The 140,829-nt window shown below is 34.8% G+C and overlaps 15 protein-coding genes across 18 annotated transcripts in view; 7 read left to right on the top strand and 8 right to left on the bottom strand.

The window, feature by feature from the left end:
- The window catches only part of LOC125824289 (protein ENHANCED DISEASE RESISTANCE 2), a 21,305-nt gene extending 3,542 nt beyond the window's left edge, over positions 1 to 17,763 (top strand). For both annotated transcript variants that reach the window (XM_049503636.1, XM_049503635.1), the window contains 18 exons: positions 750 to 808; positions 1,273 to 1,349; positions 3,246 to 3,362; positions 4,480 to 4,514; positions 5,503 to 5,603; positions 5,674 to 5,769; positions 7,043 to 7,107; positions 7,683 to 7,754; positions 9,960 to 10,130; positions 10,967 to 11,163; positions 11,287 to 11,353; positions 12,410 to 12,585; positions 12,916 to 13,017; positions 15,201 to 15,248; positions 15,591 to 15,734; positions 15,804 to 15,899; positions 16,511 to 16,612; positions 17,442 to 17,763. In XM_049503636.1, the coding sequence (XP_049359593.1) occupies positions 750 to 808; positions 1,273 to 1,349; positions 3,246 to 3,362; positions 4,480 to 4,514; positions 5,503 to 5,603; positions 5,674 to 5,769; positions 7,043 to 7,107; positions 7,683 to 7,754; positions 9,960 to 10,130; positions 10,967 to 11,163; positions 11,287 to 11,353; positions 12,410 to 12,585; positions 12,916 to 13,017; positions 15,201 to 15,248; positions 15,591 to 15,734; positions 15,804 to 15,899; positions 16,511 to 16,612; positions 17,442 to 17,534 (1,818 nt within the window). In that variant the 3' untranslated portion in view covers positions 17,535 to 17,763. The remainder of the gene's footprint in view (positions 1 to 749; positions 809 to 1,272; positions 1,350 to 3,245; positions 3,363 to 4,479; positions 4,515 to 5,502; positions 5,604 to 5,673; positions 5,770 to 7,042; positions 7,108 to 7,682; positions 7,755 to 9,959; positions 10,131 to 10,966; positions 11,164 to 11,286; positions 11,354 to 12,409; positions 12,586 to 12,915; positions 13,018 to 15,200; positions 15,249 to 15,590; positions 15,735 to 15,803; positions 15,900 to 16,510; positions 16,613 to 17,441) is intronic.
- Positions 17,764 to 25,104: 7,341 nt separating this feature from the next.
- On the top strand, positions 25,105 to 28,913 carry LOC125824339 (leucine-rich repeat receptor-like protein kinase TDR). Its single transcript, XM_049503702.1, has 3 exons — positions 25,105 to 25,681; positions 26,127 to 28,164; positions 28,396 to 28,913. The coding sequence occupies exons 1-3, from the start codon at positions 25,133 to 25,135 to the stop codon at positions 28,683 to 28,685; spliced, it is 2,877 nt and encodes a 958-aa protein (XP_049359659.1). The 5' UTR covers positions 25,105 to 25,132; the 3' UTR covers positions 28,686 to 28,913.
- Positions 28,914 to 29,808: 895 nt separating this feature from the next.
- LOC125824423 (DNA replication licensing factor MCM5) lies at positions 29,809 to 35,803 on the bottom strand. Its single transcript, XM_049503797.1, has 18 exons — positions 35,446 to 35,803; positions 34,147 to 34,290; positions 33,870 to 34,049; positions 33,695 to 33,793; positions 33,448 to 33,584; positions 33,227 to 33,332; positions 32,828 to 32,962; positions 32,680 to 32,757; positions 32,386 to 32,490; positions 32,169 to 32,260; positions 31,954 to 32,086; positions 31,763 to 31,858; positions 31,418 to 31,509; positions 31,236 to 31,326; positions 30,990 to 31,099; positions 30,645 to 30,774; positions 30,444 to 30,545; positions 29,809 to 30,219 (listed from the first exon to the last, which is right to left on the bottom strand). The coding sequence occupies exons 1-18, from the start codon at positions 35,743 to 35,745 to the stop codon at positions 30,136 to 30,138; spliced, it is 2,214 nt and encodes a 737-aa protein (XP_049359754.1). The 5' UTR covers positions 35,746 to 35,803; the 3' UTR covers positions 29,809 to 30,135.
- A 1,017-nt stretch (positions 35,804 to 36,820) lies between these two features.
- LOC125824287 (dicer-like protein 4) lies at positions 36,821 to 75,415 on the bottom strand. Of its 2 annotated transcripts, none has more exons than XM_049503632.1 (25): positions 75,114 to 75,415; positions 67,912 to 68,089; positions 67,131 to 67,241; positions 65,838 to 65,978; positions 65,675 to 65,747; positions 64,557 to 64,597; positions 63,879 to 64,013; positions 63,672 to 63,797; positions 62,830 to 62,968; positions 61,395 to 61,491; positions 58,367 to 58,559; positions 58,059 to 58,219; positions 57,770 to 57,976; positions 57,351 to 57,613; positions 56,989 to 57,263; positions 56,482 to 56,906; positions 55,535 to 55,629; positions 54,345 to 54,550; positions 53,998 to 54,207; positions 48,719 to 49,177; positions 48,323 to 48,595; positions 46,816 to 47,142; positions 39,298 to 39,610; positions 39,111 to 39,225; positions 36,821 to 36,975 (listed from the first exon to the last, which is right to left on the bottom strand). In XM_049503632.1, exons 1-25 carry the CDS (start codon positions 75,260 to 75,262, stop codon positions 36,822 to 36,824), a joined length of 4,866 nt encoding a protein of 1,621 aa, XP_049359589.1. In that variant the 5' UTR covers positions 75,263 to 75,415; the 3' UTR covers position 36,821. The 2 variants fall into 2 exon arrangements, with proteins under 2 accessions (XP_049359589.1, XP_049359588.1); XM_049503631.1 differs by having other exon boundaries at positions 56,482 to 56,909; positions 75,114 to 75,264.
- A 762-nt stretch (positions 75,416 to 76,177) lies between these two features.
- LOC125824455 (uncharacterized) lies at positions 76,178 to 81,882 on the top strand. Its single transcript, XM_049503835.1, has 9 exons — positions 76,178 to 76,445; positions 76,547 to 76,604; positions 77,595 to 77,703; positions 77,908 to 78,052; positions 78,778 to 78,829; positions 78,915 to 79,061; positions 79,156 to 79,267; positions 80,132 to 80,258; positions 81,124 to 81,882. The coding sequence occupies exons 1-9, from the start codon at positions 76,297 to 76,299 to the stop codon at positions 81,581 to 81,583; spliced, it is 1,359 nt and encodes a 452-aa protein (XP_049359792.1). The 5' UTR covers positions 76,178 to 76,296; the 3' UTR covers positions 81,584 to 81,882.
- Positions 81,883 to 82,837: 955 nt separating this feature from the next.
- On the bottom strand, positions 82,838 to 87,824 carry LOC125824692 (ATPase 8, plasma membrane-type-like). The gene is made up of 13 exons (XM_049504083.1): positions 87,638 to 87,824; positions 87,035 to 87,154; positions 86,845 to 86,943; positions 86,205 to 86,342; positions 85,783 to 86,097; positions 85,361 to 85,687; positions 85,151 to 85,270; positions 84,936 to 85,058; positions 84,751 to 84,855; positions 83,844 to 84,668; positions 83,595 to 83,768; positions 83,321 to 83,503; positions 82,838 to 83,225 (listed from the first exon to the last, which is right to left on the bottom strand). The coding sequence occupies exons 1-13, from the start codon at positions 87,686 to 87,688 to the stop codon at positions 82,950 to 82,952; spliced, it is 2,856 nt and encodes a 951-aa protein (XP_049360040.1). The 5' UTR covers positions 87,689 to 87,824; the 3' UTR covers positions 82,838 to 82,949.
- A 2,148-nt stretch (positions 87,825 to 89,972) lies between these two features.
- Positions 89,973 to 94,862, bottom strand: LOC125824691 (ATPase 8, plasma membrane-type-like). The gene is made up of 13 exons (XM_049504082.1): positions 94,648 to 94,862; positions 94,233 to 94,352; positions 94,045 to 94,143; positions 93,422 to 93,559; positions 93,000 to 93,314; positions 92,572 to 92,898; positions 92,344 to 92,463; positions 92,128 to 92,250; positions 91,948 to 92,052; positions 91,041 to 91,865; positions 90,792 to 90,965; positions 90,519 to 90,701; positions 89,973 to 90,425 (listed from the first exon to the last, which is right to left on the bottom strand). The coding sequence occupies exons 1-13, from the start codon at positions 94,696 to 94,698 to the stop codon at positions 90,150 to 90,152; spliced, it is 2,856 nt and encodes a 951-aa protein (XP_049360039.1). The 5' UTR covers positions 94,699 to 94,862; the 3' UTR covers positions 89,973 to 90,149.
- Positions 94,863 to 96,493: 1,631 nt separating this feature from the next.
- On the bottom strand, positions 96,494 to 98,814 carry LOC125824328 (60S ribosomal protein L39-3). The gene is made up of 3 exons (XM_049503678.1): positions 98,699 to 98,814; positions 98,508 to 98,611; positions 96,494 to 96,735 (listed from the first exon to the last, which is right to left on the bottom strand). The coding sequence occupies exons 1-3, from the start codon at positions 98,699 to 98,701 to the stop codon at positions 96,687 to 96,689; spliced, it is 156 nt and encodes a 51-aa protein (XP_049359635.1). The 5' UTR covers positions 98,702 to 98,814; the 3' UTR covers positions 96,494 to 96,686.
- A 2,637-nt stretch (positions 98,815 to 101,451) lies between these two features.
- LOC125824326 (uncharacterized) lies at positions 101,452 to 107,293 on the top strand. Of its 2 annotated transcripts, none has more exons than XM_049503677.1 (9): positions 101,452 to 101,582; positions 103,275 to 103,356; positions 104,517 to 104,591; positions 104,695 to 104,731; positions 105,387 to 105,470; positions 105,566 to 105,626; positions 105,748 to 105,854; positions 106,058 to 106,117; positions 106,804 to 107,293. In XM_049503677.1, exons 1-9 carry the CDS (start codon positions 101,501 to 101,503, stop codon positions 106,897 to 106,899), a joined length of 684 nt encoding a protein of 227 aa, XP_049359634.1. In that variant the 5' UTR covers positions 101,452 to 101,500; the 3' UTR covers positions 106,900 to 107,293. The 2 variants fall into 2 exon arrangements, with proteins under 2 accessions (XP_049359634.1, XP_049359633.1); XM_049503676.1 differs by having other exon boundaries at positions 106,052 to 106,117.
- Positions 107,294 to 110,487: 3,194 nt separating this feature from the next.
- LOC125824684 (uncharacterized) lies at positions 110,488 to 111,453 on the bottom strand. The gene has a single exon (XM_049504076.1). It carries the CDS (start codon positions 111,451 to 111,453, stop codon positions 110,488 to 110,490), a length of 966 nt encoding a protein of 321 aa, XP_049360033.1.
- A 13-nt stretch (positions 111,454 to 111,466) lies between these two features.
- LOC125824683 (class V chitinase CHIT5-like) lies at positions 111,467 to 112,750 on the top strand. The gene has a single exon (XM_049504075.1). The coding sequence runs from the start codon at positions 111,467 to 111,469 to the stop codon at positions 112,748 to 112,750; it is 1,284 nt and encodes a 427-aa protein (XP_049360032.1).
- A 631-nt stretch (positions 112,751 to 113,381) lies between these two features.
- Positions 113,382 to 114,744, bottom strand: LOC125824570 (nod factor hydrolase protein 1-like). Its single transcript, XM_049503969.1, has 2 exons — positions 113,635 to 114,744; positions 113,382 to 113,419 (listed from the first exon to the last, which is right to left on the bottom strand). The coding sequence occupies exons 1-2, from the start codon at positions 114,731 to 114,733 to the stop codon at positions 113,394 to 113,396; spliced, it is 1,125 nt and encodes a 374-aa protein (XP_049359926.1). The 5' UTR covers positions 114,734 to 114,744; the 3' UTR covers positions 113,382 to 113,393.
- Positions 114,745 to 121,300: 6,556 nt separating this feature from the next.
- Positions 121,301 to 124,747, bottom strand: LOC125824430 (wall-associated receptor kinase 5-like). Its single transcript, XM_049503805.1, has 7 exons — positions 123,676 to 124,747; positions 123,161 to 123,310; positions 122,936 to 123,069; positions 122,476 to 122,686; positions 122,057 to 122,294; positions 121,821 to 121,971; positions 121,301 to 121,629 (listed from the first exon to the last, which is right to left on the bottom strand). The coding sequence occupies exons 1-7, from the start codon at positions 124,745 to 124,747 to the stop codon at positions 121,321 to 121,323; spliced, it is 2,265 nt and encodes a 754-aa protein (XP_049359762.1). The 3' UTR covers positions 121,301 to 121,320.
- Positions 124,748 to 129,164: 4,417 nt separating this feature from the next.
- LOC125824458 (class V chitinase-like) lies at positions 129,165 to 131,494 on the top strand. Its single transcript, XM_049503838.1, has 3 exons — positions 129,165 to 129,626; positions 130,156 to 130,794; positions 131,230 to 131,494. The coding sequence occupies exons 1-3, from the start codon at positions 129,176 to 129,178 to the stop codon at positions 131,268 to 131,270; spliced, it is 1,131 nt and encodes a 376-aa protein (XP_049359795.1). The 5' UTR covers positions 129,165 to 129,175; the 3' UTR covers positions 131,271 to 131,494.
- Positions 131,495 to 134,982: 3,488 nt separating this feature from the next.
- Positions 134,983 to 139,648, top strand: LOC125824384 (putative cysteine-rich receptor-like protein kinase 16). The gene is made up of 7 exons (XM_049503755.1): positions 134,983 to 136,159; positions 136,704 to 136,877; positions 137,163 to 137,320; positions 138,010 to 138,220; positions 138,536 to 138,773; positions 139,009 to 139,159; positions 139,247 to 139,648. Exons 1-7 carry the CDS (start codon positions 134,983 to 134,985, stop codon positions 139,553 to 139,555), a joined length of 2,418 nt encoding a protein of 805 aa, XP_049359712.1. The 3' UTR covers positions 139,556 to 139,648.
- The last annotated feature ends 1,181 nt before the right edge of the window (positions 139,649 to 140,829 follow it).

Below are 140,829 nucleotides of genomic sequence, written 5' to 3'. Positions count from 1 at the left end.
TGGCTGATTTGATTTTGAACTTGTTGGACTTGGCGATTTGATCCAATCTTAGACAGAACCAGCTGATATTAACATCTTTGTTGACTTTCACACGCCATATCCCTTGCAAACGGCACATCACTTGAGTTGTTACTTAGCAAAGGCATTAATTTGTTCCACATGAGATTAGGTCAGAGTTTCCAAGTCCTATTAATTGAGGTTATACGTACAAGATAAGAAAATAAAAAGAAGGGGAGTGCAAACAAAAATTATAAGGCACCACAATTTCTTTTTCTAATTTTTGTTCTAGTCAAATTTCATGAGGTAGGTGTCGGTGTCCGAGCTAGCTTGCGCGGACTTCGATTAATTTCACGGGATATATGCTACCTCCCACCAACAGGTACCGGTAACTCTAACCACCAATGCTTAGACATATGAGAAGAAATCACCTAGGAGGGAGGTGTACTTAAGTTCATCTATATATGTGAAATACTGTAATCGACTTTTACTATTGTGGTTTCTGTGATTAAAGGAAAGATGTGATAATGAAGTACGAAAATAGAATGAGGAAAAGTAGTTATTTGTTTCCTGCTTAGGAGTGAATTAGGTTAGAAGACTCTAAATGGATGCTTCTTCTGGCAATTTTCCCAGAAGCATCTGATGCATGAATAGGTTTGATCCCAAATCACCATAAAATCATGCTCATGAAAGAATTTGGCCATGTTACTTTGATTAACTGTTGTTTCTCATACTGGACTATTTTATTGCAGGCAGATTATGATCTTTCAAGAGGTCAAAGTGCAAGAGATAAACTGAAGTTAGAGAGCGAGTATGGTCCAGACTTCTTGATTGAAAAAAAAAAATGCTTCTTCTGAAATTTAATAGGCTGATATCATATTTATTTGGAGTGCCTCGCACATCCCTTCCCCCCCTTCTATTTTCTTCCTTCAGTAAAAGAGGCAACAATCTGGAAACTAGAGAGTGATTAATAGAAGCCTTACTAATTTATGATTTGGCTTACATTGCTCGGATCTTGCAAAAATGCCCATGCATCTGCATCGATTACTTCAAAAAGATACTATTTTGGAGGATCCAACACGGCTGCGGCAACATTTTTGGAGGATCTAAGTAACATAGGATTTGGATAGTGTTTATATCTATGTTACAGTTTTCATCAACTCTTTGACTTGTTGTTTGAGCCCATTGTGATGTTAATTCTTATACAGTTGGTCTTTCCCCTTGCTATCTCTTTAAATAGTTCTGTATCTCATTAAATTAATCTCTCTATCAAAGGATTAACCTTGCTGGACATCGACCTAGAGTACGGCGGTATGCACATGGCTTGAAGCAGCTGATAAGAATAGGACAAGGTGAGGAGGGGGGAAACTATTGATGATACTCTGTGAAAATTATGATTTTGCCTGCACCGATCAATTTTTTATTTTTAAAAAAAAAATGATTTTGCCTCTTCCAGCATAGAATAGCTTCTTCATTCCTTTAACTAGTATTTTTAATTTTGATTTCCTTCCTGTAACAGAAATAGATTCCAAGCAGTATGGATGACGCAAGTGATGTCAAAACAGATAAAAACTTTTATTTCCCTGGATACCGTGTGTGTAACATGCATATTCACACCTCTATGGGTGCATGTGCTGCTTTTCTTTTTGAGAATTGGTAAACATTGTCTTCTTCAGCATACTTAATGCTGGGGACCTTTAGAAAATCAGAAAAGAACAAAAATCATAATACTTACAAGGATCCTAAGAATTCTAAAAGTTGATCAAAAAGTTGATCTAAATCCTCTAATCCTATCTCTTTACACCAAAAATATAGAGATACAATGCAATTCCAATTAACCTTGTGAATGGAATTGGATATATCTTCAAAATTCCTACTATTCCTCTCCTTCCACACTGTCCACCAGATGCAATGTGGAATCAAATTCCACCAGGTCTTCTGTCTCTTGCTACCTCCTCTCCTAATCCAACAACTAAGTAAATCAACTGTATGTTCGGGCATAGTCCATTTCACTTCTAAAAAGTTGAGAAACATGGACCATATTTGTGCTGTGAAAGTACAATGTAAGAATAGGTGACTGTTAGTTTCCCCTGTCTTCCCACATAAAGAGCACCACGGAAGTATGATCTTTCTTTTCTTCCTCAAGATTTCATGTGTCAAGCATGCCTTTCTGATGACCAGCCAAGTAAAGCATTTAACTTTTGTTGGTGCTGCAGTCCTCCAGATATTTTTCCATGAACTCTGGTATCTGCTACTTTGCGAGTTGCACTCCTTTTTATATGCCCTGCCAACTGTGAAGATCCCATCCTTACTGTGTGACCATCTAACAACATTGTCATTATTGGTGCCTGCAAAATCCCCCACTTCCTCCAACAATTTGGCTACTCTCTCTATTTCCCAATCATTTAGAAGTCTTCTGAAATAGAGATTCCAACCTTGTACTGTCCAGCAATCACTGATCATTGCCTCAGAATTGGTGCACAAAATAAATAGATCAGGAAACAGGTCTTTTAGGGGGGTTTGTTTGATCCATACATCCCACCAGAATCTAGTTCTCCTTCCATCCCCCACCTTGATATGTAAATTTGCTTCTAACTTGGGCCATAAGTTTCTAATAGCTCTCCGAACCCCCGCTCCATAAGCATCCGTGCTCATGTTACTACACCTGAATCCATCCTCCCCATATTTACATTTAATCAAATCTTTCCACAAAGCTTGCCTCTCCTCAGTGTATCTCCACAACCATTTCATCAAAAGACTGTTGTTATGCTTCCTCAAATCTCTGATGCCCAAGCCACCTTTATCTTTTCTATGCAAAACTGTCGCCCACTTGACCAAATTGTATCCTTTGTTCTCTTTGCAACCATGCCAAAGGAAATCTCTCCTAAGTTTGTCCAATTTCTTAACCACTATTGCTGGTATAGTGAAAAGAGACATAACATATGTTGGTAGAGAATCTAGAATAGAGTTGTTAAGAATGTGTCTACCACCAAAAGAAATGTATTGATCCTTCCATCTGGCTAGTCTTTATGCTTTTCAATTGTAGATGATTTTTCTTTCCATCCAAATTAAGTATCCTATTGTATTATTTATCTCTTATTTTTGTTGCTTTACAAAATCTTTTATCTTTGACTATTTGTCAAATGTTGATATTGCCATCCACAACACAATTAACCATGTGTCCTTGATGTGTGAATACAAATATTCAAATAACAATAAATTTTCAAAAAATGTCCTTTAATGCATAGGTCCCGAGAAGCTCTTGCGGAAATCCTCAAAATTGGGTGCCAAAAGTGAATCAGATGTGTACTTTGAAGCAGATGTGGTTGAAGCACATGAGTGGAAATGTGTTCGTACCCTTGATGGTATGTCTTTTCATCTTCTTCAATAACAATTATTCACTCCGTTTCAATTTGTTTGTTTGGTTTTGACTCGGCACAGAGTTTAAGAAAGTAAGGAAAAATATTTGAATGAGAATCTTGGGGTCATAAACTAAAAGATATGTAGATTGAACCAAAATGTCATTTGATCTTGTGGTCTTAAACATGTTACGTGAAAAGTTTAAATTAATGAGTTGCCAAAAAAAGGAAAGAGACATTCTTTTTTAAACAGGCTAAAAAGGAGAGTAAGACAAGCTAATCGAAATGGAGGGGAGTAATATTTTTAAAAAGCTATTGGATTAGACAAGGAGAAAAAACAGAATAATGCCAATCAACAACATACCTTGTGAAATCTCACAAGTGGGGTTTGAGGAGGGCTGAATATATGCAGACCTTACCAGTCACCACTACCTCGTGGAGGTAGAGAGTTGTTTCCGAAAGACTAAAATGATGACCATAAAAAAAAGAAAAAGAAAACAAATTTAATGGAGCTTGATATCTGTAATGAAGTAGGTCAGCAAGTTGTTTCTTCTTGTAGCTCTGTAAGTTAATGAATTATAAACAAACAAAGCAGGTGAAAGGAATATTTGCAGATTGATGATACAATTTGGTCCAAATAACTGTTTACACCTGAAGGACAAATAGCCTGAAAGGAAAAGAAAATCAGCTTTGAATGAAATAACATCCTGACCAGAAATCAAACAGGGTATCAACAACCTGCTTAGCAGATAATTGTTTGAGAACCTGGTATAGTTTTCTGTTATTAAGACTACGTACTGCAATGAATCCCCAAATATATTATAATGCAGCAGTCAAATAGAGGAAAGAAAAATGTACAATATATGACCATGCCAAAGAAAGAGATTACTTCTTCTCAGCACAATATATGCTTTAGATTTTCTTCTTCTTGGTTAGTAATATAAAAAGGGAAAGATAAAATGGTTTTAGGATTTCAGTTTGATCTTTTCCTGTTAGATCTTTAATTGAATTTTCGAGTTGGAATAATTTTGTTTAAACTTATCTGCTATGCCTCTAAAATGTGCCTTCTTCAAATGTTGTAACTCATTTTCTGATGTTGTTTCCCACCTTCTTTGTAGTGTAGGTGTTCGGATATTTGAAGATATGGCAAACAAAAAGGTATCTGCCATGTCACTGGATTTACTGTCGTGATTGGAGATTGCAAGTTTATATTGTGTTGGGATGTCTAGACTGCTGTTTATTGGTGCATATTAAGAGATATGATAAATCTTTAAGAGCTTTAACCAAGCTTATGAAAGTCACTCTTTAATTCTTGTCTGATATATGTAATTTTTTGTTTAAGCCATCAAATATGTACATACAAATATATATAACCATGGTGTCCAGGCGAACTTGCGTCCACCTCGACTAATTTCATGGATTACCTACTATGTCCCACCAACACATGTACCGGGTAACTCTAACCACAAAGCTTGAACAAATAGAAGAAATCACGAGTTTTTGCCTCCACTGAGATTTGATCTTTAGACCTCATGGTTCTCCGCCCACTTCATTGACCACTAGGCCATGCCCTTTTGTGCTAAACTAAGAAAAGTATATACCTACATTAAAATAGTCTTAATCTATGCATGACCTTCAGGATTGAAGAAACTGAACCATTAGTATATTTTTTTATGACTTCTCTTTTCTAATTCCTTCGTCACTGATTCTGATTTCTGATTTATATGACATCTTGCTGAGTAGCGAGATTGAGAAAGGGCAGAACTCAGTTTGATAGGATACTTGCTGTATCCCAAGCAAATTTCTTTCTAAAATATAACAACATTAAAGATAGTAGGTAAAAGGAGACTAAGATGAATTTCCAGAAGCTATTGATTTGATATTTTATTTATAAGGTAGCTGCTGATCTAATATCTATGAAATAGAAGGTAGATATAAGCATTCTGTTCTTTTCTTTTGTCATCTATCTCTTCATATTTTTTTTATATTTGGCAAATCTTCAAGGATTCCACGTTGTCTGGGTTTTATTTTATTTATACAGTCAAAAACTTGTCTGACATGCTCCTTTTAAGGTCTTTCATATTATCCTAGGTTTTATTTGTACAATCAAGAACTTGTCTGCCATTTCTTTTCTTCTTTCCTGTAGACTGGTAAAGGAGTTCTTGTCAAGGCTGTTGCTGTTGTCGAAGCTAGTGCAGATACTGTCTTTGACGTGCTTTTGAGTCTTGATCGACATCAAAGATATGAGTATGTTCCTTGAACTATGTGAAAGTTGTGGAATTTTATTGTTCAATTTTGCCTAATAGTTATCTTGCAGGTGGGATACGTTAACAGGGGACGTGGAATTGATAGAATCTTTGGACGGTCACTGTGATGTTGTTTATGGGACACTTGATCTCCGAAAACTTTCTTGGTAAGTTCCAACCATTCATATTCTGCTTCTTAATGGTGCTCTGCGGGGGTATATTTTTTGAGAATTGTGAAAGACCATTTAAAATCTGATTGAAGAGCCTATCACTAACCGATATGAGACAAACTATCAACCAGTCTTCAGAAATATAAGAGTATTCCTCAATCTCATAAAATCAAGTTGGATGAAGTGGCTGACTAGTATTTCCCCTCTATACATGTTGGATATGACTGCTTCTAAGAAGCTAGCTCTGCTGCTAATAGCATCTTTGGCGCACGACTAGTACTAAAGCTAGTTGAGTCAATGAATCAGGTATGGTGCTGTACAATTATTCTTTGGCTATACAAATTTTTAAAGCTTAATGTTAAAGAATGTAACAGTGAGTGGCATATAAAAAGAAGAAAAAGAAAGAAGCAAAGGAATTGGAACAAGTAGATTTAAGAGTCCTTGATAGGAATGGAAGACTGAATGTGTTTCCCATATCAACTTGCCTTAAATTTATTCTAGTGCTCATAACCACCAAGTTACAGTTAAAATCCTCAGTGAAAGAAAAATTGGATAAGATAATGAAAAAAATTTATAAAATTACAGAGGGGGCAGATAAGGATACATCAAGAAATGTTGAGGCTGTATCCAAGATTGAGGAGTTTAGGGATTTGGGGTGGTGAGCAAAATCAACTTAGTGATAGTAGTTTCTTTTTCCATATTTTCTTTCTCTGATAGCGGCCATAAGGGTGGTAAGATTCAAAACATACACCAGGAATTAGGAAACAATCTCTCTATATTCACAAAGGCTGCGTGCACACCACCCTCCGCAGACCCCACTTGTGTGTATGTTGTTGTTAGGAAGAAGAATGGAAAGGGACGCTGAGAAGCAGAAGATAGGATTTGGATATCTAAGTACTGTAGAAACAGAATAAAAGAAATACTAGCATCTATGAGCAGTTGAATTCCAAAGCTAGGTGGTACGGTATGAGGTGAGATTAAGGAGAACACGAATGAGTGATGTGAACGAAAGAAACACTGTTGGTTATGAATCTTCCTTGATATTGTGAAATGTATTGTTTAAGGTGTTTGTACACGCAACATCAAACCTTGTTGTCTTGTCCTGTTTTATGTATCACTTGCCATCTTGATAGGCCTGTAGTGAAATGTTATCATTTTTTCGACCCTTTGATGTGGGTGATCCTTCTCTTTATGTCTGGAGGTCTTTCAAATTTGGTCTCCTCGAGTCTTCTTCTTCTTCTTTTAATACATCAGAGGTTCTCTTTTGCAGGTGGCAGTCTAAAAGAGATTTTGTCTTTTCTCGGAGGTGGTTTCATGGTCAAGACGGAACATATAGTGAGGATCCTGAGCTTTCTCTCTATTAACTTCATCTGTATTATATCCAAAAATCATTCTTCTTTGAGACAGCTTTCTAATAATCTCTGCTTCTTCTTTTGTTTTGTTAATAAGTAAGATCAATATGCCTGAATCAGTTCATTTGCTTACATTTGCTGTCCCTATTATTTTAGAACCTTACACCTCAAAATATTGCAAGTATGGTGTACTTATGCAAATTTTGTAGAAATTATAAGCAGAGAATTTGTGAAGGATTAGAGCTTGCATTGTCCGAGAATCAGACCTTGCCCTTTATACAGTTTGAGTACATTGGCAATACCTGCATATATATAGATCTGATGAGTGTCCTGGCAGGGAGTTCCTCAGGCACTGGATAGTATATATTTGTACTTGTGGTTCTTCCCTTTTGGAAATATTATCTAAAGAAATAGAGTTTTAATAATTGTTAGTAGGATAGAATCTATGTTTTCTCAATACCAGGCATGCATATCATATGCTGTTCAGCTTGTTTGTTTACTTTTTCATTTTAAATTGTTATGCTTTCACTGATAGATACTTTTCAACATTTAATGCAGCAATTTTGCATTTCCCAACGGAATACAAAAAGCGGCCTCCAAAAAGTGGATATCGACGTATAAAAATGATTGGTAAGTAACTCCACTTCATAAAAGATTCAGTACTGGAAGGTTTATCAAAATAAAATATAGTATCTGAAGAGCTCGCTTGTTACTAGTATGGTTAGGATGTAGGCTTGATTCAGGGATTGCTATCACCTCGTCCATGCTATTTTCCTACTCATGTGTTTCTACCTTGAGACGATGGGTAGAATACGAGTTAGTGTCATGGAGTTGATAAATATTTTAGAGATTTCAGTTACCTTACAAACATTAGTTTGATGCCCGAAGTTCTCAAGCACTGGTTCAAGAGACTGAACTTGATCCCTCAGCTTGATAAACTAAAAAAAATTCTTACTTTATATGTCCCAAAACCACATGTCGCTCGAAAGTGAGGGTAGGAGATGAAGTAGGATTTTGATAAAGACCTTAAAGGCTTAAACGAGGTATTTGACATGGCTCAGACTGAAGTTTATTGTGGAAGATAACTGGTCCAGATGCATAAGCCTTTGGAATATGTTTTTGTATATCTGGAAATATTTATAATCTGGGTATTTATCCTAAACATCCCGCCAATCCCAATTCAGTGCAGCTCAGCTAGATTTTTGTCGTCTGGAAATTCATCTCCTTTGAGTAATTAATGATTTCTTTAATCCAGATGGATATGAGATAATTGAGCTTCAAAATGTGTGTTGGATTTCATATAAAAGGTCAAGGATAATCATGGTAACCTAAGAGATCATACTTGTAACACGTGGAAGACAGCAATACTTGTGCCAGGGGGAAACAGGAAACAGCTGACTTTACTTGGATCAGGCATCTCGGGGGTTACTGCAGCAACAGGGTTTATAACCTGTTCTTATACATGTTTTTTAGGTGACTAACATTGCATTAATCACCAGTCAATTAAAAAAAAGCCAACAACCACTGCCAGCTTAATCTGAGAAAATAAACAGACATCCATCTAACCTCCATGAAATAACTAACAGCCTATTGAGGTTTCCACCTAGGTGCTAGAATGGTTACAGCAGCCAAGACTGAATTGAAGTTCTCACACCAAGTGGTGCTCTAACATTTTACAAGAGAAGGCAATATTCCTAGTGATCCTATCCACATCAACATATTTTTGCTAAAAAAAATTCTCTGATTTTTCTCTATCCATATGGCATAGACTGTCTCAGCATAGACCATTTTAAATATTTGAGCTCTATGAGTCTTCCCTTTTGCACTCTTGGTGATCTACTGTTAGATGATGATCCCATATTCTACCAATACCAAACTGTAGATGCATCCATCACAGAATGTTAGCCCATAGCTGCCTGGTGAATTGTTACCAGCCTCAAAAAAAATAGCTGCCTGGTGAATTGACTTTGCACAAACAGATGGTCCCTTGTTTCTTCTTCCATTGACCTGCAGCACACACTGAGGATCTACACTGTAGCCCCATTTGAGCAATCTGTCCTTGGTTAACATTTTTGCTTGTACCTGTAACCACGTTGTAACATGTTACATACCCATTCTTCTGCTTCTCAATATGTGCAACACTACTAACCTCAAGTACAGTCCACTTTTTAATTTTAGATTCATGAGCTGTACCTTTTTCAAATGTTTACCTTGCATGAAGTGCTTCAAAATTTATGTTGGGCCATAATGACACAATTTCGTCTCTTTGTTTGGCTTTCTCAATGTGTCCTAATGTTTGTTTATACAGATCTTCAGCTAGCTATACATCTTCTGTTTATAACTTATCCATATTACTTTGCATTCCTTCCTCCTTGGTTATGTTTTTCTTAAGAAATTATGCTAAATTCTTTCTCAAAAGAAATTATGCTATATTACCTATCAAAATTATTTGTGGTATAGTGAAGCTCTATTGACACTGTTTTACTTATACTTAAAGTTTTCCTTAGTGGTAGATCTGTGAGAATGGTGTCTGCCAAACTTTACTTTCTTATGTAGTATGCTGTCAAAGTGATGATCATGAACCTTAGTTTCTGTAATTGGTTTGTGCATTTATATAGCCGTATATGCTTCTACTTCAAGCTGCTAATTAGATCCTGATGCATGCTGCATGAGTAGCATTGTTCTTGCTACAATTCTTAAGACATTGTTGATATCATGGAAATTTTATGAGTTTGATGTTAGCTTTTCTAGATTTATTGCAACTTATTTAAGATAAGAGATTATTCATTCTTAAGCATTGCTGATTGGTCCTGACTAAACTATGTTGAATTGTAGCTTGTTCTTGGGAGATCAGCAATATAGGCACTTCCTCCTCATTAAAGCCTGCCAGATGCCTTGTGACACTGATTCTGGAGATACGTTCTAAGGCCTGGTTTAAGTGGAAGAATAATGAGTTCTGTAAATTTGAGAGAACACTTCCTTTTGGAATGTTGAGTCAAGTGGCAGGTTGGTCAATTTGATTACCTATGTTTTCTGGAAGCTCATGCCTTGTGTTAGAAAGCCTAAATTCACAATACATTGTATCCTTTTAGTTTCCGGAATTATCCTCCCCTCTACCCATCCCCAGAAAATGGACAAAAGAACCATAACCTTCATCTGTAGGTCGAACATATTCTTTTTGGCATTGATGATGCGGCGTTGTTTTCTTCTGTTCTCTGTTTCTACTTTGCGTGTTGTGTGAAAGTTGAGAGTAATGCCTCTGATTTTGCTCTTACATTATGTAATCGGAGCTTATGTGGTCTGCTGAACTCTGCCTCTTTATTTTCCTTTCTTAAGCAGTGAAAGATTAATTCTCTCTTTCTACCTCACTTTCCGGTTAAGATTTTTTTTCACTAATCAATGTATAGTTTCTTCTTTCCTATACCTGTGAGTTGTTATGTTCTTCCTTGCTTCCTTTATCATTGGCCAGAAATTGTGGACCACTTAAATCACTTGCATTTCCTTTGAATCTGACGGTAGTAGTGAACCAAAAGTTCCTTTGACTCTTGTTCCCTTTAACACTGTATTCTGATTTTCTTCCAACTTTCTCGAAGGTTGTGAGGGGCAGTTATTTACCCTCCCCTTCCTCCATGAACTAACAGTTCCTTTGTGTTTGGCTCCTTCAAATTTACACCTTAACCTGTGTTGATCATCTTCGTGTATTTCCAGAAAGATTTTTCTTCCATTAAAGTCACCATACAATAATTCTGAAGTCAGAATGGCAAGACCATGCAACCTTCTTTATATCACAGCTCATTGCAGTGGTGATTTTTGCCCGTCTTTATGTTTTATTATTTGTGTAGGTTTGAAGGAATATATTGGAGCAAATCCAGCACTTACATTTGAATCATCCACTGTAGTTCAGTCAAAAACATCTGGTGTTTCTATATCAAGCAATGAGCTTGAGGATGCAATGGGGTCAGATGAATTCTATGATGCAATAGGTACCGATTCGTCATCATCAGATGAAGATAGTGGTGATGAAGTATCTAGTAAGCAGGTTTGTTGTTTCTCGTGTTCCTTCATCAAAACCACTGCAATAGTTCCGGAAACTGTCTTGTTCAATTACCTTGCCTTTGAACCCTTTATATGTTTTTTTTAACTCTTTATTTACCTCTGACAGGACAAAAAGGTTAAGCTAAAAAATGTTTCATGGGCCATAGCAAGCTTGGCCTTAAAGAAGACATTGGGTAACTAAATTCATTGCCACCTTGCTTGCTTTGGTATATGTGGAAGCATCTCTGTAGCAGTTCAATTTGTAATCATGTATCTCCATCATCAGTTACTCTAAATACTAAGCAGATCATGAATGATTTACTTGAGATGGTATTTATGAAGAACATTAGTCCTCTTCAAGACCAATTAAAATTAAACACAAGAATTGCTTACTCAAAACAATCTCCAAAATAGGGGACTAACATTGGCAACAGTGCTCTCTGTGAAAAAGAAAGGAAAGATGTGAGCCATCTCTTCTTCCGTTGCAGTTTCACCACCCAACTTTGGAGTGTAATGTTCAGTGTTTTGTTACTTAGTTGAGGAATGCCTAGAACAGCCAAGCACTCCTCCTATGCCAGTATAGGAAAGGTTAAGTAAAGACTTCAACCTTGGTTTGGATCACCATCCCTATGACAATATGGTGGTCCATCTGGAAGGAAAGAGATGGAAGAAACAAACATGGAGCCGTGACAACTGGATAGTTTAGATGTATCTCTTCTATCTGGATCTGTGATTAATGTAAAGTTTAGATGTATCTCTCTATTATCCTTTGGTGCAAAGTAACTGATGTAACTCATAGATGCCAATTGATTTTTTGAGCTCTTTCTTTAAAAAAAAAGAAATTTATTTTTGAGCTCAGTACATAATATGTGATTTGAGGCATAGTTGTTATTGTGGTACTGCACAATATTGGATGTAGCTAATCTCTTGGTGTAATAACATGCACTTATTGCTGAATATCAATAAAACTACCTTTACCTATCAAAAGAACACAAAAGTATTGTTTTATTAACCTAGAAGGTTTGAATGTTTAATGTAGAGGTCTGCAAAGAAAGTAGACACCTTGCATAAATCCCTCTCGCCACTATGTACCATTTTTCTGGAGTAGGGAGTGGGTGGTATGAGGTCACTTTTATGTACATTCAGGTGTAGGGAAATTGTTTACAGTTTTTAGATGATACTGCGTTTTATCCTTTTCCACTTTAAAGTCTCTTAAACAACTTCATTAAAAAATATTGTCTTGCATGCAGCACCAGACACTAGTAAGGAACTAAATCCCGATGTTCCTTCATTAACTCTTGATCCAAGTCAGTTTCATGGTACCATGCGGCATGCGAAGGGTGAGGGTGACTCTGATTGCTGGTCTTCGCCAAGTGGTTCTGGTTTCATGATCAGAGGGAAGACATACTTGAAAGACAGTACGAAGGTAGCTTTTAATTCTTGAATCCAAATATTTGGATCAAGTTTTCACATGTTCCTGAATATTTTTTTCCAGCTTTCTAATTCCTGCTTCTCTTTCGTTAGCTAATTAATCACAAGAGTCACCTATTTAGCAGTTTTGAGTGTAAAGAAAAGAAAAAAGACCTAGGGTATTATTGACTCATAAAAAATTGTGCCTATGGACAATTTGTTTGTTTTTATTTATTGCTGATAACCAAGGCCGTGACATCTTTTAAACTCCTTGCTTACCTCGTAGTTTAGGTCATGCAATTAAGCTGGATAGAAATTAGAATCATAGTAATTGCATCTTTTGTAGGTTACTGGTGGAGATCCTCTGCTCAAGCTTATTGCTGTTGACTGGTTCAAGGTGGATGAATGCATCACAAATATTGCTCTTCATCCTAAGTGTCTTGTTCAGGTAATGAAGAATCACTTAGTACCTGACTGCACTTTGTTTATCCTCTAGAAAAAGATGAAAAGTCGTTTTGTTAGTCAAACTAATAAAGTGAACAAAAGATAATATACTTCACGTCAATGCACTATCTAAATTTTTCTGAATCTTTCTGAGAGGATAATGGATATATTGTTTCTAATTATCTCCTAAACGAAAGATGCAATCAGATAGCTCCTATATGGAGCTAACGCTGAGATAGGTCAGGTCAGATACCTGACCTTTTGAAGCAAACCATTTACGTGATTATTGAAATTATATTTATAGAAAACACTGCCTGTAGACGTGCTTGTCGTCGCTTTTTGTCTCTTGAAAGTCATTGCAAACTTTGTTGTATGATATAGAACTTTGTAAAGTTTTACATATCAATTTAAAGGAAAAGAAACAGAAAAAACATGAAAGTGATAATGCAAGAACTTCACTTTTCTAGCTTTTTATATTTAGTCATGAACTCGTGATTATAAGCATTGCCGTATGCATCCTAAGATTGTTATTACGAGAATAGTCTCTTTCACCACACAAAGTGCCACAATGAAGGGGGGAATGGATCTTAGCTTTTAACTAGTTATGGTGGCTTCTTTTCTGCCGATATTTTACCTCCGAGTTACCCGAGGTATTTTCTACCCTTTCACCAGTTTCTCTCCTTCCAAACTTCTTTCTAATATCATGATCAATGTCAAACTTCTGGAGACCTTTATGGTACGGGAGGAGTTGTCCATAACTGTGTCTCACGGTAATTTTTGTTCAATCAACTTTATGTCTCTGGAATGAGGTGTGGATTGGAGAAGACAGTCTTAGAAACTCCTTTTCACATCTTTACACTTTGAGTACGCAAAGGAATGTCTCTGTATCCCAAGCTTGGAGTCAGCAGGGATGGGACCTTGTTTTTAGAAGAACACTAAATGACTGGGAAATTGGGGAAGTTGCTAACCTATTGGGAGTACTAAACTCACACCCTGCTTTATCTATAAGGCCTGACAAACCTAGATGGAAATTACATAACAAGGGTGTGTTCACAGTGAAATCATGTTACTGGAATCTTAACACAAGGCAGTCAATGGTAGACATTTGGCCTTGGAAGTTAATCTGGAAGACCAAATGTCCCCCAAAGGTAGCTTGTTTTTGTTGGTTGGTTTGTAGAAAGGCTTGTTTAACACATGAGGCCTTACAGAAAAGGGGATGGCAATTTTGTTCAAGATGTGTCATGTGTGAACAGGAAGCAGAAGTCAATGACCATCTATGACCATCTGTTCCTTCATTGTAAGGCAGAGTTGAGCCTATGGAACATGTTTTTGGCTCTGTTGGGAGTTAAATTGGTGATGCCTAGCACAACAAAGGAACTACTAAATAGCTGGAAAGGTATTGGGAATAGAGGAAGAAATGAACACTGATGACTATCCCTGCTTGCATATGGTGGACCCTCTGGAAAGAAAGAAATTTAAGAAGTTTTGAGGGACAAAAGACTAACTTACAAAAGATTAGAATGAATTGTATAAGCCTTTTGTTTTTTTGGTGTAAACAGAATCTTGTAGGGGATATAGTAGATTTAGTTGACTTTATAGGAAACTTGTAAAGTATACCCATGGGTGGGATGTAAGTTTCCAATTCATCATTTTTTGGATGATGAATTTTTTGGTGTGAATACAAAGTTACCCTTCTCTCAAAAAGATTTTAAGTGGTAATGTTAGACATTTCCATTCATCAAGGCAGTGTCAACCCCTATATGAAACATTGAAAATAGTTGCAAGGTCTTAGAAGTTAGAAGACAAAGTGGGGACAATTAGCACATGAAATCACCAAGTACCACTGCAAATAGAACTATATAAATTTCACAGGCAAGAGCAGTTCTCTTTCCACTTGTCAAGTAAAAGCAGAATATATTCATATATATCAGTTTGTCCCCTGAGTGTCGTAGAATCTGGAAATGCTTTTTTTCTGCTAGTGGAATTTGTTCCTCATTATAAGGTAAACAAGATATGATTTAAAGAGCTTCCTTGAATTCAACCCAAAAAACAATGTTTCTAACTGAGCAATGTTCAAGAATTGGTTGCCAGTTTTCTTCAATGAAGCATATTTCTCTATCCAATCTTATTTCCTGATTCTATTAGCTGCTAAGCATATTTGTTGCTAACAATGTTTCCTAACTGCAGTCTGAAGCAGGGAAGAAAACTCCATTCGTCCTAATAATTAACCTTCAGGTACGTCCTTTTGGCTTTTCCCTTGTTATTTTTAAATAGATCAGACTGTTTCACAAAAGACTTGACATGAACACATCGTTAATAACCACTGTGGATCCAAAAGTATGAAGAGAATTTAAGGCTGAAGAGTTAAGAGTTTAAACTGTGTATTATAGCGAAAAGATTCGTCCTAAAACATTCACGTTGATCATTATCTTTGAGATTATCTAGTTGAAAAATACAAATACAGTTTTAAAAGGGAAGGACATCACAAATTTGGGTCTTTAACCTGAAAATGCAATCTTGTTGAATAAAAGTTCATTGTAAGAAATGTCACCGATTCTGTTCTGGCTTGGTTTTCAGGTTCCAGCTAAACCAAATTATAGCCTGGTTCTTTATTATGCCGCTGACAGACCTGTAAATAAGGATTCATTGTTGGGTAAATTCATTGATGGAACTGACTCTTTCCGTGATTCAAGATTCAAATTGATTCCAAGCATTAGAGAGGTATCAATTACTCTGTCAGGAGCAGACTTCTTTCTTTATACACTCTTTGCTAATAGCTTCTGATAACAGGGATACTGGATGGTTAAGCGTGCCGTTGGAACTAAAGCTTGCCTTCTGGGGAAGGCAGTAACGTGCAAGTACCTTCGACAAGATAACTTTCTGGAGGTTGGGTTCCAAATTTGACTTTCTTAGTTTGCATTCTGCATGCTATCACCATGCTACTTTTACTGCCTTTAATGTTGGAATGGTGTGGATTAAGTTGCTGGGTGTCTTTGATATAGAGTTTTCAATTTTTCCATGTTTGGTTGGTCAAATTTTTTTAAATTATTCTCTTGGAAATTAAGGTCCTTTAAAATGAGGAAAATAGGAAACAAGTTTCATCAGTGACATTCCACATTGATTGCCTTCTCCCCACCTTCCAACACATCCCCACACTTCATAGGCCCCCACCCCGATCATCCTCACACCCCTACCCCCATAGTGTTTGCCTAGATTATATATAAATGCTTTTGGAACAATATTTTCTGCTTATTTACCGAACACCAGAAAAGAAATAAGAAAATACTTATTTTCCAGGAAAATTCAGTGGAAAACATACCAAACACACCCTAAGTTGCTAGAGTTCTCTCTGAAAAAGCAAGAAAATATTTCTCTTGTGCTCAGGCATTTATGCTTGCATGGATTTGTCTGAACTCTCAAGTGGCTTTCCTTCAATGCATATGCTTTCTTCACTGACTTTTAATTTTTAATCCTGAAATGGAACTTCATGCATGCAGATTGATGTGGACATCGGCTCTTCATCTGTGGCAAGAGGTGTTATTGGTCTTGTACTGGGCTATGTGACAAGCCTTGTCGTTGATCTTGCTATTCTAGTCGAGGTATGTTGTTCTTCATCTTGTGATCGTGGTCCATCTCAATAGGAGTAAAACTATTCTGGTAGTTTAGAGTGATAACCTTATGAAATGCTAGACCATTTAATTGCTGTTTCTGGCACTTATGAGAAGTTTCTTTCACAAACAAAGAAGAATGGATGCAGATCTATTTTAGCGTCATTTTGCTTGATTAATGTTTTCTGTCTCTCTCAACTATGCACATGACATAGTGATGTTGTTGTTTCCCTCTTTGAGCATTGAAGTTTAAGATACTTAAAACCAGACGTAAAACACAACTATCTAGATATCTATGTTAGGATCTTTGTAATTAGCCTTCCTAGCCCCTCTATGTACGAATTTTTGGAGGTCACCAGCATATCCTTAATGCTGAGGAATACAACATTACTAATTTAAAAAAAAAAAAAACACACACAACTATCTAGATTACCTAATAGAACTAGAGACAAGTTGTGCCTAAACGCAATCATGCTCTATCAAATAAAGAGCAAATGGTAAAAGGAGAAGTTCAAATATTCTGAACTAGCCTCCTACTGACCTCGCCCCCTTTACTTGTACTTTTTCTTGAGTACTAATAAACAAAGTAGGGGTCAACACTGAACCCTCCACTACTAGGGAAGCTGAAAGACTGGGTGGTCAGATTTCTTTAAAATAAATAAAGTGAGTGGTCATGTTCAAAAACGATACATCTCCATGTCAACAAGACAAAAAGTTGTTGACGTCCTGGTTTTAATTCCTTAACAGTTCAGTTGCATTTGCCATTCTGTAATGATTCATGTCACTTGCACATGACCATCGTTGGATACACATTTTGCAGGCAAAAGAAGAGGCTGAACTCCCTGAATACATTCTTGGAACTGTTAGATTAAATCGCGTAAAGGTCGATTCTGCTGTACCATTGGAGGGTTGATGAGTCTTTCGTTAGTAAGTGCCATTAATCGCCTTTGAAATCGAATATAGTTGAGTCATTACTATTATTTTGTATACATTATATCCCCACTTGTCTGGGAATGAGTTATAGTAGTTGTATCATAATGATATACCTAAAACAGCACAGAATCAAAACTTGTAACAAAAGTTGTAACTTGTAACTGAGATGGATGTTGTGTGAATAATAAAAATCTATATATATTTGTGACAGATATAGTGATTGTCCACTCTTCTATATAAATTGAACTTCAATTAAAAATTTCCTCAACATATGTTCACTCAAGATAGTTGGCAAGCATAACATGTTTTGAAGTAGAGGAACAGCTAGCATAATAAAACTAGGGGTGGAGCCATAATGATGGTTAAGGATTCAGCAAAACTTAGTAACTTTGACCAAGTCTTGTATTTGTGTTAAAATATTTATTTAATATGTGAAAATTATCTATCCAGAATCCAGTAAGTAGAAAGAATTGTGTTCCAGAATCTATAAACAAAAAATCCCGACTTTGTCACTGTTTATTATGATTTGTTTGAATGTTGATCAATATAGAGGTTTCGTATAATCGACTTCAATTAGCTTAGTATTGAGACAAAGTTGATGAACACTAGTACATATCAAGCATTTTATAAGTGACTTGATCGAGTCTACAAAACTTTATTTTTTCGGTGGTCGGTCAGAATCTAAGCTAAACAAGTAGCTCACACAAATCCAGGTTGGTTTCTAGTAAAACCCAATCAAGAACAATATTTTAAATGCAAAGTTAGATTTAAGATTAACCAAAAGAGTCATGTTTTAAAGGTGTTTTAATTTTCATACATTCTTTATTATTATTTTCTTTTAAAAGGATGTCACATATTATTATGTGATTGAGTGATCCAAAGGATTTGATACATGTTCCCTTTAATTTTTATCATTCCCCACTTGAAATTGTATGGTCAAAAGAGTAGGTGAAAAGAGGAGAAAAATAATTGGAATAATTTCCCTTTTTGCCTTTGCTGACATCCCTTTATTCACTATCACCTAATGTTTTATATAATCCATTATTTTTATTTGCTTAAATAACCTTTTTATTTATTTAGTTTGATAAGCTAGAAACTGCAAAATATAAATACATTTACTAAATAGATATCACACACCAAAAAAAATAGGGAAAATAAAAAAAATATACCTAGCCTACAAATCAGGGGATGCACTCTCACAATTGAGCCAAACTCCATGCAAACAACAATATATCTAGTGTAATTTTATAAGTAGGCTGTGAGGAGATTAGAGAGTAACATGTACATTGATCTAACCCGTACCTAAAAGAGATAAAGGATATTTTCAATGAACTTTCAGCTTAAATAAAACATACAAAACAATTGAAAATGGGATACAGATGGGAGCAATAACAACACTAAAAAAATACAAAATAACGTGAAATGGAGAGTACTACCCAACAAAAGAAAAGAGAATAATAACAATGCTCAATCACCAACTAATTTTCTACCCTAATCCGCAATCTCCAGACTCTTATATTAGATAATATCTAGGTGTGCAACCCTTTATCTTTTTTACTTAAATAACCATTTAATTTCTTATATTTTTTGTCTGATTGATTGTTTTCTTACTGTTTGGATAGTGGGTTTTTGTTTGTCACTTTGTCCACACATAACATACGTTTATTTTTGCACCCACTAATTTGACAAAATCACAGATTTTAGTGCCCATTTTTACCCCCACCATTTAAATTGAAGGGTCACTCTCAATGCTAGCTAGCTAAAAGCTTCTTTAAATTTGATCTAATTTCCTCAAACTATTAAAAAAAGAAAAAGAAAAGGTGAATGACAACGCCTATTATTATATTTTATATATATAGATTTAAAATATAATCTAATTTTGTACATATGATATACTTTTCAATGAAGAGGGTGAAACCCCAACTTCGCTCATGATTGAGCAAACCTGAAATTTCAGGTTTAGGATAAAAGAATACCATAATTCTTAACTATTATATTTTATTATTTATTTATGTGTTTCTTGGGTCGAGGGTATATCCACTATTAAAATATCACTATATTCTTCGAAAAAATGTTCAGCGATCATTCTCATACAGAATTGATCAGTGGGAAAAGTAAAAAACAGCAATGTTTTCATATAGAAATATTAGGAAATTTTTCACTATTTTAGTTAGAATCTATTTTTCGCTATGTATTTATTTCATTAATTTAGTGATAGAAAGTGAGTGAAAAAATCATATTTTATAGCATAAATTTTCACTGATTCACAATATTAAAAAAACCTTTATTTTCAATAATGATCAAATTTGTTTTTCTATAAATATAATAGTATATATGCATCATTCTTATTAGATCTCTCACTCTGAATATATATTATTTTTGGTATATTTATGGGAATGAATTCAATTTAATTTAATTTCCCTTTTTAGTGTTCCTAAAAAAAAGTGTACTTGCCCAACATCAGCAAAGCCACACGAAGGACTAGGTGAAATTGCATTATCTTTTTTCTATTCCTAGGGAAACTCATTTTGTAGAATTCTTGTCCCCCTTTTTTACCTTATAATATAATAATTCACTGTATGTTTTTTTTGGTTTTGGTTAATGTTAAAGGGATTTTTATAGCATTTCTAGTTTTTTTTAAAAAAACAAGTCTTCTTAGCATGAATCATTTCGAAATCTATGCTTACATTTTACACTTTTGGTAGTTTATTATTTGACCATGAAAATTTAAAAAATTACAAATTTTAAAATTGGAGTTGACAAGTTGTGTTTTGCCATAGTTTTTTCAGTTAATTTAGAATTTAAATATTTTTTTTTATAAAATATAAAATATAAAATATTATTTGAACATGAATTATAATTTAAATGAAGTTATTCTTTGATTAAAAAAAATAAAAAATAAAAACAGTGAAAGAGAAAATAAGGTTTTGGCTGGTTTTCAAATACAAACTTAAAATTGTATTTGGACTTATCAAGGGCAAACAGAAATAATTTTTCAGAAAAAAAGAGAAAATATTCAATTTATTATGAGTGGTAAAATTAGTGTCATATACTATTTCTCTTCAATTTTACTCATCACTTTTGATATATCAAGAAAATATAATGATTATTTTTTATTTTGATTTCAATATTAATTATTTATTTTTTAAATTATTTCTTGAAACGTAAAATTATATATCAATTAAAGTATTATGATAAATATTCATAATAATCATTAGTTTTTAAAAGAGTATGAAATTTAAAATTGATAAGTAAAATATAAATGTTACAGTTCAACTCCTTCATAAAGCAGAGTGCCTTTTTGTTATGCTTTAGCCATCTTTACTTAAAATTTAGATATAATGATTAAAAATATATTTGAATTAATATTTTTTTCAAGTTTTACATATTAACTATTAGCTGTTTCTTTTTGTATCTAAATAATTAATCATTTGGTTATAATATGTGTGATATATTTTGTATTTTTAGAGTTAAATAATTTAAATTTATTCGAAAATTTGTTTATGAAATCTTTAAAAAATTTAAAATGAAATTTATCTATTTGTAAATTACATAAAAATGTACTATTAGTCACAATAATTGACAATCGAAAATATTTAAAAAATATAAGAAAAACTTACGATCAAAGATAAATTTGTTTGAATCTCGAAATTTAAAAATGTGTAACAAAAATTAAGATAAAGAGAATAACATTTATATACCAAAATTATATATCGAATATGTCAATAATGCAATAATAACATATCCCACAAATACAAATAAAATAAGAGCAAGGGAAACCCCGTGAAAAATAATACTTACAAATTCAATAAATACACTGCAGACCAGGTTTAAATTGCATGAATAATAATGACAAATATTTTCACAAATATCGAGTATAAAATGCATGCAATTCAAAAATACAAAAAAATAAATAATATAATTAGAGATTTAAAAAAACTAATGTTGCTTTTGGCTTGTCCTATTATACTATACGTAAATAATTTTGGATTTACTTAAAACCAACTTATGACTAGTATTTTGTCACTCCCAGAAAGTAATTTTGTTTTCTTCTTCTCTTTTTTTTTTCTAGGGAAATGAGAAAAATAATTTAAATTCAAATATTTTCTTGACTTTTACTACTGTATATCAAAACAAAATAACAAATCATTACTTAAATAGCATTGGAATTTGCAAGTTGCGTAATTTCTGGTGGATCACATTTTCTAGAAGGTAAAAAATATTTAAAAATAAAGATATTGTATTCCATCTGTCATAGATTAATTTTTTTGCTTAACTTTATATTAAAATATTTATTAAATTAAAATCCCGCCTGTACTTAAAGAAATTTGGGAAAATATGAAAAATAGCATAGATTCAACTTCAATCTCCCTTGCATGGAAATATAAATTCGATAATAATTATTTATATCGTAACAAACGGTTTTCTTGATTCATTTAAAATTGGACAAAATAATATCGTATTTTCTTCAAAACAACGATGAATAAAGAAAAGTCGATGATGAAGTTAATGATTTTGTTATTAAGTCGGAACAAGTTGATAGTGGTAAAGTCTATGTGTATTTCACCTTTTTCAAACATCACTTATGAAATTTCACTAAATATGTTATTGTTGTTACATGTTCGCTTCGTGTATTATAATTTTTCGACGAATAATGTTCAACCCGTCGGCTACACCATTGATAGTAGGTTATTTATGTAGGGGGTAGGATCAAATGCAAGAGTGATTTAATGTACAAGATCATGAAGGAAGCATGCAATGGTCAACATTAATGCACGTATTATATGGCTAGAGCCAAAGTACAATCTCGAGGCTTTTTTTTTTATTTAACTTATTTACACTCAAATTATAAAATTACTTTTAGTATATTAAATTAATTAATATTTATCAAGAATTTTTCTTATAATTATCCGATAAGTGTAAGAAATCTTAATTAATAGCTTAGTTAGTTGTCTACCGGGTTTAATTGTTCACATTATGATTTTCTACTCCTACACTCAAGTTTTTAGGGTCGGAGCAAATTAGAGGGGAGAAAGGGGGTTCAAATGAACCTCTTCATCAATTTTTTTTTAATGATGAACTGGTTAAAAAATATTATAGAGTATTTTGCATGATGAATTTTATTGATGAAAATAAATTTTATCTCAGCACTAGTTATAAAATATAATGGTCTATTTATGTAATTATCCCTTTTTATGCTATCATTTAAATATTAGATTGATGTCTAACATTAATAATAACTAATAAAATTTTATATTGTAATCCAATCTTTTCTTTCTCGATTTTTTATTTACTCAAAAAAATAATGTATAATTGAAGTATAGTTTTGTATCTATAGTATTACTTCCAATATTGGCTTCAATGACACAAAAGTGGGGAAAAGACGGTTGCTTTTTGGGATAATGGTGTCCTTTTTAACCCACTCTTTTGACCTCCCTCCTTGCTCTCCCTCGTGTTCCATTTTAGTTTCTTTATTTTATCAAAATAACTTATTTACTTTACTTAAAGATAGGAATATTTTGAGCGGAATATCTTATCAAAAATAACGTATTTACTTTACTCAAGATCATAAAAATAAGATTTATGTAACATTTTTAACTTTCTCACAGTTCATTTATGAAATCAGACTTGATATGTTATTGTTTGTTGTAATCAAATCACAAAGAAAAACACTTAACCTAATAAAAATTTATTTTGATGTAAGATTTTGCTTTGAATTTTAGAAATGATACAAAAATTGATATACATATTTTTTTTTTATGTCAAATTATATGATTATCATTATGAACATTCAATTTGCCTAAAACCTAGTATAATATCACAAGTTCAATTGCATGATTTTTTCAACACTCATATAAATTTTTTATTTTTATTTTTAGTATTAAAAATTACGACATTTAATTAATTAAAAGTGAAAAGATACCATCAATCTCATCATATTCTTTGATAATCACCATTTATAGGCTAGTTTTGCATCTTCTAAAAAAAGTGTCATTTTAGCATATGTCCTAGTGGTAATCATTGCATATATTCCTAAATAGTGCTTAATTGTTCTCTTTAATACTACTACTAATAATAATTATTACTAAGTTGCTAAGTCCTACTACCAAATAATGCACAACAATCATGACAACAACAGCTATATCTACTTAAATTAATTATGTAAAAAAGAATGATTTTCTAATTAATTCACACTCTTTTTCTCATATATATATATACTTCCTAGTACTATGTCACTCCCCTCTTGTGGCCCTCTCCAATTGCTTTGTTTTTATTAAAGTAATAAGATACTTAATTATAATACTAGTAATTGATTGTTTACCCATCTAACCCCTAGACTAGAGTATATCTTTGTGGGGTAATTATACATTATGTCTTACCCTACCTTTTTTATATTTTTATATTTTTTTTTTTTTATGTATATGTATTAGTTATAGTATTATTTAATCCTTCATTTAATAGGATTTTCAGTCATTATACACCTACAATCTTGAATATTTAATACTTTTTAAATAAAAATTTTGTTTTTGTCATTGACTCTAGTATTATACATAATATAAATCCATCTAAGAAGCCTTGCCTTGAAAATTGGACTTTATCATTCCAAAATTACCCTTTCTTGCATTGACCATTTTTATGAAATGGTTTAGTTCATAGACAACTTGTAACTAATGAAGTACAAATGAAGGTTTACTACTAATACTTCACTTAAAAATCCAAGAAACTTTAGAAACATTTTTTCTTTTGAGTGTCACATCATTAATTACCTCAAATAAAGTGTTTCACTATTTTTCCCAATTTAATTTACTAGAATAATTGTACTAAGCAAAATTCCAAGAAAGGTAGGATTTCATAACCGTTTGTGTATGGATTTGGATTGAATTGACGAAAAAGGAAGATAATAAAGAAATATGCTCAATTGTCCCCATTTGCCTTACTTTTCTCACCTCACCAAAAAATAATTGCAAAAAAAGTTCTTTTATTAAACAAATAATTTCTTAAAATGGACCCTTATTTGTTCCTCATATAAAGCAAACTCAAAAATTATACTCCCCTTCCCGTTTACTTATCACATTTTACTTCGAATCAAATTAAATTAAGTTAATTTAATTATTTTAAATTTAGCTCTTCAAAAATATTTGAAATACACTATAAGTTGCAATTCTTCTCATATTAATGTAATAAAAAAGATATATCTTAAAACATTAATCAAAGTTTATGTTATTTTATTCTAGAAAGGTGAAACATGTCAAGTAAAAATAAATAAAAAGAATATTTTTCATTCGTTCATATAATTATAATGTCTGAATTAGCTTGGTCAACAATTACCATTAACTCCATGTTTTTTTTTGTGTTTGCTCCTCAAAAATTATACTCTCATTACAACTAATCAAGATTTTTTTTGTTTTTGTTGTTTGATTCCTCAAGGTTTTTATCAATCTTTCTGTAGTCCCAATGCAAGAAAAGAACTTGTAGAAATATTACATAAGGGGGTGACACAATATTATTTATTTTTGCATATTTTCTTGAGTTTTCTCTTCTTGTTTCCCTTACTCTTCACTACTACTACTACTACTGATGCAAGTCCCAATGGGGATAAAACTTTTTCAGCCTTTGTACATCACTACTACTTTCTTGATTTTTCTATCTTTGATTCTTGTTTTCCCTGTTTTAGCTGTTGATCCTTTTACACAAGGACTCTTGAGCTTAAAAACTGAAATTCTTGATAATTCCAACAGTTTGAAAGATTGGATTTTGCCTTCTGGTTCAACTGATAAAATTCATGCATGTTCTTGGTCTGGTGTGAAATGCAATGAAAATTCTTCTTTGATTATTGGATTGGATCTTTCTGTGAAAAATCTTGGTGGGGTTTTGTCAGAGAATCAATTTAGTGTTTTTTCAGACCTTGTTGAGCTGAATTTGAGTCATAACTCATTTTCTGAGAAACTCCCTGTTGGGATTTTCAAGTTGAAAAATTTGAGAAGCTTGGATATTAGCAGGAACAATTTTTCTGGTCATTTCCCAAGTGGGATTTCAAATCTTGATTCTCTTGTCATTCTTGATGCCTTTAGTAACAGCTTTTCTGGTCCTTTGCCTAAAGATGCTTCAGAAATTGAGTCACTCAAGGTACTGTTAGGGTTTGCTTTGTTTTTTTGAGAATTATGGACAACTTTTCTTCCACATCTGATCACATAACAACACACTAGCATTCACAAGTGTAGTCGTTAAAAGAATCTTGTTTATAGAGGAGAGATAGTTCTCTCCATAGTTTCTATACTTTCTTTTAGAGTTTTTAATGGTCAAAAACAAGTTTGAACTATGTTTTTTCACGAGTTTCACACTCTAACTATCAATTTTAATACATAGATGGTAATAGTTCAGGTAAAAAAAAGTGAACAACTAATAGTTGGATTGTGAAATTTCCAAAAATAGATAGTTTAGGCGTATCTTTCTTTTATACTATTAGTTTTATGCCTGTTTTAATATAGTTCTGTTTGTCTATTCAATTATCGTCGTTCAAGATTTGCTTTGTTGGATTCTGCATGACGCTTTGTTATTTCAATCCCAACAGGTACTGAATTTTGCAGGGAGTTATTTCAGTGGTCCAATTCCTTCCGAGTATGGCTCATTCAAGAATCTTGATTTCATTCACTTAGCTGGAAATTCTTTGAGTGGTAAAATACCACCAGAATTAGGGATGCTGAAAACAGTAATTCATATGGAGATTGGTTATAATTTGTATGAAGGAACCATACCTTGGGAACTTGGGAATATGAGTAAGCTTCAGTATCTTGATATTGCTAGTGCAAATTTATCTGGTTCAATACCAAAAGAGCTGACTAATTTGACCAATCTTGAGTCACTTTTTTTGTTTAGAAATCAGCTTAGTGGTAAAATCCCATGGGAGTTTGGAAAAATCATATCTTTATCAAGTTTGGATCTTTCTGATAATTATCTTTCAGGCCCAATCCCCGAGAGTTTCTCGGAGTTGAAAAATCTAAACTTGCTTAGTGTTATGTACAATGACTTAAGTGGAACTGTTCCTGAAGGAATTGCAAAGCTTCCACAGCTTGATACACTTCTTTTATGGGACAATTGGTTTAAAGGTTCACTCCCAGAAGACTTGGGCAAATATTCAAAGCTGAAATATGTTGATGTTTCAACAAACTATTTAGTTGGTAGCATTCCACCAAGTATATGTTCAGGTGGGATGTTACAAAGGTTGATCCTTTTTTCGAATAATTTCACTGGTGGACTCTCTCCATCACTTTCCAATTGTTCCTCTCTTGTTCGGATCCGTATCGAAGACAATTTATTCTCAGGTGATATCTCTTTGAACTTTGGCAAGTTTCCTGATTTGTCATATGTTGATATGTCTAGAAATAGATTCACTGGAGGGATTCCTACTGATATTGCCTTAGCTTCCAACCTTGAATACTTCAATGTGTCTAATAATCCAAATCTTGGGGGCGTAATCTCGGAGAAGACATTGTCTTTGTATGCACTACAGAATTTCTCAGCTACAAATTGTAGCATTTCAGGAGATTTTCCTCCTTTTGGACCTTGCAAATCCTTACTGGTTCTTGAATTGAGTATGAACAATGTTTCCGGGATTCTCCCTCAAAGCATAAGCAACTGCCAAAATCTTGTGAGCTTAGACTTGGCCAACAACAATTTAAGTGGTCAGATACCTGTTGGACTTGCTAGCCTTCCTGATATTAGTGTTGTAGACCTGTCACACAATAGTTTTAGCGGTTCTATTCCGGCCAAGTTCGGAAGTTCTTCCAGCTTACAACTTCTTAATGTGTCATTCAACGATCTCTCAGGTTTGATTCCTTTTGATAAGAGTTTTAAGGTGATGGATAGTAGTGCCTTCTGGGGTAATCCTAAGCTTTGTGGGACACAGTTGAGGCCTTGTCGTGGACCGAATGGACTGGAGTTAGGAAGCAGAAAGACACAGAAGCTGGCATGGGTTCTCATAACCTGTGGAATCATAGTGTTGGCTATTACAGCTGCATTTTTCGGAGTATTTTACTTCAGAAGAAGAGGTCAAGGGCAGTGGAAAATGGTTTCTTTTAGTGGATTTCCTCGGTTTACAGCAAATGATGTTTTGAGGAGCTTCAATTCTATTGAAGAAGCCACAGATATGGTGCCACCCTTGGCAGGTTCTGATTGCAAAGCTGTTCTGCCAACAGGAATTACTGTCTTGGTGAAGAAGATCGAATGGAGACCGGAGAGAATGAATGCTATGATGGACTTGATATCAAGGATGGGCAATGCAAGGCACAAGAATTTGACCAGATTGTTGGGATTTTGCTACGACAAGTGTATGGCTTACCTGTTGTGCGACTACTTGCCTAATGGAAATCTGGCTGAAAGGATCAGGACGAAGAGAGATTGGGCGACCAAGCATAAAATCATTGTGGCAGTTGCTAAGGGACTGTGTTACCTGCATCATGATTGCTACCCCGCGATACCTCATGGGGATTTGAAGACAAATAACATTGTGTTTGATGAAAACATGGAACCTCATTTGACTGAATTCGGTGTTAAATTCTTGATTCAATTAAATAATGGTCCGTCGGTAGCAAGAGTTGGAAATGAAGCAGGTATGCACCTATACTTTGATATAGTCTGCATTAATATTTGTTAATTAGTTAGCAATCTTAATAGAAGATTAGTTATTAGACAGGATTCGGTTGCTCCAAGGAGACGCGACTTGACCGTTGCTCCAAGGCTCCCCTTCAATTCTAATTGAAGTGTTTAATGATCTTAATTTGAATGACATAGCCAGAATTCCCTATTACTGGTTGTGAATCTTGTTTAATTGTGTCAAACAGGTGAAATCGAACGAGCTATACAGGAAGAACTTTACAGGGACATATACAACTTTGGTGAGCTCATTCTGGAAATCTTAACCAACGGGAAGCTGTCAAATGCAGTGACGAGCATTCAGAACACCTCCAAGGAGGTTCTTTTGAGAGAGGTTTTGGATGAGAATGATGTTGCTCCATCGAGCTCGGTCCAAGAGGAAATAAAACTGGTTCTTGAAGTTGCTTCACTTTGTACCAGAGTTAGACCCTCAGATAGGCCATCAATGGAAGTTGCACTAAGCTTGTTACTGGTTTGAAGAAACAAAGCTAATGATGTTCTTGAACTAGGATACCAATATTTAGACATGATTAGAAATTCTGAAGCACAAAATATGTTGTAAAAGTCTTTTATTTCAGTTGTTTTTTGTTACTTCATCTGGTCAAGAAGTTGATGCCTTTTCTTTTATCAGGAATAGAATGTTTTGATGTAAAGTAGAGGAATGTAAGTAAGTTCTATCCTCAGCAATATAAGGTCTGTTATTCTATCTGTTTTTTTTAGATGTTTTCAAACTATTGTTCAACTTTATTCTCGAGAATGAAATGCTATTATAAAGTTAACTATTCCCATATTCATGTGGTACTTTATGCTACTGAGTCACCAAAAGTAATTCAAAACAAACATGGACTGTGATGGGATGATTGGAATTTTTTCATCCTTATCAGAGGTCTTGAATTTAAGCCTTTGAGAATGGAAAAAATCTTGTTGCCATCGTCGTCCCCAAAGGGTTTTACAATGTGCGAATTTGGATTTAGTCGGGCTTCAATACGGATATTGAATATCGGGTAGGAAAACAAAAAAAATGACTATCCTTCAAAATTGTTGTCCTATCATGTCTCAACTTTGATTTAAAACTAATTTTTAATTTATATTAATGGTCAAACACAAGTTTAATTTTTAAATACTTTTTATAGTTAGATAAGACTCTAAAACCTTACGTTTCAATAGCTTATAGCTTTCTAGTATTCACTTAAACAAAATTATCATACATTTTAATGTATAAGCATGATGAAAATAATGCTTATACACAACATGTTTATCCCAATGGAAGATATTCTAGCTTCTTTGTGTACTTTGTTCACCATAAAATTACAATTTTCTTCAAGCTCTATCTCCTCATTAAAAGTTTTTGCCTCATTGTTTTCACCCCTGCATTACTCTCTTTAAGTTGGGATTAAAATTCTAAAATCAAATTAAACAATACAAGAATATACCCTCGTTTAGCACATGGAATGTGTACACATAGAGGGGCTCGATTTATTTTGACCCCCCATCCCCACCCCTCCAAACAAAAAAAACTTGCATAAATTTCACTTTTCATTTTTAAGAGTGTCAGCTACCTGGTGCAAATCCTACGATCATTTGCTGCCTAGGTTTAGAGTTTAGTTTAAATCAAAATTACATTAAAAAACCAATTCTACATATCCTGCTGAAATTGCAGAAAAAGTTTACAACGCATCAGCATTCTGGTGCAGTCACAAATAAAATACATTAGATTGCTCAAAATAACTCCAACCATTCGACCAAGAGTGGATGTGCATTCCTACACCTTTTACACTTGCAGTTCACTAATCAGTACAGACTAATGTATAGAGGTGTTGAGAAGCAGTATCTAAATCCACAATTTAAATATTTCTGCCTGATTTCCTAAGGGCATCAAATTATGTGATCAGTTGGCTGGGGGATACTGTACTTGTGACATCAAATCTTTAGGCTTTCCGAACAATGACTCTCCGTTCTCGTTTGTACTCCACTTCATCCCTTTGATGCATAATTATCAGTGCTCTTCTTACCTGACAATATTTAGCGCTGGCATCAGCACAAGGTCTTAAGAGTATTATCATTGAACAAATCTAGACTTCTACTGGTTCACTACCAAAAGAGCTATCAGATGGGCACCACCAAAAATCAAATTAATGGAGCAAAGGGAATATATTATGAGAAAGGCATATATATATATATATATATATATATATATATATATATATATATGAAACATTGAAAGGACAACTCTTACAATTGATTCATTCATGCCCATCCTGGTCAGTTCATCAACTAACCGTCTCTCTGATATATGGCTACCAATACCCATTCTTCTCTTAATTTGGGTTTCAGCTTGCTATTCATCCACAAAAAAATTAACACTGTTAGATTCTGTGGTTGGAAGGATGTATAGCTGGAAAAATTAATGTGAGTATTGGTTGCACAAGAGACAAACCTTTATCTCATTTGCCATCTCAGGAGTAAGGTTTATGTGTTGATTGATTCCAGATCGTGCTGCATCCATTGTGGAAGTGTTGAAGAGCCTAATTGCTTCTGAAACGTGATCTTCATTTGCAACTTGGGAGCTAAAATCATGATAAGAAAGAGGTAGATTATTGATTAAAAAACTGCTTGTATAGGAGCTGAAAGAAAGGATAAAGATAACAGTGAGAAGGAACACATGGAAAAGGGACTTCTCCTAAACAACTTAAATGGCATAGTTAATGGCAGGATGATAGACCTCGAAGCATTTGATTCTATGCAAGTGACAAAGACGCAACTTATAATTGTGGCTACTTACAGTCTCATTCTTGCGAGAGCTTCACTCAACCTCACTATGGCCTCTAGTTGCCGCACAGTAATTGGTATTGCTGCTGCCTCCCCAGTTTCATTTGACTGTCGCCTCATATCCTGTAGCAGATAACAGAAGAAACAAATATCACTGAGAGATGTACAGCATTTTCATAATCAAGAAAGGTTTGTACTGAAATGTTCTTGGATGTCTAATTCTGGACAATCTCCATAGTGAGCCTGCTGATGTAATTACCTGCCTAATTTTGACATAACTTTCTTGTAACATTGAGGCAGCAGAATCTGATAGTCGCGGATGGCAATTGGTCTTACAATATTGTATATATCTGCAACAGGAACACATTTGCTTCAACATCTAGACCTTATAAGTTACAATAATAATGAAGTGCATAACTTCAAGCCATATTAAAGACCAACCTTTTCAGCCAATTATACTCCTTAGAAGTTCTAGTGTCATCCCTAGATGCTTCAGCAGATGCATGGACCCTGACAATATGGTTAGCAATACGCTGTAGAGAAAGAAACACTCAGTAAGTGAACACATTCTTGGAAGTTCTTACACTAAAATAAGCAACAGCGAAGTCTGCTTCAAATTACATCAATGAAAATATTTTGAAAATTAAATACCCATTTATTTGTGATTTCTTGCCCAGTACACTATGTGCACTATCTAGACGCCTAATTTCTTGAACAAAGTGAAGTCCACACCACAAAAATGCTCACTTCACCCACAGAATTGAGAGCGCTAGGATTTTGTCTTACCTTGTCCTGATCGTACTTCCTGATGTCTTTCACAATGAAAATCAAATCGAATCTTGAAAGAATTGTTGTCTGCAAGTCAATGTTATCTTGTGCAGTCTGCAATGAAAATAGCACTTCAGCTCCTGCTTTATGCCAACACAATATGCAGAAAATTGCAAAAGCATAAAACAATTGCAAGGAATTATAGAAACCTTGAGATCATCATAGCGTCCAGATGGAGGATTAGCTGCAGCAAGCACCGAGGTTCTTGAATTAAGGACTGTTGTAATTCCAGCCTTCGCAATGGAAATCGTTTGCTGCTCCATTGCTTCGTGAATAGCCACTCTAGTAACCAGTAAGAAGCTCTTGAGAAATTCTCATGAGAAAAAATAGTAGAAAAAAGAAAGGAGCTCTAACTATAATCTACCTATCTTCTGGCCTCATTTTATCAAACTCATCAATGCAGACAACTCCTCCATCTGCCAAGACCATGGCTCCACCTTCTAGGTAAAACTCACGCTGATTGTTAAAAAAGAAACTCATCAATTTATGATAAACTATAAAGAAACTCATCATTTGAAAATATTGAAAATGGAACATTTATCTGAAATGGCTTCTAGACTAAGGTAAATATAGAAACTTACAGAGCTATTATCCCTAATGACAGAAGCTGTGAGACCAGCAGCTGAAGATCCCTTACCGGATGTGTATACGGCTACTGGGGCCGTCTTTTCCACAAATTTTAGAAACTACATGGTAAAATAAAATAATTCAGACTCTCATTTGCATTGGAAATAGAAACAAGGATGAATAACAATAGAAAACCTTGCAAACCAAATGCCAAATTAAATTGCTCATGCTTCAGCAAAAAAAAGGCTCTCATGAAAATGGAATTCCATATCAACAATGCCACCTTTTAATCAATGAGTTTAACTGACCTGTGATTTAGCAGTTGAGGGATCCCCCAAGAGCAATACGTTGATATCACCTCTTAATCTTACACCATCAGGCAAGAACTGCACAAACATAGTTAGCAATTAACCAATAAATAAACAAAGAGCATCGCATTGAAGGAAAATGGCATACCTTCCTTGACCCTCCAAATAAAAGGCATGTGACAGCTTTCTTGACATCAACATGCCCAAATATTGAGGGAGCAACCATTGAGCATATCTTGTCATAAGCATTACTATCGGATGCAAATTTCAGGAATTCTTCTTTCTGCAAAAAGGAAGGCCATAAGAACTGATGCACAAGGGAATAATATCCAATCAGATTAAAACAAACACCAAAATTGAAAAAATAATGCTGTCCAAAGACTCCAAACAGCATTTGGGCCCGTGTTATTGAAAAGAGGCAAAAAAATAAATTATGTCCAAATTTCTCTTGACCACTTTTTCAAGTTTGGAGTAAAATTTGAAACAATGCTGCTAACATTAGCTTAAAGCTCTCAATCACCACATGTATTGATAATTTAGAAATTACCTCATCTACTGTGAAGTTGGCTGGCCCTCGAGAATTGGCCTCATTTGTTTCTTCCAATCCAACAACTCTAACATAAGGCTGCCTAACAGCAACAGCTCCTTTGTGACTGCATCCCAGTTCAGAACATAGTAACCCAGAAGTTTTAAAAAAAAAGAAATAATAACAATGAAGTGACAAACACTACAAAATTGAATTCCTTTTATCACTTGGTGGACTCTTACGATGTTGATGAATTCGACGCTTGAAAAATACTGTAGATCCCCATTATCGTAAGCCTTGTACCAGGCACTATAGTTTGAACAAGATGACGATCTATTGATAGAAGCATATTTCTTGGCAGCTCTCCAGTAGGAACATCCTATAATTACCTCAACAAAAAACACAAATAAAATGAGAATATGACATAAAGAAAGAAGGCCATTACTGATTGCAGTAGAGCTTCTCTTCTGCAACTAAATGCTTCCTCACCTCAGGGTTTTCCTGCAACTTGAGTGTCTGCTGGTCAACATACTTGCTTTTATCTGGAACCACTACCCATGGATCAATAGGACATGGGTCCTCCCCCACCTGCAAAAATTCCCACCATTAGAATATCACCTAATTAGACTTCAAATTAAGAGTTCCCAGTTTTCATTCTATAAACCTGAGGAACATGATCACAAGAACGTGGTACAATAGCTCCTCCAAGCCCTGGACGACATGGGACGATCTTCACATTTTTGCAGTTCTTACATAGCAAGGTCACATAAGTTGCCTTCGCTTTAGTCTTTGATGCAGCAATAACAATCCCAGATACCTTGACCAGCTTTGATATACATTGTGCCTAAACAAAACAAGGTTTAGAAATATGGGAATTAGTTCATCAATTAGAGAAAGTCTAAGATAATCAAGAAAAAGGCAAAGTTCAAACAGAAACTAACCCCAAGGGAACGCATTGACATTGAATCCTGCTCTGACCTCAAGAGTATTTGTACTTCACCAATCTCCGGCTCCTCCATTTCTCCACTTTCACTAGCTACCCTTGATTTCAAACTAGCAAGAACCTCAGCTGCTGCAGTTTCAAACTATAAACCCAGGATACAAAAAAAAAACAAGCATCATTCAGTAGTTGGTTCTTAAAAAATCCACATTAATGATATATCAACATATCATGTAATTGAAGACAATGATACACTGATCTTAACCATACTTTTCACTTACAAAAAGTTTTTTAGTTCAGCCACATACACACTGCATTACTATACATGAATAACAAAGGCCAATTTGTATCTAGAACAATTCATTAACAGGTCCCAAAGTTTCACGAGCCATTCACCTATAACAAATGAATAGTATTGTTTGCATGATTGACAGCACTGCAGGCACCTATAGGAGGACATAGCTAGACATTTATTACACCTTTCAATTATTGTACTTGTCATTCTTCACTTCACAGTTTAGAAACGAATAATGTAATATATCTGCATCTAGAGGGGGAAACTATTATGTCAAAGGGAAACCTTTCTCATGCCTCTATTCAAACAGTAATGTAGCCTTTCAGCAGTGAATATGGACAAACCCACTTGCAACTAAACTAATTATACCTAACAACAATGCCCCAAACCCAAATGCAACTATTTAATAACTCAAAATGCAAACATATGCAAATCCCACAAATGCATACATTTACATTTTTGAAAAGCCAAATTAGTGAAAACTGCACCCATTTGTTAAGCATGGAGGTCTGACCATCATTATTTGTCACAACGAACATAATCCTATCCAAAATAAACTGCAAGTGCAAAAAGCTACTAGTATACACACAATTACAGTATAACAAACCATTAAAAAATCATAAATCAGTAACCATTTTTCATTATCAACATAAATCATAATCCAACATAAGCATTCATTTTCAACAAATCAAAATATCATTATAATACAACAGCAAATTAAATCCATTAAACTCTAAAGTTCATCATCCACAAATTCACAGCCATAAATCAACAGTCCTAATCATTCATTTCAACAAATCCACATCTAATTACAACAAAACAGCAAATTCGATCCATTAAACTCCCAAATTCATCAACCACATATTCAAAGTCATAAATCATAATCATTCATTTTCAACAAAAAAAAATAAAAACAAAATCCATCAAATTATCAAGTTCATCAACAACAAATCCACATCCACATCCTGTTAAACAACACAAAACAGAAATATAACTAGTGCATACCAAAGGAAGGTAATCAGCAGGGTTCTGTCGAAGGAGTTCAGGTAGGGTTTGGTCCCGTTCATAGGAAAGGAGATCAGAAAGGTTAATAATGAGGTAATTTTGGTTCTCGAGAAGAGCTTCTCTGTAAGGAAACACATTCGGCTGAGATTTATCAGGGAAGTTCCTGATGAACTCCTTGAACTTCCGGAGTACGACGTGGCGGCTCGTCCCTCCATTTTCGGCGTCTCCGGTGGCTCCGCCGCCGTGAGGAAACTGAGCTTGGTCGCTGTAGTATACTGCTCCTTCGTCCCAGCCAGACATCTCTCCTTTCTCTCTCTAGAAATCTCTCGTTTTCTCTGACTCAAATTCCACTCTCTCTATGTTTTTCTCTTTATGGGCTTTGGCTCTCTTTCTGGAAGAAGGGTTTAACAAAAGGGGAGGGTGATTTTGGCGGGAATCAGTTGGCGGGAAAAAATATGCACGTGAGTAGCACGTGTATGGATGCTGGCGGGGAAGTTAAGTTCTTACTTATTTTTAATTTAAAATAATTATTTTTTAAATTCAAATATAAAACTTCGTAATTTATTAGAGGCAATGTAATTTTTTATTTTTTTTTGACAATATCATACGTCTTACTAAATGCCTAACATATTATTGTAATAGATAACTTGTATTTTCTATATAAAATTTTGAAAGAAAAAAAGATGTGACTATTCCATATTAAATTTAAAACAAGTGAATCGCAAATGTTGTAATCTCGAACACCCCTTAGAGGCTTAATCCCATGGCAATGCCTCTTTCCCCAAATTCCTATGTATGTTAATTTGCCATAATAAACGTTACTACTATTCAAAATGTCTCGTTAAATTGTGTTTCTAATAAAAAATCTGGAAGATGTAACATAGCAAACTTGCAACATTTTTCCAAATGAAATTCATGTCCAAACGCCAAATATCACTTTTCAATGCCAAGCACTATTTTTTTCAAATATCACTCAATTCAGCAAATGGAAGAATGGGGAGAAAACCAACAAAGAAATGGCAAAGATGGAAAGAAGAAAAGGAAGGATCTATGAGAATATACCAAAAATATGGAACTTCAATTAAGAGAAAGTTGACCTCACAACAATAGCAGGCCACATTATCATTTCAAGACCTTATGTACCTTCCCAACTATATGTAAAATTACATCATTTAGCACCTATTCTATTTGCAATCACACCAGGGGGGAGCTACAAAGAACCCTTTAATCGCTCTACGACCTCTTCCAGTAATATACAACATTCTATGTCCTATACACAGAATTGACATACAGCTACATTATCGTCGCAATAAACAGCCTAAATGCATTTTTTGTAAATTACACTCAAATTGATGTTTTGGGGCCCAGTAAGCGCCTCAGTTGTCGAGCAGATATCCTTCCTGCTTCAAGAACCAAAGAGCCCCTTCTGCTGCATGCTCAGCTGCATCTTTCTTTTTCGCCTGAGCTTCTCCATAAGCCTCTACAACTCTTGATGTTTCTTCGATCTCTACCACCACCCGGAAAGTAAACCTGAAGATTATTTGTAAAAGTGAAGAAGGGAACATACATAAACAGTTTGGAGAACATAAATATGAGTGGTTGGGGGCACAACATACACTACTACTTTCTTCACTCTCTCTCTGTTTCTCTCTATGACTCCATAGGCTCTAAAATGTCAAGGATTTTAGGGTGCACACAGCACAAATATAATCAATAATAAAGGATGGTGTTGGTGGTGTAAACATTTCTTGGTTAGATAAGAAGAAAGCCTTATAGACAATATAGGGGTCCTCCTCATGGACAACTTTAAACCATATGACCAGCAAGAATTTTTCTTTATTCATAGGTACCAAGAACTAAGGGGTCGTTTGGTTGGGAACAAGTTATGGTTGATTAATTACTTCGGGATAAGTTATCCCAGCATGTGTATGGGATAACTTATCCGATCACTATGGTATAAATGGTGGCATAAATAATCCAATGACTACCTAATACTTGCAACCAAACGCATGATAAATAATCCTATATTTTATCTCGGGATTATTATACCTTATACCTTACATCAGACGACTCCTAAAAGTAAGAACTGCAACTGCAAGTAAAATATCGAACAACCAAATGGTGCAAGAAATTAACCACACAAGTTCTGTCAAAGAAGTCAGTAAAGAAGAGGCAAAATGATTGCACATCACTGCCATCTCAAGCTGAAATTTTTTCTTTGTGGTGCATAGCTTTCTACTTCTCTAAGAGGAATTTAAATGCCTAGTGTGATGACCCGCCACGTCATCATGCCACATAAGCATCACATAGGTGCCACATGGCACAAAGTTGCCCATGTGGAGGGCTTAGATAGGAAGAAGGCTAGTTCATAGTGGAAGGTTCTAGAAATACATGGAGAATTTCCATGGAAGAGCTTAGAATTCCATGGAAGGTCCTTGGAATCTTCTAGTTGTGTAGAGAGTTCTAGAATAGGGACTTGTACATAATTAATATTTGCAAATTAGCCCCTAGTGAGTAGTATAAATAGAGGGGCATTCATTTGTAATGCAATCAAAGCAAGAATCAAGCAATCTTCCAAGCAATATAAAAGTCTTAATAAGAAATTCTCTGGTGTCTTTCTTCATTCTCTTAGCGATCTAATTTGAGAAGGCTTACTTGAGCTTACAAGATGGTGAAAGATTCTTGAGTAAGTTTTCAAGTGCCGCACGGAGTGCTTAGTAGAAGTCCAAGTCCGTTACACTAGGCTTCATGTGTTATATCAATGTAGTTTCTAGTTGTAAAGATGTGGCGCTTGTGCCTAACTCATCCCCAAAAGTTAGGTCATGAGGAGGATTTGCTAAGTCCATATAAGTAAACCACTAATCCATTCTACAACCAATGTGGAACTCTAACATCCTCTCCGCGCCCAGACCCAACTAAAGCGTGGATCGGAAGAACAGGGATGGACCTAGCTTTGATAGTTATGACACTTGGGCTTAACTTAACCCCAAAAGCTAGCTCATAAGGGAGGATTGTGAAGTCCATATAAGCATATCATCCGTCTATTCCCCAACCTATGAGGAACTAAAACAGCCCCCCTTCACGCCGAGCCCCAACTGAAGCGTGAACTTGAGAGCCCTAACATGGATGGACCACATGAATTTCATTCAAAGAAGAAAGCATATAAATACATATAGACTGTGTGCTAACCAAGGAAAGAAATAAAATAACCTATAGATCTGCTAACAATTTATGGGAAAATGTATATGTCACATAAAGCTGTATACGTTCATTCTGTAATACCAGTAAAACTGTCTGTTCAAATTTTGGGCCACTTCGCGAAAAGCGATATTTTGCAACTAAGTATTTGGTTAATTCAGTTTGTTTACTACTCCCTCTATTTCAATTTGTTTGTCTTACTTTCCTTTGTAGTCTATTAAAAAAAGAATGCATCTTTCCTAATTAGGCAACTCTTCAATTTCAACATCCCACCTGGCATGTTTAAGACACCACAAAATTAAAGACATTTTAGAACATTATACATATATTTAGTTTAAGACCCCAAGATTGAAACGGAGAGGGGGGGGGGGGGGGGTTTCTATTTAGTTTACTTTTCATGATTGCCGGAATCTACTCAAAATTCAGGAATGAAAATAGGAACCACTCTTCACTAGTTCGGTACATACTCTTTCAAGTGACTTGGTCCTGTTTCCTTGCAACATTCAAATAAAGGAGGTTTCCAGCAGTTGGCAGCACAAATTTCATGCAAACGTGATTTTGCCGATTCAGTTTTTGAACCACCTGAAGTGTTTTGGAGTAAGAAATGATAACATGGATAACAAAGCAGATATAGATATCCTTGTTTATTGATACCTGTAGCTTTTGAATCTTCCTTAGAGCCATTACTCATGATGGTCTGGTCAGAATTGCATTGTACAGATGCCTCTGGGGACAACAACTTTCTCGTAGACTTAAACTTGAAATTGCAACTTCTTGCAAGTTTCTCATTAACAGGGAATACTTTTAAGTCACAATCACTTTCAGACGTTTCATGCTTATCCAAGTCATCACAACTAGTAGTAAGAACACAGGGTGTTTCATCATATCCTATCAGTTTAGCTTCCATCTTAATAGCTGTTTTCAGCACTTGTTCCAGTGATTTAGACTTGGGCCTATAGCCTTGAGCCTGCACATTGGAAGACATTATGAAACTGCAAATAGCTATAAGAGAAGTCAGATATTGGAGGTGATAAAAACTAAAACGGCAATTACTGAAAAATCAATGATAAAACAGATGGGCACAAGGAGAGCAAAGAAACATTGATTCTGCCCTCTATAATAACAGATGATCAGCACGCAACTGCTGGGAGAAGTAAAGAAAATAAAGCAGCTTGGGTTGTAAGGTTAAAACTCCAGCAGGGAGAGCAAGCAAAATCGTCCACCAGCCAGAAAGTACAAACCAACAATCACAAGCATCACAAGATTAAAATTTCATGTAACTAACAGGTGTTGACTGGCCATTTTAGGGGGATTCAAGTTCTGGTTTTAAAATCATACAGGCCAATTCGCAACTGCAACAAATCAATTGCTTTCTCGGAATTTCATTCAAATGTTGAAATCAATAATTTTAAGTAGCATTTCACAAGATACTTCAGACAGCAATTAAAAAATGCTCTCAGGCACACTTACCCAAAACTCTCTCTCTCCTACTTTCTAGGAGAGAGAGTACCCTCTTTTCGGCAGGCCACCTGAGAACTACAAACCTCATCCTTCCCCTCAGCTATCTCCTTCTGCGATAGCTTTCTCCCTTCCTTCACCTCAGTTCCCTTCCACAAACATAGGGGGGGGGGGGGATAGGGTTTATTTCCACACCTGTTTCAAGTCATTCGATATTACCAGATGGACATCTGGGACTGGCAAGGAAGTCTGGTTTGATTGGTTGGAGCGTAGAAGAAACAAGATGTGAAGAATAACTCTCAGCATAAAAGTGATGGAGTGGATTTGTTTTGTCCTGAAAGAAGCCTCAAACGACAACCAAGAATCTTGTGAGGAGATGGAGAATGAAGGACCAAATGGCAGAGTATTTTAGTACAAGGAAGTTTAATGCTCACGGAAGATTTATGAGTCTTTTGTCTCTAAAAGGAGCAGACAGAGCAGTAGTTATACTGCCAGAAGCTTCCAATGCTGGTTGGAAAGACATTGCACTCATCAATTACTCACCACCAAGAACATTAAAAGCTCCTCACAGAATGGTTGACATTAACCACTCGGATGCCAAGGTTGTTGAGGACAGTAAGTGGCAGTCATATACCACTGAAGTTCCAGAAAGCAAAAGGCAGGAGGTTTCCACTACTGCTACAATTGAGTATGGCAGAGGTTTGCTTGGAAGATGTATCACAGGAAACTTCGGCAATCTTGGCTCTGAGATGCCTACCCTCTCCGAGGTTAGGAAATGGGCACCATCAACTTGGAAGAAAGTTTTTGGGGTTAATATCTACGAGATGATAGACAGTACTTTCCTTTTCAGATATTCCCCAATAGGAATATGGCTGAGCAGACACTTCAAGGTGGATGGACCTGGAAGAAAAGTAGGGTTCAGTTGGAATGGTGGAACCCTAGAGCTGGGTGCACACCGGCGGCACAGAAGAGCAAAGCCACTTGGATCAGAGTGATTGGGCTACCTCTTCACTTATGGTCGCACAAAATTTTCCGACAAATTGGAGACTTTTGTGGTGGCTGGAAATCGACGGAGAAAGAGACTGGTTTGAAGAATCACCTTAAATCGGCTCGAATAGAAGTAAAGGGGGATGGTCAGAACGTTCCAAGGGAAGTAACTATCACGAAAGAGGGGCTAAATTTCTTTATCCCGATTCGGTTGGAAAGAAAACCTAGTTTCAGAAGAGCTCCGGTGGTGTTTCCGGCGCCTGGAGACGAAAAAATCAATGGCACAAACAAAAATTTTGTCCAGCGGTCCTTAGAGCCCTATGAGGTAATAGACTCTGTTGGACAGTCAACAGCTATTGACTAGAGGGGTCAGGGTCACTTGGGAGTGGGAGTAGGAGTTGATATTTCAAATTTTAAACCCCATGTGGAGTCACATGAGGAGCATGGAAATTATTTGGGAGATACACTGCACCCATTGGGCCATCTCGACAGCAATAATTGTATTGGGCCTGATCCAGCCCAATTTATTGACTATGCCTAGGAGAGTTACTGAGGCCTTGTACAGCTGGGAGGAGGCAGGTGCCCTTGCAAAAGACAGAACTAGATGGAGAATTATCCCTGCTTCAATATGGTGGGCAATCTGGAAAGAAAGGAATTCCAGATGTTTTGAAGGCATAGAAAATAGTGTGCAGGATGTTAAACTAAACTGCATTTTGTTGTTATGTTTTTGGTGTAATCAATAATACTCAAATGACACTGCCTCTATAGTTGATGTTTTAGACTCAATATAGAAATAGAGTAGGAGTGTCTAGAGTGCATTTGTATATAAGGTTTGAGTACAACCCATGTACTTTTGTGATATAATACAACGTTACCATTTTAAACAAAACAATATTGTGGATGAGCCCATTAATGAAAGAAGGGACATGCTACTAGTAGAACTCACGTCAAGCAGGCCCCTTTCGAATCAGTTAGATAATCTATCAGAGGACTTTGCAGATGGCGTCGATAGATGGCAAAGCTCCAGTTAGAGAAATCGACAGCAACATGCAAGTGGTATCTAGGGAAGAAGAAGGGAGTTTCAATGCTGAGGGGAAAGGAGACACGAAAGGGGTGAGTCCAATCCACGAACAACAACAATTATCAAATATTGACCCGTCAACCAATGGGGATCTGTGGGAAGTAGAAGATGTGTCACCACTACAAGCAGAACAGGCTGAAGCAGTTCTGGAAAAGGAGGTGGAAGCAACTGCCTGGATCAAACAATATTTGCTAAAACTAAGTAAGATGTTTGGAATTGATTTTAATGCCCATGAGAAGGAAACTCTTGAACTACTTATGCAAATAGATGGGAGTAGGCAAGCAAGAAGAATGGAACTAATCACAAATATCAAGAAAATCATAAGCAAAGGCTCGCTAGAACTGAAAAATCTGATCACCTTCGATGTAAAATTCAAAAGTAGTGGAGGCAGATCAAAGGGGAAGGGGAAGGGGAAAACTCAGAATGACCAATGAAGCTAAAATAGTTTCATGGAACGTGAGAGGACTGCATGATCAGGGGAAGAAAAGAATCGTCAAGAGCCAACTTTTAGACTGGAAAGCAGACATAGTATATTTGCAAGAAACAAAATTAGAAGGGAACTGTCAGGATCACATTAAACAGATCGGGGAGAGGAAGACGGACAAGGTTTGTTTGTCTAGAAGTCAGTGGTACCAGAGGAGGAATAATCACGATGTTGGATTGTAGGGTCTGGAAGGGAGAAGTGTTACAGATAGGAGCCTATTCCCTAACCTGCAAATTTGAGGCAGTTCTGCAGGAATTTTCTTTCCATATCTCTAGTATACGCACCTAATGGAAAGATAGAAAGGAGGTTAGCATGGGATGAATTGGGGACAGTGAGAGGGTTGATAGAAGGTCCTTGGGTAATCTGTGGAGACTTTAATGTCAGCAGATTTCACTCCAAAAAAGGAACTGCAACAGAAGGACTTCAGCAATGGTGGAGTTCTCTGACTTCATAGAGGATATAGAATAAGTCGACACACACTGGGAAGATGGCTCATTCACATGGTTTAAGGGAGATAATCAAGAGGCTGCTTCAAGGATAGACAAATTTCTTCTCTATTCTGAATGGGATTGAAGTTAGTTTCAGTACATAAAACAAGTGCCTTTGCAAATGCTGGTTTCTGATCATGTGCCTATTGCACTTCAATGTGGTAGCTGGGAGGTCCCAAAATCCTATTTCAAATTCCAGATTTGGAGGTTGACAAAATAAGGTTTTGAGGACAAAGTTAGTGATTGGTGGAATTCTTTTGAGTTCTCGGGAGACTTGATTACATCTTAGCCTCCAAACTTAAAGCCCTCAAAGAAAAGCTCAAGGAATGGAGTAGGAGTGATCAAGGGAGTCTGAAACTTCAAAAGTCAAGATTGCTTAACCAAATAGCAGATCTGGGCTCAATTCTGGACTCCAGGATCATGAAAGAAGAGGCAGCTGCTAAAAAAGCTGAGTTATATTTGGAACTGGAAGAAGTCCTAAAAAATGAGGAGAGTGTATGGAGACAGAAATCAAGGGTACTATGGGAGGGCGATAAAAACACCAAGTTCTATCATCAATCAGCAAATGCCTATAAGAGATACAACCATATTGACAAACTAGAGGTGCAAGGGGAGACTATTGTGGAACTAGCAAGAGTAAAAGAAGAGATAGTCGAATTCTATAATAAGCTTTATAGAGGAGGTAGAATGGAGGCCTACTGGAAACATCAGCAACTGTCCTAGAATTACAGAAGCTGAAAAAGAAGTTTTGCAGGAAGAATTTGAAGAACAAGAAGTTTATAACTATCTTAAGATGTGTGCAACAGACAAAGCCCCAAGCCCAGACGGTTATACTATGGGATTCTACATCAAATGTTGGGAGGTTCTGAAGTATGATATCATGTAAGCTTTCCACATGTTTGACAAAAGTTTCAATGCTACTTATATGGCCCTGATACCCAAGAAGAAAGGGGCAAAAGAGTTGAAAGATTTCAGACCAATTAGTCTAGTAGGGAGTTTCTACAAATTGGTCTCCAAAGTCTTGACAGAAAGGTTGAAAATAATGGTGGACACATTGGTAGATTCACAACAGATGGCCTTTATAGGAGGCAGACAAATTATGGATGCTGTATTGATAGCCAATGAGGCAGTTGATTCTAAAATTTCTCAAAAGAAACCTGGCATTCTATGTAAACTTGACATTGAGAAAGCCTTTGATCATGTCAATTGGGAATATATCTTGCAAGTCCTTAGGCAAATGGGTTTTGGTGCTAAATGGGTCAACTGGGTGAAGTTTTGTATCTCAACAGTGAAGTTCTCCATTCTTGTCAATGGTGGCCCTGAAGGCTTTTTCAATGCTCAGAGAGGGATCAGACAAGGGGACCCCATGTCCCTGTTTTTGTTCATTTTAGCTATGGAAGGTCTTAACAGCATGGTAAAGGTGGCCAATACTAATGGATGGATCAGAGATTTTGAAGTGGCCGGAAACAATAACCAAAGAATGGAACATATAATGTTGAATGATTGGGAGATAGACTTGTGGAACTGTTTAACCAGTTGGAGAGTTTTCCAACTTTTCAAGGGTTGCAAGAAAGTGTAGATTGCCTATGGTGGAGTGGACATGTAAGTGGAGCATATAAGGTCAACTCAGGGTATAGGATTTTGAACCAGGTAGAACCACATATTACTAACTGGCCTAGGAAGCATATTTGGAAGACTAAGACACCTTACAAAGTATCTTGCTTCACCTGGCTTCTAGCTAAAGAAGCAGTATTGACACATGAAAATATGATCAAAAGGAATATTGCTCTTTGCTCTAGATGTTTCCTTTGCAAAAAGGAAGTTGAAACAGTAAACCGTTTGTTCCTACACTGCAGAATTACAGATCAACTATGGAAGATTTTCATCAATCTCAGAGGCATAGCCTGGACAATGCCAAGCAAAATTGCTGACACTCTTTTTAGTTGGGAGGAAGCAGGAGTGGGTGCAGGAAACAGAGAGAGATGGAGGAACATCCCGTCATGTATTTGGTGGACTATTTGGAAGGAAAGAAATGATAGATGTTTGAGGATAGGAGGAGTTTAATACAGGATACTAAGCTATAATGCATTTTGCTTTTCTGTTTTTGGTGCACTAAACTGTGTTCTAGTGACACTAAATCAATCCTAGATGTCCTAGGCACCATTTAGGATTGGTTTCATATCTGGTATATTCTGTATCTATTCCATTTGTAAATTGGTTTTCCCGGTACTACCTAAGTACTGGTTTTAATACAAAGTTACCTTACTCAAAATAAATTAATTTTAAGTAGTTAAGTTCAGCAATTTTTAGCAATTAGATATATGAAGAAAAAAGATCCAGATTTCCAATTCGTCAATGAATAAAAGAATGCTGAAAATAAGGAACAAAGCTGACAGCTGAACTCTGCATCATCATACTCCCTCTGTTTCAGTTTGTTTTTCCTACTTTCCTTTTTAGTGTGTTTCAAAAAGAATGTCTCTTTCTTTATTTGGTAACTCTTTATCAACTTTACACATGACATGTTTAAGAACACAAGATTAAAGGACACTTTGACACATTTGACGTATCTTTAATTCAAGACCACAAGATTTAAAGGTCGTTTTTACTTTCTTAAACTCCGTGCCAAGTGAAAACAGGACAAACAAGTTGAAACGGAGGCAGTAAGAAAGATTCTGAAAGCTGTTTCACATAACAATGTAATAATCTCCTATGAAACAAAGAATTTTCCAGATGAGAATGAAGAATATGAATAAGGTTAGGTACATTATCAACCAACAAAATAAGAAACAAAGAATTAAAAACAATTTAATATGGAGTGCATGCTGTGAGATATATAACTAAGGAGAAAATATTTATGGGGTTGCATGACTATCTATATTCCATGCTTCGATCTATTTATATAAAGATTTACAAGGATGGCATGACTAAATATATCTCATGCTTCGATCACTTGGTGGGACATTGTATAAAACTACTGGATTGTTTACCATCAACACTCCCCTAAAGTCATGATGTGCATGCTGAGCTTGCTCATGGTATGTTCTACATTAGTACCTATATTCAGTATAATACAGCGACAACGCCCCTCCCTTTAGGACCTCACCATTCTAGCTAGTCACTAAACCAATACCAAAATACCTAAAAATCAGAATCTCACTAAGAATCGACACACAGCAACAAGGATTCCCTAAACAATTCAAGTGATTCAGCTCATCAACGACTTGAAACATAATGATTTACTCAATACCTTTATCACAGAAATCTGCAACCTGTTTTTCAGAAGTAAACCTTCAGGCTTCAATTTCACATGACACTAACAACTCATCCTAAAGCTTATTTTCCTTATTTTATATGAGCATGAAGAATCAACCAGAAAGACAACCAAACTCATCAATTGTCAGCACCAGACTGTCATTTTCCTGTAAAGCAATATTTCAAGTATATACTTCATGCTACTGGAAACAAGCTGCAGTTTATTCAGCATTTCAGTTTTCTTAAAAGTATAAACAAGCTGCGCAGGTGAAACCCCTGCATTTAATTTGCTCACATAACATACAGAAAGAGCTTCAACAAGAAGAAAAAAACAGAGACAGTCAACTGTAAGTACCTTGTTTTAGGATACTAGCAGAAGAAATCAAGATGCACACAAAAACATAGAAGAGTGAGATGCATACCTTCAAGCTTGAGCATACTTTCTGTGCAGCCATTCTTTGAGCAGATTTTTTATTAATATTGAGAGCAGAAGCAGCTGCAGAAACATTCTCCCCATTTACCCTGGCCTCAACTAGAAATTTGCTATCTTTTTTTGACGGCAGGAACTTTAAATTCCAGCCAAAAGACTGACAAAGTTCATAGAGTTCCCTTGTCGGATTAAGCTGCAACCTGGTAAAGCTCATGACGGGCTTTAAGAAGGAGAGTATAATTTGCCAAGCACGGTTCAAGTCAAACCCTGTGTCAAGTAGGATTGCACCCATACAAGACTCCACCAAGTCACCGAGGGCCTGAACTAACCAGTAACCAAGGGAGCAAAATGAAGGTTCATCTTTTTGATCAAGTAAAATTTTATTAGCAAAGAGCAAAAAAATACCCGTATACAAGAAGTATACCAAAAAAGTAGAAAATCTCACAAAAAATATGGTTTTCTACGAACGAAACCAATCTTCTATACCCACAGGAACCTCGAGGGTGCACCAAAATCAATAAGGGAAGAGAGGCTATTCCTTAAATGTACAAAATCCTTCTCTAGTTGGTCACAATGAGGGTTCATCTTCTAAAGGTGATTGAACAATTTTCCTAACTGTTCAGGAAAGAAGCAACCAACAAAATAACACTTGTGTCTGATAAATTTTCCCCGTAAACAAGACTCTCTAACCCCTTAGGGATACAATATGATGCTACCAAGTGAGAAGAAAGGAGCCTCAACTTATAGAAATCCAAAAATTTTCCTCCAAGGAAAGGATTAGCCAAAGAAGAGAGGTTTATAAATTCTTTTTAGGAGAAGAAAAAAATCAAATATGATAAATGTGTTACCCTTCCTTCAAAGAAAAGGAAAACCCAACTATGGTAAGAAAACCAGGAGAAACACCTAAAATTTCTCCCCCTTGGACAGATTTTTCTAACAAAAATATTGATCTGGCTTCTTCACATTAATCTACAACAGGTTGAATGTCCATCTCCTCCACAAAAACCATTGTTAGAGAATCATAAAGTTATATGTTTGCTTGTATATAATCTAGCTGATTTCTAGGGATTTAACATCTAGTTACCTTAGTTAGCCGTTTCTTTATCTGTATTTAAATCATAGTATTCTTTGGATAATAGACAAGTAATTCTCCTAAACTACCTTGTTCAGCAGCATGGTATCAGAGCATCGTAGCTCTTGGGTTTGTTTTCTGGAGTGTCGAATCTATGGTCTATAGAGCCTTCCACCGTGACTATCAAACAAATGTTTGAGTACCTACTTCTTTGCAGTATGACTTGCTATCCAGCTTATTAAGATCCAAATTCTTATACCTGAATTCTTTTGAAGGAACACTTACAATGTAATTTCTTATATTTATTTGATGGAAGGGAAAATTTTCTATACTACATCTAAGTGCCAACACAAACTATTATCAACTCTGTATAAGAAACTCAATCAACCATCAAATATAAGACTTAAGCAATAAGTATGTCGAATACCTTCGGACAAGATGGCTCTTCACCCAGCTTTTTCATAGAATCTGGTCTGCCAATGAAATTGACATATCTAGTAATTGACTCACGGAGGTCGCTAGAATCACAAAGTATATGACTGTGGAAGCCTTGACGTACTGCAACAACTGCAAAGGTATTGTTGTTTACAGAAATTGATCTCAGATCAGTCAACTGGCCAGGCTTCAGTTTTGGGTACACAGAGTACAGATAAGATGTGATCAAATAATCAAGGACAGCATCTCCAAGAAACTCCAATCTCTGTTAAATAAAATCAAATGTTCAAAGAGAGAAGTTGCTGTAAGGGTAGTCCTAGCTCGCCTTACGCAACACCGATAAAGGTTTCAGAAAAAAGTAGGTTATTTAAGAAGAGCAATTTCATACCTGATAGCAACCCCCTCCATGCCTGTTATAAGATGGATGTATGAATGCCTGAATGAGCAAACCCTTATGGATGAAAGAATAACCTAATAAATGTTCAATGCCAAGAACATCTATTTCATCAGCAAGTGGCATAAAGACTTTGCTTGCAGAGCAGATACTTTTTAGTTGTGGTTCTTTGAAATCTGTATGGATACCAATCCATTTTAGAAATGCAATTGCTGCTTTGAAGCCACTGTCCACTACAAAAGCACCAACAAGGGCTTCAACTATATCAGCAATTGTTTTCTTACGCAACCAGTGATGACATTTGCTACACCTAACTTCAGTCTTTGCACCATCTGTCCCGCTACCACATAGACCATGTATTTTTTTTTCTGTTTGCTTGTTACAGGTTACAGGACACGGACGGCCTACTACATAGAAGTGGTTGGGTTCAAATGATTGATCACGTATATATGCCTGAGACACAGAAAAATGTAGAGATTCAAGCCAATTGAGTTAAGTATAAGCATCTTAAATCACGTAAATAAAACATATGTATACAAATAAAGTCGCATTAAAGTAGTATTTTATTACTCCCTTTCCTCATGTTAAACCACAGTTGCCTCTGATATCTAAAACTTTATTTGAGATATGCAGTTTCATCTTATATTCATGATTTCATATTTACGTTCAATCATTGATATACAAAATGCTGTCATAGTTATCACAAAAAGTAAACAGAAAGCAGAACTGTCTAACTTGAGAATCCAACAACATAGCTCATTACAAATAGAGGGAGTTATTTTAGAATGGTGAGTATGTTTTATGTTTTATGGCTTGCTCTTGAAAACATTCAGATATTTGCGAGGACATCATACTATGACAGTATGAGTAAAACATTTCTTCATGCTAGCAAAAGGAAATGTCAGCTATGGCGGAATATTAAGGAGCATCACAAACTTAGAAGGATTGTTTCAATGATGAAAAACAAAAAAGCATTCATTACCAGCTAATTAAATATTAAAAGAACGTAATGTGTTGTTGAAGTGTGTGACCATCTCATCTAAAAGTTTGAGCTGTTAGAGAGAGCACATTTTTATTATTTAATGTATTCTCAACACACCCCTTCACATGTGGGTCTGATTCCTTTTCATGGGCCAAGCACGTGGAAATTCTTTTTGATATGTGTGGTGTGAGATTCGATCACTATCAGCTTTGATGCCATGTTGAAGTGTGCGATCTTCGCATCTAAAAGCTTAAGCTGTTAGAGAGAGCACACTTTTATTATTAATTGTATTCTCAACATGTGTTAACAGCAATGTCTCTCCATCCAGCATTGAAGGCTTCTGGCAGGATAACAACGGCTTCCACACCCTTGAGGGATAAAATACTCATGTACCTTCCATGAGCATTAAATTACCTTGTTCCAAAGTACTCTGCTATCTGGTCCTTTGTCCTCCATCTTCTCACAAGATTCTTGTTGTTAGTTGAGGCTTCTTTCAGAATAACACATATCCACTCCATCACCTTTTTGCTGAGAGTTATTCTTCTCATCATGTTTCTGCTTCTCTCCACCCAGACTTCCTCGTTGGAAATCCATCTAGTGATGTCAAAAGACTTGAAACCAGCTGTAAAATAGATCCTGTTCTCCCCCATTTTTGTTGAAAGGACTGAAAAGATGAAGAAAGAAAGCTATCGCAGAAGGAGATAGCTATAGAGTCTTGGAAGAGGTTGGTGGTTCTCAGGCAACCCACCGGAAAGATTCTCTCTCCTAAAAAGTAGGAGAGAAAGAGTTTTGGGGGAATGTGCCTGAGAGCATTTTATTTCCAAATATTGTTCATGTGTATGGGGGCTAGGAGGACTAAAAGATAAAAATATCAATATGCTTTATAAGTAAATGTGTGTGGTGATTTGGGACAGAGGAATATGCTGTGTTGATAAAGTTGCTAGTGGAAAAATATGGGGGCTTTGAGGAATAAAGATATCACTATGCCTTATGAATGTGGAGGAACATTTTGAAGGGATGGGAAGAGTTCGGCATTTTTGAGTATTTCAAGGTAGGGAGTAAACTTTTGGGGGCATAAGTAGAAACAATATTTTGAGACTTGCATATCAATTTCATGTCAAAAAGAGATGACAGTCCAGAGAGTCCAGATGATACAAAATGGAGAAGTTCTTTTGGGTATGTGAGGTTTACGAGGAATTCCTAATTGAGTTGCTTCACAAACAAGGAATTCCGCAGGATAACCATGATATTTAGAGGTGGGGAGCAGGGAACAATGGGGAATTTTCTGTTAATCTTTCTATAGAAGTTTTTGGTTTAGGAGGAGATTGCATTTCCACATAATTCGATTTGGAAACCTAATGTTCCCAAAAGGTGTGTTTCTTTACTTGGCTAGCTAGCTACAAGAGGGGTGATATAGATGTTTCCCATTTCCTTCTTCATTGTTTGGTAACCTCAAGGTTATGATGGAAACCTTTGTGTTGGTTTGGATTTTGGATTGACTTGTGTGATGCCAGGCATCCCGATGGAGCTCATGTTCAGTTGGAATTATGGTAGGAGGAATTGTTGTAGGGGGAAGAGAAGACACGTGGCTTGGAATGTTTCTTCACTAGCACTTACGTAGGCCATATAGAGAGAAAGAAATAGGAGAGCTTTTGAAAGTGTAGAGATGAATCTTGCTCAACTGAGAAATAGTTTTATCCCTTATTTCCTTTTGGTGCACCCATGAAATTATTTTATGTATAGAAGATTGGGTGGTCCAATTTGTTTAATATGCTTTACATGAGCGGAGGTTCTATCGGAAACCTCTTTACCCTTACCAGGTAAGGTAAGTCTACGTACACTCCATCCTCCCAGGCCCACTTGTGGGATTTCACGGGGTATGTTGTTGTATAGAAGATTGGGTGGCATTTGTAGAAAACCATATCTTTCTGTAGGTTTTTTCTACATTTTGAATAACTTCTTGTATATGGGTGATTTTGTGCCCAGACAATAAAATATCTTATCAAAAAAGTGTGCAGGTTTCAAGAACAAGAGCATCCCTTTCCAAAGCATTAAAATGAACTGTTTAGTGACCTTTACTTTTGGTGTATCCATACTATTCCCAAGGATCCGGGGGATTATGAGGGAGATAGGTGTTTAGATTCTTTTGACAAACCCTCTATACTTTTGATGTAATTACTACAGGAGTTCACTATTGGTGTACTTCTCTGTTTATAATACTACTTAACTTTCTCAAAAAAATAAAGTGTGCAGGAGCAACAAGTTTGTTGTTCCAGACACTTAGGAAATCCCCTCTTTTACTTGGTTGAATAGGAGATCATCGAATCTTATACTCCCTTATTCCCAATTTTTTTTTTTGATAAAGGTAACATTTGTATATCAATCATCAGCTCAAAGCTGGTATCCAAAATTTACATCATATCGTCCCTCCACACATGTGTGTCGGGCATAAACAAAAGATAAAGAAAAGAAAAGAAGAAAAAATAGAAACTATCCCTAGATCCTCCTTTCATCTTTATAAGGACCCTAGAATGTCTACAATAGCCACAGGGTCATCTATATACTCTGAACTACACCAATAGCAAAAAGTGATAATGCAGTTCATTTTAATCTTGTGCAGAGGGCTGCTCTTGTTATCAAAATTCCTAGAGTTCCTTTCTTTCCATATGGTCCACCAAATAACAGCTGGGACAATTTTCCATCTACTCTTGTCTGTGCTGCCACTGCCCTCCATATTCCAGCTTTCTAGAGCCTATCCTGTTCTCCCTGGAACAGTCCAACTTATACCTCTGAAGCTAGTAAACAAATTCCACAGCTGGCCAACCACTTTACAATGTAAGAACAGATGATTAATTGTCTCTGCAACCTGCTCACAAAAACAACATCTTGGGCACATTTGTATTCCCCTCTTCATAAGATTCTCTTGTGTAAGTACAGCCTCTTTCACCACCAACCAAGTAAAAACTACCACTTTATATGGTATTTTAACCTTCCATATAAGCTTCCAAGGCAGAAAGTTAACTTGGGATCCCATCTGATTCATAATTCAATATGCAGAACTGACAGTGAATAAACCTTTATTATGACATTTCCATTTAAGAGTGTCTTCTCCATCCTTGAATCCTAAGAACTGATCAAGTGTTCCATAAAATTCAGCCAATCTTTCCACCTCCCAGTCTTGCATTAGTCTTCTGTAGGTAAGGTTCCATCCATGTTCAGACCAAACTTCATAAAGAGTCGACTCTTGTTGTTGGTTCAGGTGATGAATATCCGGGAACAAGTGTTTGAGGCTTCCATTCCCTAACCAGTTATCTTCCCAAAACCTGATCTTCCTCCCATTGTTCACATTACATTCAGTTTTTGCATAGAAATCATGCCATAAGTTTCTAATTGATCTCCACAAACTGGTTCCATATGTGGATGTCACTTCCTTAGTCTTCCAGGGTCCTTCCTTCCCATATTTGGCCTGGATCACCCTACCCCACAAAGATTGATCTTCTAAAGGAAATCTCCACAACCACTTCATGAGAAGACTTTTGTTCTGCTTTCTAAGATTTTTGATTGCCAGTCCTCCCTGCTTCTTGGATAGTAGCAGTGTCTTCCATTCGACTAGGTGAAAACCTTTATATTCCTTCTCACCGTGCCACAAAAAATTCCTTCTCAGAGCATCAATTCTTTCTTCCACCTTTGTTGGAAGGGGAAACCCTTATTCCCAATTTTATATGATAATATTTCTGTTTAGGTCCTCTCAAAATATTTAACCCCTTCCATTTTTAACCCATGAATGTATCAGATGTTTACTCCCTTTGTCCCATTCCATTTTACATTTATTGACTAGACAAATTTTCATTAGTTAATTTAACTTGTTTATTATATATATTAGTTACAATGGAGAAAATATCAAATTTATTTGATACAATGACGAATTATTTGAGGCCTCATAAATGACAAATTATTTGGGGCCTCATAGTAATCAACAGAGATGATTATTTCTTTTTCCCCATAAGCTTCAACAAAGAAATAATTCTATTTCTGCTCTTTTATTTGTTTTAGGGATGTGAGATGAGAGAGCCACACAGGCATCTGTGTTTGTGCTAAGTAATGGTTTAAATAGACACCTCAGTGAATGCACTTTCTCACATGAAATAATGTTAAACTTTGCAATAAGTCAAAAGCCATATTTTGAAACAAGAAAAAAGCAAGCCTTTTCTTATCTCAACATAAACAATGTGCTGTCACATCACTGAAGAAGTCGGTCCATATCTAGCATTTGGAGTTCAGCACCATTTACCTGTAAATTGTTTCTGATTGCTACCATGTACAGATTGGAATTGTTCACAGCGTTTGAGCGCTTTCTAGTTAACTGTCCTTCGTCAAAGGCATCGTGCAAAAGAAAAAGATGTCTCCCAACTGCAAACTTGAGAAATGCGTCACCAAGCACTTCAAGCCTTTCAAGAGAAAAGGACTCATGGCAGTTCTCTGTAGTGAGTGCTTCAAGAACCTGGTCCGGTTTCAGACAATCAATAGTAAACTAGGTATTGTATCTGGCATTATTCATAAGCTATGAACAAATGATACATGCAAACAGATGTGTTTTGATTGAGAGGACATATTACTAAGTATGGAAGAATCCCTTACATGATCTATTGCTACCTCCCTTCCCTCAGGGAAAGAAGCAGATAGACAGCCCTTCAGTTCAATAGCGACAAGTAAGCTTTCAAGGCGATGCATGATTGATGGTAACAATGATAATGAGCTCCCAATATCTTTGGAAAACCCAATTATCTTGAGCTGGCAAATTTCAGGAGGTAGTTCAACAAAGTGCTCCTCTTTATCACGCAACTCTGCGACAGGGGGCCAAAGGAGAGCGTCATTCATTGCAAAATAATACACCACCTAAGTAATTGTGTCTCAAAATAATACACACAGCAGAAAATGATCTTACTTCCGATGAGAGAATATAATCTGATATTCTGAACATGCGGTAAGTTAAATCAAAGTAGAAAACCCTTCATCTAGCCATAGATTGTCAAAATAAAGTATTTAAAACAGACGAAGTTCGTAAGATAATTATATAATCATGGACATTGTCGCCCTTGCGCTCTAACCTAGAAATGGTGCTTATCATTTTCTCATGTCATGTCTTGGAGAAGCTTAGTCCCAAGAGATTTATTAAAGTTTTAGAAGAAGACAGAGACGCTTCTCTTGGAGCTGCTCAGAACATAATTACAAGCTTAGTCCTAAATCCTTTTTGCTTTATGAATTAATTACAAGCTCCTAAAAATAAAAAGAGTTACAATTCCAAGCTCTTCTTCTCCAACTTTATTTTTATTTAAAAAATATAACTTATACTGTCTCCTTCTATTGAGTGTAATTTTATTTTTATGTTGATTTAAAATTTGTGTTGTTTGTAATTTACATGCTTGAATCTACTCCTATGTTCACAAATTTCATCTAGTAGGTAAATGAATCTCCCCAACTCATAAAAATAAATTATTTATACAATTAAGCATTATTATGGTTAAAGCTCTAAACTTGATGGGTTTGATAAGAAAGAACATTGTTAACACAAATAAACAGAAAAAGATAGAACTTTGTCAACATTCAACCGTTTAATGTCAATGATACTTGCCTTTGAGTTCTATCGTAGAATTTGTTGTTTCTTTGTTTTCATAGCAGAAGCACATTGGTTTTTGCTTCTAAAAAAATTAAAAGCTATGCTTCAACATGAATCAAAGTAACCACCCCTCCCCCCTATTGCATCACAAGTCTTTTGAGTTTTGCAATATAAACAGCTCAGTTATGCAGCTTGAACTATAAACAATTACCTGAATAGCCTTTCTTCCGTAGTAAGTTTTCCAAACAGAAGAGCTGCTTTGCTTTTATAAGTGGTTGATCAGGGTATAAAAGATGGACAGAGGAACTGTAGAAGAGATTTCACCCATTAGAAAATACATGATACACATTTTGTAGAAATGATCATATCTTCAAATAGATGCAAAATATGTTTTTCTTCACAAGAAAAAGTATTATTAAGCAAATTGCAAAGGAAGAGGACAGATATTCTCAACAAGTAACATCGGAAGATAATAAAACAAATATATCTCTAAACAAGAAGAGCATACCAGTCCCTTAGGAGGTCAGTTACTGTATCTTAAAAAATATCTGAGTTACACAAATGCAATGAAAAGAAACGTATTCTTCCCAAATTAAAGCCGGTTCTATGCTTCTTAAACAAGAACAAACATACATCAATTCCAGCAAGTTCCCAAACAAGTTACTGCTGGTATATCCCACATTAATTAATTTATTCACCTTACCAAAAAGGAAAAAGGAAGTTACATCAATAAAAGTCAACTCTGTTTATTACTCGAGACTCACAATAAGAATAAAATAGACATATAGTCACTAACCATAATACATATTGACAGGGAAAAAAAGAGAACTTCCAAATGCATGTAAGGAAATGGTTCAATTGGTTCTTCAGCAGCAATTTGTAGATGCTAATTAACCTATCAAGAACTTTTTTAACTTCCCTTCTATTTGCATCTAATTTGTAAGTTTTCTCCCTTTTTCTGACTGAGGTTGGCAATGGAGAAAATAGGGCTCATCTTCCACTTTATTAATACTTGAATTTCTAGTCTGGTTTACAGTAAAATAAGATTCTCCAGGCAGAAAAAAAGCAGTTTCACATATGTATGCAGGTAGAATCATCAAACAAACAGGGAAGCCAGTTGGTAAGCAAAGAAGAAATAAGAAAGTCATTTCTACTTACATATCATAGTAGTGTTCGACGTGGTTTTTAGAATCTTTATAAATGCTGTATGCATTTTTGTCTTTAACAACATCGGATATGAAGAAAAATGCATCCTTGCATGGAACATATACCAAACTATTGGCAACATCATGTACGCTTTTGGAACCATTGGCAAGTTGCAACTGCTCTTCGAATTTAGACATCTTATTATTGCTTGTACATACTGAAGTTCCAAAAATTGGTGATGACAAGCATCTTCTGACAAGCTCCCAGTCCACAGAGATTTTATTATGCCCAAACAAATTGACAGGAAGCAATAGGTAAAACTTAGAAGCTGAGTCGACAAAATCCTTTTTTTCCAAAGACACAAATTCTGAAATGAACTCAGAGCGGTCAAGAATGATCTTGAGGAACATTCTCTGGAATTTCTCTGCTAGTTGTATCTGCTAAAAGAAAGTAATCAAAATATTGAAGAGAGCCTTTCCGTTTAAAATAGAAGAGGGTCAAGTAGTTAAAGTGTTAAACCTCATTGTTCTCAAAACTAGTAGCTCCTGACGGAATAAGCTCTGTCTTCACAGATCTACCTCGAGCCAAGTTGAGATCAAGTTTCATTCTCTCAGCCTCTTGAGGAAGAGGTGCTTTCAGAAATAGGCCAAACTTCTTATACACCCTATCATTAGGGAAGGGAAAAAATCTTATGTAGTATGAGTTAAGGCAAACAGGATTCTCTGTCTCAGTCCATGGTTCTTTAAGGGAAGCAGGAACAATCATCTCATGGAGCTCTTCCCGTGCATCTTCGCCTGTGACATCAACATTACAATAATGACAACGAGCAAAATAACACAAAGCACATTGAAGATGTTTTTATTAGAATAGTACTCCCTAACCTTCACAGCATTCCAAGTCAGAAAAATCGGGGACCAGGTCTTCATCTTCGTCTGCTTGATCAGGCAAAAGATAATCAGTGAGTGCTCCAAGTTCATGCAAGCTCTTGCAGGCTCTTAAACAAGCATCTTTCTTAGCTGCTTCTATAGAAGATTGAGGAGCACTGACAATTTGATGCATTGCAGCGTTTGAAGGTAAAATTAATTTGCAAATAGTTCCATCTATGTCATCAAAGTAATAGAACTGCGGCTTGGGGCAGAAATACCTACAAAACAAGCAAAACGAAAAGAAAAGAGATCATGTAAAACCATGAAGATAAAGTTCCAAATGCAAAAGCCACCAATAAGAAATATAGAACAGTAAATTGTAACTACGAAAAAAGAAACATAAATATTTAGTGAAATTCAGCACAAGATTATACTCGTCGCGTGGAAGCTTGGAACAATAATGGTGAAGCAATGAAATGCTTGATGCAGAACTGATGGTTGCACCAGTCATATCTACTTTGTATATATTTTCCTGAAAATCTGCCACTGTTGTGAGAGATTTTCTGGAAGAGATTTCATCATTCATCTGAGCTTCACTTCTTGTAAAATGCTCGATTAAATCAAGCTCCCTTTGGTTACCTCTGCAAAGAGGTTTATGTCAGAGATATTGCTCTGATGAACTTGACTGGTAAGAAGGTACAGAAAACAAAACTTTAGAGATACCTATCAACCAAAAATGCATATTCAGACTTTGGCATGCGGGCACGCCCTCTAGACTGTATAAAACTGGCAACAGTTTCAGGAAGATCAAATCGTATGACAAGGCAGCATGTCTGGATATCAAGTCCTTCCTCGCCAACTTTGGTTGCAATCAATAAATTGAGCTGTCAAATTGAGCAAAGGATATGCAACCAATCTCATACTAAACTATCAGAGATAGAAACAAACATAAACTTGGAGTCACCCTCCCAGATGTCCTCTAGCTAAGAGAATTTAGCGTGCGGAGAAAAAATCTAGCAAAGAACCATTACCTCACCAGAACGAAACTTATTGAGAATGATATTTGTATTTTTTCGTGACATACTCTTCAATCCCGAGTGGACTCCTACAAGAAACCCGCACTTCCAAGAAGATAAAACTTTCAGATGCTGAAGAATATACGAAAGGGACCTTGCAGTCACGATCCTATTAACGAATATTATGCATTTCATATCTGGTTGTACCCTGAAAATAAAGAGAGGAAGAATCAACTTGCAGAATATGAAGTTGATTTGATTTCCTTAGCGACTGAATTAACAATGAAGAAGAAACATACAAACATGACAACAAACAAACTGAAACAATTTTATTGTACGTAATGGGTAAAGGTATGATATGACAGCAAAACATATGTTACTGACTTCAAACAAGATCTTATCATTTCTATTGGATAAAGGTACATTATGACGGCAAAAGATCACCACTAACCATGCTTGTTAAGAATAAAGTTTTAGGGGAAATAATATGAACAAAAGCTAAGTTTTTGAAAGATTTAGTTTCAGATGGTACCACTATAATGGACAGCAAATGCACAGAGGCTAGCTAGCTGGTTGAATGTATAAATATGAACACTTGCAGTCAATACACTAATTTCATATGTCTCCACCAGGTCCTTATTCTGGTGCTTTTTAAGAGTCATTGAGGCCAAATGCAGAGAGGTTAGCTAGCTGGTAGGCCCAAAAATATGAATAGTTGATTCAAGGCATTAATTCTATACTTCTCCATAGAGGCCCCAGTGTGGTGTTCTTTAAGGAGTCGTTTGATAGGGTGTATAAAAGTAATGCGAAATAGAGTGTATTAGTAATGATTGTATTAGTTATGCTTGCATTAATTATGCAGAGATATCTCTTATGCATTGTTTGGTTTTGTGTATTAACCAAACAATTAGGTCTTTATTTACAAAGATACCCTCCACAAATATGGTGGAAAAGATGTAAAAAGGTTTTGAGGGGAAATTAGATCTTTAACCATGCTAATGCATGCATTAAACCCCCTTGCATTACTAATACCATGGATTTCCATGTATTAGAGCCCGTTTGGATTGGCTTAAAAAAAGTAGCTTTTAAGTCAAAAATGAAAAGTCAAACTTAAATGACTTTTAAGTCAAAAAATAAAAAGTTGGGGGAGGCCTACTTTTGGTTTTTAACTTATTTTAAGTTATTTTTAACCTTGCCAAACACTTCCTAACTAAGTTATTTTTATATTTGTTAAACACTTCCAAAAGTCAAAAACTGCCTTAAAAGTAGGTTTGACCAACTTTTAAGCCAATCCAAACACCCTCTTAGTAATACACACCTCAATACACATTATACATAGGTTGAAAAAGTGTACCAAACAAGATGCTACTAATACACAAAGCTAATGTATGCATTGTTTTTTCTAATACACTCTACCAAACGACCCGTAAGTGTATTTGAGAGCAAATGCACAAGAGGCTAACTAGCTTCTCTGGTCCATTAATACATAAAATTGTACTCAAGCCATTAATTCCATATTTCTCATAATAGGCCCTACACTATGCTCTGTAAGAGCTACAATGTTAAGAATAAAATCATGTTGCAAGTAGAAAGATCTTTTGCTTCAAACATATTTTTATACATTAAAGGAATTAACAGCTACTGCCAGAGTGACTTTCTAATAATATCTGCTTTAACTGATCATCTAGTAAGCAAAACATGCTGTGATTCATTTTTACACAAAATGCAGCCTGATTGTCACAAATCGATTTAATTGATGCATCTCTTTCATACCTTAACTCTTTGAGTAGTTTTATTGAAGCAAGATGGAAATTTTGAGACTATGCTTGAAGATGGCAATCAAAAGAATATAAAGTTTTTCATCAGAAAAATATATCCCTTTTCGCTAAAGGAATATTATCTATGCTTCCATTTTTTACTGTATATTTACATGTGTAAAAAGTGAAACTGGCACGGTCCTTTTAAAGTTTTTTTCCCTGATTTCTACACTATTGCTAATTTACCAGATATTAACCTTGAATCAGCTAAAGGAGTGCATGGGTGGAATATCACTTTTAGAAGATTATTACGTGATTGGGAATTGGAAAGAGTCGTGGACTTGTTCAAGACCTTGGAATCTTTCCAAGCTTCAAAGAATCTGAGGATACGTTGTGTGGGAAATCTGGAAGTGATGGAGTCTACACTGTCAAATCTACAACTTCCAGATTACACAAAATGCACAATTTGACCGGTGGGAAATGGAAGTTCATCTGGAAGACTAAGGCCCCTTACAAAGTCTTATGTTTTTCTTGGCTTGTATCAAGAGAAGCATGTCTCACTCAAGAAAACTTAAGACAAAGGGGATTTCATCTATGCTCTAGATGTTGTATGTGTGGTGCTGCCAGAGAAAACAATAGCCATCTGTTTCTACATTGTCCTATAACTGGACAATTGTGGCGACTTTTTTTGAACTTGGTACGACTAAGATGGTCTATGCCAGCAACAAGCTGTGATTTATTGAAGTGTTGGAACTAAAATGGTGGTGCAGTGAGACAAAGGAAGTGGTGGAAACTTGTCCCAGCTTGTATATGGTGGACAATTTGGAAGGAGAGGAACTACAGAATTTTTGAAGACAAGCAACCTATGCAGAAAGTCAAGATGAATTGTATTCTTTTGTTTCTTTTTTAGTGTAAAGAAAACTACGTAGAGGAGACTGAATCACTAGTTGATATGATAGGTTCCTTGTGAAGCTGTAGTCCTAAGCATGGTTGGGTTTTTGTAATTGTAAATAGCACTATCATGGTGCAGATCTAATTCATATATATATACACACACACACACACATGTTACCAGTCTCAAAAAATAAAAAGTGAACTTTTATAGGTCATCACGTAAGTCACTGTCAATATTTAGTTCACTATATTTTATTAAAATTGGATGCAATTATCCATAAGAATACCCCTCAAAGTGAACCAGCTGTTCTCTTTCCAGCTACTTATAAATCCTGAATGAGTTATAGAGATCAGGAATAGCAAATTATTCAATTTGCTACAAAATGACTAACCCGAAGTTGGAAAGGATGCCAATTAGGCGTAAAAGCTTTTTGGAAAAGTAAGGCTCCTTCAGAACTTCCATGAGTGCCAAATCAGGATTCATACCATCTGCATGAGAAACATATGTTAGACCAGTAATACAGATGAAAACACCATATGTATACTTGGCAGCAACACAAGACATTCCTAAGAATCTCTATGTGGGCACGGATCAGTATTTAGGCCTATATTAGCAGGAATTGTCTTCAGCTTAAGCCCTTAGTCTTCATTTAAAGGATCCTAAAGCACAGCAAATATTCAAAATCAAGTGTGAACTTTCTAGAGAGAGGTAAAAATGAGGTGTAGAAAGATCACTCTGCTAGTCCAATACTAAAAGATTCATCATACTTATTCATTTTGATCAATATCAGCATCAGTCTGATATTATAATCTGTTGACTTGCCCCCTAGGCTTAGCTCTCTGTGGTGGGGTGTTTTTGCTAGGTGAGATAATGAGACTAGATCTCTGTGGTGGGGTGTTCTTGCTAGGTGAGATAATGAGACTAGCTCTCTGTGGTGGGGTGATCTTGCTAGGTGAGATAATGAGACTAGCTCTCTGTGGTGGGGTGATCTTGCTAGGTGAGATAATGCGACTTTATTTAGGCCTCTTTTCAGCATATTCCATTGTAAATGAGCCATGTAGATTGTAAGGCTTCTATATAATGTTTGTATAGGCCCTTGGGCAGATCCATCCTTTGTAATCTTGCATTTGAGATATCATAGGAAAGGGATCTTGCCTCTCATATCTTGTGTTCCCTTTACTTGCATCATTATCTTTGTGTGTGTGAATTTATATCAAGAACTCCTTATACTGTTGTGTGTGTTAGGACAGAAGCTTTGAGTAGCACATCGGCTATTGTCACACTCTGCATAGTATTGCCATTTCCCCCTGACAAAACACACTTCATTTTTGGCAAAATCCACGACAAACACCTAGGTGCACTTTCCACTGCATCTAACCTCAATATTTCCACCCGCAATGTCTACATTCCATTCTACAGTCCCTATACACTGCTAAAAGATCCATGTAAATCTGGATTGATGTAAATTTCATTTACTCATTTTAGGTGGACTAGTCCTCCCCCCTATATGCTTCTTTGTCATCGGTGGAATGTGTTGTGCTGTCAAAGAGCATGAAAGGATAAGAATCCAAATTTAGCTTTTGGAGAAGGAACACCCTGCTCAAGCCGTGAAATGCCTTAAATTGATTCACAAGTCCAAATCAAATATCTTGATCTCTAACAAGTCAGATGATATGATCAGAGCCTTCTAATTTCATTTCTAGAACCAAATAATCCATGATCAGGCCAGTAAATCTTATCCAAACTGGAACTCATAAGAATCATTGTAATGATTGTAAGAACACAAATAGCTACAAAACAGGAAAGCGCGATAGAATAAAACATACCTTTAGCACAACCAGAAGTAAAGACTGTGTCAACCTGACTCAGATATTTGTCACACAAAGAGTCATCGTTAGCATTAACTTCAGCTTCCACCATTTGATGGCGCTCATGGTGATCCCCCTTTAAAAGAATGCAACTAGCCTTCACCAAAACAAGGATGGAACTCAGAATTTAATTTTCCAACTGTAAATCTTAAAGGTTAGAAAAAGATAAATCGCGATTTCTTCCCTGTGAATTAGAAGTGTTCAAATTATGCTTATCATGACTAAGGAACCCAACAAGATTCTAGATTTTCATGCAGTGTCATATTCTACTGAAATTAATGACTCTTTAAGATCGAGAAAAGCTGTAATATCATAACTAGGGCAATGCATGTGGGCTCTCCAGCTGAAATGCTTAATAAATATACACAAAAAGTACGCATGCATATACAAAAAACTGAAGGGTCTACACCTATCTGCCAAGAATTCTATGTCAGGTCAAGAGAATCTATAAAGTGCACAAACTCGCAGCACTAACTTGTTTCTGAAACTTCTCAAACCTGTCTGCATACTCTTATTTTAGTTTTGCAGAGTGCCGAGGAGTCTGGTCAAGTGTTGAGACTATAGCATGTGTTTGAAATTGCACTTAAGTCAAAAGACCATTTATACTGATTGCCTGTTGGGGGTATGGCAACGTGGGCCAGGTCTTCCCCTGCTCCTTTTTTACCAAACATAGTTGGGAACATGTGTAAAATTCGAGCTCAATAAAGTTTCTCATTCTATCTTTAAAACTCAAGAAATATGAAAGATCAGGGCTTGCGAAATGGGTCTTGGGGGATAAACAACAAGAAGTGCGACAAAACCTGTAACGCCCCCAAAACACCTAGGTTTTCCAGAGAAAAAATTAGATGTCCATGCAGTCTCTTGAGCATCTTTTTCGTGTTCCTGAGAGTGCTGTCAACTGCTTTCTTGTGAAGCTCCTTTACACACTGTCAAATCATGAATACACCAGAGAGTATTTAGTCAAAAACTATTAGAAATAGCCATCTTAATTTCTGACCAGATAATACCTGGTTCTTTATCTCTTCAAGCTTCTGAGAATAAGCCTTCGTAAGATATGAGGAGCCAGGACCATAGTGGTACACATTCACCTTGGGTGATGCAACAAACTGTTCCAATTCGTCCTTGTCTTCAACAGAATACACCTGTGGTTATATATAGACGAGAAATTAAACTATACAACTGTTAATGTTCCTCCTTCCCTCTACCCTCCCCCTTCTGCAACACAAAACGGGAAGAAGTCCAAAGCAGTGTAGGTAAGACCTTGAGATAGTAGCACTAGTTGGACTTGGGCAACCAAGAAGGAGAAATATGGTGAAGATGAAACCAGTATAGGCATGAACAAAGGATGGCAGCTAAGCCCAGCCAGGCCAAGTAGGTAAATGCTGCCAGGCTTGGCAGCCGTACTTTGTTACCTAACAATAAAATACCCACAACGAGAGACCTAGGATAAAAAATGATAGCTACGGAAATTGGAATCAAATCTTAAGACAGTTCTTACCAAATCCTAGAACTAATAAACTTATGACAGAAATTCATCCTTCACAAGCAACTTCTATTGGACTTCATTTGTTACCACAATAATGATGTGAGGCAACTCTGATATTTATGGTTATCTTTCTTTCATAAGAAAAAGTAAAATTATTTGATTGATCATAAAAAATAGTTTCTGTATATAATAGTAGCACCTTAGAACGGAGTAAGGTCTCAAGGCCTTCAACAGTAGCACCTGCAATGGTAAAAATATAACATAATGACTGAGAGCTGAGGAGTGTCCAAACAACAAAAGTAGCTTAAAGGATAGATATACCAGTTACGCCTGGCAGAATGAACAGTATTGAGAGCAAAGATCAGATAGCAAGAACTATCAATCCGTTACCACAATTGATCAATGCATGTCATGGAAAGCAGGGTTTCATTCCACAAAACCCAGATATCAGGTGAGTTTTTTTCACAAGTCAGAAAATCAGAAAACTTGCACTTATTTTCAAACTTATTTTCTGATAATACCTCCTTCAACTTCTGTTGATCCCATTTTTAAATAGAATTCATACAAGTCATGACTTTCTCCAAACAGAAATCATTTACGTATATGCATATTGTCATGTGTAAGGGGGTAAAATTTTAACTATCTGCAGATGAGAGACATAGAGACAGTTTTCAGTCATACAAGGTTAAAATTAGACAGCCACAATGAACTACAGCTTATCTGTCAATGATGAACAGCAAAGCAGTCCCCAATTTGTACTTCCAAAATCAATGAGTTAAAGGTAACATCTAAAAGAGATACTTCGAGATTCCTTGAAAAGAAAAGATCAGGTTAATATTGTAAGTCCGAAGTACAGCCAAAATGGAGTAGAGATCCTGCTGGTACCATACATCACAACCATATGTTACTGATTAACATAGACTGCCTCCCAATTTATTGTCAGCATACAGTTTTCAGTGTCTATTTGATCAATTTTACATGGAAAAGAGATGTAGATGCATTCATCACTCCAAAGTAATAGTTAAAAATCTCACAAGTTGGAAAAACTTTTTCATTTGGAGTGTAAACAATTGTCGAAAAAATTGACTCCTGAAAAACCAAAAAAAGAGAAATGAATCTAGGAGAAATGGTTTTCTGGAATCTGGATGACATCCACACATAATTTTGCCGAAAATTATTATGTAAACTTATTTGTCAAATTTCAAACACAAGGCAACATACAAATTACTCATGACCTATAAGCTGAATGGATCCAGCTAGTTAGAGAAAATTAGGACATCTTATTACTGCATGAATTCATTGGCACAATAATATTACCTTTCCCTGATATTGGAGATGCAGTCATGCCAAATATACGGGGCCGTTTTACTACATCAGGTTTGTAAAATATCTGTCCAAGAATAATACACATGAATAACTAGGCTACTATATACAAAACGAAGCATGTTTGCCAGCGTATAACACCAGAGCAGTTAATTACCTTCATAATCTCCGCATAAGGATGATCGCTCTCAACTTGTGCATAATGACACTCATCAAATATCAGAAGAGCAATAAATTCAATCCTGATATAGCAGTGGGAAAGATTATGTAGCAGTATTTGAGGGGTCATAACAAGGACCTGAACAAACAACATGCAAATTTGTTGGTCAAAACGTTCAGAAAGTGGCAAACAAAGATATAGTATAATAGTCAGCCATTCAGCAATATTCACACTCATCCACAGTCCAAAAAAGAAAGGACCTAAGATGATAAGACAACAATATATAACACATGGTTCAATCACTCTATCTTGGTTCCCAAGGTTGTCACTCCATCTTTCCAACTGCTAGGTCACCCACTTGGGCAGCTACACTTCGTATTTCTTCAGAAGATTTAAGTGGAATAGCATATACTCATAGCCATTGAAACTTGGAAAAGAAAGACTGATGCAGTCCAATTTCGGAATGAGAAAACAGCCAACAATAGATTTTTTGGGAATAGTAGGACCTTATAAGAAATTCTGGAAAAATATTCCAATTGGAGAATTTTGACCTAGAAGGAGATAAAAAAGTTCAAAAGCTTTTTTTTGTGGTTGGAGGACTGACAGGTAAACGTTCAGAATTAAAGGCATTATGAAACTGTGGCACTCCTCTGCCAATGTTTTAATCAAAAAGTGATTGACCATGGGAAGCCACTAATATAGTAATACCTTAGAACAAAGCATAAAATCTCTTGATCCTACAAAGGGTAGACACAAAATATATATTCCCATTCTCTCACTATCAAGCAAACATCTGAGATTTGTCACTTCATAAGATCATTTCCTCGCGTTCAAAATCTCAATTTAGATGAAGATATTCCAAACTGTGCAGTAAGTTGCAAACCTTAATCAATTAATTATTTAGGAGGCAAAGAAAAGATACAAGAATTACTTATATAATCCAATCCAGATGTTGTGATTAACACAGGAAGAGAGAAAAGTAGATAGGAAATATTCCTTTCGTTAAGGAAAGTAAGAGTATTTATTACTGCAAGAGTTAGATCAGCACAAAGATAGTGTCTTATTGCAGGTTTGTACAAATATTCCAAGTATATGGGAGATAATTTAGTGAACATCAGTTATTCGGCTTTTTTTGTCACCCTTACATCAGTTACTCAAATTTCAATTATTAATTGCACTAAAATCTCTACTAGGGAGTTCGTATATCAAGAATTCCTAAGCTTCTGCCTCAAACAAATAACACTGATGGGATAATGTATATCATTAACAAAAAAGATCCTGCAGACTTACCTCATACTGTTCCATTTCTTTCTCCCAGTCTTGGTGGCTCTTCAAATGCTTTGATTTGCCGCAGTATGTCCCAACTTTGAAGTCAATAGACTCCTCTATGACCTTGGCTTGCTTTTCCAATTTCAGAAGCACATGAAAAAGCAAATAACCTTTAGGCCAATATATTATGAAGTTGCAGATACACTTTTAAATTCCCCACCCTGCCCCAACAAAGAAAAATACACACAGAAAAACAGAATGAGTTTAATAGGAATACAATTTCAATGAAGAGAAAATTAGTTAGACATAACATATGACATTCTAAATCGAAGAGTGCTTTCTGGTTCTCTGAGGTGCAAAACTGTAGGCCTTTTTCATGCCAATCACTTGACCAGTTTTCAGCAAAATCAGAAATATCCATGCATGTAATTAAATTAATTTTGACTAGCCTGAAACACCCTAGTGTTTATATATATGTGAAAAATATTGATTACATACTAGCCACAAATCAATAATAATTTCTATCAGAAAATATGATAAACAAAAGGAGCGACATTTGGACAAAAGGAGCGATGACATCCGAACAGTAGACGAAAGATATGTGATGCCATTGAAGCAACAGCAAGCGCAATGATATGGACGTGGTCATCCAAAAGGAAACACTTATGCTTAAAGCTCTCAAATACAGCCTCAATAGTAGGGAAGATATTTGATATTCAGCCATTTGATTTAATGTATAGTAGTTCACATCCTTGATATCAAAAAATTTAAAAAGTTAAGAAAAAAAAAGAAAGAAGAAAACCTGTTGCACCAATGCCACAGTGGGAGCAAGAAACACACAAATGCTCTTCTGGGGTTTCTTTATTAAGTGCCCCATCTCATAGATAAGCAAAACGGCAATATGGGTTTTCCCACAGCCCGTTCCCAGATATACAACAACATTCTCCTCTAATGCTTTTTTACAAAGATCCATCTGATACCTGATAAGAAATAAAATCAGTAAAATCATATTATAAAATCATCAAAGGCGCCTATTTTTTTGTTTATGCCATATTTGCACATCATTTTTCAGCTAAATAATGTAGTTAAATTCTGAAATCGTATGATAATTTACAAAGATTTTCAGGTGTTTGAAAGTTCAAATGCTTTATTGTAACAACACCTTAACAAGTACTAAAGAAGGTACTAGGAGAGTACCAGAGGAACAAGTTCTTTCAACTAAATATTGAAGCAATACATCAGATCAAATAGTGAAACAAAATCAGTTACAACATTTTTCTTTGACCACAAATAGAAACTACTCAACACCAAGCGTTTACATGAGAAATGTGTTCCTTTTTTCTCTAACCAATTCCAGAAAGCACGACTAGACACTGCCATCCCAGTAGAATCTGCTTCACAAAAAATTGTACCAGCTATTTAAGGCCTGTTTTATGCTTCCTAGCATGACAAATTGATTTCCAAAACTTCCCAGAAACAAAAAATCAACTCTGCCTGATGAAAATGCAACAGAGCAGCAAGTGATCAACTGATTCAGCCACTTCTTCACATAAATACATTTACTGCAAATGACAAAACCATTTCTCTATAGGTTTTCATGAGTGAGACAGGCACCATGAGTTGCAGTCCAGGTGAAGCAAGCCACTGTGAGGGTGTAATAGTCTTCAAAATATTCCGTCATGGCAAATTTTCATAGTTCCCTCCCATTTTCAGCAAAACAAAATTGTAGCATGCAAATGCTTTAACCTTCCAATGTAAAGAATCTTCTATCTGTTGATCATTGAGACTTCTTCTCAATATAAGATCCATACACCAGAATTTTCATAGTTCCCTCCCATTTTCAGCAAAAAAAATTGTAGCATGCCCTGACAGAAAATGCTTTTAACCTTCCAAAGTAAAGAATCTTCTATCTGTTGATCATTGAAACTTCTTCTCAATATAAGATCCATACACCAGAAGACTAGTAGACAACTATAGTGCAATTCTTGTTGATGGTAATTATATAATGTATATAAGTCAGGGATTTTCTCAAATAGAAGAGTATCATCAGACCACTTCTCAGCCAACATTTTAACTCTCTTGCCATTTCAAACGTTTAACTTAACATTATCAAAGTGTAACAACCCAACCCCCTTTTATTTTTCATAAACTAATATTGTTCTATTCCTCAGCATTTTAATAAAGAGTAGTTAAACTAAAAGAAGAAGAATAAAACTGATTTACAGGGCTCATAATAAATAATAAATCTACCAGATCATCTACTTCCTCTATACATTGATCTTTGCACCAAAAATAAAAAGATACAATGCAATTCCATTTCACTCAGTACAGAATTGAATCTATCTTCAAAACTTCTTCCACTCCTTTCCTTCCACACTGTCCACCGGATGCAAGCAGGTATCACCCTCCACCATTTCTTCTGACTCTTGCTCCCACCACTTTTAATCCAGCAACTCAGTTGGTCTGCGGTATGTTCTGGCATGGTCCACTTGACTTCAGTGAGGCTGATAAAACGGCCTACAGTTGAGATGTAGATTTACAGTGGAGGGACATGTGACTGTTTGTTTCCTCTACTTCATTACACAAAAAAACACCTAGGGAGTACAGGCATTCCCTTTCTCTTGAAAGCTTCTATTGTCAAACAAGCCTTCCCGACCACCAACCAAGAGAAGCATTTCACTTTTGTTGGTGCTACTGCTATACTTACCGAAACATACTTTCATAAAGTTGAACTTCCTCCAGCTTCTCCACCATTTCCTCTCTTGTATATTCTGTTGACGGAAAAGACACCATTTTCACTATGTATCCACTTTATTGTGTCAGGGACAGTTGAAATACATGTGAAGACTTCAATTTCCTTCAATGGTTTTGCCACTCTCACCGCCTCCCAATCATTCAAATACCTCCTAAAGAAAAAGTTGCAATCCTGGGATGTCCAACAGTCCTTACAGTAGCATTTGGATGGTACACGGGGAGAATAGATCAGGATAGGATTCTCTAAAAAGGATTTGATCAATCCAGACATCTCTCCAGAACCTGATTATTGCACCATTCCCACTTTAAATGGGGCGTCCTCTTCCCGCTTATGCCATAATGCTCTTAAAGATCACCAAACCACAGCTCCATATTTGTTCACCACGGTTCAGTCTGCCCATATTCGCATTGAATTACCTCTCCACAGTGAGAAGTATTCACCATTATACCTCCATAACCACTTTATCAGCAAGTTATAATTGTGTAACCTCAGATTTCTGATGCCAAGCCCCCCAACTTCTTGCTCAGCTGGACAGTTTTCCAGTTTACCAAGTTATACCCCTTACACTCTTTGTTGACTGGCAACAAGAAGTCCCTTTTCAATTTTTCAAGCCTTTTGTCCACCTTAGAAGGTATTGGAAAAAGAGGCATCATATAAGTTGGTAGAGAATCTAGTACTCTGTTGATTAAAATGATCTTCCCCCAATGGACAAGTATTGTGCCTTCCATTTAGCTAGTTTTTTCTCTGTCTTCTCCAAAATGTCATCATATTTCTACTGCTTTATGTTTATTACCCAAAGGCATACAACTCAACCCTCTTTTGAAATATTTGAGTGCCATTTCATGATTTAAGACAACCTATAGGTTCATATAATGTTTTTGGACTTATTGGCATGTTTGGATTGGGAACCGAGAGGCTCGGAGGTGTTTCTGCACCAGTTAGGGTCAATTAATTGTAGATTTTTCTGTTGTTGATGCCTTCCTCTATCACGATCGTGGAACGAAAAGGTTCATCACAAAAATAAGGTCATAGAGTGCAAGTGTGAAGGTTGAGGGTCAGGTCAACTCCTGTCGAGCTCTCTACACGACCACGTTGCAAGCCTGAACTTGACTGTATCGCAAAAGCGAGCCAAGGGATGTGAACGTAATAGAGGACTTGTAGCAGACTAAAAGTTGCTATGAGACTTCAGCATCGTTTTTAACAAGGAATTTGGGATTTTGAGTAAGAGGTTCTCGGTCTTGGATTATAGAGATTCAGAGTTTCAACTTTCAACCTCATATTCGAGGTATTGATTCCTTATATTGGACCCATGATTAGTTGTGATTTTCATAGAACTTGAACCACGAAAACATGTGATTTGAGATATCAAATTGGGGATTATGGCCTAAGCCCTAAAAGGATGCATTTGGACTTTTGACCGACCAGTTGCTATCAAAATATGATTTTGATTATAAAATGGGATTCCATAGCTAATGGGTAACGTGTACATGTAATTTATTTTGCTATTTAAATTGTTGATGTGAGGAAGAATTTTGAATTGACCTTGACCCCAAAGTGTCTTCAAATCATGGGATTAGTTCTCCTCGGCTAATTTGGACCCATTATTTGTGATTTTAAATAGATTGAGGACAGGAGATTGTCTGAGAGGACTTCAGATATTCATGTCAAGGGAAATTCGCCATTTTCGAAGCAAGTGAGAGTTTAACTCTTAGCTTGCTTGATTTTCCTTAAAGCATGATGTATGGTGTGTTTATTTGCATTCAAACTGCCTTGTTCATGTGTGTGGACGAGCATGAGCTATGTTTGTGTAGTTGGCAAGTTGAGCTTGAGTGAGGAATAACTCATAGCACCACAACAGCTTTAGCAGTCAATCAACCTGTAGTCACATCATGTCTACTGTCACTACATACATTCATGATTTCAGTTTGTTCTACACATGTATTGCCGTGTTATTGTGTATGTATGCACTACAGGCGATTTCTAGGGACTTGCCTCAGGGAGTCAGGGGTAGGCTGGGAAAGCAAGTCGATAATCTTGTTGGTCCTTTAGACTCGCTGCTCGCGGTTACTACATGTGTGCAGGTCAACAGGGGTGATTTAGTTATAGAGCAGTGATTCCAATTTGATTCAGTCTTGTCCAATAGAGTTGAGCCACTACTAGACCGTGGAGGCAACTTCTCCTATTAGCAAACTATAGTACTTTATTAATTTCAAGTTATGTCTCGTATTTTGTACTCATATTTAATAGCTCCATAACTTAAGTCCTTTTAGTGGGTTTATGGAATATTGGCCAGATATTCCGCTATACCTTCCTATCTAGTATATTATGTTTCCATAGGTTTATATATGTTTATTAATTTAGGCTTTGGAGCTAACTCACACCCCAAAAGCTAGTTCATGAGGGGAGAATTGCCCAAATCCATATAAGGAGTCCATAATTGCCTCATCCCACCGACGTGAGACTTAACAATATCAAATAGTTACGATTCTGCCATATATGTCTTTTTCATTCCGTAGACGCTTATGACCTCCTCATCTACGTCTTGCAGCCTTCTGCATTACAACCTTTACCACAGCGACGCTATCCATAGATTAAATTATTTTGTGGATTGGATTTCACTTGATTGTCTATGGTTCCATTGCATGTGCTTGGGGTAGAAGTTTTGTATAAATGTATAGTCATGCTATTAAATATTTTTATTTCTAAGAGGTGGAATAGAATAACCTCGTTAAAGGATAATGATCATACGTTTGTAATGCATTGTACGCCCCATAATAAGTCTCCTCCTTCTACTCTTTCCCAGAAGTCGATGACTATTCACAGCTATTACCTTGACACCAAAGAAGAGTTCAACCCAATGCTTTATTTCTATCCTACTAGATCCTTACTAATATATTGATTTTCCCATAACTAAATACTTTTGCCTATAAATATTGCATATTTGATTCCATCCATACATCTATTTTCTTTCCTATGAATTATAATCTCAATAAAAACGCCAGCTCTTATTGTTCATATATTTTTTGAAACTGGTAACATTTGTATTTCATATAGTACTTAGGTAGTACTAAAAAACCATATTTACAAAAGCAAAAAGGGAGTATAATCTATCCAAAAACTGAACCAAATCTAAATGGATCCTAAAACATCTATGATTGACTCAGTTTCATTGGAGTAGACATTTGTACACCAAAAGCAGAACAACAAAATACACTTAAGCTTTACTTCCTGCAGGTTGTTGTTCCTATTCTCAAAACATCTCTCGTTTCTCTCCCTCCATATAGTCCACCGAATATTAGCAGGGATCATCCTCCATCTTTCTCTGTTTGTAGCCCCAACTCCAGCCATCTCCCAACTGAATAGAGTCTCATCAATCTTGCTAGGCATACACCAAGATATGCCTCGGAGATTAAGGAAAATCTGTCACAGCTGCTCAGTAAAGTTGCAATGTAAGAAGAGATGTCTCACTGTCTCATTAGCCTTACCACATAAGGAACATCTGTTGCATAGAGAGATTCCTCTCTTGGCCAACAACAACAACAACAACAACATACCCAGTGAAATCCCACTAGGTGGGGTCTGGGGAGGGTAGAGTGTACGCAGACCTTGCCACTACCTCGTAGAGGTAGAGAGGCTGTTTCCGAGAGACCCTCTTGGCCACATTATCCAATGTCAAAACTTGTTCATATATTATGACATGAATATACCATATCAATTCGTTATGTATGGATGGTGAGATTTTATTTACACGGGTATGGACGTATTGGTTCACGTAGAATACCAAAGGAGTTATTCATAGTCAAGCAAGTTCAATAATACCATTGTCATTGTTACAGATGTACAGGGTCGAGTAAGTAGTTTCTTGGTCCTCTTGCTACTTTTAGATTCAAAGGTACGAGAAAAGGATCATTGTTTGCTGCTCAAACCACAGCAACAAACGTTATCGGTATCGTAGTGGATCAAGGTATGCAACGAGCAAAAGTCACGGTAAAAGGTCCTAGTATTAGAAGAAATGCAATATTACAAGCTATTCGCTGAAGTGGTTTACTATTAACTTTCATACGGGATGTGACTCCCATGCCACATAATGGTTGTTTACCTCCAAAAAAAGTAGATGTGTGTAGAACTGAACATTGAAGAAATCCCAAGAGAAATAAAAGATTTGATGATCTAATCAAATAATAGTACTGCGGTTCAAGAGAAAGTATAGTATCTATTCAATAGTATTGTTTCATCTTCTCTTCAATATCAACATGTTTAGATTAGAGGTTTTCCTAATGGATAGTGGCTCATTGGGTGCCATTTCGTGTCTTGAATCATAATTTGGGTCGTGACACAAGATTTTTTCTTTTAGTTTCGCGAGAAAGGTAATTGCATCATAACGTTAGCACTAATGAAGTGCTGGAGTAATTACAAGCATGCACAAAACCAAAAGAAAAATCAATTTCTAATCTTAAATGGATTCTAAAAGGCTAAGTATTTTTTATGACAGAAAAATTCATCTAGCGTCAACTCTTAGAAGTACGGGAATAATAGATCTGCATCTCTACCCTTCTCAACTTAATGTCAGGCTTAGTTCGCATGGCACAGGGCCCGAACCTATGTCCTAAGTCTTAGAACTAACTGCAAAACTCATCTAGTGTGTAATACTTAGAACTAACAGCAACACTTGGAACTCAGGGATAATAGACCCTCCCTACGCTTCTCAACTTAAAAATTTAAAACTTTTGTTTCAGAGCTGTAGCTTCAATGCATAATAAGGTGATCCTACATAGTTGAGCCTTAAAAAAATAAATACAGGTCAGGCAGGGAACTTATAGTGCTCCAATAATTCAATCATGGAGGACTACTAGTGCTTCGTGTGAAATATAAAGAATGAATTTGAATCTAAAGCCAAAAATAAAGGATCATTTCGATCTTTCTCTCTGTCTTTCTGTGAATTTCTCATAAACAGCAGCACAACTCAATTTTTATTTATTTTTTGAAAAATGTGGGTAGGGGAAGGGAAACCAGAGGAGGGATTTCCAATTTACAATGTAGGGAATCCAACCCTCCCCCAACAAGTAGGCCAACCAACTAAGTTACTAACATTCTCGGCATAACTCAATTCAATGTGTGTATACATACACATATAATTGACAAAAATATATACTTCTATCTATCAATTTCGCACACACAAGGACAAGGTAGAACAGAGCACTCATACTCCATAATCCACATTTTTAGGAGAGAAACTCAAAAGAACTTACTTTCTAGCGATTTTTCTGGGATCTTTCTCAACTGAAACAGAGGAATGTTCGTCGTCATTGATTGACAGTACGGAAAGCTGGTTTGTGATCAGTGAAGGTTCAGCACTCGGTGAACTAGTGGTGCCATTCTCAAGTCCGCCGTTTCCCATGATGGCGGTGCAGAGTTGATCGGTGGTGGAGGAAGGACCGGCAGCAGAAAAAGGGGTTGATTGACTTCCAGTTGACTGAGCAGAAGACGAAAAGAGAAATTCTTACTTAGAGCAGTGGGTTTTCTCAGGTGCACCTTTTGAAAAAATGCTGACCCATGTTCAATCATGTATCAGCATCCCATTGTCATTTCTTACCAAACTCCCTAATTTTATATCTTTACTCTCTTTTTTTATATATATTTTTATATTATATAAAATAAAAAAAATTCTCGTTGCAAGAGGGGAAGGTATTATTTGCTAGATTTCGTCACTACGGAGACTTGATTCGATATTTGTGGTTGTTATAGGTTAGGACTTATATAATGTTATTCTATTTCTATATATAGGTATGCCATAATGATAAGGAAACTCTCTCGTTATAGGTAGTTGCTGTTTGTGAGAAGTGTCTAGTTTCATATACCATCGGGTCGAACTTTAACTATGTTGTATTGTTATAGAATTGGAGACTTTCAATGTGAATGCGCTAGTGCTCCTTTGATTTGAAGACAAGTTATGTTGAGTTTATCTAGTGATTAGCATATTTGGAATTAATTATCATGGTATTATTTTTTTGTTGTTTAGTTTATTGTATTAAAATAACATGCATGTATAATTTCAAAGAATAAGTTGTTTGTTTATAAAAAATAAAATAATTACGAAGGACCTCATCGACATTTTTCTCGTTTTCATTGTTTTATTCTTAAATGACTAATTCCACAATTATCTTATTACTAATTATTAATCCTGATATAACTTATTTTAAGATTAAGGAGTAACTAAATAAGTAATACAACGTAATTAAAAATTTATTCCGCAACTATCTACGTTTGTCCAACTGGCAACCACCGAATGTCCAACGTAACAATTGAATCGTTAGAAAGCTCAAATGAATTATCCGTTTCCATATAACCCGAATTTCGGGTTAACGGGTTTTGCTTAAACCTTAGCGACTTGCAAAACCAGACACCATTACCAATACCTCTACAGGTTCTTCAATGGCGCTTATAATCCAAAACCCATTTCTATTTTCTACAAAATTATCACAAAGTCGTGGCCTTTTACACTATTTTCCCAAAAGGGTGTCTTTTTCTTCTTCATTCTTATCTATCAGATGTTTTTCTGCTGTTTCACAAAAGCCCCTCAGGTTAGTAAATAATCCAATGTAGAAATATATACATTGAATTTTGATGTTTTTTTCTTTTTTTCCTGACTTGAGTTTTGTTTGGAATTGGATTTTATATTCAGATATGCTGTTCTTGGTGCTGGATTTGCTGGATTGTCTGTGGCTTGGCATTTGTTGCAAGTATCCCCAATTCCCCACTTTGTCTTTACATATAGTTATTGCCTATGGAGTTCTACTTGCACTTTCTTAGGAGGCAACAAAGTTAATAACTTTTTCGTTAATCCAAAGGTGAAAAGGCTTTTAAGTTATAGTGTTAGGCAGTGGCGGAGCCAGGTAGCGCCAAGGGGTTATCCGAACCCCACTGAAATTACATTGCTTATACATGTTTAGATTATGTTTTTTAATGTATATTTAGTAATGTTGACCCCTTTGGGTTTTTCGTGTGTTTACTTTATATTTTGAACGCTCTTAATGAAACCAATCCTATTAGGTTATGTTAGGTAATTACATGTAATTCTTTATAAGAAGTGGATTGGTAACCTGAGAAATTGGGTAATTAATTTGTAAAAAATATCTGGTGCATATATATTTAGTAGGCATTTGGACATGACTTGAGTGATATTGGTAAAATATTGTATTTTAAGTTAAGTTGAAAATGGGTATTTTGAAGTTGAAGTTGTGTTTAAACATGTATTTCACTTGAAAAGATATTGAAGTTTTCTGGGGGAAATTGAGTTCTCCTCTATCGGAAACAACCTTTCTATCCCACAAAGGTAGGGTAGGGTCTGCATACATCCTGCCCTCCCCAGACGCTACTTGTGGTAAGTATGCTGTTGTTGTCCATGGGAAAATTTCTCTGGACCACTTTTTCAAGTTTGGAGTAAAAACTGAAACAATGTTTAACCAAACAGGTTTTTGTGGAATTTTCTTTTTTGAGAAGAGGCAAAAAAATAAATTATGTCCAAATGGGCCCGATCCTTCTTTTTACAAATTCGTTTTATCCAAGTCTAGAAATTCTTTATACCATTAGCATATATAACTTAGTTCCGTTGACAGATTAGTTTTATCTGTGAGTCTTAATGCTAAGTTACATTGGCAGCTTCTTTTTTCCTTTTCCGTTCAATTAGCATAGGCAGCTAATTACAGCTGCATCTTTTTTATGTTGTATAGCAAAGTTCAGAGGAATCAAATTTTTGCATAGACATTTACGATGAAGTTGGCATTGGTGGAGGTGCATCTGGAATGTCTGGTGGACTCCTTCATCCCTATTCCCCCAAAGGTACATGCGAACGGTTTTATCAGGAGGAGACAACTCATTGGACTTCAGAGTTCTTCCTTCAAACTAGTTCCTTTTATTCGTCTCTTAGCATTCACTTAAAGATAAAATAATTTATTTTGATATAATCCCTTTCTGAGATTTTATTTTTTTTTGAACATTGGTAAAGTTATAATCCCTTTCTGAGATTTAACTCACAATTTGCAGTTAAGCTTCTGTGGCGGGGAGAAGAGTGCTGGAAAGAAAGTTTAAAGCTTCTAAATGTTGCTGAAGATGCTCGATCTTCCAAGTCCTTAGACATGGTTATGCCCAAAACTGGCCTAAAAGAAGGCGACTTTATAGTCAGGAGAAGGTTAGTAGTATAAAACATGCAATATGTAAACTGCTAGGACGTCTCTTTTTTTTTTTTGATAATAATAAGATCTCATTGATGTTTGCGCAAAAATAGAATACAGGGAGTATACCAAAATGTAGAAAACCTAGAAAAAGATATGTTTTTCTAATAACACCAAGTCTTATATACCTACAGGGATCTTATGGGGGCACCAAAAGGGAATAAGGGATAAGAGGCTAATCCTCAACTGTTCTGCTAAGACATTTGGTATATAATTTTGGGTATATTGGTAATAAATTCAAATTCTAGATGTAAAAATGTGATTCCTTTTCCATTTGATGTTAATATTTTCAGTTTAAATTACTGACAAAAAAGTTTAGTTTAAATAAATATTCACTGTTCCGTCCTGCTTAAAATTGTTTTGACATCCATTTATCTTTAGCATCAGATAAAGCATATCATTCTATTAGCAAATCGCTTGTTTCTGTTAACTTGTATGTTCTGCAGCAGTCATCACTCATGATTGAACTGCAGCAGCTTATCTGAGCTTACAAGTGAACCTTTTCTTTCTTTAAATATGTTCACTACCACAAGTTGGAAACTGTCACGTACATTGTACGCTTTAGTCAACCCACTCCCCTATCTTTTGGTCCTTCATTGTGCTCATACTTTCTTTGTACTATATGGAAGAGGTATAACCATCTTTTTACAGTCTAAACATATTGGTTTTGAATGATCAACAGCGGACTCGTGAGACCAGTGCTCTCTGTGAAGAATATGCACATGATGAATGATGTGAGTGCATCAAATTATTACATGCAACAAGAAACTTATATGTAATTTCATGATTATGGGTAATTGTCTTCTTTTCCTTGAGTAGAATGCTCAAAACTGCATTGCCAGCTGCAGAATTGAGTCGATTCACAAGGATGCTGCACAGAAGCTTGTACCTGATTTGTGTGTGCCCCTGGACTTAGCCTTCCATATGCCTGAAGCCGTGAATGTTAATCCTCAGAATTATCTTGAGGTTTGAAGGGAGAAATCCTGTAACTATAGAACTCTGAACAGGTCTTTTTCCTTTGTATCATTAAAAAAATTTCTTACTTTTGATTCTCTTTCAGGCTCTCTACTTAGCATGCAAAACTTTTGTGAAATCCAAGTGCAGTTTGGGCATTTCATGTAAAGAGTTAAATTTGCACAAGGAATCAGTTCTTAATCTTCTAGAATTAGCAGGTATGCTATTGAATCACCTTAGCTTCCTCAGGTCCTTACAATAGTTTTGTATCACCAGAAAGAATGTAGCCAAGAAGTGGGTTCTCAATTCTCGTATTCTCTTTCCATGTTCTCCATTCAAGTTGTTAGGCTTCCTTTGGTAGTTCAAATGGGAGACTTCCCCGTATGAATATTTTAACTCAGCTAGTTACTTGGTGAAAATGGGTTAATCTCCTTGCTTCTCATGTGGATTTTCAGATACATTTTTTAACTTTTGGGTCAGGCTGGAAGGTGATCCTAATTGTTATTCTGAAAAGCAGTTCCTGAGAAACTTTTGACAGTTCTGGTCTTCAAAAAGATAGAAGATGCATTTGAACTTGGTGAACTTTTTTCAAGAAAGAGAAGTATGAGAATGTGCTTCATGAAGTGTTTCTACAACAGTTCCTAGTGAAAGTTCATGTGTAGATATGTTTTTGAAACAGTTTTTTGGTAACAAACAATCAATCAACTATGCCTCTTTATGATTAACTTGCTTTATACAACAGAACACGGGTAATACTAATTAATTTTGTTTCTCTAAGGTTATGAAAGCTAAATTAGAAGGTTGCACAATCACCCACATTTCTTGCTTCCCTAAACAAATAAGGGAAGTTAACTTTGTACTCCACTTCTAGCCCCACCAAAGATACTGTTAAGACAGACTTCCAACAATGAACACCTTTATCTTCTGTAGAGTCTAGTCAAGCTCGGAGTTGGAGTTTTGACCTATTATAGGGGTTTTCTTGCAGATTGTGCTAGTGTTTAGAGCAGATTGATTTATGAATTTAGATGGTTCTGTTTTTACATGATCTTGTCAAATCCTAATGATTAGCATATTCTTTTCAGGTGATTATGATGCAGTGATCGTATGTCTAGGTTCTGGAGCAGCCTTTCTTCCTGAACTCTCTGGAAGGCTTCCTTTGAGAACGTGTAGGGGTGTCATTGCTCACTTGCAGCTCCCTGATCACATCAGGTACATGTATAGGGGTGTTATTGCTCATTGAATATCGCCATTTTCTTGATATATCCTCATGTTGAGAAAAATGTCGATATTGGTTTATTTCTGTAGTCTCCCCACTTATCATGAATATATTTCTGTAGCAATGTAGTGATAGGTATATGGGAAGTACTGAATGTCCTATTTTTAGATACCTTGATATGAAGTCATATATTATATGGGAAGTACTGAATGTCCTATTTTTAGATACCTTGATATGAAGTCATATATTATATGGGAAGTACTGAATGTCCTATTTTTAGATACCTTGATATGAAGTCATATATTATACTTTGATGTACATTAGCCTCTCATGATTGTGATAGGCTAATTGTAACTACCTTCCCATTTTCGTGAACCCTGCATTTCACTCCATAGACCAAGGTGTGTCAAGGGAATCTTGTGCAGATGTTTTTTGAAACATGGACACAATTTAGACTATTAACCCGAATAGCTTATGCACAGCCAAAACAGCCAGGATATGGACTGCAACTGATCCAAACTTTCTTCGTGATGCTATTCCAGCGCCTTCTGTCCCTTTATTCTTCTTTCTAGATGAGAAATATTTGTAGAGTTTTATAAGAATTTGGGTAGATTGAGTTTATCCATTCTGATTTCTAACACGAGGGACTTGTGCTCAAGCCTAGATCAATTTTCAACCTATCATCATGTTCCAAGTTAAAAAAAAAAAAAACTCTCAAAACCTTTTTCATGTGTCCTCTTCCTTCTTTTTTTTCTGTGTTGAGTATCCGGGGCACATAGTTTCTTGTTCAAACTATTTTAACATCCATTGCCTCCAACATGCAACTAATTAGAAGTATTTGTGAATGATAAACTTCAGAGAGGATTATCCAGAAAACAGCCCCTCTATACTTTCAGATGCATGGCTTGCTGTCCAAGGACCTCAAACATTGTATTTGGGGTCAACATGGGAATGGAAATCGAGGAATTTTTCGAGACACGTTCCCCAAGAAGAAGCCTCCAAAGCTCTTGCAGAGTTACTACCGAAGGCATCTGCTGTATATCCAGCTATAAAGAATTGGACCATAAAAGGAACATGTGCAGGGCTAAGGGCAATGCCGCCACTCACTGCAGAAGGATCACTTCCACTCTTGGGTTGTGTAGATGAATTCATTGGCGGCCCAACAGAATGTAAGTACTGGTTATTTACAGGGCTTGGTTCCAGGGGTTTGTTCTACCATGCTTTGCTTGGAAAACTGATGGCACAGGCTGTTCTTTCATGTAATGAAGACTTGATCCCTTCTGAATTAACGTCATGGAAGCATCGAGTGAAGCAATAAAAGAGGATGCCAAATCTTATTATTATTTTCAATAATATTAGACTGGCACGGGCTCTTGATAAAACGACATGGATAGTGACGATTCATATAGTCGATCCCAACTTGCTTAGGATTGAGGCTTAGTAGTTGTTGTATAGAAGTAGTTTAGCAGTCTCCGACGTGTTCACTTCCTTTCTGGAGGGAAATGATAATCTTGTTCGACTTTAACGACAAAACGTTGACGTTGTGTATTAGTGTAAATCAGGTACTAATTTTGGAACCTAGACATTTGATTAACAGGCCATGTTTCTGTAGCTTTACCTGTATGTTCTTCAAGGTAGCTTTCAAAGAAATGTGATGGCAAAATTTACTGGAAGGATCATGTGTTAACTACTTTTAAGAGGAGTTGAGAGCTTATAATTTTGTATGGTTTACAGAAGATCTGTAAGCACCACAACATTCTGCTTTAAACCATATTTATAGAGATGATTAACATTTGGTTGACTATCAGAACTCAAATTCAATTGTTAAACTTTTTGACTATTATGTAATGTAAGAAAAGAAAGAAGTTTTTTATTGATTTTTGAACAGAATAAGAGAGAATGATTTGATCTCCATCACTTTCCAACCAGAGGTTTCTTTCCTTATGTAATTAAGTTCAAGCCTCATTTGCCTTCATTTTTTTCTTTAAAAAAAATAATCTGTTCCCTTCTTTTGTAACGTAATAACTGCTTCAAACCCAAATAATCCATTCATGAAAGCACTTGTCTCTCTTTGGTGGGCTTTTACCTTTCAAATAGAAGAGGGAGGTAATTGCAGTAGGAGAACCCTTAAACCCCTCAGATCACCCAACCTAGCTACCTGGATAATGAAATTGAGGTGACTTCACATTGTTTTCTGACACGTCTATCTTTGTTTTAGAAAAATTCCCTCCCCCCCCCCCCCCCACCCCGGTTTAGTAGGATGCCGCACCTTGGACTTGATCTTTTTCTTTCTTTTTAAATTGTACAAGCAAATAAACTGCAAGCTTCTTTATTTTCTTTATACTTTCTTAGACTTCAGTTTTTTCTTGAAATACTTTCTTCATTTTTGGGGTCTTTCCATCAACTCTCATTTATTGATTTGGCATCTAGAAAGAAAGAAATAAGGAGCAATAAAACACAATGAAATTGAAAGATTGTGGCCAAATAAAATTTAATATATAAAATGTAGGATAACTATAAGGATATAATAATAACTAGTAATTACAATTATATTTTTTTGTGCACAGCTAGCCTTTGTTCTCCAGCCAAATGGTACTATCTTCATCCAACAACATGCCAGCAACAAAAAATATCCTTCCTTGTATATGGAGAAAAAAAAGGAAGTTGAATTGGTTTCAATTTGTTTAGACAGTGTAGTGTTGTTGAATGGTTTCAATATCTAGTCCCTTTAGCTTGACAACTGATTCAACATGTCCCTTAAGTGTGTGGAGCTCCCTCAGTCTTGCAACTTCAGCACGACGTTTAGCTTGTTCAGCAATCTCAGACAGTTCCCTGTAGTTCTTGTCGTTGAATAGGCCACTGGCTTCGGGTGTCTGGAGACCATGAAGTGTACGTTGAGCTAGAGCCCATTGTGCTTCCCTCTCACCCCTTCCATAGTCCTTCTTGGTTGTGAAGGCAGTCTAAGGTATTCAAGAAACAAAAATACTATATAGTCAAGAACAAAATTCAATGAAATTTTCTTCGTGTAATGGTAATTTGTTGCTTGTTTTTTTACCTTGTTTTGGATCATTGTGTCCCATGCCCTTCCACTCAAGCCGAAACGAATGATGAATTTAAGAACATCTTGAGGTAAGTAGGTAATAATAGTGTAGACCCAGATGACTGCTGCCCATCCCCAGCCAACTCCCTTGATCCTGGCGAATTCCCAGTCTGCATATACAGCAAGCACTGTAGCAACCTGAAAGTTGTGAATTTTGATTAGCTATATATTCAAATGGAAGTACTTTTGAGTCGAATAATTCATTATGTAGTCATATTCCAAGACTCACCAATTGGGCTGCAAAGAAAGCTCCTACAAGCATAAGTCCAGGGCATTCCACAAAGGACCAGCTTCGTGACCTGGTCACGAAGATGAGAGCTTGACTGATGATACTCACTTGAAGGTAAAGTGCAGCTGTTAGCTCATTTGGGGAGTTTCTGATTGATCGAACATGGAAGTTTTCCTGTACGTATATGACGATTTTTTGGGTTTAGTTTCATTTTGTGTTTCATGTTATGGTAAGAACCTTAATACTTACAGTGAAGAAATCAGTGTCAGCTGCAAGGTAGAAGAACACAACAGTCATGATAGCTTGGTAGGTTCCGAGGACAACACCAGTGGCGAAGATTTCATTGAGTTTCCATGAATCGGGCAATGGAGATGGCTTAACCCTGTCCTTAGAGATGGTCATGATGGTTCCGTCATTGAGTATGGCAATGATAAGGACCATGAAGGGAGAGAAGTCGAACTTCCAGATAAGGGCAATGAGCATGAATCCCATCACAACACGGATTGTAATGGAAACAGCATAGATTGTGTAGTTCTTCATCCTCTGGAAGATGGCTCTGCTTGTCAACACAGCACTCACAATGACACTAAGACCTGGCTCAGTCAAGACGATATCAGATGCACTCCTAGCAGCGTCTGTTGCGTCATCCACAGCAATACCAATGTCTGCCTTCTTGAGTGCTGGTGCATCATTCACTCCATCTCCTGTCATACCGCAGATGTGTTTCCTATCTTGGAGCTTCTTCACGATCTCGTATTTATGCTCTGGGAAGACTCCAGCAAAACCATCTGCCTTTTCAATTAGCTCATCGACAGGAATTGAAGCAATGGCTGCATCCTTGTGCTCTCCAAGAAGAGCTGAAGAAGGATACATGTTGGTTCCCATGCCAAGCCTACGTGCAGTTTCCTTACCGATGGCAAGTTGGTCACCGGTGATCATCTTGACAGCAACACCAAGTTCAAGAGCTTTGCGGATAGTTTCAGCACTGTCGTGTCTTGGGGGATCAAAAAGGGGCAAAAGGCCAACAAATTCCCAAGGTGAGCCTTCACTTTCCTTGCTCTTCTCAGGTACAGTCTGCATAGATGCCACATTATCATGCTTAATTCACGACGATCAATGATATGATGCATTGATCCAAACAAAGTCATTAGCTTACCTGTCTTGCCAAACCCAAAGAACGAAGGCCACGGTTAGCATAGTCATTAATGATTTCTAAGGCCTTTTTCCTGATATCTCCTTTGAGCTCACAAAGTTCAATAATCTGACAAAAAATGACATATGAGATGATAAACGCTGAAAATACATGAAGCGAAGGGAAACATATAAACGCTATTATCTTACTTGCTCGGGAGCTCCTTTGCTAGCCCTGTGCCAGTTTCCTTTGTCATCGATATAGGTAATGGCTGTACGTTTTTCAACTGGATTGAAAGGCAAGAAGTGAACCTCTTGGATGCCTGCTCTTGCCTTCAATGTGACAAAGAGACATAAATGGTCAGTTTACAACTTCTTGGAATAGTGAAAATGTACTAATATCACCTAATAACAAAACATATTACCTCCTTAGGATCACCCAACATGTTAACGATACAAGTATCAATAGCATCTTGGTTCTCGATCCTAGAAGCCCTAGCACCAAGCAACATAACAGTGTCCTTGGTCGCATCTTTAGGGAAAACCTACAACCACCATTAAGCATTGATAACACTTTTGCCTTCATTCCTAGAACAATCGCGATGAAAATGTATAATGTTGCCCTGATTACCAACCTCAATTAAGTTTTTGTCAACAGTGAGCTTGTTGAGGGTGAGGGTACCGGTTTTGTCACTGCAAAGAACATCCATACCAGCCATTTCCTCAATAGCAGTCATCCTCTTAGTAATGGCACCTTGTTGTGCAAGCCTATGAGATCCAATAGCCATGGTTACAGATAAGACTGTTGGCATGGCAATTGGGATACCTCCGATAAGCAACACAAGCAAGTTGTCGATTCCATCTCTGTATTTACGCTGCTGAATTGGGTACATCACTATTATCTCAATCACCATTCCTACTGCAATAGAGCAAATACAGAAGTTTCCGATGGCTGTCAACACCTGTGATCATCATCACAATCCAAATCCAAAATTTAGAAATCCCCAATCACGCCAAATGATTCTTTAAATTTATATCACAAACACATTTCTTTTACCTTCTGGAAATGGCCAACATTGTTTGTGTTGTCTACAAGATGAGCAGCCTTTCCAAAGAAAGTGTGAACACCGGTGGCAATGACTACTGCCTCGATTTCACCTTGCTTAACAGTGGAACCAGAGAAAACCTCAGCACCAGGGAACTTTGTCGCAGGCAATGACTCACCAGTGAGTGCAGCCTGATCAACCTTTAAAGGATCACCCTCGAGAAGACGAGCATCGGCTGGGACGATATCTCCCAACTTAATGCTAATTATATCACCTGGAACCAAGATTGAGGCCTCCTCTTCTGACCATTTTCCATCTCTCAAAATCTGGAATCAATAACATTACATATAATATCGATAAATACACTGAGGACTAAAATGCCCAATGAAATTTAAATCTTACATTCGACACTGGATAAGTAATTATGGGGTACCTTAGTTTTGGGAGCAAGATTAGCCATAAGGGCAGATGCAGCATTTCCTGCACTATTTTCTTCAATAAAACTGATGGTAGAGTTTATAATAAGCAATACTGTGATACCAACGAAATCTGGCCAATCTGGTGGTTTGCCCTGCAATTTTATTTTCAAGATTTCACCATTACTAAATCAAACACAATCTGGCCATGTAAAAAATGAGAATACAAATCAAGGGTTGCGTTAGAGTGTTAAGTGCTCCTTCATATTTAATCATAGGCTCGTTTTCAAGTCCTAGGTATGAAAGAAAGCGTTTTAGCCCCAATGTAGGACTTTTCGACTCTGGCACGGGAAATCGCTTTTATTAGGGAGCGTTTTACCCTCAACTTGAGACTTCCCAACACACATCCGAATTTAGTCGAGTCCCTTGTATGGGAAGTCACGTTTCTTAGGGAGCATTTTACCCCTCCATGTGCGACTTTCCAAATTTAGGCAGGCCCTAATATGGGAACTCACCTTTCTGAGGGAGCATTTGCCCCCAATATGGGACTTTCCAACACGAATTCGAGTTTTGTAATTAGACTCAAGTACAAGTACCAGACACCAGGTGAAAAATCAAAAAATAAATAAATATGAAAATAAGTGAAGTTGTAATTACTCCTCCATTGGCCAACACAATAGCCATGATAGCAGCACACTCCATAACCCATGAGAGAGGATTCCACATGAACCCCAAGAATTTGAGAAGCTTGTTCTCCTACAATAAATTAAAAGCATAGGTAATAATTAATACACATATTCAAGATTTTATTAAAATAAAATATGAAGATTTTTTAAAATAGTAATACTTTTTTCTCTTCAAGTTTGTTGGGGCCAAAAATTTCAACCCTTTTTTGGCCCTCAGCAGATGACAATCCCTCTTTGCTACATTTTAGCTGCTGGAACACTTCCTCCACTGGAATGTTTTCCTGTAACAATCATTCAATCACATATTAAATTTTTTATATTGTCGATGTATATTACTTAAATTTCTAAACTTAATTTATTTTTGATAATTCAACTCAAACTATATATGTTAATGTCTTTGCAAAAAGAAAATTCAAATACATACATATTAATATGATTATTTTTATTATGAATAATCACTAACTCTAGAAACGAAATTAGTCTTTCATGTCGGGGTATTTTTAGTATAAAAGGAAAAATCAAGATATGAAAGAATAAAGGTGAAAATGAGATAAGAATAGACATATATTCTAGGAATTTCAACTTGAATTCAATGTATATGTATGAAAAAATAATTATATATATATATATATATATGTGTGTGTGTGTGTATTCTGAACTCACTAACGCCATAAACTTAACGCCTTTATCACTAGGAGTACTTTTAGTTTTATTAAAATTCAAAAAATGTAAGAATATAGGTGCAAAAAAGAGATGTCACTTACAAGGTCAATTTGCTCATTCTTGATATCTTCCAAAGATAAATTAGATGCCATGATGGTGCTAATAATTTATCAAGAGGAACCAAGAAAAGCAAAAATTGAATTTTATTCAAAACATGGAAAAGATGAGAAAGAGTGTTTTGTTGTATTTTTTATTTATTTTTTACTTTTTTTTTGGAAACTTAAAATACAACAAAACGCCTGTTTTCATCTACTTCCTTAGGTCTCCTTTTATAGATAAATTGGACTATGGTCACCTTTGAAAATGTCTATAAAAAAGGAGAAACCTTAAAAATACTTTTCTCCCTTAAAAGATGGATCATCTTACAATAATTATTTTTATTTTTTAAAAGAATTAGTTATTATTTTCTTGGCAATTTTGTTTTGTGCTTCCTTCTCCTTGTAAATTTCCTTGTTTTTTTTGTTAGAAAAGTTTGACTTAATTTCTTCCACTACAAAATAACTTCTACTAGACTATTGTTTTTGGTATGATATTGAAGTACCTAGAAGAAGAGGAAATTGTTATAATTTAGATTTTGATTTGTTATACATACTACATAAACCTTACTTAGTGGGCCATTTCTCACTTACTTACTACTTACTCATTAATACCGACTTGAAGAAGAAAAGCAGTCTCATACCTTTTCTATTTCCTTCCCTGTGATTGATTGTTTTTTCTTCCTTTTTCCATACTTCAGGAGGAAGAGATCATCGGGTTCAACTTTTGCATTGTCATTGACTTGGATCACATCATACATAATTAATTTTAATATATTATAAAAAGCAATTTGTCGTATTTTTTAGATTAGTTTCACTTATTATGGACGGTTACTAGCACTCAGCTTGTATCTTTTGGTGTCAAAGGGCAAGTTTCTTTCTGGTCTTACCACACACTATTGTGTACGCTTGTCTATCAACCTACTTTGTCAAGAGGTGGTAGGAGCGCAAGAAACCTCTCTATCTGAATTAGAAGTCTAAAAACAAAAAGGGTTCTAGGCAAGAAGGATTATAGTAGGTTGATTGGAAGACTAATGATTTAGATAATCCACCTCAGATGATATAAGATTCAAGTACATTTGTTTGGTTAGTTTATCTTTCTCTTACTTTTTCTTTGTTTTAAAATTGTACAAGCAAATAAGTTGCAAGCTTCTTTATTTTCTTTATAATTTCTTAGTCTTTACTTTTTTTATTGAAATACTTTCTTCATTTTTAGGGTCTTTCCATCAACTCTCATCTATTGATTTGTAGATCATCATATCATATCATATATATATATATATATATATATATATATATATATATATATATATACCCCCGAACTATCGTAAATGGTATATATGAAGCTACCCTTCGTCATACTTTTGGGGCATTGGTGCCCCTGCCGTCCCAAAACTAGAGCATATATATACCCTTTATACTAACGGACATACACGTGTCATAATCTTATCTGCCGACCGACATTTATTAAATATTGGATCGACAAATAAGATTGTGTCACGTGTCCCTATTTAGTCTTCCGTTAGAGTGAAGGGCATATATGCTCTAGTTTTTAGATGGCAGAGACATCAATGTCTCAAAAATATGACGGAGGATATCTACATACCATTTACGATAGTTCGGGGATATATTTGTCCTTTTTCCCTATTATAAATGCAGTAATAGTACTTAAATGCTTTAGATGCTCAACTCAATGACTTCAGTGAGGGGTCTTACGTTTCGTCCTCCATTATTTCCATAACACTTCTCCCATTAAATAATAATCACCTTTTGCTCTGATTTTATTTTTGAAAAATTGTTCATAGAATTAATCACACAATGCTCTTATTGATTACAATTTAGAGATTAAACATTTTGTATCTTGATTTAAACAAAAAAATTTGAGTTTGTCTTCTTCACATTCGTGACTCATATCTAATGAACTATTATGTTGCTACTCTTAATAATATCCATAAGTGTCATGCTTTGAATATTATTTAATAAATCCATCTTTTTATTTTGACCCTTACTCAAGGTTTTGTATTATTTTTTTCATCTATGTTGTTATTATTAAAGTCTTAAGAAGGATGTGTATGATGTATCTTTTCTTCTGTATTTTTTGTGTGTTCTCTTTATAAGACTTCTTAGATTTTATGTTTTATGAATTTGTGATTGTCGTAAGTCTGTATTTTTATTTGAGCTCATCATTCCAATGGATCTATAATAATTAACATGGGACACAGGAGCAATGCACGTTTCGAGAAACTATTAGAAAGAAAGATATAAGAAGGAGCAATAGATCTCATTGAAATTGAAAAAAATTGTGGAGACAACAGATTTAGTCTAGCAAAATAAAAATACATAAGATATAATGATAACTACAAGGATATAATAATAACAAGTAATTACAATTTCTTTTTATGCACAACTAGCCTTTGTTCTTCAGCCAAATGCTATAATCTTCATCCAACAAAATGCCAGCTGCAAAAATTGTCCAAACTTGTATGGAGAAAAAAAAGTTGAATTGATTTCAACTTGTTTAGACAGTGTAGTGTTGTTGAATGGTTTCAATATCTAGTCCCTTTAGCTTGACAACTGATTCAACATGTCCCTTAAGTGTGTGGAGCTCCCTCAGCCTTGCAACTTCAGCACGACGCTTAGCTTGTTCAGCAATCTCAGACAGTTCCCTGTAGTTTTTGTCATTGAATAGGCTAGCGGCTTCAGGTGTCTGGAGACCATGAAGTGTACGTTGAGCTAGAGCCCATTGTGCTTCCCTCTCACCCCTTCCATAGTCCTTCTTGGTTGTGAAGGCAGTCTAAGGTATTCAAGAAACATAAATACTAATTAGTCAAGAACACAATTCAATGAAATTTTCTTCATGTTATGGTAATTTGTTGCTTGTTTTTACCTTGTTTTGGATCATTGTGTCCCATGCCCTTCCACTCAAGCCGAAACGGATGATGAATTTAAGAACATCTTGAGGTAAGTAGGTAATAATAGTGTAGACCCAGATGACTGCTGCCCATCCCCAGCCAACTCCCTTGATCCTGGCAAATTCCCAGTCTGCATATACAGCAAGCACTGTTGCAACCTGAAAGTTAAGAATTTGGTTAGCTGTATATTCAAATGGAGTACTTTTAAGTCGAATAATTCATTCAGGTTGTCGTATTACAATACTCACCAATTGGGCTGCAAAGAAAGCTCCTACGAGCATAAGGCCAGGGCGTTCCACAAAGGACCAGCTTCGTGACCTGGTCACGAAGATGAGAGCTTGACTGATGATACTCACTTGAAGGTAAAGTGCAGTTGTAAGCTCATTTGGAGAGTTTCTGATTGATCGAACATGGAAGTTTTCCTGCACGAATATGACGATTTTGTTAGTGTAATTTCATGTTGTGTTTCATGTTAGGGGGAGAATCTTAATACTTACAGTGAAGAAATCAGTGTCAGCTGCAAGGTAGAAGAACACAACAGTCATGATAGCTTGGTAGGTTCCGAGGACAACACCAGTGGCAAAGATTTCATTGAGTTTCCATGAGTCGGGCAATGGAGATGGCACAACCCTGTCCTTAGAGATGGTCATGATGGTTCCATCATTGAGTATGGCAATGATAAGGACCATGAAGGGAGAGAAGTCGAACTTCCAGATAAGGGCAATGAGCATGAATCCCATCACTACACGGATTGTGATGGAAACAGCATAGATTGTGTAGTTCTTCATCCTCTGGAAGATGGCTCTGCTTGTTAGCACAGCACTCACGATGACACTAAGACCTGGCTCAGTCAAGACGATATCAGATGCACTTCTAGCAGCATCTGTTGCATCATCCACAGCAATACCAATGTCTGCCTTCTTGAGTGCTGGTGCATCATTCACTCCGTCTCCCGTCATACCACAAATGTGTTTCATATCTTGGAGCTTCTTCACGATCTCGTATTTATGCTCTGGGAAGACTCCAGCAAAACCATCTGCCTTTTCAATTAGCTCATCGACGGGAATTGAAGCAATGGCTGCATCTTTGTGCTCTCCAAGAAGAGCTGAAGAAGGATACATGTTGGTTCCCATGCCAAGCCTACGTGCAGTTTCCTTACCAATGGCAAGCTGGTCACCAGTGATCATCTTAACTGCAACACCAAGTTCAAGAGCTTTGCGGATAGTTTCAGCACTGTCGTGCCTTGGAGGATCAAAAAGGGGCAAAAGGCCAACAAACTCCCAAGGTGAGCCTTCACTTTCCTTGCTCTTCTCAGGTACAGTCTGCATAAATACCATGTAATCATGCTTAATTCATGACGATTAATGATATGATGCATTGATCCAAACAAAGTAAGTTGCTTACCTGTCTTGCCAACCCCAAAGAGCGAAGGCCACGGTTGGCATAGTCGTCAATGATTTCTAAGGCCTTCTTCTTGATATCTCCCTTGAGCTCACAAAGTTCAATAATCTGGCGAAAATGACATGTGAGATGACAAACACTAAAAATACATGAAGCAACGGAAATATAAAAACACTATCTTACTTGCTCGGGAGCTCCTTTGCTAGCCCTGTGCCAGTTTCCTTTGTCATCGATATAGGTTATGGCTGTACGTTTTTCAACTGGATTGAAAGGCAAGAAGTGAACCTCTTGGATGCCTGCTCTTGCCTGCAATGTGACAAAAAAACATGCATGGTCAATTTACAACTTCTTGGAATAGTGAAAAATGTACTAATGTCACCTAATAATAAAACATATTACCTCCTTAGGATCACCCAACATGTTAACGATACAAGTATCAATAGCATCCTGGTTTTCGATCCTGGAAGCCCTAGCACCAAGCAACATAACGGTATCCTTGTCTGCATCTTTAGGGAAAACCTATAACCACCATTACACATTGATAACGCTTTAGCCTTCATGTTTCCTCAGAAAAAAAACTATAATAATCATATGATAAAAAGGAATAACGTTGTCCTGATTACCAACCTCAATTAAGTTTTTGTCAACAGTGAGCTTGTTGAGGGTGAGGGTACCGGTTTTGTCACTGCAAAGAACATCCATACCAGCCATTTCCTCAATAGCAGTCATCCTCTTAGTTATGGCACCTTGTTGTGCAAGCCTATGAGATCCAATAGCCATGGTCACAGATAAGACTGTTGGCATGGCAATTGGGATACCTCCGATGAGCAACACAAGCAAGTTGTCGATTCCATCTCTGTAGTTACGCTTCTGAATTGGGTACATCACTACTATCTCAATCACCATTCCCACAGCAATAGAGCAGATACAGAAGTTTCCAATGGCAGTCAACACCTATAATTGATCATCATCACAATCCAAATCCAAAATTTAGAAATCCCCAAATCACACCAACTAATTTTTTAAATTTATATCACAAAACACATTTCTTTTACCTTCTGGAAATGGCCAACATTGTTTGTGCTGTCTACAAGATGAGCAGCCTTTCCAAAGAAAGTGTGAACACCAGTGGCAATGACAACTGCCTCAATTTCGCCTTGCTTGACAGTGGAACCAGAGAAAACCTCAGCGCCAGGGAACTTTGTCGCGGGCAATGACTCACCGGTGAGTGCAGCCTGATCAACCTTTAAAGGATCACCCTCGAGAAGACGAGCATCAGCTGGGACGATATCTCCCAACTTAATGCTAATTATATCACCTGGAACCAAGATTGAGGCCTCCTCTTCTGACCATTTTCCATCTCTCAAAATCTGGAATCAATAACATTACATATAAAATTAATAAATACACTGAGGACTAAAACGGCTGATGAAATTTAAATCCTGCATTCGACACTGGATAAGTAATTATGGGGTACCTTAGTTTTAGGAGCAAGATTAGCCATAAGGGCAGATGCAGCATTTCCTGCACTGTTTTCTTCAATAAAACTGATGGTAGAGTTTATAATGAGCAATACTGTGATACCAACGAAATCTGGCCAATCTGGTGGCTTTCCCTGCAATTTGTTTTTCAAGATTTCACCATTACTAAATCAAACAATATTTGGCCAAGTCAACATGAAAATAAAGTTGTGTTGGAGCAGGAAGTACTCATCTATCTATAATCAGAGGCTTGTGTTCGAGCCTTAGGTGTGAAAGTCCTTTTTACCCCAATGTGGACTTTCGGATTTAGTCTCGCCCCAATATGGGAAGTCGTCTTTATTAGAGAGTGTTTACCCCTCTATGTGAGAATTTTCGACATGAATCAGGATATGGTCCGATCCCGATTCGGAAAGTCGTCTTTATTAAGGAGCGTAGTAACTTTTCGACACGAATCCGAATTTAGTCCCATCCTGGTATGGTAAGTCACCTTTACTAAGGAGCATTTTACCCCTTCAATGTGCGATGTTTCAATGCGAATTCGAATTTAGTCAGACTCAGTACCAGTACGCATGGTGAAAAAAATAAGTAGATATGAAAAATAAGTAAAATTTGTAATTACTCCTCCATTGGCCAACACAATAGCCATGATAGCAGCACACTCCATAACCCATGAGAGAGGATTCCACATGAACCCCAAGAACTTGAGAAGCTTGTTATCCTTCAATAAATTAAAAGCATAGGTTATAATTAATACACATTTTTAAGATTTTTATTAAAATAAAATATGATTCTTAAAAAAGAAATTACTTTTTTCTCTTCAAGTTTGTTGGGGCCAAAAATTTCAACCCTTTTTTGGCCCTCAGCAGATGACAAGCCCTCTTTGCTACATTTTAGCTGCTGGAACACTTCCTCCACTGGAATGTTTTCCTGTAACAATCATTCAATCCCACATAAAAAAATAATTTACGATCGATGTATATTACATAAATTTTTAAATTAATTATTTCGACTCGAACTATGTATATATATGTGCAAAAAAGGAAAACTAAAATATATACACATGTTCGAAGGATTTCGACTCGAATTCAATATATATGAATAGGAACATATATATTTTTTGAACTCACTAACGCCAAAAACTTAATGCCTTTATCATCAGAGTACTTTTATTTAATTATAAAAAAAATAGAAGAATAGAGGTGAAAAAAGAGATGTAACTTACAAGGTCAATTTGCTCATTCTTGATATCTTCCAAAGATAAATTAGACGCCATGATTATGTTAATAATTTATTAAGAGGAACCAAGAGTAGCAAAAATATTAAATTTATTTAACACATGGAAAAGATGACAAAGAGTGTTTTGTTATATTTTTTTTTTAATTTAATGGAGAGAGACTTGTTGGCAAAAATAAATTTGCTCTCTTGTCTCTCTCCTATGTTTTTTTGGTGTTTTTATTACTAAAAACTTTTTTTTTTACTTTTCTTGGAAACTCAAAATACTGTCTCTTTTTGGGTCTCCTTTTATAGACCATTTTTTGGTCTATGGTCACCTTTGAAAATGTCTATAGAAAAGGAGAAACCATTAAAACATTTTTCCCCTTAAAAGATGGATCATCTTACAATAATTATTATTTTTATTTTTAAAAAAAATTAGTTACTATTTTCTTGGTCATTTTGTTTTGTGCTTCTTCTCCTTGTAATTTCCTTGTTTTTTGTTGGAAAATTTTGACTTAATTTGTTCCACTACAAAATAACTACTAGAGTACTAGAATATTTTGTTTTTGGTCTGTTATTGATATACTTAGAAGAAAGGGAAATTATTATAATTTGGATTTGATTTACTATACATACTACGTAAGTAATTTTAATATATTGTAGCAGGCAATTTGTTGTATTTTTTGGACATATACGATGCTCTTTCGGAATATGGGTCACATAAGAGGAATTTAGAATTATGTCTACTTTTCATGTATATTAATCCATGAATTTTTCAGAATACGTAACTAACTCTATTTGTGCTCAAATTTTGTTGGCCCATTCGTGACGACCTAATAATGATGCACATAGTTTTCCATGGTAAAATGTCGCTTACTTTGGAGTTTATAGGTCACGCAATAAAAATTCATAATTATTCTCAATTTTTCATGTGTGGTCAATAATTTTCAAGAATGTTTGATACCCTCTATTTGATCTCAAATTTTTTTCGAATCCATTTATTGACGACCTAGTAAATAATACTCACAATTTCCTAGGGGAAGATGTCTCTCTCTTTGAGTATATGAGTCTCAAAACATGTGTATTAATCATAAATTTTTTGGAATATATGTGATCCATTCTGTTTGAGCTCAAATTTTGTATATCTATTCGTGACAACTAAGTAAATGATACTATAGTTTTAAAGGAGTAGATGTCGCTCAATTAGGGTTTATGCATAGGGATGGCAATGAGGCAGAGCGAAAGCGAAGTGGGGAGGGTTACAATGTATGTGGGTCGGGGCGGGTTGGAGCTTTTGTGGGTACTGAGCAGGGCAGGCTTAAATATATTTTTTTCAAAATTTATGTGGGGTGGAGTGGGGAAGTTGCGAGTTAGGGATAAAGAATCTTTAAATTCGTTGTTCACATATTGAATATTTATGAAATTTCTTTTGAGTGGCCAAAGAAAAAAGTATGTTGTTATTTGCATTTTAATTTTTTGTTTATTACCTCAAACGTTACTAATTCAAAGCTATCCAATATAGAAATTCGCCACGCAAATCCAGCCCCAATCTAAGACTAGCCAACATGAATCTAAATTTAATCATACTCCAATATGAATATGCTAAACACCAAATGAAAAATCAAAAAAAAAAATTAGGTTCTAATATTTAATGATTCGAATGTTGAAGAGATGGAGTAAGAACTATAATATGAATACGAAAAGACCTTTCGTCACTTTTTAAGTTACTTTGACTAAACAAACCCTAACCCTTCTTCCACCATGAAAATTTTCAACAGACAAGTCTAGTACGATCATTACTATGGAATCCAGTGCACAAATTCCAATGCTAAAAATGCATCAACAAAGCATAGTAAATCCAAAAATATTCATTCAATACATAAACTCAGCTGAATATAGCTCCAAAATATTTTCCCAAAACATCAGTAGAAAACAACTCTACTAGATTTCGTTTCAGAAACAAGCTCCTACTAAACAAAACGGTAAGTAACCAAAATCCCATAAATTTTTCAATGGAACCTTGAAGAGAACTCCAAGCCATCCACCTCAAAATCCCAACTTGGTACGCCTCCAGTGCCTGCGCTTGGCGTTGTACCTTATAGCACAAAACACAACTTCTTAGCCTCAAAATTGACACTATACAAAAAAATTACAGAGAGATAAGTCCTAGCTAGCCCCAAAATTAACACTACATACAAAAAAGAACCTAAAATTGCAAGAGGAAAGTTAATACACAACTTCTTAGCCCCAAATTAACACAACACACAAAAAGGAACCAAAAAATACAAAACCTCCTAGCCCCAAAATTAACACAATATACAAAAAGGAACCTAATGATGCAAGAGGAAAGATAATACCCAGAACTTCTTAGCCCCAAAATCCACACAATACACAAAAAACTACAAAGATAAAAGTGAATACCCAAAACTCTGTATCCCCAAAATCATCACAACATATAGAAAGGAACCTAAAATTGCAAGTTTTTTTGGTAATTATAGGGAATTTCATTACTAAGTAGGACAAAAGCACAAAAGAAACAAAAAAGCTAGACAACAGGACATAGTCTTGGTTCCTACAGTAGGTTCTTTTCACCCTTGTAGTAATTTGCCTTGCAAAGTGATCCTTGCTGATTCACACGGGCACCCTACTCCTCTGCTTCTTTTACGTGTTCAGCTAGGAATGTAGTTAAGTAGAGACAGGACACTAGCTAGCTTAGGCTTCAGACAAGCTCAAAAGTGCACATCATGAATCACTAGTTTCATAATTGCAGCTGACATACATTTTCTTCCCTCAGAATACAACTTGATTCCTTCCATGCCATACATTGTATATGCATCCAGACAGGGCCATAAGATAATACAGCTTTGCTCTATTGGTTTTAAAATAAGTTCCCGTCCTAGCACATTCCTCTGACCAGCTTCAACTAGGTCTTGTAATATATCTTCGCAATTCAACTTGTTGGAAAAACAGGTGTCCAGTAGTTTAATCAGCCATTTACATAGTGGGCACAAAGATTCTACATCTACTCCCCAGTTTGGCAATGTCTATAGTGTAAAGACACAATACACACAACTTCATAGCCCCAAAATAAACACAAACAGAAAGAGGAACCTAACAATGCAAGAGAAGAGGTTTTTTTTTTTTGAGAAAGAAGAGAAGAGGTTTTTTGGTAATGGACCAACCTATGACCGAAGAAAAATGAGATCGTCACTCCTTTTCTCATACACCGGCATAGGAGATATTATTACCAAACAAGATAATCAAGCACGTTGGGAAAAAACTAGACAACTAGACATAGTCCCAGTTCCTACATAGGCGCACCTACTCCACCACTACTTTTGCATGTTTGGCTAGGGTAGTAGATAAGTAAAGACAGGATAGTAGCTACCTTAGGCTTCAGACAAGCTCAAACTACACATCTTGGATCACTAGTTTCACAATTGCAGCCAAAGCACGTTTCTTCCCTTGGAATACAACTTGATTCCATTCACATTCCAGACATGGTATATGCATCTAGACAGGGTCATACAGTAGATAATAGAGCTTGTTCTATTGGTTTTATAATGATTATCCATCCTAGCATATTCCTCTGGGCATTCCCAACTAAGACTTATAATACCTTGCAAATTCAACAACTTACACCAAATATCCTCTGCTATAGTGCAGAAAGGTACCACATCTACTCCCCAATTGAACAATCTGTTTTTTAGTGTAAAGACACATTACACACAACTTCTTAGTCCCAAATTAACACAATACACAACAAAAGAACCAAAAAAAAAAAAAGAGAACCACAACTACTTATCCCCAAAATTAACACAATACACAAAAAAGTAATCAAAAATTACAAAGAGAAAAGTGAAATACCTGATGGTGTTATCGGTCCTCATGCGGATCCAGTAAGGAATAGGCCTGTTCTGCCTCTGCTTCTTCGCCAGCTTCTTCTTGATCATGAAAGACTTGTGGGACGGCTACACACACCAAAAAAAAAGGTAAATTCAACAGAAATTGTGAGGTACTGTGTTCATAATGAGGGTTAATGGGGAAAGGAATCTCACCATTTTCACGATCGGCGGCGACTTCCTCCTCGGAGATGACTGCTGCTGCTGAAGTTGGAATTTGAGGATTTGTAGAAACCCTAGTTTGCGGTTTTTTATAGTGGGTTTCTCGGAGGTGTTATAGGCCAAAATGAAGCCCAATTAGTGAAAAGAGTTTGGGTCAGATATATGTAAAGCCCAATAAGGATGTTTATGAGAAGGCTCCAAGCCCATTATGGAGTTTCTTTTAAAAAAATATAATTACACCGTCTGCTTAATCTCGAGATAAAATACATAATTAGTTTGTGTTGTGTTTGGTGGTTCTCCTTCTGCCCATTAAGGTTACCACATATTATTTATACCTTTTTTTTTATTGCTAATGATTGTGGCAACATAAAACTAGCGTGAGGAATTAGGTAGAAATCGATTTTGTGACTAACGTTTTCGCTCTCTTCTGTGATAGTGTCTTCTGCATATAATATATTGTTATGCTAGATTTCTATAAAATATATATTGTTATGCTAGCTTTCTTGGAAATATTATCTTTCACTGATTTAGACGGTATTCAAACCCTTTTAAAAACAATTGTTGATTTCCTCTTATTTGTTGCATTTTTCTTTAACAACTTCTTGTGAACTTAGTGTGGTATGATATTTAAGGTGGATCTTTGTTATACTTGTGATTTATGCATTTACGAAGTTTTGACATTTTGAGGTTAATTATGTGCTTCTAATATATATATGTTAATTATTATTTTTAATTACTCATAGTGATGTATACATTATTATTTTGAGTTATTACTAGATAAGTCTCAATGAGGTATTATTGCGGACCATAATGATATATGTTTTATAGTTTATGAACCGAACATGATAAGTTGCTAATGTAATAGTATGTGATAGAAAGTATACCGTGGCCCAATATTTTTAGTAAAGCCCATAATCAACATTTGATTAAAAATATATCTCACTCGTACATTATTTGATAAGCGTACCACATTAAGTCTAAATTAACTTCTATAAATTAGTTTCCTCTTTGCCAATTAGGGTTAATACATATTCTCTATATCTTTCATCATTGAACACCACAGTAACATAAGGCTAGGAGCAGGAGGTAGAAATCAAGTTTGCGGCTAACACTCCCGCTCTCTTCTTTGCGACTTCCGCATCAGATGTGTTCTTTAAACATCTTTTTGTAAGATTATCATATCAAAATCATGACGTGAATTAAAGTTGAAGTTTACAAAACGGACCTATATATAAGGACTAATCTAAGCTAAAAAAAGCTATCAGTTTTTCATACAATACTTGTCACCCCGAGTAAGAAGATTTTGTTATAATTTTGAAAACACTGCAAAACTAAATGCGGACTTGCTTCAGGATATTTGCTCACACCTCCAAAGGTATTTCTTTAATTATATTTTGAGCACACTGTCTATTTATGTTTCTTATCTATTAATCATATAATTAATAAAGATTATTGAATGCTTTTACTATGTGATACTTTTTAACACAATATATATACAATTGAGTAATTAAGTTACCTCTTTTACAAACCCTATTTTCAACACTTAGAAGTTTTTTAGAGTGCTCTTGAGTAAAATACAAAATTTAAGTAGCTAGAAATGTTAATATTTGTATTTAATGAAAGAGAATATACAAAAAACTTCATCAAAGGATAACATTACAGTGTCTGTTAGGTAGCGCTCCTCCTTGTCTCTAAAATCTAAAAAAATATAGAATATTTTAAAGTCTCTCTTCATGATTATAGATTTTAAAGGTTATAGAGCAATTTGTGATATTTCGTGTTGTCAGTTGAGTTTCGCTCAGGCAATTTACTATCAGGCTTTCAAGTGGATTTTGATCTCTTGTTTGCTTTTGTGAGTCTCAATGAGCAAGAGCTTGGGACTTTGTCCTTACTTTTTTTCTATGCACCCTTCTTATTTATTGTCGTTAGTTCGCACAACAGGAGAATCAAGATAATTTTTTTTTTGACATTTATCTCCTTATTTTTTTCACTTAAACTGTTTATTACCATACTTTAAGTAGATCTTGGCCTTTTATTTGAGTCTTGATAAACAACAATTTGAGATTTATCCTTATTTTCTTGCAAGTTTTTTCACTATCACTCCCTCTTATTTATTGTCGTCAGTTCACAAAATATGAAAATCAAGACAAGAAAATCCAATACTTATTTTCTTGATTATTTTTTGCCTAGGTAATTTGGTTCAACATCCTCAACTTCAACATCCCCACCCATACTAATAATTCTGTACACATATTTCAATAATTTAGTTTTCCTTATGTAATCCTCACACATTTTTAAGCTAATGAAATTACATTTGAGACTCGTAATTATCTCAAATCAAACATATTACACGGTTCTATTAAAAAGTAAATATAATCCAACGTAAAAGGAAGTCAAAGCTTCGATAACTTTAGAGAATGAATACTCTCATATTTTATTTTATTTTTAAAAACTTCTAGTAATTAAATAGTGTTTTTTTTAATATTAAATCTTAAGTAATGTGAAATTAAATCAATTATACCAGTAAATTCGAACACCAAATAAGTAAACAAAACAAAAAGAGAAAAAACAATCCTTGTTACCCCTTGGATACATTTTTTGTAACCATAATTTTTATTTTTCACACTACATAATTTATACTTTTTGCTTTTTTGATTATCCTAGTTGGCAGTCCTGACTCCCACGCCCTCTCTACCCCCCCACCCTCACTCTCTAAACGTTATATATATTGAACATTCTCTGCACGCCAAAAACCTCTCAAACCCCTCTCTGCTGAGCTTTCAAAATCGTACCAAAATGCCTCGAGCATCAAAGAGAAAATCTGACACACCCAAATCTACTTCTGCCAAATCTGCTCGCTCGGAATCTATCACCACTGGTAAATTCTTGTTTTTTTTGGTCCTTTGTGATGTATCTTATCTATGTGATTAGTTGTTGGTACTGTTCATTTGAAGTTCTTTTTTTTAAAAAAAATTGGGTTTGTTTCTTAGTGATGAAGGGTATTTTAAAGTTCAATTTTTTTTTAATGAGTTGGGGCTTATCTAGATTCTGGAGCCTTGAAATGGGGATTTGGGTATCAAGAAAAAGAAAAAAATTACTATTTTGCACTTAAAGGGTGTGGCTTAACTGGTAATGAAGTGTGTAAAAATCATGAGGTATCAAGTTTTAATCGTTTTGAATTAGTTGAGATGCGTGCAAGCTAGTCTGGATGCCACTTGTATTATTAAAAGAAATGAATAAAGTGTTTTTGGGTTGTTGCATTGATAGCAAGTGGGTGTTTTTCTATATTGGAAAACAAGATGAGTGGGATGGATGTAGAGGAGGCATGCAAGGGTGTGGTCTAGTGGTCAATGAAGTGGGTGAGAACTATGGGGTTTTGAGGTTCAAATCTCAGAGACAAAAACAATTTCTTTACATCTGTCTTAGGCTTTGGTGGATAGAGTTATCTAGTACATGTATTTTCATCGTGCATTTATAATCAAGTGGGTGATTATGGATATTGGAATGAAATGGGTCTGAATGGAGTGGAATGGATATAGAGGATTGATAGAGCTGAGTTTGGAATTTGAGTCTTAGTTGAATAATTGATTATATTAAGGGAGGCGTTTAATTTTTTTGCTGATCTTAGATAAGTATGTGCCTCATCATGTATACTCTGATTGTAATTTCAAAAGGAAGCATAAGATTCAACCTGCATTGTTTTTCTTAATCCCTAGTTTGAATACATCTCGAAATTAGGTAAATTAAAATGTTCTAGGACACAATGCAGATACATACTCTTTTATTCGAGTTTTTGTAGCTTGTTTGAGATTAATGATATCGAAAATTCCATGTGAACACCAGAATCAACTGCCATACCATTGTTGCATTATGTTTTTTAGACTGGATACAGTTATAGAAGAAAATATATTTGGCAGTCGAGTCTGAATTCTGGTCTTCACATGGAATTGCTGTAAGAAGCTAATGAACTATAAGTAAACTGCCTTTTCTCAAATAAGGCATGTAAAGGTGATTTATTTACTGTGGATACTTTTAGTGTTATGCATTGTTTTCTGATAATTGTTCTAACTTAGAGGCGGAGCCAGAATTTGTGAGTTTATGGGCACTGAAATCCAATAAAGGCAGCTTACTCGATTTTGCTTAGATTATTTATTAAGTATTAAGTGAATGTCTTAACACAACTATAGGAGTTTGGCCAAAGCAACTAGGTTCCACCAAACCTGTAACTTTCTCTTTAGCTCTGCCTATGTCCTAACTCTATATTTGAAGTGATAAATTTATCATGCTTCAGCTTCAGTAGTCTCAAATTGTTTCTGTTTTGGTTCTCCCACCATAAAAATCTTGTCTATCTTAATTTGCAAGTTTTGATCCAACTTCTGCTCATCTTTTTATGAAATTTTATTAACAATGTTGAAGACCATGGTATGTGGTGTTTCGACTTTAAATAAGGTTTCTTTTTCCATGAAATATATTTCCTCTAGCTGGATGTTTGCAATTTTCTTTTTCCTTTTATTATCTCTTCTTTATGGTCAACGTGTTACAGTTATATATTATTCGTTGTTCTATTCAGCTTCAGGCAAGACTACGAAGTTTGGGTTGTCTGTCGATAATCTTTTTCAGAAGTATGCCAATAAGCTGCTAGGCATGATCGAGTGAGTTCCTTTTTTCAATAGCTTATCTATTGTTCCTATGTTTCTTTTCATGAACTTTGTGATTAAAGGGTATATATAGAGCAACTCCACAATTTATTTTCCCAAGTTTTTCTACTTTAGCAAACTAAGTTGCATCTATGCTGATTGTTTTGATCCATGATTTACCTAGATGAACAGTGGATATATGATGATCTCCGGGGTCATAAACATGGTTAACATTGTCTTCCTTCTGTGCATATATCTTCGGTAGCTGCAGGAGTTGTTTGTTTCTTCTGCTACTGCAAAAGTTGAGTGAATGTCAATGTCCATATGTTTCATGTGAATGGGTTATTATCTAGCATAGAATTACTTATATAAAACAAATACTAACATTAAACTATAATGGAAGTCACTATGTGTTTTACTATTTGTTGCTCTGATTGGATCATATATATCACTGAGGGGAATTCTACGAGCAGGAAAGGGTTTGGTGGTCTCAATTCTTTAATACTTTGGATTTTATAAGGGTTTCTACCAAGTAGCTATACCATTTATTTCCATGCTAAAGGTCATTGCTATCAATACTAATGCTTAAAAGAACTGATTTGACGGAAGCGATAGCTAAAAATTACGTCATTCTTAGGATTTTATCTGGCAGTAGCTTGTTTTGATTCGTAATTTTGTGAAACCGAGCTTGCCTAAAATAAATGTGCTTGATTAGCAACATTAATATGGTCTGCTAGCATCAAGTAGTTGTTGGTCCTGTCAACTAGGCATATTAGCTTACTGTAAAACCTCATAGTTCCTTTGAATATCGGAATTACCTCTTATTATTTCCTTCTTTCAGTACAAGTACATTTTGATAAATTTTTAGTTTTAGAATATCTCAAAATTTAATAACACGCTGTAAACAATGCCGACTTAAAGAGAAAAGGTTTCAGTAAAATTACAGTAATTCATCAAGTAGGTCTTTCCTTCTATTGAAATGTCAGTATAATTTTTTAGAGTTCTAATTCTTTAATCCTAACATTGAACTGAGATGTGATAACTTTATGAATGAAGTTCTCAACAATTGATGCAATTAAGGTATCAGAGGGAGTCATCACTATCTTTCTATTAGTGTTTGAAAGTAAAGGATTTTGGAATCTTCGTTAAGTTTCTGTTTGTTTTTGTTTGCACAGTCCAGAGGGGATTGAGGCACTATGCTCAGATCTTGGAGTAGACCATACAAATGTCAAAATTTTGATGCTCGCTTGGTAAGCCATTTGCTGTCAATATGTGTCTATGTGATCAATAATTTATTTTTGAGGAAATGTTGTGTTTCTGTAATCTATATAACTTACTATTCACATGGATCAGGAAATTGAAAGCTGAAAAGCAGGGATATTTTACTCAGGTAAGATACTGCTATTTATTTGTTCAGTTTCCTCTTGAGTATAAACTAGGGGTTGCCAAATTAACCCATAAGAACATGATCCACACAACCCGTTCAAGTTTGGGCTGATCATTGACCCTGTCATTTATTAGCTCAACCCATTTCAAGCTATCTAAAAATTGAGTTGATATTGTAGCCCAAATTGACACATAAAAATCTCGCCAAAATATTTTCAAAAAGATATTTTTTATTTGATATGATATGTACAGCCGCAATAAAGGAGAAAATAGTGTTATTATGCACTTAAAAAGTTATAAAAGAACAAACAATGAAATTAGAACCTAGTAAGACTTGGGCAGCTTGGGATATGACCCATTTTTAGCACAAGTAATTTTTGGGCGGGTAATCCATCCCAACCCACCCATTTTGACACCCCTAGAATAAGACATTTCAATGTGTTTCTCTTTTGTGATGTATTCACATGGATGATGTATCGTTGGAATTGTCTGGTGGTTGGTCCTTTTTTGATTGTCAGTGTTTTGCTTGTTCTTTCTGTTGATACAACTACATTCTCATTCGAGTTGCCTTTAGCATTTACTCTTGTATCAATATAGTGCATTTTTCCTCTGTGACTAATTTAGTTCCTCTGTGTTGGGAAATCTTTTCTAATTGTCAGGATGAATGGAGAAAAGGTTTAAAAGATCTCCAGGTTGATACGATTAACAAATTGAAAAAATCCCTGCCAAAATTGGAAGCAGAGGTATGTTGTTGTCAGCTCTTTGGTTAACTTATGTGGGATAATTTTGCAAGATTCTAATGCTCATGTAGCTGACCTTGGATCATTTACATATTCAGGTTATGATGCCTGAAAATTTTGAGGATTTTTATTCCTACGCTTTTCGTTACTGCCTTACTGGTAAACTTCTCTTTGATAAACAAATATGTAGCCTAGTAGGTTTCATATTTTTTTCGTTTGTCGCATTAATCTCTATTAAGCTAATACATTTACTAACATGTGCCTGGTTTGTCTTTCTCAGAGGATAAGCAGAAGTGTGTGGACATCGAGAGCATTTGTCTACTGATTGATCTTGTTCTGGGGCCCCAATTCCGGGCTCAGGTTGACTCATTTAGTGAGTTTCTCAAGGTAGGTACTCACTTACATGTTCTGAATATCTTTTGGCATCACATATGCATAGTTTATGATATAATTGCCCGAAGGACCCTAGTGTTTAGGCTTTTAAACTGTTAGGAAAATTAAGTTACAACAATGATGTTAGTTTTTAATTTTTTATGTCTTATTAATTTGACAGCACTGATTCTCTGTCTTTTCCTTCATACTAGAATCAGACTGATTATAAGGTGATCAACATGGATCAATGGATGAATTTTCTTCGATTTTGCCAAGAGGTAAACTATTTATGTTATATAATTCCTTCTAGCTTAGAAGGAAATGTGGTTCATGAGAGCTCATATAGCCAACACCAACTTAAAATATGTTCCATGTCTGCCTCTCTTTTCCTATTTTCGTTCGGATTCTCCTTTCCATTTTCTAGTTTACATTTTTTATTTGGCTGTCAATGACCTAAGGCACTATATAAACACCAATCTCAAACTATGTAATTCAGGGTGATATGATTAGACGAATGGGACCAAATTCAAACTTATGCCAAACATTGAGGACCATACAAATAATTTTGTTCTATATTGCCCACTTCTCACTTACCGAGTATTAAGCAAATGCTAATCTAGCAGAACAAACGATTTCACTTTACCTTTCTGGATCCTGCTTCTTTTGTTTCTATCAACTACTTTTCGCACTATGATCAGATGCATACAGGAGCACCAGTAGTGGTACCTTTTGGTAAAGGGGGTTCAATTGAATCCCCTTAGCCGAAAAATTGTGCTGTGGAGGAAGGGTAGAAATGATAATTTTATTGTATTGGATCCCCTTGACATAGGTTCCTATCTTTAGCTGCAACATTTTTCATTTTATTGAATCTCTTTACTAATTGATTTCTCAAGTAATCTTTAAAATTTTAATTTTGTCATAAATCTAAATTCTAATAGGTGGTCATTCTTTTGTATTTTTGCAGGTTAGCTTTCCAGACCTTGAAAACTATGATCTCGACCAAGCATGGCCTGTGATTTTGGATAATTTTGTTGAGTGGATGAGAGAAAAACAGAACTGATCTCCGCGTGTTGAGTTCTTGTAAATGCTAACGAAAAGAATTTGAAGTGCATGCACGATTCATGACAGCTGCACCATTCAGTGTGAAGCTGGTCTTCTTTCTGCTACAGAACTACAAGCCTGAGGAGGGTTCAACACATTTGTGTCGAGGGGGATATACTAAGTTTTCTTCCTTGAAGAATGCTTGTAGGAACCTTTTTGATTTTTCGTTTTAGTTACAAACGAAATGTATTCTGCTATTTTTTTAAATTAATATTTTTGTCAACTTCTTGATTTTGGAATTTCACTAGTTAGTGATATGGATCATTTGATCCTTATATGGTAGTCATACATGTGAATGGAGGTAAAAAAAAACAATATGTTGAAGTGAAACTAAATGTGGTTTATCTATTACACTTTGCTTCTGAGACAAAATCTTCCAATATTTCAAATTCAGCACATATAGAATTGTTACATGCATTGAAGGTTTATTCGAGACAACCTCTCTATCTTTACAAGGTAGGGGTAAAAAGTTGCATACACGCCATTTTCTCTAGATCCTATGTGTGGGATTAAACTGAGTGTGTTGTTGTTGAGCACATATGGTCTTAAACTATGTTAACCCTTGTATGAGGCTATAGCTTCATCTCCTCCTCCCTTCCCTCTTTTCTATATGAAAATGAGAAGAAGAAGATGAGCAAAGAGAAAATTGTCAATTCTTTTATCGATTTGACTAATTTATATTTGTGTCATCATGCAATATAATTAAGGATGGAGAGATTTTATGCATCCCACTGTGTCTCGTGATGCTAATAAGTTCATAACTAATCTCTACTTAGATTTGATTTGTGGTATAGTTGATTTGAGTGATTGTTTCAATTTACATTCGTATTGTGCAATAAAATTCATTAAAGGAGGAAACACTCTTTAGCTATCAGATTTAATCTCCGTTTCATAGCTAAAATCTGAGATCTCTAGTTAAGAACATAGAAATTTGAGAGATCTTATGCATCACAATATATCCCATGATGCTATGTTTGTAACTAATCTCAACTAGTTTTGATTTGCGATATAATTGATTATGTGTTTAGTTTAAGAAGGAAATGTAAAATAAATAAATTAGTGCCCCAATTCATAGTATTCATCTCATTTTGTGAGAAGAACTATGTCATATCATCATACTAAATAAACAACAATAATAAATAGATATAGATTGAAGTTGATTTATATATTTATTTGAGCCTCATAAAAGTACAATGATAATTAAAAAGTAATAAAAACAAAATATTTATTATTGATTATTGGGAGGACATGGCTTTGTGCAATAGCAAATGGAGTTGCTACACTCTCCAAATTGAAAGCCCTCACTTTGGCAGGCACTTGTACACTTTGCCTGTTCTACACATGGTCCCTTGAATGTTTTGCTTTGCTCTTGACAAATATTTGTCTCTGTCATAATAACAAAAAAATAAAAAAATATAAGAATTTAAATAAAATTAAAATAAAATAAAAATAAATAAAAGAGTATAATAAATTTTGATTAATTCAGATTCATGCCGCGTAAGGTTCATAATTAGATTCAAGATCTCTAACTAAAAATGAAAGAGATCTGATGCATCTGACCATATATATCTCAACTAGTTTTATTTTTTTGGCCCATATGATATTCCGTAATTGTATTGTGGTTTAACTAAATCCGAATTAACATGTTTTTTCTATTTTTAAAATCTCAAACTTGATACATCTAGGTAAAGATGATGAGATCATGAATAACCTCACCAGTGGCGTAGCTAGGATTTTTAATAAGGGGGTTCAAAATATGAAAAAGTAAACATACAAATTAATCGAAGGGGTTTGACATCTACTTTATATACATAAAAAATAATTTTAACCATATATAAATAGTAAGATTTTTCGCCAAAGGGGGTTCGGGTGAACCCCTGACTGTTGGCTCCGCCCCTGAACCTCACCACAACTCATGTTAATGATTTGCGATATAGTTGATTGAGTGATTATTTGAAAAGAGGATATATAAAAAAAATTTAAAAATATTTTTTAATCTCTTAACATTCTTGATTGGTAAAGAAAGAATAAAGCAAAGAGATTATATACCTGCATTGCCCATGAAAAATAGCACAAGAAGAAGCACAACTTTAAACAAAGACAAAGAGGCTGCCATCTTCTTCTTTTTTTTGTTATAATTTCTTCAAAAATGTATTTTTGATAATGAAAATGACGAAGCACCACGCTTATCTTATATAGTATTAAGAAATGATTAACTTACTATTTTCTTTAATGAGATTACCTTTAATTATTTGGATAGTAAATCTTTTTATGTTTAATGACTTTCCATCCCTTTAATTATGATCTAGATACTATTACTATTTAATGTAATTTCTTTCATATTTTTTTTTGGAGGTGTTAATTTTTTAAAAAAAAACATATATACAAATTTGAACACATCCTCCTTAAACTATTTTCAACAAGTCTAAATAATATCACTTTAATTTTTTCATGAGACTGAGATTTGAAACCCAAAACATATAATAAAGCTAGAGATAAGTCTCATCTTACTAGAATATTTCAACAATCACTTTCTTGTTCATTTCTAAAAATTCCTTAAAGAACAATTCGGTTTGAGTTTGTTTTTCACTAAAAAGAAATCAAATCAATTAAGTCATAATTTCAAATGCTGGAATCAAACCAAATCAATCAATTTGATCTTTCAAATATTTTTGGAACCAAAATCAAATCAATTAAGTGTATGATAATTAATATACTTTTAAACACATATTTATATTCCAACACTATTAAATCAATTATTCTTTAAGAAAAAAAGGAAATATATATAATCAAGTTATATATGTAGCTTTCTTCAAGAAATCGTTTGCATTTTCCAAGAATTTAGCCAACATGATTCTTTTTATATTAAAAAAAATAAAGATTTAATTGTGATATACCAAAATATCTTGATGACATTTGAATTAAACAATGATGATTAATTAAAAAATTACAAGTTATTTTGAACATGAAATAAACTATTAGCATTATCAAAATAAAAATTACAAAATCAAACTAGAAAGTAAAAGCAAAAGATTCGATTTTATTACAAAAACAACAAACACCTAGATTACAAACCAAGAGTGCAAAAGATACATATGTAACTATTATCTTCCTTCTTACATATAATAACCACATTGTTGGTCCAACAATGTTTTGTTTGCTAAATTGGAGAAATTAATATACTTGACTATGATAAAGATGGCCTAGGAAGATCCAAAATCAAATTAGAATAATTAACTTTTGTGTGACATAGATATATATGTCGATAAAATCAGAGGTTTTAACAATATTGTTACATCAATGTAATTATATTATAAGAAAATATGACAAACAAATAATGTAGTTACCAAAGATAGCACATTGGCAATTTCTGTTTTTATTTTCTCATCTTGTTTTAGTATATAGTATACAGTTTATATAAATCTCATTTTCATGTATGTTATTGTTGGTGAAGGACTAGTGACTAACAAAATATGGCAGCAGTAGTACAAATGTTGTCAACTTTTTTGGTTGTTGTTGCTAATTTTCATGTGTGTTTTGCATCAACTCATATTTCTGTGTCTCCTTCACCATTTTCTGGTACAATGCCACCTCTACTCCCGTCGCGCTTTGCACCATCTGAGATGCCTCCTTTTCCAGGCACTAGTCCACCGTCTGTTCCCACCTTTCCAATACCATCTGTGCCTCCATTTCCAGGCGCTAGTCCACGATCTGCACCTTTTGTTCCAGGTTCACCGTCCTTGCCTCTAATTCCAGGCTTACCTATACCATTTGTGCCTTCAATTCCAGGATCACCGTCCTCGCCTCTAATTCCAGGCTTACCTATACCATCACTGCCTCCATTTCCAGGATCGCCTAGTTCACCGTCCTCGCCTCTATTTCCAGGCTTACCTATACCATTTGTGCCTTCAATTCCAGGATCACCGTCCTCGCCTCTAATTCCAGGCTTACCTATACCATCACTGCCTCCATTTCCAGGATCGCCTAGTTCACCGTCCTCGCCTCTATTTCCAGGCTTACCTATACCATTTGTGCCTTCAATTCCAGGATCGCCTAGTTCAGCATCCTCGCCTCTAATTCCAGGCTTTCCTATACCATCACAACCTCCATTTCCAAGCACTAGTCCACCTCTAGTTCCAGGATTCCCTATACCAATTGTGCCTTCATTTCCAGGATCTCCTAGTTCACCGTCCTCGCCTCTAATTCCAGGTTTGCCTATACCATCAATGCCTCCATTTCCAAGCACTAGTCCATCGTCCCTGCCTATAGTTCCAGGCTTTCCTATACCACTTGTGCCTCCATTTCCAGGCTCTCCTAGTTCACCCTCCTCGCCTCTAATTCCGGGCTTGCCTATACCTTCACTGCCTCCATTTCCAAGCACTAGTCCATCATCCCCACCTTCCATACCTATATTCCCTGTACCATCCATGCCTCCACTTCCAGCCACTAGTCCACCATCCCCGCCTTTCAATCCGATCTTCCTTGTACCATCTATGCCTCCATTTCCAGCCATTATCCCACCGTACATGCCTGTAACATCCCCCTCTATTTCACCATCCGCCCCTTCTGTTCCCTACTTTAGTCCACCCTCACCATCCAAGCCTTTATTTCCTATCTCTACTCCACCAATGATGCCTCCAGCTCCAGCTCCACTATCTATGCCTCCGGTCCCTGCCTCACTACCATATCCCGATACACCTGCTCCAGCTCCTGGACCTGCACCTCCGCTTTCTGGCATCAAAGGTGCATATTGGCCTTCATGGCTAGCAGAAAAAGCTCCTCCATCAAGCATCCCTACTGCATATTTCACCCACATTTTCTACGCATTTGCTGTGCCTGATAATACATCGTTCCAGTTGCTCGTAAGCCAAGTTGACAAGCAATCAATGATTAACTTCACATCCATCATCCATTCCCATAGCCCTGCAACAAAGGCTTTGCTATCAATAGGAGGAGATACAGGTTCTCCAGTACTCCCTAGTATGATGAGTTGCCAAGATAATCGCGCTGCATTCATCAAATCAACGATAGATGTATCCAGAAATTACGGCTTTGATGGCCTTGATCTTGATTGGGAATTCCCTATCGAGTCAGAAAACATGCTCAATCTAGCATTGCTCCTCAAAGAATGGCGCCTCGCCATCAACATAGAGTCACTAGCTTCCTCCAAACCTCCACTAATCCTGTCTGCTGCTGTTTACTTCTCCCCAAACGTTCTCTTATCGGGTACAATTTATCCCACAGAAGCTCTAAGCAACTATCTTGATTTCTTGAGCCCTATGTGCTATAACTACCAAGGTTCTTGGGACACTTCAGCAACTGGTGCTCCGGCCTTGTTATACGATAAGTCTAGCAATATTAGCACAAGCTACGGAATTTCATCCTGGAAACAAAATGGGGTTCCTTCAACAAAGTTAGTCATGGGAATTCCCTTATATGGAAATACATGGGAATTGAAGGATCCAAATGATCACGGAATCGGAGCTCCTGCAGTAGGAGTTGGTCCTGGAACTCACGGAGAAATGTCGTATGATGATATAGTAACATTCAATTCAGAAAACAATGCCTCTGTAGTATACAATAATGAAACAGTTTCAACATATTCATATTCTGGAACAAATTGGATTGGATATGACGATACGAACTCCATCAGAGCCAAGATCAAGTATGCTAAAGCTCAGGGTCTTGGTGGTTACTTTTTTTGGGCCCTTGGCTCTGACAGCAACTGGACTCTTTCAAGAACAGGTAAAATTTCTAAACTTCTTCCATTTCTAGACGTAGAGTTTAAGTTCTATGCACAGACGGTATAACTTACACAATCAGGGCACTTATAAGGTAAACTAACAAAATGGTAATTAACCAGCTATATACAGTATGTCAGTGTATATAACTTAAATCCGTAGACATATGCCTAGTTATTTTCTTCATAATCAGCATACTGTTTATAAATTATGGCATCGACAGTTGAAAACTTAACAATTGATCATAATAATTTCAGCTTCTATGGCATGGGATCATGATGAAATCTGAGGTGCAGCCACACAGTCTATGAGAGGGAATACTTATCGATCAATGGATCATTTGATTGAGTTTATTTGATATACTTTCTCCATTTCTATTTACACTTCACATTTGAATTAGTACTAAGACGAATTATGATTTATATTTGATGCATTTCTTGTTGTTCTTTTTGGGAAATGTTAAGAAAATTTGAACTAGAGGAGTACAAGTTACATTTGAGTGTTCATTCAACAAATTTCTAAGTTAAAAGTTTGTATTCTCTTACACTTAAAATAAACTTTATTAGCTGAAAGTACGTATAACTAAATGGTACAACATATATATAGTGCATAAATAAAAAGAAGATGAACTATTCAGCTTCAATACACTTTCACAAACAAAATATATATATATATAAGTCCAAAGGAAGAGTCTTGTTCCCCCCTTCATCTCTTAGGAAATAATCCATGATTGCTTAGCTACACAATAAGAAAAAGAATAAAGTAAGTCTCCGTAAGAGATTTAATCGATTGTGATTTAGCAAATATCTATATGCTACATCTTCATTTTAGCAGGATTTAACTTATATACTGCGACAAGAAGTTAAAATGTGAAATAGTGTAAGAAATTGTTGACACTGTCAGTGTATACGAGTTGAATACTTTTTTTGTAAAATAAGTGTAAAGCAAGTTACCTGTTCTTGAGATTTTCCAATCTTTATCACCAGCAACAGCCCAAAAAAAGTAGCCTCTAAGTCTTTGTGATTGAGCATAGTGTAACTTCCTTGCAACAGAGTTAGTGTCATCAAAGCCAATCCAAGAAGTTCCAGCCACAGAATAAGCAGAAACAGTAGCAGAATCATATACAACTTTAGCATTATTTTCCTCATTGAATTTCTCAATTTCCCTATAAGTTAATGTCCCTTCATCACCAGGACCAACACCAACTGCTGGTGCACCAATTCCATCAACATTTGGATCTTTCAATTTCCATGTCCTACCATAAAGTGGCAATCCCATAATCAATTTGCTTCTTAAGGCCCCTGCTTTGATCCAAGTACTTAGTCCATAACTTGTACTAACATTACTTTTCGTGTCAAATAATGCTGCTTGTGCACCAGTGGCAGACGTGTCCCATGATCCACGATAATCGTAGAACATTAAGTTGATCCAATCCAAGTTCTTGTTAATTGAAGGCACAGGATATGATCTAAATTCACCCCATAGGAAGAAGTCAACAGAGAAGTAAACAGCTGCTGTGATCAAAAGTTGTGGCCTTTTTGTAGCCAAAGATTCTTTTTTAACCTCAACCCTCCATTCGTTTACTAAAATCGCGAAATTCTCCATGTCCTTATTGTTCTGAGGGAATTCCCAGTCAAGATCAAATCCATCAAATTTATATTTTCTAGCTACCTCTATGCTAGATTTTATAAAAGACAAACGAGAGGCAGATGTTGATGCCATACGCGAGAACCTAGCCGGTCCTTCACCTCCTCCCCCAACCGAAAATAGTGTCTTGACAGACGGTCTTTTGGACCGGAGGGTGGAGGTGAAGTTGAAGAGGAGAGTGGAGGTTTCATCGTCAATATCGAATTTAAATGTTGTGTTGTTTGGTACAAGGAATGCATAGTAGATGTGAGTGAACAAAGATGTGTCTATGGATGATGGTGGGAAAGTTGAAAATGCCCATGAAGGGTAATATGCACCTTTGACACCTTTAGAGGGAGGGTGTGCCATTACACCAGAACAAAGGGCAAGACACAAGACAATACAACATAACATAATGTTAGCCATTTTATTGATACAAAAAAAATAAGATCATATGTTTGTTGCTTTAGTTTCTTCTCTATTTATAGGACAAATGGAGCCTTGATAAAGGTCTAACTTGGAATATTTATTTTTTTGGTATTAAGGAATTGGCTGTTTCTATTTGTCCACAAGACATGAAAAACATGACTTGGTATGTGTGGATGGAGTTGAAGATTACCTAAAGGAATTATTATTAAAAAGTTGATATTTTTGACTAGTTAGTTATGAGTATATATTGTCCCACTTCTCAATGGAGTTAATGCCTTTTTTGACTCTCTTTTTTTTGGTCTCCCGTGATGTCCGGTACTTATATTGAAGTCTGATTAAATTCAGATTCTTACCAGAAAGTCTAGTGTTGGGAGCATCAGCCGAGCCACCTTAGGGGAAGGAGTTAGGTATACACTCTTCACCGGATAATTATATGGTGTATAGAGGTTAAATGATAGCTATTATGAGCGTATATTTAATTTTGCATACCCTTGACAAAACTTAGAAAGAAAATTTGTACACCCTTCACTAAATTACTAACTCCACCACTAATTGAAGGTAAAATGCTCTCTACGTTCTCATCTGAGTTCCACTTCTTCCTCAATCCACTCTAAGAAAAAGGCAAGTACAACTACTCTACTTTAGAGTTGGTTGAACCCTTGATTAAATCCTGATCCGTACTGAGAAATCCCACATTTTTTATCAATAAGGACTTCATATCCAAATCTCGAACCTGAAATATTTGATTAAGAATGAAAGATAACCACTACTATTCACCACATACCTTTTGACTAATTCAAACTCTAGAAGGACATTTGATTTTAATATAAGTCAAAAGAGGAAAAGTTCTTAATAAGATTTCCCTTAGGATGATTGAAGTTTGACAAGCACCTAATATAGTTGTCCACTCGAGACGTAATTATTAGCTATTCATGTGGTTGCAATACAAAGGATATAAAACTATTTACTTGTTATCGTAGGTCAACTTAATTGCTCGTGAATTTATAATACATATTGAATCGAGAATGAATGAGAAATGGGTCGAGAAGTTAGGCATCGGCCCCTCTTGAATCATTACTCCAACATACTGATTGTATGTTTTTCACCGTCCAACACACATTATCTTTATCCATTCTATAACTTCTCATCCCTACGACTGCACTACCCCTACCCTTCACCACTATCTTCTATAGCATTTATTTAGCTTATATATACAAATACTTTAAGATAATAAATTTTGTTTATATTTTGAAACAAAATAAGCAAGAAGCCCATTTATATTTCAAAAGAACACACCCTTACAACCTTAAGTTTATGTAATGGAAAATGGAATATATTGAGATCTACCTTGATTCTTAAGTAGCTTTCTTCACTTTGCTATCTTTATTTTATGAAAAATGATGAATGGTCTATCTTAATATATACTATATTTTTTGGATCTTACGCCATCACCTTTAACCCAATTGACTTAAGATTCAATTATAATTATAACAATTATAAAATAAATTTAATTTTATACACTAATAATGTAATTTTCTATTATACTAATCATATCACCTAAAAATAATTACTATAAAAATCGTTTTTAACAAATGAGATTAATAACCTAAAAAATAAAGTAAATAGACTAATAAAATGCATTATAGTGTACAAATTCTTTATATTGCAAGGGCGGACATAAACTTTCATTTATGGTTTCACTTAAAACTTAGTGACATTAATTTAAACCTTCTATTTTTCATAGGAAGTTCATTTAACATGTAACAATTTTCAATTTTGAAACTAAAATTTCAAACATGTACTCTTTAAATTATGAATTCGTCTCTAATTATTATTGCATGTATAAGTTAAAAATTCTTTTAAAATTGTAATGGAATTGACCTTTCTCACCTCAATGCAACATGCCCCATGAAGTAAATGGACAGATAAGAAAAATTAAAAGGACATAATTTAATGGATATGGTCCACATGAGCACCAAGTTTTCATCAATGGCTTGGTCATATAGGTTGAACATTTTACATTAAAAATATGATTGAAAATTTAAAATCTGAATTTAGAACATTTTAGTTTTTTTTTTTCTGGAACATTTTAATAATATTGTTGACTTGGTCTAATTATTTTGTACTAAGGAATAAGGTGCCGTTTGGCGTTGGATGCAGTGATAGAGCTAAATTTTTTACTAAAGAGTGTCGAGATATAAAGAATGTACAGAGTAATTTTCTGATAAAGGAGTGTCGGTTAACACCCCTCAAGTACATGTGGCTCCGCCACTGGTCGGAGGTATTAATAATGTAGAGTTTAATTTGAACATATTCGAAGAAATTATGAACCCCAATCGAAATGGTTTGTGGGTTTCGAACAACTATAGTGGTTGAACCTAATAAGATAGCAACTTTTGATCTTCTATCCTATACAAAATAATATATATTTCTTTATGACTCGCACATATAATAGTTATACGAGATTGTAAACAAACGTCTTATTTGATGTGTTGAATTCAACGAATCGATCTCGTAAAGTATTAATGCAAATCTGGCTATCGTGATGTTGAGTCAATCTCGCCATAAAATGATGAAGCCGCCCTTATTATATAATGCCTTTAATTATATAAAGTCTTAATGGCACTTTTATTATTTATTTTATTATATATATAAAAGAATTGTAGTGAAGAGATATGGAAATTAAAAATTATAACACTCACATAACAAAGTAATAGGAAAGTAGTCACTTTTTAAGGAAGAGAATAATATTTGGACAAAAGTACCCCTAGGAAAAATGTGAAATAACATATAGAGCTCTTAACATAATGTGCAAAAGTTTGTAAGTTTGAAATTCCATGAATGATTTACAGAGTTTAAAATTTTAAATTTTAAATTCTTTCATAAAATCAGGAGCGAAATAATGATACATTATTAAAATAAATATCATAAGTGATATAGATATATATATATACATCACAACGTAATAAAATTAAATGTTTTTTAACATTTGAATTTCTATTTTTCATAATTTTATATTGTATATGTGGATGTATGAATAAATAAAAGAGGTTCACTTATTAGTTAGTATTATAAGGTTTAAAATGTATAATACTTAAAACTTTTTTAAACAGAACAAAAAGAGATAAAATCAAATTGGTTTTCAAAATGCCTTTCTGAATATTCTTTAATGTCTTGGATATGACAATTATTAAATTGTCTCTAATAAATTAATTTTAAGTGATTAACTTTGTCAGATAGTTTGTCAATAAATTATATTTTACTCAACTACTAGTATTGTTTTTCTGCATGTATATATTCTACTTACCTTAATATTAATTAATCTAATAATTTGATGAATTTGTAACATTCTTGACAACTTTTAGTGCAATTGTGATTAAGAATAAGTATTATGATTATGATAATAAGATTAATAGGGACCTCTCAGCAAACAGTTTGGTTTTTTATTCTTGGATGTATCTTTTTTGTTCAAATTATATCATCCATCTTATAATTAATTTCTATCTTAATTAAAGGGATTATTTCTTCTAGAGTATTACAAAAAGTAATGAAGCTTCCTCCAACATTTATCATAAGTTTTGGGAGTAGTACCTATTTATTCAATTAAAGATTGAGTTATATTATGTGACGTTTTTGACAGAGGGCTGACTGATAAAAATGTGTTAAAGAAAATGATTGTTTGGTTTTTAAGTTGCTAAGTTTCTAAAGAAGGATACACATGACATCTTAAGTCAATCTTACATATCGAGATAAAAGAGGAAATTAAAAAACTCTATAACACACCATAAGTTCACATGATGTACACATTTTTTGGATCGATGAAGGCCTACCAAGAAACACATACGTAAGGCAACTGAGACTTGTTGGATCAAAGTGGACAATAAGTGTTATGATTATGATGATAACTAATATGATATAAGAGTCAGACACTCATGTGAGAGGTCAAACCTCGACGGGAATTCTAAGTTTCTAGCGCCTATGATATATAAAGGACGGATCGATGAGGGTAGATCGAAGAGAAAGACCGACTATATATGTGCTTCTAGGGTCAATAAACTTTTATAGATGGGGTGCACATAACACCTTAGATGTATCCCACATCAAAATGAAAGATGAAAGTAAAGATTTTTATTTATAAAGCATAATACAAGTTAACATGATACATGCGATTATTGAGCTCGATGGCGGCTGTATAGCTCAAGGGACAAATTCACAAGGCATGTAGAGCCAAAGTGAACAATACGTATCATGAACTTGGATTGTGACACCTCATATACACAAATAATGTAAATGATTTTTTTTATATTGTCAAACCAATCTTATTAATTAAATTAATGAGTTATATATTGCGACAATTCATCATCATCCTAGACAAATGGTCCCCACTATTTGTGAAGAAAAGTTAAAAATATTTATTAAAATAGTCAACTAGAAATTTTATCTATTAGTCAAAGACAAATTTTCTTGGGAATCTTAATTGGATTTAGAAAAAGAAAACATAAAAATACTAATCAAATGGGAATTTTGCAAAATTTTTGGTTATTTCACTTTCCATTTTTCTTGTGGACTTTCTTTATAGGAAAAATTAATTGATGTAGCAATTTCAACCCTCTTATTATTTTTTATATAGTGATATTTTAAAAAAATTACAACATATAGTGATATCCATAAATAGCTCTATTTATGAAGTAGTTTTAAAACCAATGAAAAATGATTTTATTTTTCTCAAAGTTGTTATATCAATTTATTCAAATTAATTATGTATAGGGTAGTGGAACTATGTGTCAATGAACTAATTAATGGCAAAAAAAGGACATAATTCTGAGTCAGCTCTATTGACAAGATAAAGTTATTAATGATATACATTACTCCTTCCGTCCCATAATACTTATCACAGAGAATTAATTAAATTAAATTAATTTACTATTATTATAAAATTAAAATTTTGATATTAAAAAATAAATAAAAAATATTATAAATTATAATTTTTCTTATATCAATATGGTGAAAAAAATACATCTTAAAATATTAATTATTTGAGTAATTTTACTCTAAAGAACTAGAATGTGATAAGTATTTTGGAACTGACAGGATAATTAAAAAAATATATATCAAACGTTGAAATTGCCGAGATATATATTTTTTGAATAGTTAAAGTTGACAAATCCGTAGTGGTTTCGTTTTTGACTTTTTTACCAATCCTTAAAAATTAAAATGTGTTTAAATTCTGAATAATGTGAAAAGATGTTTATCCATGGAGTTGACTACGATTTCATGGTGCCTCATAGCTCATAAGTCCATTTTTTTTACTCTATGTTCAATATTTATTGTGTAGTTAGATTAATTCAAATTTACATTGAAAAATCTAATTTAAAAGGTAAAATGCTTACTATTAAAAACAATTCAATATTCAAAATTCGACTCTGAAAACTTTTATTGAAAATGAAAAAATATTTACCGTTTCACCATAATTTTTGATTGTGTATATATAGTTCATAGTCCACAGAACATTCTCAACTATAATATCCACTACTTTTTGTAAATAAAGAAAAATCCTGAGGTAACATTGTACATAGCCTCTTTCAGCAAAAAGGTAAGGTCTAGAGGAACATTTTGTAATATGTAACAACTTATTTGTATTTCGTGTTTACGCCAAATCAATAATCGTAAATTATGTGTGATCTCGTATAAGTGTATTTATATATGGAAAATACATCACACTTGTATTAGTCAACTAAATAGTTCTTTATCTATTCAGTGTTTAGCTATGTTTGTGATATTGTACAAATTTGCAAAGTTAAATAATGTTACAATACCAAAAAAAAACATCATTTTTTGGAACAAAGTATAAAGGAACTATTGTATATATATGAATGAATCTACATCTTTGATATATAGTTATACATCATATTATATTTCTGGTTTTATTCGTTCACTTTAAGTTTGTTTTTATTTTTCCACATTATGTTCCTTTTACAAATCTTCCATATTTATGTTGTACAATTAACAAGTTGTTTTGTTCTTAATTACCAGCAACAATCCTCATGAAATACAACAATAGCATGGGGTCGGGAGAGAATAGAGTGTATGTAGACCTTGCGCCTATCCTGTAGAAATAGAGAGGCCATTTCCAAAAGACAGACATGGCATCATGCGTTTTCCCAGTGAGCTAGTTCGGTGGAAATAGTGTCAAAATTAAAAATCATGTTTTATATATAGCACAAAATTTTCATTGATTAGCGGTGGAAAAAAAAATTCTGTTTCTGGTATATATTTATATATTCCCTTTTTCTAACCTTCTTTGAAAATGTGTTACTCGAACCGAGGCTCTTCAGGAAACATCGTCTCTACCTCCACAATGTAAGGGTAAGGTCCGCATACACATCACCCTTCACATAATCCCACTCATGAGATTATAGTAAATTTGTTGTTGATAATCATTCATGACTCCACATTCATCATACTTAAAGTCACTACTAAAACAATTTTCCTTCATCATGCAAGGATTTCCCAAAATCAAGTAAAGACAACAATAACACCAAGTGGAGTCTGAGGAGAGTAAGATGTACGCAGACTTTCAAGTGTTAACGAGCTATAAGTTGGGAAATAGTGAGACTATTTTCCGAACAAGCTAGTTCAACTGTGACTAAAGTCTCTTTCGCGATATCGTTTTTATTTTTGGAAAAGGCAGGAACTTTAGGATTTGGCAAGACTTCAATTTCATTTTTGAGCATGGAGTATACCTCCAACATGGATGGTCTGTCTTCCCATTTTTCTTGAACACATAATAGTGCAACTTGCATGTATCTCACTTGTTTACTTATTCGAAAATCATCTTTCAGTGATGGATCAATGAAATCCACTCCATTGTCTTTTTGCCAAAGTTCATATGCCTGATGAATTTTGATCAAATGAGGTTAGTAATTCTGTTGTGTTCATACTGTATTCGAGATCACAGAATTTACTGTGTGTCCTTATGGAATCGAATCCCCTCATTATATTTGAGGTTATGGATTTACTTCCTTACTATATATAAGCACAAAAGTTTTCCTCTTCATTACCAATGAGGGAGAAATGAACTTACGTATTCAAGAAGATTCAAATCGTTCTCGATGCCATATTCACATGAATTCTTCTTTCCACCAAGGATTTGCAACAGCAGGACTCCGAAGCTATAAACATCATATTTCCTGGAGTATACGCCTCGTTTAACATACTCTGGAGGAACACAACCACTACAGAACACAAGCAGAGATGTTAAAAAGTAGGGAGTATGTATATTAAGTAAGTAAACAATGGTTAAAGAGTCATGATATTTACTAAGTCCCAACAATCTTTCCAGTGCTTGCTTCTTTTTCGTCTTTCTGGAATAGTCTAGCTATACCGAAATCTGAGATTCTTGGCTTCATCTCGTCGTCTAGTAAAATGTTGCTAGCTTTCAAGTCTCTGTGAATTACTGTGAATGTTGAGTACTCTTGGAGGTATAATAGTCCTTGAGTAACTCCTTCTATAATACGTACTCGCGTCTCCCAGTCTAATTTCAGACTCTTCACGGGGTCTGCATCGATCAGACAATCAATTCTTAGTAACTATATGTACGTTTTTGATACATTCCACATATCTTAGACAATTTCTCGAGATTGAAGTTCTCTATTCCTAAATGTTTGTTTAAACAATATGTAAGCATTGTCAAGTACTACGAATAATTTTGTAATGAGGTAAGAGTTTATTACGCGCACCATAAAGGTAGAAATCCAAACTTCTATTTGACATGTATTCATAAATCAGTATTTTCTCTTCTTTTTCGATGCAAAATCCCTGAAGTTGTAGAACATTGACATGTTGTAACTTTGAAGCAAGTGAGACCTCATTCTGAAACTCTTCTACTCCTTGCTTAGAGCATTCTGAAAGACGTTTTACTGCGATTTCCTGTCCATCACTTAACCTTCCCTGGAACAATAAGGAGTATGGTTAAAATGTAACTCAAATATCTAAAACTAGAGTTATATGTCTTAACTATGAGACATTATGTGGAAAACTTACAAAGTATTCCGAGGAGGAAATACTGATCAAGAAGAGAATCCTAGGAGGAGGTAAAAGATATAGAACTTTTTATGTACAAGCTATTCTATTTTCGTCAATTTCACATTTAGATTTTTGTCAAAGTACCAAAAAAAAGACTAGTTGAGTTACCAATACCTTATAAACAGGTCCAAAACCTCCCTCTCCAATCTTGTTTTTGATGGAGAAATTATTTGTAGCTTCTTTTATTTGACCAAAGCTGAAAACTTTGAGATTACGACCTATAGCTCTTTCGTTCAATTCCTCGATACCTATAATCAAAGGTAAAACTTTTAAGTTCCACTATATTCCGATTAGTCGTTTAAAAGAAAGAGTGACAAGGAATTGATATATATTAGTTACCTTCAGATCTTACAGTTTTCTTTTTTAAGATACAAAGTATTGAACTTATTACGATAATGGTACTGATAGTGATCGTTGGCAAAAGAATTGCTAGTAACCTTCTCTTGCTACCGCGATGGTCTTCTTCTTCTTCTTCTTCTTCGTCTGAGGCTGAGGCTGTAAAGAATGTTATCATGTTTATATGGTGTTATCAAAAGCAAAAGTCAGAAAAAAGCTCTAAGATATGTTGTTGTTGTTGCATATGTACAAAGAAATTTGTGAAAATGTGTGATAGATTGAGTAAATCTTGAAATGAATAAGCAAGCTCTGTATGATGGTTATTCCCCTTCCTATGGATGTAAAACAATATTTCCCCGTCCTGTCCCAATTTTAGTATCTTACTTTTCTTTTTTCGTCTGTTCCAAAAAGAGTGTTTCTTTCTATATTTAGTAACTTTTCCAATTTCAACATTCTACGTGACAAGTATACTGGAAGACAAACTATAAGAGAGATTTTTCAAAGGATTATGATGTAACCTGCTTTTGAAAGCTCCCAATCGACATCATCGCTAGGAATTTGGAATGCAGCAAAACCACGAAGCCCCTTATCCTTCGCGTAAGAAACTTTAGTTCTTATAGCCTCGACATCATCATAACCAATCCATAATGATCCAATAGTAACATAGTTCACAACATAAGTTGAGTTATAGACAGGTATGGCTCCATAACTTGTCATATATCTCTTGATGAATTTGTAATTCATCGATGATCCTTCGCTTGCTATTGCTGGACCTCTTGCAGGCGAGCCTACCATGTTATGATTTGGATTCACAAGCGTCCACGCATAACCATGGTATGCTAAGCCTATAACAATTTTATTGGCTGGTAAGCCATTCTTGATCCATTCCTTTATCCCATAATCTGTATTTCGCGTGCTTGATGGATCATATAAAGCTGAATGTGCTCGTGTAACGTTGTTTTTTGAAGGCAAATAATAGTCATATGCTCTGAGATGAACCCAATCGAAGTTTCTAGCAATTGTTTCTACTGGATATTTCATCGATTGATCTAGCATTGGTGAATAGTATGCTCCCATAGTTAAGATCAATGAATTGTTGGACTCAGAATTAATCGTTGTTCGCCACTCTTCAATGAATGTTCTCATATTAGTCATGTTTACAGCTGTATTTGGATTGACACCATGAAGATCAAGCCCTTGAAATCCATATAGTCGAGCAGTTTTTATTGAACTTGTGATGAATGATTTTCTACGCGAAAATTCACTAGTCATCGCGAAGAAGTCAGGGGATTCATCACTTCCTCCCCATATGGATAGAAGTGTTATAACTGATGGATTATTTTGTTTCACATTTTTGGTAAAGGTTGAGATATATGGTTCATCAGAGTTATTTATGAAAACCTCGAAATTCGAAGTGTTGATATGTGCAAAGGAAACATAAAGATGTGTGTACATAGTAGGAACTTCAAGTGTTGGAAACACACTGCCAGTATACCAGAACCCAGATTTTATCCAAGATGTTGTATCTGAAGAACTCGAAAAAGGAAGAACAAGTAGAAAGAGGAAGGAGAATAGCCTTTTCGAAGACATTTTGAAGTAAATAGGCGATTTACTAGTTGAAAAAATGAGGATCTGTTGAAGAGTTTTGTAGAGAATAGTTCAATCTTTTTGTGCAATAGGAAAGAGTCCTTTAGAATTCCTTAAAATACGCTCTGATGAGGCTTGAGTATAAGAGGGGTACTTGAACAGAAGGTCGTCTAAGACTAGTGAAAATCAAATTGAGATGCTTAAGATTTCTTGATATCAAGCAATAGTCTTTTGTACTACATGTCTTAATTTTCAACCATGTAATAAACTTTTTGGCAAAGGTCTCAATACTATATCGTTGATTTGTCTATTTTTATATTTACTAACAATTTAACTTTAAAATATTTATTTTATCTCTGACATGATTTATATCCACATAACATCTATGACTTGTTTAGACCACAAGTTTCAAAAATATTTCTTTCTTTCTTAAACTTCGTGTCAAGTCAAACAACATCACATAAATTGGGACGAAGGGAGTATTAATATACTTGTTGGTAAAAGTCTCAAAACTATATTGTTGATTTGCCTAACACCTTTGCTTGTAAAAAATGAATTGGTCAATCTGTAGTTTGTGATGAAAAGTATGTTTGATTACTGTCATAGAAACTTCTGGAGTCCTGGTGCAATTTAATATAAATTTTGGATGTTTGTTCTAGTCATGTTCACATTTATAAAAGCATCATCCTTGGATATTTCCGTGTATTTACTTCTTTATGTTTTAATTCCGTTAATGAAAATCTTGATTTCCTTCACTATAGTTGTACATACAATAATTCTTGATACCAAGAAGCTATATAATTTCAAAACCAACAACAACAATATACCCAGTATAATTTATAAATGAAGTCTGAAGAGTATAATCTTATAAAATAGAAAATTTAAAAAGATAGACAAGTTATTTCCGATAGACCAGTCTAAAATTTCAACCCCTATGAACTTCTTGGTAAGTGCTTTGTGATAAAATCTTATGAAAGTCATATTATGTTTTGACTTGACTAGTGTAGCATCCTTGCATGTAAAGATCCTCTTGACTTCTATGCCACTGCCCCAAATGCTGGGTTTGTAGACCATATCTTGTACACAAGATTCAATTGTGGTTCAAAAGATTTTTCATACTTGTCTACCCTCCACCCATCCTTGATCAACTAGATGAGCTTGGTTAAAATTTTAACCTTGACAGTTAAAATCGAATCATGGTTAAGTGATACTTATTTGAACGCAATACATATGTCTTACATTTGTTGATTTGGTATAAATACTGAATGCACTAAAATTAGGGATCTTAAGATACATAATTGGTTTGATTCAATGTTTCCTTCTCTTTGTCGGTGTACACAGATTATACACTGCTTATATACGATTATACTTCTGTTTTGCGCTTGGAGCATTAATTAGAAACAATTTTATCACAGTTATCATTCATGACTCCACATTCATCATACTTCAATTCACATTTGTGAGGTGAAAATGCTTTCCCAAAGCTAATTAAACAACAACAATAACATACCACTACACCAAAAATGATCTTTAGTGACTAACCACATATTGTGATCCAATAAAATGGTATGAGAATCATGACGTCTTAGGTTCAGGTTCAAATCACAACAGAAACAATAATTTGTCATAGTGCCACGAAAGTTTACCCGAACAACACGGTTAGCAAACTAGCTAAAAAAATCAACATTTTAAGATGAAATTCAAAGATTTCATTAAGTATTTGAATCGAAATAGGTTCAGACTTTGGGTATTACATGGCACTTACCTAAGCCCATTACTGATGGGCCTTAAAAGCTTCTATCAACCTAATTGGGCTCACTCTAAGACTCTAGCCCATTTGTTCAGGACATTTCTTTACACTTTTAAAAAGAAGAAAAAAAAGGAAAAATTCATACAAAATAAAATAATCGATAAATGCATAATATATGTATTTATTATTTATGTGTACACCATAGGGAAGAGCTATTGGGGTGCCAAAGATTTGAGTATACTATTCCTTTTGATTTAATTTGTGTGGTTTGATTTGGAGAATGCAGGTTAAATTAATGTGAATTCAGACACAAAATATTTAATTTTGTTGATAATAAAGTTTACGTATTTAGAAATTATACAAAAAATGCTGCAATCATCTTTGATTTTCTCAAAATCGACTTTTTAATAATATATTACAAGTCTTTCTACATTTCTTAAGCTTCATATCAAGGCATATCAAGGGATTCCTCGAGTTTATATGAGTCTAAATTTTTCTTATGAGATTATATATATATATATATATAGTAGTGTTATATTTCTAAAAAATTGTCTAAATATAGATGTGTGAATCCAAATTCGAAGTATCATATAATACAATGATGATTTGGGTGCACCTCTCTAAGTGAGGTTAGAAATTTAAATTTATATCTATTTTGTTTTTTTTTCTTTGTTAAATTGGACAACACCTCTTTAAGTGGTTATTGATAGCACTTTTGATGTTTTAATTAATTTTATTCATATATTTTGCTTTATTCTTTCAAATTTTTCAAGTCTTTCACATTGAAAATTCCTAAAAAAATAAATGTTAGCACTATAAAAATGTGTATATTAAAACTAGTAGTATTTGGATGATAAAACATACAATCAATGGACTGAACCGATCTCAATACACTTTTTGGTAAAATTGCATCATCATCCTCTCAAACATCTGAATAGCCATTCCTCCTTACATAGTCAAATATATTTAATTTGTATAAAATGAGATGAGGAGTATGAGTTATATAGAGATTTTTTTTAGTTAATAAAGTAATATATCCAGCAACAAGAATGAGTAAACTTTGTAAATTGCCGTACATATAACACATATTTTTCATCATCATCAAACAAATTAATTACATGTGGCTGTTGTTAGATTTAGTCAAATGATTAGTTAATTGATTCCTAATATGTAGTTTCCTCTATTATTATCTATATAACCCTCAAAAGTCAACAATTACCAAATTAAATAACTCACCAAGATAACCTATTTTCACAAGAAACTATTCAAATTTAATTTCTATCATAACGTGACAAAATAGATAACGCTAGTCACCACATATGATCATTTTTTCAAGAATCCATCAAAGACCAATCTTTTAATTGGAATGGTCAAGTTTATTTATGTATTATTTGAAAATAGGCTAACTTTATCATTTTATTAAACTTTTAATCTATTTAGGTACATGTCATATCCTATCTAATTATATCTCTCCAATTCTTCCCCATCTACCTCTACCTATTCTTGGGCCTATATATCATTGTCCACCTCTCACACCTCTTCATTGGGACGTTTAACTCTTTTTCATGTGTACGTTTTCAACCTCGCTATCCGCATCTTGTCTACTATGGAGATCACTCTCAACTTATCATGTATATCCTCACTCTTAAACATATCTATACTAGTATATCGACACATCCATCTAAGCATTCTCCTTTTCATTATTTTCATCTTTTGGATGCGTAAATTTTTGACTGACTAAGATTTTGCCTCGTACAACATAGTTTATCTAATTAACCACTCTAAAACTTTCATTTAATTCGTTTAGGACATCGAACATGAGCCTATATTTCATCCACTAGCTCCAATGCAATGTGTGACATTAGCGTTGATCTTTCTATTTCCTTGAATTATTGACCCAACATACTTGAAGCCCCCTCTCTTAGGGATGACCTGTATATGAATCATCAATTCCGCATCTGCCTCATGTACCCCATTTTAGTCATGATCAACCTAACATGTTATTTCTTCCATCACCAACGCAAATAAAAACAATCTAAGAACTGATCGATCCCTAGTGCAACCCCATCTAATTTGGATTTTGTTCCTACTTTCAAATGTTATGCCTTTAAGGAATTACCCTTCCGAATCGGATTAGATTCGAATCCAACTATGTTTTCTCATACATTTCTCACCTTACAAACAAAATATTAAATAGTCGTCTAATGTTCTAATAAAACTCAAACTTTTAGATCGATCTAACATTTTCTCATAATTTTTTAAATTTGCTCAAACATGAACTTTAGATCGTGATCTAACATTTTCTCATAATTTTTTAATTTTGCTCAAAAATGAACTTTAGATCGTGATCTAAAAAATTCATAAGCTGCAAAAAACAAAAAGAACTTATTTACTAAATAATTATTTCAAAAAAGATTAATGATAAAAATAATTTCGAAAGAATTTGCAAACGACATATTCAAACATTTGCTTATAATACATAAGCAAATGTTGACGATTCTATTTTTAGAAGCATGAAAATTCAATCACTTTGTACTTAAATGTTAGTTAAAACTTAAAAGCCGCCGGTAGACAGTAATTAAATAATCTTGTAATTAACTCAATTCTTGAAACTTATATATATGTTCATATACTCAAAGTCACAAATCAAATAAATATCATCCAAATTAACCTTCAATTTAATGGCTAATTCCATCAAACTTTTCTTTTTATTTTTCTTCCTCCAACAATTAATTTTCTCTAATGGCCAAAATAATGTTGTTAAAGGAGGGTATTGGTTTAGGGATAGTGGATTATCCTTAAACAACATTGATTCAACTCTTTTCACACATTTATTTTGTGCGTTCGCAAACCTTAACCCCCAATCGAATCAATTAGTCATATTGCCAGAAGATCAAGATTCGTTCAGACAATTCACGAGCACAGTTATGGGGAAGAATCCGTCGGTTAAAACTTTGTTGTCCATAGGTGGAGGGAGAGCTGATAGAACAGCTTATGGAGTCATGGCAAGAACACCAAATTCAAGAAAAAGTTTTATTGATTCATCAATAAAATTGGCTAGACAACTGGGATTTCATGGACTTGATCTTGATTGGGAATATCCTGAATCAACTATAGATATGACAAATTTAGGTACGTTAAATTGTGTGGTCATCATTTTACTAATATGTTTGTTATTTTGGGATGAGGTGGGGGTCCCCCCATACCCCCAAATTTGTAAAATTATGTTGATTTGATTTTTTGATCGTATTGGTATATTTTTATGTTTTTTGGATTTTAGTGACTCGATTTTGGGTGTGTTTTTAGTATACTTTGTGAAATTAGGTCTCAGACCTAACTTACACCCCAAAAGTTAGCTCAAAGAGAGGAATATTGTCCAAGCCTTATAAGGAATTCACCCATATCAATATGAGATTTTTGTCATTCTTTAACATACTGTGTGTCTCTCTTTCTCGCACGCACATACTCCTTTGTCTAAAATATTGAGTTGTGTTGAACATATCAATCATTATATGCTTCCTTTGTCATTGGTTTAGACGAAATTTCAAAACCTAACTCCACCGACTAATGATCTCCATATGATCAAATAATGATTGTGTGACCATCCAATTTAAAATGTTCGATGGAGCACATTTGTAATTTCTTTAATTGTCTTAAATAGGTACTCTTTTAGACGAATTCCGTGCTGCCATCAACACAGAGGCAAGAAATTCCGGTAGGGCATCACTATTTCTCACCGCGGCTGTTTCCAACACACCCCGAGTCAATGGTTTGAACTATCCAGTTCAATCTGTGGCTCGAAACTTAGATTGGCTCAATGTCATGTCATATGACTTCTACGGACCGAACTGGTCACCATCACAAACCAATTCACATGCACAATTATTTGACCCCGTGAGCCACGTGAGCGGTAGTGATGGGATTGCTTCATGGATTCAAGCAGGTGTTGCAGCACAAAAATTGGTTCTTGGAATTCCATTTTATGGCTATGCTTGGCAATTGGTTAATGCTAATAATCATGGACTTAGGGCTCCTGCAAATGGTAAATCGAGTGCTGGTTCGATCGATGATGGATCGATGACTTATATTCAAATCAGGAATTATATAGTGCAAAATCGTGCCACAACCGTGTATAATGCAACGATTGTTGGAGATTATTGTTATTCTGGTAATACTTGGATTAGTTATGACGATATTCAAACCGTTAGAAATAAGGTTACTTATGTTAAAGGTAGAGGATTGCGTGGTTACTTTGCGTGGCACGTGGCAGCTGACCAAAATTGGGGACTTTCTAAAACAGGTTAGTAATTTTTCTTCATCGTTGAAAGAAATATTTAAGTATTTTTTAGTAGTAAAAAAAATTGTAGGAGCTTTTTACCCCCTTTTTTATAGTGTTTTTGGGTATACACTCAAGTATATTAGTAGTTTTTCTTTTTTGTGAAATTTTAGATATCATTGATAATTTTGTGAAATTTTAGATATCATTAATGTTATAAAAGTTTGCCTGTCCTAAAATACCATAATATATATTGAAACTTTTTGAGTATAGAATAAATTTATTTTTTTGTTTCCTAATTTAAAATGTTGTAGTAACACATTACCTGAAATCGTTTGTTTTATTTGGACAACAAAAAGAATTTTTGAATTATTAGATTATTGACTTCCAAGATTAATTTCATTTGCTTTATATTCTTAATTATTTTTTCTAATCTTCTACTACTTTTAATTCTTGCAGCTTCACAAACATGGGGAGCATCACCTCGAGCTGTGAAATGATGGAATATGTAATTGTGTTTAATTTGTCACGTAGTACTGCTTATAATAAAGTGACAAATTATGTGAACCATCACATATAAAATAAATAAATCCATGTATCATATTGGATGTTTTAGTTTATAAAAATTAAGTATCTTAATAAAATAAAAATAGATATTAATTAATTATGATACGCAATACTTATATATGTCCAAACAGTTATTATGTATTTCTTAGTTTGGTGTAACATCTAATCAGGGGCGACTCTTGCTTATAAAATTTAAGGCATTGGCCTTAGGCTTTAATTATGGGGGGCCTCAAATTTCTACAAATAAAAAATTATCCCTCTTTAGTTTGTAATTACATTAATCTCTTAAAAAGTAACACAAATCGGATACATAATATGTAGCTCAGATACATTAAAGAGTATCTCGGATACATTATAACATAAACCAAATGCATAATATGTAGCTCGGATATATTTAAAACTATCTCGGATACATTAAAAACTAGCTCGGATACATTATAAAATAAACCGGATACATAATATGTAGCTCGGATACATTAAATACTGGCTCAGATACATTAAAGAAGTAAGGAATTTTAGAGGTTTTTACATTATAAAATAAACCGGATACATAATATGTAGCTCGGATACTTTAAATACTGGCTCGGATACATTAAAGAAATAAGGAATTTTAGAGGTTTTTAGAAATAGAAGGGGATATTGGAAATAAAAGAAACATTAGACGTGTATTTCAGTAATTTTTCCTTTATTATGTATTTTAATCTCATTAAAATAGAAGAAATCAATAAAACATTGTTTTGGATTCCTACATTATCTTCGCTAACACTCACATTATTTATCCTTTTTTAACTCTTTTTTGCACTCTATTTTTTCAAATCTTTGATAGTAATACTCTCTTAAAAATATGAATCAATAGTCGAAAAGTGTTGAACAAAGTAAATTACAAATTCTTTTTTTATTTTTTCGTAAATTTTCATATTAAAGTAGGTATACCAAGTTATCAACTTTTTGAAACAGATTCTATGATTCTAACTCTTATCTTTAAAGTTTATCAACTTATTACTTATAGAATTATGTTCATAATTTATATAATAATTGTCTCAATAAAAGGATGTTTTCAATGTTGAATTGATAAAATCTTACCTAAAAATAATAATTTAAAAAAGTGTTTGAAAAAATTATTTATAAAAAAGATATTAAGTAGTAATTTACATCTAAAGATTTAGAAAAATAAATAAATACAAAGAAAGTTTATTTAGATTTTAGGCCTCGAATTAAATTTTTTTCTTTAGGCCTCGAATTATGTTGAGCCGCCCCTGCATATGATATATTAATCTTTGTCATAATCACAATCACTAACTTCCCACTCATCAGTTATTACCACTATCATTATCGATTGTCATCGAAACTACGTATTTTTATCACAGTCACCACAATTTAAATGCAATTAGCATTACTAGTCATCATTAATGTACAACAACCACCATTAACCATCTACATCAATGCATGCTATCGTCGATTATCATATTAATTATTACAGTCAGTCATTTCCACCAATCACCGCCTTATCATCTCAATATCATCTCCCCTAACATAGATTAAAAGGTTTATAACATCATGTAAATTAAGATTCGGTGTACCAAATCATCTCTACGTACCCAAAAGTGGTCACAATAATGAAAGTTTAGCTATTATTTGAAATGTAATTGAAAAATAGTTTCTTTTTAAAATAGAAATTATAATGGTTGGACAAAAAATTATCTAATAGTTAAAACACGAAATAATTTTATCAGAAAATATATGTAAAAGTTCAAAACGGTAGAGTTCTAACTTCTAGCAAGTTAAAAAACAAGTTTCACAAGTGACATTTCACATTCAATATTATTGTCCTCAATCAGTCCTCACCATTCAACACACCTCATCTTCACCTCCATCCCTACCCATATGTGAACAAATGTTAAAAGCAAAGTTGTATATTGCTGAAAATTTCACAAGACTTTGATTTCCAATTGCTTTCTATGATTTTCTTTGATTCTTTTTACTTATTTTCCAGAATTATAAAAAGATTGTAGTTGACTTTAGTAAGTCAACTACAATCTGTTGACTTACTGTAGCATGCGTTGTTGCCAGTACGTGAAATTTAATTAATATAAGAAAATTAAATTAAAAGTTTGACTAAAGTGGCTATCAATGAAAATAATAAAATAAAATAAAATAAAACTTTTACGACTTACGACTATTCGCTCTCCACTTTATCATTCAAATTATTGATATGTAACATTATGTAACGATGGAGAACGATATAATTTATCCAAACATTATATTCATTAGAACAATATAGTACGATATCATATATACAACATAATATAATACAATGATACGATACATTAATTATGAAACAATATGTAACAACCATCAATAGGAAGGAGATTGTTTGCACGTCTGAAGGAGAGTCTTGAAGTAGGATCGGAAACATAATAAGATTGAGAAGCAGAAAGCCACTGATTTTTGCTCTACCTCCTAAGCTTAAATCCACTTTCAATTTATAATTTCATTGTTTGTATTTTCTTTTTAATATTAAACGGAAAGAATAAATCAGAAAAAATAAAGTTCAATGGAAATACACTATCATTATAATAACATAATACAACGATAGTATTATAGTACTTTATATATGATATAGATATTTTCTAAAATAATTGTTGAAAGAAAATGTCACATCATTTTTGAAAAATAATAATAATATGACGTGTTTTTTCTATCTTTCTTTGTGGAATTTTGGACAGGACCATAATCATTGACGTGAAGTGTAAGTCGTCGAACATTACATTTTAAATAAAATAATAATAAAAAGAATATACTCTATTAAAATAAAACAAATTGTTCATGCATTTAAATTTGTCTACTAAAACTTTACGACTAATAATTGAGGGGGGGAAAATCCAGCATGCAAGGACGACTTTGATTAGTTTTGCATGTCGTTTATTGTTTTTCCAAGTCATGATGTAAATTTCTATCATTAGAGAAATTTACAAGAATATAAATATGAGTTTAATTAAATATAATGTATGCTAATGTTGAAATTATATTTAGAAAACCATAATTTTTAAAGTTCAATGAGTTTAGTTCTAAGAAATATAAAGTGTTTATATCCCGAGTTCGCCTCTCTGCAAAAACAATAGCATAATCAGGAATTCTTGTATTGTATAACTTCATGACCCTTCATGGCATGTGGTTCCTCCACTAGGAAATAATTAATGTATTAAGTGTAACTAGTTACAATAAGTTAAATTATATTGAAATAGTATAATATAAAACTACTCACATTGTCAAAGATCAATTTTTGTGTCCTAACAGACGTGAGGTATCAACATTGAAGTCTGACTAGTTCTAATTTAAATCGAAAAATACTTCTATCAAAATATTTTTTATTGTTTCAGTATTTAAATAAGAGACTTCTGACTAGAGCAAGAGATCCTATCCATCCTTCACTAACCCTTGGTGGCCAACTAATTCGCATTCGCACACGAAAGACCATAGAAGGGGAATCGCTCCTTATAAAAAAAAACCATTTTCCGAATCTGAAAACTCGAGACCTTTGATTAGGAATATTATGTCCATTCACCACTATCCCTTAGCTTGGTGGTCAATGCCTCAATATATATATGTTAAATGCCTCTTTAATGAGTTAATGTACTTCATTCTATGGCATTCAAACACATTGCCATTCTTCTTTTCTTCTACACAATTCTTCAATCCCAACTACACAAATCAATAGCATTAGATGAAACATGGATAAAAGCTGGTTATTGGCAATATGACACAACAAATCCTTCCAATATCCAAAGCATAAATTCATCTCTTTACACACATATCATATATGGCTATGCTGATTTGGCATTCAACTCATCAATAGATCACATGATTGTCACAACATCAAATGATGAGCAACTTAGAAACTTCAATAACATTGTCAAAATGAAAAATCCATCAGTCAAGACAATTTTATCAATAGGTGGAAATGATCAATCTTCTTATGGATCAGAGATGTACCTATTAATGTCAAGCACATACTTCCCTACAAGAAAATATTTTATTGACTCATCTATTGAAGTCGCACGATTTTATGGCTTTGATGGACTTGATTTCTGCTGGATTTGGCCTACCTCATCGCAAGATATGTCGAATGTGGCTACCCTTTTGGATGATTGGAGAGTAGCTATTGATCTAGAGTCAAAGAAGTCGAAAAAAACGCGACTTATTTTGACCATGGCAAGTCAATACACACCATTTATTCAAGATTTGAGTTTTCCAATTGAGTCAATGAGGAAAAACTTGGATTGGATACATGTTTTTGCATTTGATTACTATCATCCAGGGACAACAAATTACACATCCCCTGCTGCAGCATTGTATGGTGATTCAACAAAAGATACTTTGAATACTGATTATGGGATTAACGTTTGGATCAAATCTGGTTTCCCTAGTGAAAAAATTGTGTTAGGATTGCCATTTTTTGGCTATGTATGGACATTGGTTAGTCCAAAAAATAACCAAATTGGCGCGGAGGGAATAGGGCCAGGGCCAAAAGATCCTCTGTATGGTACTGAAGGTGAAAAGGAGCCATTCGCGAGTACAAATGGTATATTGGAATTCAATAGTATCAAGAGAGACATGATAAAATATCGCGCTAAAAATTCAACGTATAATTCAACTTATGTGATGAATTATGTCTCTATTGGTACAACTTGGGTTGGTTTTGATGACGTTGAGGCAGTGAAAACCAAAGTTTCTTATGCAAAAGAGAAGAAATTGAAGGGATATGTGGCATGGCAAGTCTCATATGACTATACTTCTATCCTTTCTCAGGCTGCTGCATTAGGTAATTTCTTCTCTTTATATGATTTTACGCAATTCTTTATCTCATGTTGAGGCGAATCTAGAGTACAATATACTAATTGGAACTTCATTAAGTGTATACATATTTGACTGTGAACTTAGTTAATTATTAACTTGAGGTCGCTGCCTAACCTTAAATCTTGGATCTGCTTCTAACCTCATGAGCTAGCTTTTGAGTTGAGTTAGTATAGACTCAACGTCCATTTCTTATTATGATATCAGAGCTAGACTCGTCTCAATTTTGGCTATCCAATGTTGAGTCAACGTAGTTTGTTGTTCGCCCTACATTTGGTAGGCTTGGGCGTGTGAGGGGTGTTAGAGTTCACGCATTGATTTTGTGAATGGGTGACAGTCTATTTATATGAATTTTGAGCGACTCTTACCTCATGAACTAGCTTTAAGATTGAATATTTGACCTAAAATCCTTATTTTCTTTAACAAGAAATTCACTTGTCTGACTAATTTGAATTAACCTCGATCCGATAAGGACAATGTCTCAACAATCTGTGTTTTTTTTTCATTGTTAGAAGTTAAAGATATACAAGAAGTGGGAGCTATTGATCAATCAGCTAGTATGCAGAAGAAGAAAACACTCAATCGACTGATTCTCATTTTGATTCCAATGGTATCTCTATTGATGTTGTTGTTGCTTATCTTTACACTATGGTGTCTTCGAAGGAGAAAAATACTTAAATTCCGAGGTAATTCTTTAAATTGTTATTCTCTCTCTTTATTTATGTACAATTGTTCGTCGATATATATCTTTCTTTTGAGTTGAGGGTGTATCAGAAACAATCTCCGATCTACCTCGTAAAGATAAGGGTAGGGTAAAATCAATGTACATCCTACCTTCTCTACATTGGATATGTTATTATTGTTCTCTGTTTTATTTATGTGTCACTATTTCCTTATTAGTTCGTTAAAAAAGATATACACATTTTTCTATCATTACAAATTTCTAAAATTATTCTTTCCTATTTTTTAAGTGCCAAGGAACAAAATTGGAAGCAACAATAATGAAGAAAAAGGAGATGAAGAAACTAGGACATTGCAAATATTCACTTTTGATGAGATGAAGGAAGCTACAAATAATTTTTCAGTTGAAAATGAGCTTGGAAGAGGTGGATATGGACCTGTTTACAAGGTACATCAACATTTTGTTTCATTTTAGAAAAAAATGATAAGTTTTTTCGAAAGCACTTTTGAAATATGTACTGTTCTAATATTTGTAAATGTGCATTCCAAAATAATTAGTCAAAACAAATTGGTAACTCCTCACAAAAACACTTATGACAAAAAACACTTTCAAAATAAGTAGTTTTCGGGCAAAAGTTTAGTCAATCAGGCTATTATTAGTCCAAATCAAGTTGTGCCGGTTCATGGTTTTCTTCTTTTGATGTCCACTAGATATTTGGTTATTTCTTTTCACATCACATAAGACTCATTAAAAGAACAAAAATATTTCATATCAAATATTTTCTCATTTTCATGACTTAAACTCGAGATGTTCTAATCAACAGCTGAAGAATCCTATCCATCCTAGCCAACTTGTCACGTTACACTAACAACATGTACACCATAGTCAACTCTTTCATTTCACACTAAAGTCTCGTGAAAGCAACTAATCAAATTGCCATATAATATTACTTTTTCTAAGTCTAATTAAAAAGTGAAAATTAAGCTAACTATATAGTTTGATTAATAGCTTTTAAATATCATTTTTACTTGCAGTTTTCCTTTTTCTTTACTTTATGATTTCCAAATTATCTTTTATATACATGTACCAATTTTATTTTATTTTTAAATCAAGCATTTCTTAATTAATCCATATAGGGAAAATTGAGAAATGGGAGAGAAATAGCAGTGAAAAGGCTATCAAAGACTTCATCTCAAGGATTTGAAGAATTTGAAAATGAAGTGATTCTTACTGCAAAATTACAACATATAAATCTTGTAAAAGTTGTGGGATTTTGCATTGAAAATGAAGAAAAAATGTTGATTTATGAATATATGCCCAACAAGAGCTTGGATTACTACATTTATAGTAAGTCATTCTTTTCCCTTCTTTTTTTCCCATGTTATATTGAATTTAATTTATATACATCGTAAAAATATTTTTACATTATCGTATGGGCTATGTATTTATTGAAAAATAATCAGTGTCTGAAAATTTGTTAAACAATTAACTATTTTTCGATGATAATATATAGAATATGTGGCTATTTGATTGACCTCCTTTTGTCTTTAATTCACAGGCACATGAGATCAAACTCCGATTATCTATATATCTTAATATATACTAATTACAATTTGTATTTATATGTTTTTTGATCAACTTGATTTGTATTTCCACATGTAGATCAAGTGAGAAGATTGGTTCTAAATTGGGAAAAAAGAGTGCAAATAATTGAAGGGATTATTCAAGGGCTATTATACCTCCAAGAATATTCAAGATTAACAATTATTCATAGAGATATAAAAGCCAGCAATATTCTATTGGACTTACAAATGAAACCAAAGATTTCTGACTTTGGAATGGCAAGAATTTTCAAGAAAGATGCAATTGAAGCAAATACCAACAGAATAGTTGGAACAAAGTAAGTATTATACATAATTTTTTGGAATTAAATTTATTTATATATATTGATTAAAGAAAAATAACCGGTGCACGAAACACATCATGTTCACGTAGGGTTTAAGAAAGGGTTGACACATTAAAGGGTGTGATGTAAGCAGTTTATCCTGAAACTAGCATGTGACATCAGTGACTGATTCCACAGCTCGAATCTTAATTTTTATGTATATATTTATTTAATTTGTAATGTGTTGTAGGGGTTATATTCCACCTGAATATGCAATTGAAGGCAGATATTCAACAAAATCTGATGTTTTCAGTTTTGGAGTACTTCTTCTTCAAATCATAAGTGGGAAAAAGAATACTTGTTACTATGGTCCAGATGACAATTTAGACCTTCTTGATTATGTGAGTTGTGAATATAAATTCATATATATTATTGAGATTTAATTTATGTATATATACCAGTAATTAATATTAAAAATAATAATACAGGCATTTGAGATGTGGAAAGATGGTGAAGGCATGGAATTTATGGATCAATCACTTGATGATACAACACATTCTTGTAAACTATTAAAATGCATGCAAATTGCATTATTATGTGTCCAAAAAAATCCATTGGATAGGCCTACAATGTTGGAAATTTCATCTATGTTCAAAAATATTGAAAATTTAGTTATGAATTCCCCTAAGAGGCCTGCATTTTCTACAAGACAAGATGAAGATCAAGTTGGCAATAATATTCCAAATGGGGAATTAGACATTGACAATGCAACAATTACACAATTGGTTGCAAGATGATATGCTACTCTTTGCGATTGATTTAATCCGATTAGCAGGTAATTTGTCTTATTTTCGAAATTACAAATCCCAATTATTTATAGACGTTTACTACCTAATCGAATTTATTGGTGATTTGAAGTGTAAAGATCATTTATCTATTCCTCATGTCTCATTTTACACGAAGGTGTTACTATTTGAGGAGTCAATTTTTTTTTCTTTGACAATATATTTTCAGACTTCTAATTTATAAATATTATATGAATCATTAGTTACATCGACTTGTATTTTTTTTTTATTATGTAAATTTTTATTTAATCTAGATCCAAATTCATCTTTTGAGTCAAGGGTCTATCAGAAACAATTTTTCTACCCCATCCCACAAAAGGTAGACGTAAAGTTTGTGTATATCCTACTCTCCCAAGGCCCGTACTCTAGTTATAGAATTACACTTGAATATGTTGTTTTTGTTGTGATATCCGAATTAGTAATCAAAATTAAATATTTCGACCTCACATTAATTAATCTGGATTTATGTCGTGTAAATCTATTAAAAAGAAAGTATTTCCTAGTAGAATATTCAGGTTGTTTTTGTGGTGATATCTTCGTAGTCAAAATTAAATATTTAGACCTTACATTAATTAATCTAGATTTGTGTCGAAAAAAATCCACTGGATAGGCTTACAATGTTGGAAATTTTATCTATGTTCAAGAATATTTAAAATTTAGTTATGAATTCCCCTAAGAGGCCTGCATTTTCTACATGTAGAGAAGATGGAGATCAAGTTGACAATATTCTAAAATGGGGAAAATAGATGTTGACAATGCAACAATTACACTATTGGTTGCGCGATGATATACATTGATAGTGTAAAGAATTTTTTGTTATATTAATTTATTTTAATTTGATTAGTAGGTTGTTTGTCTTACTTTTGAGACTATGCATTTCAGTTATTTTTGGACAGTGATCACCTTGCCATATTTATTGGTGACTTGATAGTGTAAAGGTTATTTATTTATTTCGACCCATTTTATGTAAGTGGGAGAGGGAATGAGCTAGCCTCCTTAATTTTTTATTCTTTTATGTATATTATTATCAGTCGTTTATATTTATTTTGTATCTTGTTTTTTTTTATTGTCTCTTTAATTACAATCTTGTGTCGAATACTTTCCTTTTAAATCGAGGAACTTCTGAAAATATCTTCTCTATCTCACAATGATAAGGACAATATTTGTGTACATACACAAACCTTCACATCCTACCCTTGAACAAACAAATTTTGAAGCTAACCTGA

Source organism: Solanum verrucosum, unplaced genomic scaffold (genome assembly GCF_900185275.1).
Source record: "Solanum verrucosum unplaced genomic scaffold, falcon-dt-bn FXZP01000022.1, whole genome shotgun sequence".
In the NCBI taxonomy this organism is placed as follows: domain Eukaryota; kingdom Viridiplantae; phylum Streptophyta; class Magnoliopsida; order Solanales; family Solanaceae; genus Solanum; species Solanum verrucosum.
Note: the sequence above shows the minus strand (reverse complement) of the source record. Positions and strands in the feature narration are given on the sequence as shown.

What these genes read in the sequence shown, in the direction of transcription:
- LOC125824339 (XM_049503702.1), top strand. Translation starts at nt 25,133, where the DNA reads ATGCAAGTCCCAATGGGGATAAAACTTTTTCAGCCTTTGTACATCACT. An exon ending in CAGAAATTGAGTCACTCAAG is followed by an intron (nt 25,682 to 26,126) that starts GTACTGTTAGGG and finishes CAATCCCAACAG; the next exon opens with GTACTGAATTTTGCAGGGAG. An exon ending in AAGAGTTGGAAATGAAGCAG is followed by an intron (nt 28,165 to 28,395) that starts GTATGCACCTAT and finishes TGTGTCAAACAG; the next exon opens with GTGAAATCGAACGAGCTATA.
- LOC125824423 (XM_049503797.1), bottom strand. Translation starts at nt 35,745, where the DNA reads ATGTCTGGCTGGGACGAAGGAGCAGTATACTACAGCGACCAAGCTCAG. An exon ending in AGTTGCAGGAAAACCCTGAG is followed by an intron (nt 33,585 to 33,694) that starts GTGAGGAAGCAT and finishes AGGTAATTATAG; the next exon opens with GATGTTCCTACTGGAGAGCT. An exon ending in TGGGCATGAATGAATCAATT is followed by an intron (nt 30,220 to 30,443) that starts GTAAGAGTTGTC and finishes AAATATTGTCAG; the next exon opens with GTAAGAAGAGCACTGATAAT.
- LOC125824287 (XM_049503631.1), bottom strand. Translation starts at nt 75,262, where the DNA reads ATGGGAAACGGCGGACTTGAGAATGGCACCACTAGTTCACCGAGTGCT. An exon ending in TATGCATTTTTGGTTGATAG is followed by an intron (nt 57,977 to 58,058) that starts GTATCTCTAAAG and finishes ACCTCTTTGCAG; the next exon opens with AGGTAACCAAAGGGAGCTTG. An exon ending in AAGAGCCATCTTGTCCGAAG is followed by an intron (nt 47,143 to 48,322) that starts GTATTCGACATA and finishes TGGTTAGTTCAG; the next exon opens with GCCCTCGGTGACTTGGTGGA.
- LOC125824455 (XM_049503835.1), top strand. Translation starts at nt 76,297, where the DNA reads ATGGCGCTTATAATCCAAAACCCATTTCTATTTTCTACAAAATTATCA. An exon ending in TGGCTTGGCATTTGTTGCAA is followed by an intron (nt 76,605 to 77,594) that starts GTATCCCCAATT and finishes TATGTTGTATAG; the next exon opens with CAAAGTTCAGAGGAATCAAA. An exon ending in CAGCTCCCTGATCACATCAG is followed by an intron (nt 80,259 to 81,123) that starts GTACATGTATAG and finishes GATAAACTTCAG; the next exon opens with AGAGGATTATCCAGAAAACA.
- LOC125824692 (XM_049504083.1), bottom strand. Translation starts at nt 87,688, where the DNA reads ATGGCATCTAATTTATCTTTGGAAGATATCAAGAATGAGCAAATTGAC. An exon ending in ACAAACTTGAAGAGAAAAAA is followed by an intron (nt 86,944 to 87,034) that starts GTATTACTATTT and finishes AATTTATTGTAG; the next exon opens with GAGAACAAGCTTCTCAAATT. An exon ending in TGTTGGGTGATCCTAAGGAG is followed by an intron (nt 85,059 to 85,150) that starts GTAATATGTTTT and finishes GTCACATTGAAG; the next exon opens with GCAAGAGCAGGCATCCAAGA.
- LOC125824691 (XM_049504082.1), bottom strand. Translation starts at nt 94,698, where the DNA reads ATGGCGTCTAATTTATCTTTGGAAGATATCAAGAATGAGCAAATTGAC. An exon ending in ACAAACTTGAAGAGAAAAAA is followed by an intron (nt 94,144 to 94,232) that starts GTAATTTCTTTT and finishes AATTTATTGAAG; the next exon opens with GATAACAAGCTTCTCAAGTT. An exon ending in CTGACACTGATTTCTTCACT is followed by an intron (nt 90,966 to 91,040) that starts GTAAGTATTAAG and finishes ATATTCGTGCAG; the next exon opens with GAAAACTTCCATGTTCGATC.
- LOC125824328 (XM_049503678.1), bottom strand. An exon ending in AGGACCGATAACACCATCAG is followed by an intron (nt 96,736 to 98,507) that starts GTATTTCACTTT and finishes TTGTGCTATAAG; the next exon opens with GTACAACGCCAAGCGCAGGC.
- LOC125824326 (XM_049503676.1), top strand. Translation starts at nt 101,501, where the DNA reads ATGCCTCGAGCATCAAAGAGAAAATCTGACACACCCAAATCTACTTCT. An exon ending in TGCCAAAATTGGAAGCAGAG is followed by an intron (nt 105,471 to 105,565) that starts GTATGTTGTTGT and finishes TTACATATTCAG; the next exon opens with GTTATGATGCCTGAAAATTT. An exon ending in TTTTCGTTACTGCCTTACTG is followed by an intron (nt 105,627 to 105,747) that starts GTAAACTTCTCT and finishes TGTCTTTCTCAG; the next exon opens with AGGATAAGCAGAAGTGTGTG.
- LOC125824684 (XM_049504076.1), bottom strand. Translation starts at nt 111,453, where the DNA reads ATGGCTGGAAATGGAGGCATAGATGGTACAAGGAAGATCGGATTGAAA.
- LOC125824683 (XM_049504075.1), top strand. Translation starts at nt 111,467, where the DNA reads ATGCCTGTAACATCCCCCTCTATTTCACCATCCGCCCCTTCTGTTCCC.
- LOC125824570 (XM_049503969.1), bottom strand. Translation starts at nt 114,733, where the DNA reads ATGGCTAACATTATGTTATGTTGTATTGTCTTGTGTCTTGCCCTTTGT. An exon ending in TTGGAAAATCTCAAGAACAG is followed by an intron (nt 113,420 to 113,634) that starts GTAACTTGCTTT and finishes CTTATTGTGTAG; the next exon opens with CTAAGCAATCATGGATTATT.
- LOC125824430 (XM_049503805.1), bottom strand. Translation starts at nt 124,747, where the DNA reads ATGTCTTCGAAAAGGCTATTCTCCTTCCTCTTTCTACTTGTTCTTCCT. An exon ending in GGAAAGATTGTTGGGACTTA is followed by an intron (nt 121,972 to 122,056) that starts GTAAATATCATG and finishes TGTGTTCTGTAG; the next exon opens with TGGTTGTGTTCCTCCAGAGT. An exon ending in ATTTGAATCTTCTTGAATAC is followed by an intron (nt 121,630 to 121,820) that starts GTAAGTTCATTT and finishes AAAATTCATCAG; the next exon opens with GCATATGAACTTTGGCAAAA.
- LOC125824458 (XM_049503838.1), top strand. Translation starts at nt 129,176, where the DNA reads ATGGCTAATTCCATCAAACTTTTCTTTTTATTTTTCTTCCTCCAACAA. An exon ending in TATAGATATGACAAATTTAG is followed by an intron (nt 129,627 to 130,155) that starts GTACGTTAAATT and finishes TGTCTTAAATAG; the next exon opens with GTACTCTTTTAGACGAATTC. An exon ending in TTGGGGACTTTCTAAAACAG is followed by an intron (nt 130,795 to 131,229) that starts GTTAGTAATTTT and finishes TAATTCTTGCAG; the next exon opens with CTTCACAAACATGGGGAGCA.
- LOC125824384 (XM_049503755.1), top strand. Translation starts at nt 134,983, where the DNA reads ATGGCATTCAAACACATTGCCATTCTTCTTTTCTTCTACACAATTCTT. An exon ending in AACAGAATAGTTGGAACAAA is followed by an intron (nt 138,774 to 139,008) that starts GTAAGTATTATA and finishes AATGTGTTGTAG; the next exon opens with GGGTTATATTCCACCTGAAT. An exon ending in ATTTAGACCTTCTTGATTAT is followed by an intron (nt 139,160 to 139,246) that starts GTGAGTTGTGAA and finishes ATAATAATACAG; the next exon opens with GCATTTGAGATGTGGAAAGA.